The sequence below is a fragment of the Pongo abelii genome, chromosome 2 (genome assembly GCF_028885655.2).
Source record: "Pongo abelii isolate AG06213 chromosome 2, NHGRI_mPonAbe1-v2.0_pri, whole genome shotgun sequence".
NCBI lineage: Eukaryota > Metazoa > Chordata > Mammalia > Primates > Hominidae > Pongo > Pongo abelii.
Window position 1 is genome coordinate 159,787,729 of NC_085928.1, and position 121,896 is coordinate 159,909,624.

General features: G+C 40.0%; 1 protein-coding gene, 1 long non-coding RNA gene and 1 pseudogene across 3 annotated transcripts; 2 read left to right on the forward strand and 1 right to left on the reverse strand.

The window, feature by feature from the left end:
- The first annotated feature begins 68,632 nt into the window (after positions 1-68,632).
- On the forward strand, positions 68,633-70,323 carry LOC103890273 (uncharacterized). 2 transcript variants are annotated; one of them, XR_654616.3, is made up of 3 exons: positions 68,633-68,716; positions 69,048-69,111; positions 69,997-70,323. XR_654616.3 is itself a non-coding variant. In XM_054550964.1 (3 exons), exons 1-3 carry the CDS (start codon positions 68,823-68,825, stop codon positions 70,205-70,207), a joined length of 396 nt encoding a protein of 131 aa, XP_054406939.1. In that variant the 5' UTR covers positions 68,814-68,822; the 3' UTR covers positions 70,208-70,323. The 2 variants fall into 2 exon arrangements, 1 of the variants encoding a protein (XP_054406939.1); XM_054550964.1 differs by lacking the exon at positions 68,633-68,716 and adding an exon at positions 68,814-68,943.
- A 1,543-nt stretch (positions 70,324-71,866) lies between these two features.
- Positions 71,867-72,006, forward strand: LOC112132963 (U2 spliceosomal RNA; annotated as a pseudogene).
- A 105-nt stretch (positions 72,007-72,111) lies between these two features.
- On the reverse strand, positions 72,112-118,128 carry LOC100939902 (uncharacterized). The gene is made up of 4 exons (XR_010139358.1): positions 117,570-118,128; positions 80,608-80,693; positions 73,341-73,606; positions 72,112-72,566 (listed from the first exon to the last, which is right to left on the reverse strand). It is a non-coding gene; the product is annotated as an uncharacterized LOC100939902 (long non-coding RNA).
- Between the last annotated feature and the right edge of the window lie 3,768 nt (positions 118,129-121,896).

Genomic DNA, 121,896 nt, shown 5'->3' on the forward strand with positions numbered 1-121,896 from the left:
TAGTATTCCATGTATACCTATGTAACAAACCTGCACATTGTGCACATGTACCCCAGAACTTAAAGTATGATAATAAAAAAAATCATTTTGGGGAGAAGATAGTTTATACCTATGCAATGTGACAGCACCATGACATCACATCTTTCAAATGCTCGATTTTAGTATGTGCAGAAACTAAAATGTGATTTTAAGTCACATTTTAGCTTGAATGTTTAATTAGGAAAAAGATTATCAAAATGGATGATTAAAGAATCTTGGATTTGGAGTTTATTTCAAAAATGTGTTCATTACAAATTGTCATCTTAAGGAGCCACCCATATATCCTCAGAACACAGGTATGACATTGTGCCTTGCCTTTTGGAATGACTGACTTTGGATCAAGAGAGAAGGGGCAGCCAGAAAGGTGGTAGCAATGTTGATTCTAGCTTTCTTTCTGGTCCTCCAAGGATTCTGTTTGTTTTTTTTTTTGTTTTTTTTTTTTAAAAAAAAAAAGAAAGAAAAAATTTCCTGATGACAGGAGGACATCAGTGAGCACCTTGGGGTCTAAGCATGTGATTACTGTCCTAGTACAAATTATTAGGCCCGGTATCATATTCTGGTTCTAAATACTTTCAGCAATGAAGGAAGACCTCCCCCTCCTCTGCCAACTGCCCCCGCACCACCAGCATTGGTTGGGTGAATAATTCAATGGCTGCCAAAATTTGCAGAAAACAAAACTGAAACCTAATGAGGCTTGCTTGTGTTAAACCAATGTTTAAATGATAGTAATTAAGAGAGTTTTCATATAGAAAAGGCTTTGTTTAGATTGAAACGTTAAAAGCCACCACCAGAAACACGAGGGTCTCATGCATAAAGGATTCTCTTTTTGCTGTCTCAAGATCACACCAGCTAGTGTTGATCGGTGAATGCTAGCACAGTGCCCTGCCCTGGCGTTTGCTCTATGCCACCACTGCCCTGTGGAGTTCACCGCAAAGAGTGCCTTGCACCAGGGCTATAGCCTCTCAGGCTGTCTGCAGACAGACACCAGGCCATCTGCCCTCTCGCCTTCCACCCAAACACAGCTGCTGGGCTCCATCCCAGCTTCAGCCATCTGGAGGAGGAACAAAGGCTCCCCTCTCCTCACCCTCCTCCTGGCTGCCGGAGGGGGACTGGGGAATCTTGGCATATTCAGCCTCAGTGAAGAAAGGAAAATGGAAGAAGCAGCAAGATCTAGCTACTAGTGGCAGGCAGTTCTTCCTCTCTGGTTGTCAGAGTCACTGACACCCTTCATTCATTCCCCAAACATGGGTTGAGTGTCAAGTCCTGGACCAGCCTCAGGAGACTTGAGAATGAGACACAGCCCTTGGCCTCCAGAGGTTCACACTCTGGTCAGGGCAATGAATATGTACACAGCCAAGTCTACTGGAAAGGGATGCTCAACCCAGATGGAGGGAGTCAGAGCAGTTGTCCCACAGGAGGTGACATCAGGCCTAACATCTGAAAACAAGTCTGTACTATGTGCCAGAAAATCAAACGGGGAAAGGCTGGCCCATGTGGTGAGTAGGAACAGGAGGTGATGAAAAGAACCAGATTCTAGAGGACATTGATGCCCAGCAGAAAACAAGTGGTAGGTAGTGCACGGCTATGAGCGCAGGAGGCAGATCAGTGATTCCAGAACATTCTTCAGGTGATACAGAAGAGAAGGGCTTTGAGGCAATAAGATCAATTAAGAGTGTCACAGTAATCCAAAGGAGAAACACTGGTAGCTGAAAAAAGCTATGGTAGAGACAAAGAGATGAATTTTAAGGAGAAATCTTTACTAAAACTCTTAGCTGTAAACTCTCCAGGCCAATTTGCAAATAATTTTGATGCTCTCAGTAAGCCCTGCAAAGGACAAACTCAAAACTACTCTTCAGTATGTCTGGACCCTCTTCTCAAACAGGAAAAAGTTTGACTGTAGGAATAGCTGTTGTCTGAATGGCCCCAAGAGCCACTGGGCAGCTACAGATGGGGTAACATGGCACTTAAGGCTACTCTCAAAAAGGATATGTGCAAGAGGTATCTGATTCTCTGAAATGGCCCAAATCCCAACTTACAGCATTTGCCTATGATACTCATTCCACTTGGGTCCTCAAAGCCATCAGGAGAGACTTCCTTCCAAAGACAGCTTGTTCAGCTGGTTGCGGTCAGCTCTTTGCTTTTGGCCTGACTAGGAGAAATGCCAGTGCAGTGAAGAACAGCCTCAAGGGTCAAGAAGAATGTCAGCCAAGACATCTTCCCTCCTCTCCTCTCCACAGGGGCAGATGCTACCCACAGGCTCTGCATGCCAGAGGCCACTGGACTGCTAGTTTCTTTCTTCAATCAAAGGGAAAGAAGGCTGCTGTTGTTTGAATGTTTCTGTCTCCTCCAAAATTCATATAGAAACTTAATCCCCCAAAGCCATAGTATTAAGAGGTGGAGCATTTAGGAAAAGATTAGGTCATGAGGACTCCTCAGTTGTTAATGGAATTAAGGTCTTTATGAAAGGAGGCTTCACACAGTGTTCAGCCCTTTTTGCCTTTCCATCCCTTCTGCCCTGTGAGGACACAGTGTTCATTCCCTCCAGAGGATGTGGCATCAAGATGCCATCTTAGAAGCACAGACCAGACTCTCTGCAGACGTGGAACCTGCTGGCACTTGATTCTGGACTTCCAGCCTTCAAAACCATGGGAAATAAATATCTGCTGTTTATGAATTATCCAGTCTTGGGTATTTTGTTACAGCAGCAGGAACAAACTAAGGCAAACACAAAGGCCCCTTTTATGTTCCAAAGCCCTTCATTCCTGGCCTTCTTACAGTGCCTGGAGCATGTAATTTCAAGAGCCCTCATGAAGAATCAGGAGCCAAAAAGCAGGGATGGAAACTGGCTCCTCTTGCAAAGGCAGGGACCAAATGTTAGTGACAGTCTGATTTAAGATAGAAGAGGAAATGAAAGATGCCCCAGATCCATCCCTTAGACCCATGTCATGGACTCAACACCGGCTGTTGGAGACAGGCTCTGGGGCCTCACTTGAAATCTGAGTTTCTAATTATAAAAAAATGCTTTCAAAGCATTTTTCTATTTTCCTCTTTGCAGATTTGGCCATTTTTGAAACATGAGACTTGAAGAACTATAGTAGGTTGTAGATCTGGCAGCTAGATTAAAACATTCTTTAAGTCACTGAAAACACAAACCATTTTATTCTTTATTTTTTGGTGATTAATCAATTTCCATTCTGATGGATTACTTTTTACTTTAGCCACATAAAATTTTAAAACTACAACTGCTAAAAATAACCATGGGTAGATTTTCTTTTCCTTTTCTTTAGCTTCTCAGGCCCTTACATCATTGCTGCTTCTTCTAAGGAGGGTTTTTGTGTTTGGTAGATTTTTAAAATAAATGCTTTTCTGTTGCTTTAATTCCTGTGTTTTAAAATGGCTTTTGTTTTTAGTGTTACCCTAAATTAGGCACTATAAAAACAATACAGATAAGCTTGTTGATTAAGCTGATTCATAATTCCTTACATAATGAAAACACATTGGCAGTTTAGAAGACATGATAAATTAATACTATAACCTTCAAAATGATTGCTGAAGGGTCCAACGATTACCACTTAGTGCATTCTTTAAGAAAAATGTATTTCTATATTTAAGGGAGCAAAAGAGAGTATTTTTTGAATGTTAAATCTGTTCCTAAAATTCATGCTGCTTTTCATCCTCAATACATTGGTTTCAAGGACACTGAGCTTTGTAAAGTCCCTTCACTTTACTGGGCCTCAGTGTTCTCATCTGTGAGAGGAAGCAGGAGAAGAAAATGACATATAAGATCTTAGGAGTTTTACTGTTCTATAGTTTACTCGTCTAAAATGCTGTTTCATTCTGTATAATATAATCCACGCTCTTTTTTCCTATTTCGGTTCCTATGTGCCAAATGCCTGCACTCTTCAGCATCCGTCCAAGCCCCTTGCTGTGGGGCTCTCTGTTACTGTGGTCCTTAAATCACACCCTTTCAGTCAGAGAGCTCTCAGCATAGTTCGCTGTCTAAGAACTCACATACTTTGGTTGGATGGACCAGCAGGACAAGTCACATGACTTCCCTTCACTTGTCTAGAAATTGCTCAGTCTAAAGATTTCTCAGCATTTCTTTCACTTCATTTATTCCAGATCCTTCAAATCCCACTTTGTTCTCATGTTCAGAATTTCAGCAGATGGTCTTCTCAAAGGAAAAATATGTTGTGATGTTCAACTCCCCTCCCTTATCCCTCACTTACCTATCCTTGAAATATTTTCCACATCCTACCCTCTTCTAAGCTTTTACATATATTTTCTCTTTTGAAGTACATTGACCCAATTTCTTATTCTTTCCTGCTTGAAATATAAATTCATCATTTCCTGGATTAAGGACTTAAACCTAAGACCTGAAGCTATAAAAATTCTAGAAGATAACATTGGAAAAACCCTTCTAGACACTGGCTTAAGCAAGGATTTCATGACCAAGAACCCAAAAGCAAATGCAATAAGAACAAAGATAAATAGCTGGGACCTAATTAAAGTAAAGAGCCTTTGCACGGCAAAAGGAACAGTCAGCAGAGTAAACAGACAACCCACAGTGGGAGAAAATCTTCACAATCTATACATCTGACAAAGGACTAATATCCAGAATCTACAACAAATTCAAACAAATCAGTAAGGAAAAAAAACAAACAATCCCTTAGCAGGCTAAGGACATGAATAGACAATTCTCAAAAGAAGATATACAAATGGCCAACAAACAAATGAAAAAATGCTCAACATCACTAATGATCAGGGAAATGCAAATCAAAACCATAATGCAATATCGCCTTACTCCTGCAAGAATGGCGATAATCAAAAAATCAAAAAACAGTAGATGTTGGCATGGATGCGGTGAACAGGGAACACTTCTACACTGCTGGTGGGAATTTAAACTAGTATAGCCACTATGGGAAACAGTGGAGATTCCTTAAAGAACTAAAAGCAGAACTACCATTTGATCCCACAATCCTGCTATTGGCTATCTACCCAGAGGAAAATAAGTCATTATTCGAAAAAGATACTTGGACACGCATGTTTATAGCAGCATAATTCACAACTGCAAAATCGTGGAACCAACCCAAATGCCCATCAATCAATGAGTGGATAAAAACTGTTATATATATATATAGATATATAGATATATATAATGGAATACTATGTAGCCATAAAGAGGAATGAATTAACAGCATTTGCATTGACTTGGATGTAAGTGATGTAACTCAGGAATGGAAAACCAAACATCTTATATTCTCACTGATACGTGGGAGCTAAGCTATTAGGATGCAAGGGCATAAGAATTATACAGTGGATCTTGGGGACTTGAGGGGAAGAGTGGGAGGGGGGCGAGGGATAAAAGACTACAAATATGGTGCAGCGTATACATGGGTTATGGATGCACCAAAATCTCACAAATCACCACTAAAGAACTTACTCATGTAACCAAACACCACCTGTACCCCAGTAACTTATGGAAAAAAACATACAGTTAGTGTCCCAGAAGTTATAAGTTCTAATGTTGGATAGCAGAATAGGGCAAAATCAATAACAAATTAATTCATCATTCCCAAGACAAACTCTGCAGGCAACACCATTCTGTACCTTGACAAATGCTGAGGTTTTAGTCACAATAGTCTTCATTTTCCATTAAAAAAAATAACAAAAAATGTTTTAGGAATTCCAAAATGTAGTTTCCTAGGGCCAAAACATAGAAGCCCCAAATCAGGGTATTTTCAAGGAAGAGGAGTCCTTTGAGATGATTCAATGAAGTATCTCCATCTTACAGATGAGAAACTGACAGTCCAGAACTGTGAGGCTCAAATTCATGTCCCAAGTCATGGCAGAGTCAAAACCAGAAGCAGAGATAGCTGCCTGCCAGATCACAGTCATCTCTACCTCAGTTTCCTCTACTGTCAAGTGAAGAACTATAATGTGCAAAATGTAAGGCAACTGTAAAGTGAAGTACCCAGCTCACAAGAGTTTTGTGAAAAAAAATGAGCTAATATGTGTAAGTTCTTAGAACAGTGCTCAGCACAGTTAATGTTCCATAAATGTTCATTCTGCTTAGCAAATGTATTGAAACTCTATAGTATAGGAAAAGGATGTCCTATATTCTCATCGTGTGGATTTTGTCAAAACCATTGTATTTCTTTATTCTCTGACGTTCCTGTTAGAAACTTGGAGGATAGGATTTGATCCAAAATAACTGTGATATTGGTAAATAAATTCTTCAACATAAAATATAATGATAATAACTTAGAAATAAAAATAAAAGTGTCCCGGCATTAAAATATGTTTGATAAGGCAGATGGCATTACCAAGGCCATAGGAAAATCTTTCATAATATGCTTTTTCTTCTTTGCCATATTTATCAATTTTCTGTTTTATTATTTTACTCCAAAAATACATACCAAGTTTTAAAATATTTCCCTCTAGTTTCATTCCTCAGTATTTTTCTCTTTCTTCTTTTCCATCATTATCCTCAGTTGAAAAACAGATTCAGGGCCTTCTAGAGTTAGAATATGGCCACATATTTGAAAGTACTAGTTTGTCTTTTCTATAACCCAACAATGCTATTTGTTCATCAAATACGTAACTCTCTTTTTAGTTATATGATTTGTTCCCTTATCCCTCTGATATTTTCATTCTTAAGAGGAGTAGACAGGGGATAGTGGTGAGAAATCTTCAAGGAAGAATGGCTTAAAATGAGAAGACTTTAAAACGTCTGCGTGTCAATACGCTTACAATATAATGTTCATGGGAAATAAACAGCAAGGGCAGAGAGAGGTGAAAATACCTAAGTAATCAGCAAAGTGGTTAAAAATGTGGTATACATTTAGAATTCCCTTTCAAATTTGTGAGACTATTTTTAAAATGTGCAGCTATTTTACATGTGCATAATTGATACAGATACCCTTAAGAACAACAGAATTTTGGATAAGTTTGGGTCTTATTGAAGTAATGCGCTGTACACGTATGTTTATTTTCCAGTTGATCATATAACCTGGGCATTTCTTCTGAACTTAGGAAAATGGAGAAAGCATTATGAATGTTATTCCTCCTTTGCTAAGAGGAGGTGTATAGAAGAGGGTAGGACAGTGTTTGAGAAAGGAAGTTTAACAGCATAGACAGACTGGATCAGGAGACTCCCTGCCAGTAAGGAAGAGCTGCGGGAGTTGGATGTCCACTGTGGCCAAAGCTTTGGGCCCTGACCTTTCACACCATGATCTTGTTCAGCCCTCACAGCAACCCTGCAAGGTAGTACCATGATTCACATTTCCAGATGAGGACACTGAGGGTCAGAGAACTTAAGCAAGCTATCCGAGATCGTTCAGCTAGTCAAAGATACTCAGTGAAATGGGAAAGGCATAAAGAAAAAGGAAGAAGTATTGCCCAGGGTTAGCTGGTGGGGTGTGGGGGCAACTGTCCTTGACTCATAGTCAAGCTTGTTTGGGGTGAGGCAGGGGGCAGCTAAGGAACCAGGAGAGAGGCTGGTAGCTGAGATGGCACAAAGGAGTGATGGCTTTCCTACTGCTGCCTTAGCTCATAGAGGACAGGCAATTTCAAAACCATGAAGGAGGTAGAGGTGGGGAAAACATAAAGATATATAGCATTTTTTATGATGTCTGATAGAGTACTCTGGCTATAATGAGGGTGACCACCCACTGGTTTTCTGGGGTCACTATCAGTAGATGAGCTAGAAGACTACAGGGATCCTTACAGTTCTCTTCTTGTGATTTTTGCTTTCTCAATGAGTCACTCATTCACTGCTAGGATGTGAGGTTGCTATTAATCTTGTACAAGCTGCGCTAAGCAACATGAATCATTCGTTTAGACCAGATGACCACCATCTTGCTAGAGAGGTAAAAGCCTGGCAGTGCATGATGGAGAAAAATAAGAGCTATAGTCCCACCCCCAAAATGGGAAGTTTCTTAGGAAGTAGGGAGACAGGGAATGCGTGCAGACACATAGTCATCCAAGCACATGAACATGTATACACCCACAGACACACACACACACACACGTACTTCTAGCACGAACATTTTAGCAGGAGCTAGGAGACACAATTTTTATTTTGGTTCTTATTCCAGGTTGGGTTCCTTGGGAAGCACTCTCTAAGATAAAGGTTAGTGTGCAAGAAGTTTATTGAGTAGTGCTCTTGCAATCAACACTGGGTGGGGGTTAGGGAGGAAAGCACAGGGAGAAGTCGAGCCACAAAGCAGGCCCACTGACTGCCTGATAGCCTCAGCCAACCCCACAGGGAGCTTGGGAGACAAAAAGGCCAATAAAGGTGTCCCTCATTAGGTCAAAATGTTGGGCATTTATACTCTCACCTCAATCAGTTGTTGTATATGGGCTGCCCCAGGAAGTGCCTGATCCTGGGTGAGGCTACTCTCTGCAGCTGAGGCAAACCCTAACAAGGCTGACAGTTGAAAGTTGTCTGCCAACTGCCCTCCCAGTGGCAGAGCAATGATCTTTCTGCTTTAAGAGAGATCTGAGGGGCCCATCACTGAGGCCACCATGGATCGAATCTTACCTAACAAGTATGTACTTGTCTCTCTGAGTTTCAACTTTATCCCCTACAAAAGGCCTGGTTGGATTGGATAATCTCTAGGATTTCATTTACCTCTAAAACTCTAAATTTTAGAAATCAAACTAAGTTTTTATAGCCTGACTTCTACTTTGTCTTTAGCAAATGTAGAAAATAATCCCATATTTCATATATATATAATTAAAATGGTATATACATGCATACATATAGCTGGAAAATCTTGTTCCTTTAGTCACACCAGGAGTTTGGCCAGAAAGCAAAACCAAGAGGAAAAAAAAATGGGAATGATTAGATAAGAATTCCATTCTTGGGGATCTCTAAAGAGCTACGAAGGTGGCCAATGTGTGTCTCTAGACTATAGAATATAAAAATAAGGTTGTTGTCTTAAGCTTTTAGATGTTCCACACTCTTCACCTAATAGTGATAATTCTCTCTCTCTCTCAAATTATGGTGATTTGGTCCAACTGTAGGAACATTAAGGGAAAAAAAAGTCCCCTTCTCATTTCTTCCTTTACCAGCCAGCCCACAGGATCTTCCACCTCCTCCCCAGCTAGATTTTTCGAGGCTCATGTGGGCATCTGCAGCGTGGAAACCAGATGGCAGTTTTCTTGAATCTGCTTGTTCTACTTTAAAAGCTTCTTTACAAAAAGCTCCCCAGAAGAGTATGTTGCAGGTAGGATCAGCATGAGAAAACAGCAGAATCAGGCCATCTGAGAATGCGGGATTCCCAAATACTAAGTAGATATGAAGGATAGCTAAGAGGCAAAACTCAGTGTGGGGACTTGAAAGAGTCTCTCACTGGGCAAAACAAGCAATATGGTGAAAAGTATCCTGGAAATAGATCTCAGGTTTTTATTTGAGTTGTAGAAATGGTCACCTGTTTGCAGGTAAGAACTGATTGGTAGGGGAACATTTTGATGTCTAGTAGAGCTATTTGCTAAAGACTTTGGGAACATATCTTTGTTTCATGGTGAGAATCTCAGGATAAACCAATTCAGTTACTGGTTTTTGGTTGCTAAGAGAAGAAGGCTAGGGCAGGATGGATACTGGAGGGAAAAAGAGATATTATAGGATTCTGGGGTGAGGAAAGATAAAGTGGTCCATTGGTTTTCAAATGCCAGTCTGCAGGCTGGAAACAAGCTGGCTACTTCAGAATCTCTTGGGGTGGTAGTTAAAAATAAAGATTTCTAAAACCCAACCTCAGAAATCTTGATATAGCCACAAATTCTCCTACTTGATTCTGATACCCAGTTAGGTTTAGTAACTACAGGAGTAGTTAGAATGTAAAACTTAGAAAACTGGAATTCATCCATTATTCAAATATATGGTTATTAAGCATATTCTATGGAAAAGTAGCTCAGTTAAGTTCTGTGGGATTTATAAATATGTATAAGAAGACTGCCTCAAATCCCTTCGAACATGAACAGAGAACTAGATAGGTAGGCAGATAGGCGGCAGACAGACAGAGATGTTCTCAAACACCAGTTTAGTTCAGTGGAATGGAGAGAAAAGAATGCAACTATGATGGAACTATATGAGGAAAATAAGCAGATGTTTTAAACCAAGTAAGGAAAGGAAAGAGAGACAGCTTGGCAGATTTCCCAGCAATAGTCCTCAGTTCAGATGTCCAAAGGTTAGAGAAGACAAACATTAAATCAAGCTTCTAAGTTTGTAGAAAAAAATTCAATTAAAGCATGTAGTAGTACTTAGCATAATGTGTGGTAATGTCAATAAATGATAGACATTGATCATTGTAGGAGATTTAAGAGGCTATGGCTAGTACCTTTTTCAAAAATATTTTTATCTCCCTCCCTATCACAGTGCCTATAATTCCATATCATGAATGAGTTTTGAAGTCTTTTCCAATTTCAACTATTTTATGAAAGAAACAATTTTGAAAGGCTTTTAGTGGTTAATCTAGAAGCTTAAGCTTTTAGTGGTTAATCTAGAAAAACAGGGGACAGTGGCCAGATGAGAGAGCAGAAGTCAGAAAGGAGATGAGGTGGTGTCAGAGACTAACTTTCTTATATCCGATACCATTCTGTGAAGCCGCCCTCGTAAAAGTGGGGCAGCAGGCCACGACTGATTGTATGGCCCATGTGACCATTCAGACCCCTGTCCCTTCCACCTAGCGGTTTCTTCCTCACAGTGGCTGGAAGATGGGGAAAGTGACTAAGGAGAAGGTACATCTGCTTCTGTCTTTTTTTTTTTTTTTTTTTTTTTTTGAGACCGAGTCTCTCTCTGTCGCCCAGGCTGGAGGGCAGTGGCGCGATCTCAGCTCACTACAACCTCCGCCCACCCCCCCCCCGGGTTCAAGTGATTCTCCCGCCTCCTGTGTTCAAGTGATTCTCCCGCCTCCTGTGTTCAAGTGATTCTTCCGCCTCCTGGGTTCAAGCGATTCTTCCGCCTCCTGGGTTCAAGCGATTCTTCTGCCTCAGCCTCCCGAGTAGCTGGGACTACAGGCATGCGTCACCACGCCCGGCTAATTTTTGTATTTTTTGTAGAGACGGGGTTTTGCCATGTTGGCCAGGCTGGTCTCAAACTCCTGGCCTCAGATGATCCGCCCGCCTCGGCCTCCCAAAGTGCTGGGATTACAGGCGCAAGCCACCGTGTCCATCCACATCTGCTTCATAACCCTGTGGGTTTTTACAGAACTCTTCTGCTCACATTCCGTTGGTAAGAATCAGTCACATCGCCCAACTAGCCATAAGCGGGTGTATGGATAGGGGAGGCTGGGAAATGTAGCCCCTGGCTGAGCAGGGAGAATCAGGATTCTTTGAGTCCTAAGGACTCCTGAGACTGCGACAGTGCATTCATGAAGAGGTGCCAGAAACAGAGAGACAGAGTCTTGGCCAAAGAAAGACTAGAGTCAAGACACAGGTCAATGTATAGAAGCGCCCCCCCTACAAATAAATGAACTTTTTCAGGGGTAAGAAAGGTGTTAAGCAGGATTCAAGTCTGAGAGAAAGGAAAACATTTGGGGGGCTTATACGGTATGGAGAGAGGCCTCATGCTTAAAACAATAAAAAATGAGCTAGAAAAAGGTAAGAAGTCCGATGATGTGAGACTAATCTCCAGATGAAAATTTGCCTTCAGGGGTGTGACAAACATAGCTATTTGACTGCAAAAACCCATGTTCTTCCTAGCCAGTCAGGGGCTACATTTCCCATCCTCATCAACCTTTACGCATATATGGGCCAATTAATTAGTTCGCCCAATAAAATGTGAGCAGAAGAGCTTTGTAAATGGGTAAGAAGCAGATGTATTTCCCACAGTCTCTTTCCCTACCTGCCCGCTACTGAGAGGATGAAGAGGAAGAGGAACCACAAGGGGGAAGGGGCCTGGGCCTCTGAATGTTCACATGGAAGGCCGTACAATGTGTCTTGGACTCTGATGTGAATAGAAAATAAACCTTATTAAATCTCTGAGATTATAGGTGTATCTGTTTCAGCAGCTAGTTTTACTTAACACATGTGAAAGGCCAGAGGAGGCTTATGGAGAGCAAAGGAAATTCAAGAATCTAAATGATGACTCTTTTCAACTCCTCCCACCTATGAATAAAGATCTTAGGCTGATAAATACAGACACCCCGCCTACGTCTTAGGCAATCATCAAGGCAAGGTAAAAGAAAGTTTCCCTGTCTCTCGCCACTTCTACACTTAGCCTTAGGCTCCATACTTTTAGTGGTTTATTTATCTACCTCAAGGTCTCCATCTGTCATCTTTTAAATCACTTTTATTCTAGCTAAAAATGTTGCAGGATAGGAAGGACACTGGGTATTTATTCTAACTATTTTGGGGGACAGAAAGGTAAAGTAACAGAATCAGATAAACTGGTGAACATCTTTAGTTGTGAAGAAAACGGGGCGCTATTATAAGAAAACACTGATCTATCTCTGAACTTTAGGTTTTCTAAGGGAGACTGCTCTTTAGTTTGGCTAGTACATTGATGGGTTTTAGATGGGCAAACCTGGGCTCAGAGAAGGATCTAGGAAGAGTTGAATTGAGTTATTCAGCATGAAAGTATGAAAAGAGTTGAAAAAAGGAAAAGAGATGAAAGAGAGAGGTGACAGCAAGACCCTGAGATGCCAGAGGGGTCCATGGGATGGGGCATTATGGATGGTCCCAGTGATGGGGATGGAGACGAGACTGTTAAATCCAGGAAACATGAATGTTGAGCGTTAGACTGTCTGGTCACCTCTATGTAGCTCCCGCTGTCTACCCAAATTTTCAGTGGAGGTTTTCACATCAAAGACACCTTCTATGGGAGGTTTTTCAGGGGCACCTAAGGAAGGGGTACAGTTCCACAGACAAGTTGACAAACTGTGGAACGCAGACAGCATATACAGGCGGGAGAAGACCCATAAATGAAATGGATCCAGATGGAGCTTGGAATCACAGGACCATTCACTCCACAAACACTGAGCACCCAATATGTGCCTAGGACCATTCCAGGGCACAAGGACCATGCCTGGAACTAGATAGACAAAGTCCATGGGAACTCACAATCTAATGGAGTGACAGACAATGAATAACTGAACAGATAAATAGATGAGAAACATAAAGCAGAGGATATGGTGATGAATGGAGGCTCTACTTCAGAATGAACGGTTGCCTTGCAGAGGCAACACTGAAGCCGAGACTATTCCCATTAGGAATTTACTATCAGCTTTGTGGGGGTGGGGGCGTAGGTTGGTCAGGAGCAGAGTGACCCTAGTACATGTGGATTACAGACCAATCATTTACTCATTCCTCCTGCTAATTCTCTTCCTTTTCCCTACGATGATGTAATGTTATTTTTTCAGTGAACAATAAAAAATGTATTGAGTCCTTCTTTATATGCTAGGGGGAGATATTTGCGACTCAGAAGGTTATAATCAAGGTTGTCGCTGAAGTGGGAGTTCATGGATTCCGCTTCCCTCCGGTCTCTAAGGAAAAGGCAGTGAACTGTAGGTTCGAAATCATTTGATCTCACGCTTGCCTAGAAGCAGAAGAATGAAGCTGACTACAACACCTCTTAAGCCTCTTAGCTGCCCTGAGGGAAAGGAGCACTGCACCCTCCCCCAGAGTAAAGACATCGCGAATTAATTCCTGGGTGGTGGACGGCGACGTCCTTGTCCTGCGGGAAGTGCAAGGGCACCCGCTCAGGGTTGTGAGAAACTGCGGGGCCCACGCTGTTGGCGAGAGTCAAGAAGGAACGAAAAGAAGGAGCTCCATCTAGCGTTGTTACGAAACAAGACCGGCGGCATCCTCAACAGTTAGCTCCTTTCTGAAGGGCGAGTACCAAATGAAAAACGCACCTTATCTTCCGCCTAAAAATTTTACCGAAAAAGCCAGAGCCGCTGGGCTATGGGAATTTAGCGCACAGTACAAGCCAGACATCGCCTTTGTCTGGGAATGAACCCAGGAACGGAAAGGAGACTAAATTATCTTAAGATCTTGCTTATCAGTAACTACACATGAAATGTTTCCTCCTAGGACAGGAGCGCGGGCTTCTTTGTTGTTATAAAATCAAGATCTGGGGACTTGACAATGTCCAGAGCAATCTGGGGAGGCCCCTAAATGGGATCCTGCACATTATGACTTTGGGGACATTTGTGCAAGTATTTGTAATTGATGGGTCATAGGGTTCACATACCTTCAACTTCAGTAAACAATGACTAACTGCTTTCCAAAGGGAAATATAACAGTTTACACTCATCAAGACTATGAGGTTTCCCTTTTCTCCTTATCATCTGCAAAAGTTGGTATTGTCAGCCAGTTTCATTTTTGTCATTCTGATGGGTGGGGTCAGGATACTTCATGGTGTTTTAGTTGGCATTTTCTTAGTTACTAGTGAAGTCAAGCACTTCCCATATATTTCTTGGCTATGTAGATATCCTCTTTTGAGAATTACTTATTCAAGTCTGTTGGCCAATTTCCCAAGGTCTGCCTTTTTCTTAGTTATTTGTACTCATTCTTTATATATTCTGGTTAAGAGGCCTTTATTAGTTCCATAGGTTGAGATATATTCCTTCAGTCAAGGCTTGTTTTTCATTTGCTTAATTGGTGTCTCTTTAGGAACAGAGGTTCTTAATTTTTATGAAACTCAATTTATAACTCTTATGATTTTTGTTTTGTATCTTATTTAAAAAATATTTCCCTGCCCTGAGGGAAGACATTGTCCTATATTACCTCTCAAACCTTTATTGTTTTGCCTTTTGCATTTAGGCCTAGTCTCCTGGAATTGACATTTTATTAGACAGAAGGTAGTGGTCAAGTTTTATTTTTTCTATTTGGGTTTCCAATTCTCCCAGGTTTATTTGTTGGAAAGACACTCCTCTTCCCACTGTTCTACAGTATCACCCTTGTCATAAATCGTGTTCATTTATGTGTGAGTTTGAGAATGACCTACTCTGTTCCATTGTTCTACCTTGCCTGAATATAAAACTGTCCAAGTAACCTATAGATTCAATGCAATCCGTATCAAGATTCCAATGTCATTTTTCATAGAAATAGAAAAACATACTAAACTTCATATGGAACCACAAAAACCTGAATAGCGGAGGCAATTATGAGCAAAAAGAACAAAGCTGGAGGCACTACACTATCTGATTTCAAACCATACTAAAAAGCTATAGTAACTTAAACAGCATGGTACTGGCAAAAATCTAGACACATAGACTAATGGAGCAGAATAGAGAGCCCAGAAATTATCTCACACATCTACGGTCAATTGATTTTTGGCAAAGGTGCCAAGAATTCACAATGGAGAAAGGCTAGTCTCTTCAATAAATGGTGTTTAGAAAATTGAATATCCACATGCAGAAGAATGAAATCAGACCCTTATCTCACACCATATACAAAAAGTCACCTCAAATGGATTAAAGACTTAAAAGTAAGACCAGAAACTGTAAAACTCCTAGAAGAAAACACAGGGGAAAACCTACATGACATTAATCTGGTCAATGAGTCAATGAGATTTAACCCCAAAAGCATAGGCAACAATAGCAAAAATAGACAAATGGGATTGCATCAAACTAAAAAGCTCTGCACAGCAAAGGAAATAACCTACAGATTGAGAGGAAATATTTGCAAGCCATACATCTGATAAAAGGTTAATATCCAAAATATTTAAGAAACTTGAACAACTCCACAGCAAGAAAAAAACAGTTAAAAAATTGGAAACAACTTATATACATAACTCTCAAAAGAAAACATACAAATGGCTAACAGATACATGAAAAAATGTTCAACATTACTAAATCATTAGAGAAACACAAATTAAAACCTCAGATCTCACACCTGTCAGCATGGCTATTATAAAAAAGACAAAGGGTAAGTTGGCAAGGATGTGGAGAAAAGGGAACATTTGTACACTGCTAGTGGGAATGTAAATTAGTACAGCCATTATTGAAAACTGTATGGAGGTTTCTCAAAAAACTAAAAATGGAATTACTGTGTGACCCAGCAATCTCACCTATAGGTATTTACCCAAAAGATTTGTCAAAGAGATGTCTAGACTCCCATTTATTGTAGCACTATTATTCACAATAGCCAAGTTATGGAGGCAACCTAAGGGTCCATCAACAGGTGAATGAATATAGAAAATGTGGTATATATAAATAATAGACTACTACTCAGCCTTTAAGAAGAAGAAAATTGTGGAATCTAAACAATCAAATTCATAGAAGCAGAGAGTAGAATGGTGGCTGGGGGGTGGGGCAAATGGGGAGATGATGGTCAAAGGAAACCAAATCTCAGTTAGATGAGAGGCATAAGGTTTTTTAAATATCTATTGCACAGCATGGTGAATAGAATTAATAATAGTATATAGTACATTTTTAAATTGCTAAAAGTAAATTTCAAAAGTTCTCACCACAAAAAGTTTAAAGTATTTGAGGTGATGGATATGTTAATTAGCTTTCTTTTTATTTTTTTCCACATTATTTATAAATCAAAACATCACTTGGTACCCCATAAATATATACAATTAGAAACTATCAAATTACAATAAAATAAAAACATACCAAACTGTCCTAATTACTAGAACCAATACATCTTCATATCCCGGAGAGCAAGTCCTCTCATTTGTTTTTCAAGAGTATCTTGGCCATCCTTAAAGCCTTTGCATTTTCATATAAAATTTAGAATCACAGGTTTGCATTAAATCTGTAGACTACAGGAGAAAAATTATCATCTTTATCATATTAAGTATACAATATATGAATATGGCATGTCTTTCTATTTATATGTCTTTAATTTCTCTCAATAATACTTCATGATTTTCACATAGAGGTCTTGGACATCTTTTGTCGGATTTATTTCTAGGTATTTTATATTTTATGCTTCTGTAAATATTTTTAATAGAATACTTTTAGAGCAATTTTACATTCATAGCAAAATTGAGTAGAAGGTGCAGAGATGTCCTACATACCCCTACTCCCTGCCCCCAACCTTCCCAACTATCAACATCCCCCCCACCAGAATGCTATTTTTTATAATTGATGAGTCTACATTGATATATCATTACAACCCAAAATCCATACATTAGGGTTCACTCTTGGTATTGTATATTCTAAGGGTTTTGACAATTGTACAATGACATGTATCCACTGTTATAGTATCATACAGAGTATTTTCACTTACCTAAAAACCTCTATGCTCCACCTATTCACCACTGCTTCCCCTGTAATCCCTGGCAACCATTAATCCTTTTACTGTTGACATAATTTTGCCTTTTCCAGAATGTTCTACAGTTGGAATCAACAGATCAGCTTCTTTAACTTAACAATATGCATTTAAGATTCCTTGATGTCCTTTTATGGTTTAAATCATTTCTGTTTAGCGCTGAATAATATTCCATCATCTGGATGTACCACAGTTTATCCATTAACTTACTGAAAGACATCTTGGTTGCTTCCAAGTTTTAGCAATTATGAAAAAAGCTGCTATAAACATTTGTGTGCAGGTTTTTGCGTAGACATAAGGTTTCAACTCCTTTGGGTAAATACCAAGGAATGCAATTGCTGGATCATATGGTAAGAGTATGTTTAGTTTTGTAAGAAGCTGCCAAATTGTCTTCCAATGTGGCTGTACCATTCTGAATTACCACCAGCAATAAATGAAAATTCCTGTTGCTCCACATTCTCACCAGCATTTGGTGTTGTCAGTGTTTTGGATTTAGGCCATTCTAACTGCATGTGGTGGTATCTCATTGTTTTAATTTGTATTCTCTGTGACTTATGATGTTGAGCGTCTTCTCATATGCTAGTTTGGCATCTGTATACCTTTGGTGAAATGTCTGTTCAAGTCTTTTGCCCATTTTTATTCAGGCTGTTTGTTTTCTTATTGTTGAATTTAAGAGTTATTCATGTATTTTGGATAACAACTTTTTCTCAGATTAGTCTTTAGCAAATGTTCTCTTCCAATCTGTGGCTTGTCTTCTCATCTCTTGACAGTGTCTTTCTTTTGCAGAGCAGACATTTTTAATTTCAACGAGATCAACCTTATCAATTATCTCTTTATGGATTGTGCCTTTGGTGTTATATGTAAAAAATCATTACTATGCCCAAGGTTATCTAGATATTTCCCTATGTTATCTTCTAGGAGGCTGATAGTTTTGCAGTTTACATTTAGGTCTGTGATCCATTTGGAGTTAATTTTTATGAAGGATGAAAGGTCTGTGTCTAGATTTTTTTTTTTGCCTGTGGATGTGCAAATTGTTCCAGCTCCGTTTGTTAAAAAGACTGTATTTTATCCATTTAATTTTTTGCTTCATTATTAAAGATTAGTTGACTATTTTTAAGTGAGTCTCTTTCTGGGCTCTCTATTCTATTACACAGATATATTATTTCATTCTTTTACTGTTACTATACTGTCTTGATTACTGTAGCTTTATAGTAACTCAAATTGGGTGGTGTCAGTCTTCTGATTTTGTTTTTCTCCTTTAACATTGTGTTGGCTATTCTGGGTCTTTTAATATCCTTAAAATAATTTGCTAATATCCCTAAAATAATTGCTGGGATTGTGATTAATTTGCATTGAATCAATAATTCAAGTTGGGAAGAACTGACATCTTGACAATATTGAGTCTTCCTATCCATGAACATAGAATATCTTCCTTTTATATAGTTTTCAATTTCTTTCATCAGAGTTTTATAGTTTTCCTCATATAGATCTTGTAAATATTTTGTTAGATTTATACCTAAGTATTTCCTTTTATTAGGTGCTAATGTAAATAATATTGTGTTCTGGTTTTCAAATTCCACTTGTTCATTGTTGGTATATAGGAAAGTGATTAACTTTTGTGTGTTACCCTTGTATTCTGAAACTTTGCTATAATCACTTGATAGTTTCAGGAGTTTTTTATGGATTCTTTCAGATTTTCTACAGACACAATCATGTGATCTGTAAATAGAATTTTATTTCTTCCTTTCCAATCTGTATACCTTTTATTTATTTTCTTGTCTTATTGTCTTAGCTAAGATTTCTAGTATAATGTTGAGAAGCAATGGTGAGAGGAGACATCCTTGCTTGTTCTTGATTATAGCAGCAAAGCTTCTATTTTTTCTTAAGTATAATGTTAGTTGTAGGTTTTTTGCAGATGTTCTTTATCAAATTGAGAAAGTGCCCCTCTATTTCTAGTTTGTTGAGAGTATCTATTATAAATGGGCATTTAATTTTTGTCAAATGCTTTCTTTGCATCTATTGATATGACAATGTGATTCTCCTTCTTTAGCCTGTTCATGTGATATAGTATGTTAGTTGATTTTTGAGTGTTGAACTAGCCTTGTATACCTGGAACATCATGGAATTTGTATTGATAATATTTTGATGAGGATTTTTGTGTCTGTGTTCATGAGAGATATTGATCTGTAGTTTTCATTTTTTGTAACGTCTTCACCTGGTTTTCGTATTAGGGTAATGCTGGCCCCATAGAATGAGTTAGGAGTATTTTCTCTGTTCTGTCTTCTAGAAGAGATTGTAGAGAATTGTTATAATTTCTTTCTTAAATGTTTGGTAGAATTCACCAGTCAGCCCATGTGAACTTGGTCCTTTCTATTCTAAAAGGTTTTAATTATCTATTCAAGTTCTTTAATAGATATATGCTTATTCAGATTGTCTATTTCTTTTTGTGTGAGTTTTGGCAGATTGTGTTTTTCAAGGAATTGGTGTATTTTATGTAAGTTATCAAATTTGCGGACATAGAATTCTTCATAGTATTCATTATCCTTTTAGTGTACAAGGGATCTGTAGTGCTGTTCCCTCTTTCATTTCTGATATTAGCAATTTTTTATCTTTTTTTCTTAGCCTGAATAGAGGCTCATTGATTTTATTGTCCTTTCATATAACAAGCCTTTGGTTTCATTGATTTCATCTATTGACTTCCTGGTTTTAATCTAAATGATTTCTGATATAATTTTTATTATTTATTTTCTTCTGCTTACTTTGGATTAATTAGCTCTTCTTGTCCTAGTTTTCTAAGGTGGAAGCTTAGATTACTGATTTTAGAAATTTTTCTTTTCTAATGCAATATACACATTAAATGCTATAAATTTCCCCCTAAGCACTTGTATTGGGCTGTGATCACATTGCTATAAAGAAATACCTGAGACTGAGTAATTTATAAAGAAAAGAGGTTTAACTGGCTCACACTTCTGCAGGCTATACAGGAAGCAGGATGCCGGCATCTGCTTGGCCTCTGGAGAGGCCTTGGAAAACTTACAATCATGGTGGAAGATAAAGGGGAAGCAGCCATGTCACATGGCCAGAGCAGGAGGAAGAGAGAGAGCAGTGGGGGAGATGCTAAACACTTTGACCAGATCTAATGAGAACTCACCCACTATCTATTGCAAGGACAACACCAAGAGGGATGATGCTAAACCATTTATGAGAAATCTGCCCCCATAATCCAATCACCTCCCACCAGGCCCCACCTCCAATATTGGGAAAAACAATTGAACATGAGATTTGAGTGGGGACACAGATCCAAACCATGTCAGCACTGCTTTTGTTGCATCTCGCACATTTTAAAGTTGTGTTTTCATTTTCATTTAGCCCAAAATATTTTAAAATTTCTTTTGAGATTTAATCTTTGATCCATGTGTTATTTGGAAGTGTGTGGTTTAATCTCTAAATACTTTGGAGTCTAACATTCTGTTATTGATTCTTCATTTAATTCCCTTGTGGTATGAGAGCAGACATCACATGATTTCTATTCTTTTGACTATATTAAGGAGTGTTTTATGGCCCACAAATGTGGTCTATCTTGGTAAATATTCCATATGAGATTAAGAAGCAAGTATAATCTGCTGTTGTTTGATTAAGCAGTATATAGATGTCCATTTTATCCAGTTGATTGACAATGTTGTTGAGTTCAACTATGTCCTCACTGATTTTCTACCTGTTGGATCTGTTCATTTCTGATGGAGGAGTGTTAGGGTCTCTAACTATAATAGTGGATTCATCTACTTCCCCTTGCAGTTCTATTAGTTTTTTTGCCTTCAGTATGTGACATTTTATTGTTAGGCATATACACATTAAGGATTTTTATGTATTCTTATGGGAGAATTGACCCTTTCATCATTATGTAATACACCTTTTTATCCCTAATAACTTTCCTTGCTCTGAAATCTGCTCTATCTGAAATTAATATAGCCACTTCCACTTTAATTAGTGTTAGCGTGATATATCTTTCTTCATCCATGTATTTCTAATGTATTTGTGTTTCTATACTTAAAGTAGATTTATTATAGACAACATATAGTTGGGTCTTGTTTGTGGATCCACTCTGAAAATTTCTTTTAATTGGTGCACTTAGACCATTGATATTCAAAGCAGTTGCTAATATCATTGGGTTAATATCTATCATATTTGTTACTGCTTTCTATTTGTGGCCCTTATTATTTGTTCTTGTTTTTGTCTTCTGCTCTTTGCATTCACTTTATGGTTTCAATTAATACATGTATACAATATTTACATTTAGTATTTATATAAGTATTATGTTATAAAAATATCAATGTTTTATATAATATAAATGTATTTATATATAGTCTTTTCTTTCTTAGAAAATCAAATGTACCTCTTTTTTAAAACTTTTTTTAGTGACTGCAATATACATTTACAATATACATTTACAACTAATCAAAGTCTACTTTCTAATAACACTGTACTACTTCACAGTTAATGAAGTAGATTATAATAAAGATATATTCATAATTCCTTCTTCCTGTTCCTTGTATCATTTCTGTCATACATTCCACTTGTATATAAGCATATACACACACAGAATACATTGTTGCTGTTATTATTTTGAACAAGAATATTATTTTGATCAATTTAACATTTTACAAATAAAGGTTTACATTTTACTTTCATTCGTTCTTTCTCTGATGCTCTTCCTTCCTTTATGTAGATCCACATTCCTGACCTGTATCATTTGTTTTCTCTCTGAAGAACTTTCTTTAACATTCATAGGTCTACTAACAACAAATTCCCTCAATTTTAGTTTGTCTGAGAAAGTTTTTATTTTTCCTTCACTTTTGAAGAATAATTTCACAAGGTACAGAATTATAGGTTGACGTGTTTTTCCCCTCAACACTTTAAATATTTCACTTCACTCTCTTCTTGCTTGCATGGTTTCTGAGTAGAAGTCAAATGTAATTCTTATTGTTGCTCCTCTATAAGTAAGGTGTTTTCTTCTTCTTGCTTCTTTCAAGATTTCTTCTTAATCTTGGATTTTCTGCAGTTTGAATATGATATGCCCAGGTGTAGGGTCTTTTGTTTGTTTGTTGTTTTGAAGGGAAGAGGGGGATTTGTATTTATCTTGCTTGGTGGTTTCTGAGCTTCCTAGATCTGTGATTTGATGTCTGACACTAATTTGAAAAAATCCTGAGTCAATATTATTTCAAATATTGGTTTTTTTTCTTTCTCTATTTCCTCTCCTTCTAGTATTCTTGTTATTCATAAGATACACCTTTTGTTGTTTTTCCACAGTTCTTGTATATTCTGGGGTTTTTTTTTTTGGACCTTTTCTTTCTCTTTGCTTTTCGTTTGGAAGTTTCTGAGATATTCCTAAGCTCAGAAATTCTTTCCTCAGCTGTGTTCAGTCTACTAATGAGCCCATCAAAGATATTCTTTGGTGTGTGTGAGACACGGTCTCTCTCTGTCACCCAGGCTAGAGTGCAGTGGTGTGATAATAGCTCACTGCAGCCTCAACTTCCCCAAGCTCAGGTGATCCTGCCACCTCAGCCTCCCGCGTAGCCTGGACCACAGGCGTGTACCACCACACCCAGCTAATTTTTGTATATTTTTGTAGAGATTGAGGTTTCATCATGTTGCCCAGGCTGGTCGCAAATTCCTGGACTCAAGCAATCTACCCACCTCAGCCTCCAAAAGTGCTAGGATTATACGCACGAGCCACCACACCCAGCTCCATGAAAGATATTCTTTGTTTCTGTTAGTGTTTGGTTCTCCAGCATTTTTTTATACTTTCTTAGAAATTTCATCTCTCTGTTTACATTATTCATCTGTTTGTGTGTGTTGTCTACTTTCCTATTAGAGCCCCTAGAATATTAATCACAGTTGTTTTAAATTCCTGGTCTGATAATTCCAACACCCTCTGAGTCTGTTTTTTATCCTTGCTCTGTCTCTTCCAATTGTGGGGGTTTTTTCCCCTCTCTAGTATGCCTTGTAATTTTTTTCTTGATAGATAGACATGATATCGTAGGTAAAAGGAACCTGGGGTTGGTTTCCATGGGAGTTTCTGCTTGTGGGTTTTTGCTCTGGTAAATTTTAATTTTCTGTGTTTACCTAATTGTCTCTACAACTTTGAGGGCGGTGGCTTGCCCTGTGGCCTCACTTCTCTGACAGATATAAAAAGAGTTACTGACTTTTCAGTTTGTTCAATTTTTTAGCTGTTGTTAGGACAAGTGACTATTTCCAAGCTACTAGATGCCAATCTGGAAATTGGAAGTACAATTATTTTTAAAGGTAATTTAATAATGTTTTTTTCACTCAAAAATGTATTCATGTATAGTTATTGTAATTGACAGACATACATGATTTTATTGCTGTTACTGTTTGTACCATTTTTCCCTCATATAATCCTTTTTTTTTACTTCATTCAGATTGATTCTGTATTCTCAGTAATTTACCTAAGTTTTTTGCCATGCTTTTTTTTGTTTTGTTTTTTGGCTAGATGCCTGTGTATGTATTCCTGAGTATTTACTCTGCTTGGAATTCATTTGGATCCTTGATTCTGTGAATTAATATCTTTCATTAGTCTTGGATAATGCTCATTCATTATCTTTCCAAAGATTACTTTACCAATTTTCTCTTTTTCTCTTTCTAACTCTTATTTATGTAAATGTGTGAAGCCATTCTTGCATTGCTATAAAGAAATACCTGAGGCTGGGTAATTTATAAAGAAAAGAGGTTTAATTGGCTCACAGTTCTGCAAGCTATACCAGCATGGCTCCAACATCTGCCTCTGGTGAAGGCCTCAGAAATCTTACAATTATGGCAGAAAGTGAAGGGGAGTAAGCATGTCACATGACAGAGCAGGAGTGAGGGAGGAGGAAGGTGCCACACACTTTGAAACAATCGATCTCCTGTGATCTCAGAGTGAGAACTCACTTATCACCAAGGGGATGGTGCTAAATCATTCATGAAGGAACCCCCCCTCCCATAATCCAATCACCTCCCACCAGGTTCCATCTCCAACACTGGGGATTACATTTGAACATGAAATTTGGAGAAAACAAACAGCCAACAATATCAGTAAATTAGATCTTCTCTCTGTCTTATGTTTCTTATATTCATTTCTTTGCTCCATCCTTTTGTATCTCTGTACTTCATTTTGCATATTTTCTTCTTACCTGTTTCCAGTACACTAATTTTTCTTCAGTTGTGAATAATTGGCTTGATTTTATTTATTATATTTTATTTTTTTGCAGCCTCTTATTATTATTATATATAATATATATTATTTTAACTTTATTTGTTATTTATTTTTTATTATTATATTTTATTTTTATTTTTTTGCAGGGTCTCCCTATGTTTCCTAGGCTGGTCTCGAACTCCTGGCCTTAAGGGATCTTCCCACCTTGGCCTCCCAAAGTGCTGGGATTAAAGGCATGAGCCACTGCACCCAGCCCATTTTTGTATTTTTTTCATTCTAAAATTTCTATTTGTTTTTTTAGCTGGCTACACATTTTTTAACTTTTCAATTCTCTAACCATATTTTCATTTTGTTTTTCATCTTCTTGAACATAGGAACCATATTTATTTTATTTCTTTTTTTTTTAATTTTTTGAAACTGGGTCTCACTCTGTTGCCCAGGCTAGAGTGCAGTGGTGTGATCACAGCTCACTGCAGCCTTGACCTCCCAGGCTCAAGCAATCCTCTCACCTCAGCCTCCCTAGTAGCTGAGACTACAGGTGCATACTAACACAATGGGCTAATTTTTTTTTTTTTAAATTAGTGACAGGATCTCATTATGTCACCCAAGTTGATCTCACACTCCTGGGTCAAGTGATCCTCCCATCTAGACCTCCCAAAGTGCTGGGATTACAGATGTGATCCACCACGCCCAATCAGTATATTTATTTTAATGTTTGTATCTGATAACTCCAATATCTGGAGCTTCCGTAAGTCTCTTTCTATTGCCATTATTTTTACTGATTATGGTTTATGTTGTTCTACCTTCTTGTATGCCCAGTTTTCTTTGTTTGTGTGCCAGACATTGCATTTGAAAATTTGTTTATTAAAATTATTTGAGGCCAAAGTGATATTATATTTTTTTCAGAGAGCATTTTGGCTTGCTCTGCCAAGCATCTGAGTTCCTAGCAACACTGAACTATTTGTGTGAAGCCTGCAAGAGGTCTATGAGTGATAGTTTCTTTCAGGCTCACTCTTAGTTCCAAGGTATAGTCTTTTCAGTCCCAAATCAAAATGTGAATATTCACCCAGGCCCTGTCTTGACAGACCATTTACTCCAACTTTTAGCCCCTTGCTCCTCAAAGCTAACAGAAGTACTGCTCCACCTCTAGGCCTTTTGCCTACATCTTTTAAATCAACAAAAATCCCAAGGCAAACACTTCTCCTTTCTGAATTTTCATTTTCTTTCCATTATTGAACTAATAGGCTCTCTGATGTAGTAAGGATAAATGCCCTAAAACAAATAATATACCTTAGGTATAAATGCCGTAAAACAAATAATATACCTTGGGTATAGCATATTAAATAAAAACATGGTTGATTTTTCCTCACCACTAATACAAAGGTTGATGCACTTAGAAATTACCACACTCCAGTATAGTAGGATTCCAAGAAGACCACTCCTGGTTTAATGAGACTGACTCTTATCTGGATGAGTTTTAAGGTCTCAGGGTCTACCAGTAGATCTGAATATACTCCCCTCCATGATCTACCCAGTATCACCCAATTTATATACTAGAACAAAAGTATTCAGGGTATTTTTTTCCTCTTATACAGAAAGCATTTAGTTGGAGGTATGCCTAAAGAAAATCTAGTTATAAGATATGGTCTGGTCTTCCTTGAATGGTCTTATCTTTCCTGCCTACTGACACTCACAGCTGACGTAATGTTTATTTGAATGAGCAAAACACAGCTTACTATCAACAATTTTATTTGATACAGGAACCATTAATCTTTTATTAGATACAGAAGTAGATTTTCATGTGTTCTTTTGGTATTTATAACTAATGCACATGAGAGAACAAAAACAACAAATCAGGCAAGGGAGAGTTGGCTTTAAGTATATATATTTTGGGTGTTATGCATATAAAATCAAAATCTCAAGACCCCAAACTCATTACGCTAAAGAGAAAGTTAAGCCTGGAGACTGAGTCTTGCAACATTGCCATCTTTTTCCAAATGCATAGCTGTTATTTTACAACCTTGTGTCAAAGCATTATACAGACCCCTGCAGAAAGGCAAAATGCCATAGGCCTAGACTGCCCTTACAAATTGTTATTTGCTGGCTTCAAAACCTTTCAAGATGTAATCCTCCCATAAAACAAGGACATGTCAACTGTATAGATCTGCAATCTAAGTCTAGCTCCTAAAATTAAAGCCTATTAGATTTCACACTGATAATGCTTATCTTCTCAGGTACAAAACAAAGACAAGATGAATCATTCTTCTACCTACCCCCCTCTTCCTACATGCCTTTTCCCATTTAAGAAAATGTATAAACACTAAGCCTGCTGAAAACCTCTTCAGAGAAACAAAAGCCATAGACGTCGTCTGTGTCTTGTGTTTTCCCAGGCACACCCTTAAGCTCTGGCTCAATAAATCTCAATTGACTAGGATTCATTTCAGTCACTCATTTTGGTTAATACACATAAGGTTTAGAAAATGCAAATGCTCCTCAATTTATAATTGGGTTACATCTAGATAAATCCATCATAAATCAAGGAGCATACTGAATGTAAATCACTTTTGGACTATCATAAAGTCAAAAAGTGTAAGTTGAACCATCATTCACTATAAAAGAGTAAATTTGTATTATGTGCACTGATGAAAATGTAGGATTCTGTATCTGCTTGCTAATAACACTTTTTAAGGGAAAGTTGCATGCCTGGTAGCCCCATGGATTATGTTCCTATTTAGTGTGCTCTCTGGATTTAAATTCATATTGATAAGAATTAATATGAAAGAGAAAGCATATACAATTTAAATTTTTAAAACTCTGTGTTTTGAAATATACAGAACAACTCCTGGAACTAGCAAGTGAGTTGGGCAAGTCACAGGATACAAGATCAAAATGCAAGAGTCGCTTGTATTTCTGTATATTTCAATGAATACCTAGAAATCAAAATTTAAAATACAATACCATTTATAATCACCGAAAACATACTTAGATATAAATCTAATAAAATATGTACTAGACTTGTATGCTAAAAATGCAAAATGCTGGTGAAAGCAATTAAAAATTTAAGAATGGAAGGATGTACTATGTTCATGGATTGAAAGATCCACAAAGTAAAAATGTCAATTCTTTCTAAATTGAACAATAGTTTTTAAAAAACTACATTTTGGACTACGTATTCTTCACAACTTGATGTCAGAGACCCTGAATTGAAATGAAGTATCTACACAGGTGTCTGGCAAAGGAGAGAGGAAAATCAAGAATTTGGCCTAGGACAAGAAGTATTGTGTGCAACCACTCCTGAAAGTGGTATTTTCTTCAAGGTATTTGGCGGGAGTGGTCAGCCAGACAAGCTTAAAGAGGAGTTGTTTGCAAGTAAAGAGTAGGAGGGGAGCCCCTGGGGCAATAAGAAAGTTTGAGGATAACAAAGAAGAGATTTGGAAGTGAATAATATACTCAAAAGGCAAAGTGGGGGGGAAGTGGGGAGTGGGGTACTATACATCGAAAAATTAAAGGATCCAAAGAGGCAGTACTCAATAAAATTACAGGGCATTTTAACTTCTTACCCACAAGACAGACATAGCTAGTCTCTGCTGTGGTTTTCATAAATCTCTGAATAGCATTTGTTGAGGTGAAAAATAGCTCCACTGAATCCAGAAATATTTGATAATGGGTACTTATTTACCACATAAATCTTAATGGAAAAAATATCCTGTTTCAACCATGTAATTGCTACCTAATTGTCTTGTCTTTTGTTACCAAGAAAACAGAATACAAATTGATTGTTTTTAAATTTCTATGGTGTTCTAACAATATTTGCATTACCCCCAAATAAATATTTGGATAAAGACAAAAGTGGAAAAATCTTGGGTTTTGTCAACACACAGGACCGTATTAGAATTATAGCCTCATCACTCACCAAAGTAAAGATTACCTCCCTGAACCTCAGTCTTTTCCGAGGGACACAATAAGAACTTCCAGTACTACTGTGAGGATTAAAAACTACATATGGAGAAGCTTTTAGCACAATGTTGGATACATTGTTTGCATGTAGTCATTGATAAATATTATTACATCATTATTATTTGGTGAATCTTCAGTATAATATAACACTATTTATTATAAAATGTCATTTTGTGTATTTTGGATCTTTCTGGGGACAATCAATCCAGAGGATACTAGTCATTGCTATATCAAAAAGACCCTGTATGAAGCAGGCTTACTTTTATAAGGCTGTCTCCTGGAATGCATCCCAAGGATAGAGTTATAAGGAGGTCTTATTTATTTTGCAAAACAAATTACAAACCCCACGTAGTAATAAACGGTATTAAGATAAAATAGAAGAAGTATACTACAGATACTTTTTTCTTTTAGATGTCCAAATATTGTTTATCCATAATATAATTATAAAATAATTAATAGATTTGCCCAGAATATTGCAGGAAGTCACAGCAAAAGTCATACATAGTTTCACTCCTCAGAAACTCAGATTTTTTTTTCCCCTCTCAAATCCCCAAAACTCACCAAAGTGCTCTGAATCACTGAGGTGTTTAATGAATTCACATTCCCAAATTTTTGTGGGATTAAATTGCATTGTTTTACTACAAATCTTTGAGGTGAAAAGAAATGAATAAATTCCTCAAAAGAAGTAATCATGGAGGTCCTTCTACCAACAAGTTCAATATTATACTTCCAGGCATTCATCTGTTGATTATGTAGGGTCCCCCTTTTTAACTGAACCCCAAGTTACTCTATCTGAAACTCTCCCTCACTCACTTTGTTATTAATACCCCTCAGATTCCCACGTGGTTCAGGAACCCAATGAACCCTGGAACGTTTGGCCATACTGAGTCTGCTTGTCATGTTCTAATGTGAATGGAAACATTTTATATTATAATCTTAAAAAGAGAACAGCAGGGAAAGTTTAGAAAGAACAAGTTCTCAGAGAAAGTCAGGGAAATCAAATTAGCTGGGAAGATTTAATTTTCACAAAAATATTGCCTTTACCCAGAGTTCTTCCTGAGGTCTGCTCTATAAGTGAACTATGTCTGTGGAAGAAAATCACGGTGGAATTTGACTACAGAAAAAGCCTGTTATTTTTAAGAGTTAAGAAAAGAGATCATAACTCCAGCTCTTTTTATAATCATAAATAGTGACTGCCCAGACCTATAAAACTTTACAACTCTTGGAAGAGACCTCAGAGATGATAAGATCCAGTCCCTGCATTTTACTGATAATGAAACTGAAGCCCAAAGGTATTACTGGAGTTTCTCATGGTCATGCAGATCCAAGCTGAAGATGAAAACCCAGGACTCCTCATGGGAGGCTCCTGTGGGCCAGGTTCTTTATACCATCCTAGCCACCACCTTAGGTCACCATATATTTTCAAATATTTCTTTTCATAGTAATCTCCTCTTGTGTGTCCGGTAACAATTTTATCAGGGCTCTGGACATATTACCCCAAAATATGACCAGAGGAGACCAGAATATGCTACCCCAAAATATACTTTTAAGATCTATTTTGAGCTAGTTATCCTGAGAGACACCAGACATGGGAGTAGCTCTGAAAAGCTGCCCTTTTGTAATAGAAATATTTATCAGTAAAGGAAACTTACATTAATAAAAGTATCTGCATCAGGAAGAAGGCTGCTTTTAAAGACAACTTTTTTACCTGAGAAACTTCTTGTCTCTGTAACAAGACAATCTTTATTTACCATACATTTCCTCTACTCACCAGCCCCCCGATAACTTGTCTCCATCACCCCCAGATGCCCCCAGTCTTTATTCCTTTCCATAGCTCAGGATGCTATGCAAGCTTCAATCACCTGGCCCTTCTTTGAGTCTCATATTGTGTGGGACTCTTGTGCTTAGGCACATAATTAAATATGTTTTTTTTTCTCCGGTTAATATGTCTTATGTTAATGCATAGCCTGGCAAAAAACCTGAAAAGTGAAGGGAGGCCATTTTTCCCTCCACTACAACCTCAAACTTAACACAAGAGGACCTCCATGGTTATGTTTGTCATTCCATTCCCAGTGCCTAGACTAGTGCCTGGCACTATGTAGACCATCTGTCTACCTGCAAGAATCATAGAGACTTGAATACAAGGTCTACTCTCAGAGGGAGAGCTGTCTATTATAGGCCTGTAGATCAAACTTTGTCAAAGTAACTTTGTAACCCATTGCCCCTGTGGTGGATTAACGATGGCCACAAATTCTTTGACAATACTCCCATCAGGAGTAGATCTAAGTTTCCTTGCCCCAGAACCTAGATAGGCCCTGTAACTGCTTTGGCCAATACAATACAGCAGAAGCAATGCAGTACCTATTTCCAGGCCCAGGTGTGAGAAACTGGAAACTTCTACCCCTTTGGAACTCTTTCTCTCTGGGTACACTGAGCTACCAGGTAACGTCTGACCAGCCTAAGGCAATCGTGCCAGAGAAGCCACGTGTAAGCGCTCCAGTTGACAGACTCCACTGAGCCCTGTTTTGCAGGCTTCCATGCCAAGGCACCAGACATGTGAGTAAAGCTATCTCGGACCTTCCAAACCAGCCCATCCACCAGCTGAGTACCACCCAGTGATCTCAGTCCATGACAGAGGGAGCAGAAAAATTGCCCACTGACATGGCCTGAATTCCTGACCCACCAAGCCAAGAGATATGGTGAAATGGTTGCTGGCTTAAGCTGTAAGTTTTGGAGTAATTTGTTATGTAGTTAACAGATAACCAGAATAGGCCCCAACACAACAAAACAAAAACAAACAAACAAAAGTCTATGCCCTTATGGAAGGTCTCAATTAATAATGTGTTTGGCTGCAAATAACAGAAAACCCTGTTTAGTGGCTTAACCAGATAACAGACCTCCAGAGCTGGGCAGCCTAGAATTGGTACAGCCTCCCCACATTGCCCCCAGAGACTCAATCTCCTTCTGTCTTCCCGCCTGCATCCTCAGGGGATGACTACTCTGCCTGTAGCCAGGCAGCGATGTTGAAGACAGTGAAAAGAGGCAAAGACAAGACAGTACTTCTTTTGAAAAGTTTTTCTAGAGGTTTTAGTCAATTACTTTCCCTTACATTTCATTGGCAAGATTTGGGTAACAAGGGCCACCTCTAGCTGCAAAGGAGTCTGAGAAGACAGGTACTTTTAGCACAGCACATTGTCACCCACATGGTAACTGGGATTCTGTTAGAAAGGAAGAATGGCTATTACCTAAGCAATTCGTGTCTGCTGCAGGAATTCTTCCTGTCCTGGGACCTCAAACTGAGCAGTGGCTGCTTGCTGCTTAGCTCCTGCTTGCTGAGTTCCTACAGAGAAATGGTTCAGAGCATAAATCTCTCTGGAAGGGTAGGAAAGGGGGCTTATCTTGAAGTTGAATTTTCATGGAAAATGCACTGTTTTTGCTTACTTGTATGTTCAGTGGGGATGGCTTAGGGAAGCCTATAGTTCTTTTGGAGGGGAGCACCTCCTCTTCCCCCACCAAAGCTGACATTGTCTTCTTGGGTGGGGAAGCACCAACAGTCATAGTTACTCTAAGGAATAATTTGAAATTTGCTCTTCACAAATATAAAAGGCCTTAATAACTAGGTCAAAGCATAACAATCATTGCTGTATGTCTTTGCATGACAAATGAACAAAGATGCAAAAATTTCAATAGCACCCATATACACAAAAACTCATTACAAAAATGGAGGCTTGTCATGTTTGGAACAAGAATAAAAAAAAAAAAAAACTCATCTGAAATCCAAATACCTCACAAGCACTTGAATGTGTAACATGGCCTAAATGTTAATGAAGCAATTCGGCTCACTCAGCAGGATGAGCACAAAAGAAACCCTTTTCAAGACACAGCTGTCAACAATTACACTTGGTGGGGTGAAGCTGGCTGATATTCAGCATCTTAAAACTCATGGAAATGTGGAGTCTATTTGACCAAAAACCATTCCAGACTCCAGGAAGACAGTAAACCCCTGTTTATTTGGCAGTCCAGAGAAAGGAGAATGGGATATTCTAGTTAGCTGGGCATCCCCACCCAGCTCAGAAATAAATAACAAGGTTTTTTTTGTTTGTTTTATTTGTTTTTGTTTTTAAGATTCAAAGTGATACAGAAAGCACGTAAGGATGATATGGGAGCTAACCTACCCTTTCACTGATGCGGAGGTTTGGATGGCATGCGGAGGGTCTGGCAGGGCCTCAAGGATTTCCTAATTGTCAGGGAGAACTTTTTTTAAAATTTTAACTGTCTGGTTATCTATGTTTCTGTAAAGAGAAGTTCATTTTACTCTATTATGACTATTAAGAGAAGAGAGCCTCCATTCTGGCTGAGGAGTGCTCTTCAGAGAATTACTCCTCTTACCCCAGCACACGCCCACACGAAACTAGCAGACAGATTTGTACATAGCGGCTCTTTGACCACAGAGTCAGACCAGCATTAAGTCCTCACCAAAGTGAGGTAATCAGATCCTCCTTATTGGAAGGTTGAGGGGTCTGAATTCAGAGAAGCCCTACTATATATACCAGTTTCCTTGAGCAGAGAATATGTGAATTTGGGATGCAAAGTGACCATTTTTTACCTTGCGCAACGAGAAGGAAAGAGTCAGATGGAGAAAAAGAAAAGTAGGAGGTGAGTGTGCTGAGAGAAACAACACAGCCTGAGAAGGAGACTTCCCAGAGTGGCCACTTGGGTTTCCAATAGCCTCTAGTTTCTAGTTCTTGCTTCCCATGAGGCATGACTGTACTTCTTGTCCTGTTTCTCTGGGGCTCCCATGTATCCTTCCTGTTTGACATAAACTGGTTTGAATAATTTGGCAACTGCTATCAGTTGTTTCTCCAATCTTTATTCTCCCCTTCTTCCTGACTAGTTGAAACCCAGTTTTATTCACAGCAGGTAAAAAGACCACAAAATTGGGGGTCACTGGAATTTCCAAGAAGTTTCTTAAAGAGGGTAGACTAAGTTAGAAGGCATGCCGTTTTGCCCTTTCTCTTTCCTTCTCATTGCGTGGAAAGCAGGCATGATTGCTGGAGTTCCAGCAGCCACTTGTGATCATATGGCAACCATAAGGAGTGAAGCCAGTGCTAAGGATGATGGAGCAGAGGAACAAAAGGACCTAGGCCCCTGGCAACAAGGTAAAGCTTTCTTGTGAACCCAAGACTGTCACCTTCCACATGTTAAGTGCAGAAAAACAGACTTCTAATTTGCTGGGGTCATTAGGGTTTTGATTAGTGGCAGCCAGATGCAATTCTAAATGACACCAATGGCTATTAGTTCCTTGCTGCCAATCCTGAACACAGTTTCACATATCTTATTACAAATTCTACCAAATATTCCCATGGATGTTGTGAGCAGTGGCTGCATCATGTGCTATCCATATGAAACACTCTTCAAAGAACCATAGAAGATAACGCAGTTTCTGTACCATCTGCAGCTTCTTAGTTCAGTGCTGGTAGATGTGACCCAGGAGGCTTGTGATGGGTTAGTCCTCCTCCTTGTCCTCCTCATCCTTCTCGTCCTCCTCCTCCTCCCATTTTCTTTCTCTTTACAAGGAGGGAGGGCAGATCCACATGACCAGTGGTATGCCAGGCCTAGATTAACTTCTTGAGTTATTGCCAACATCTAGAGAAACAACACTTTTCATCCTAAGGCTACTGAGCATGGTGTATTTATACAGGAAGTACAGATTACAAACTAATTTTGCTCTAATCCCCCACTTCATATTGAAAGACCTACCTTAAATTCAACTTCAAAATCTCAATAAATGTCCCAACTGCCCTTCTTACTCTGAGACAACATCAGGCTCTGTCAAGGTAGCATTCTTTTTTGTTTTTGTTTGTTTGTTTGTTTGTTTTGAGACAGAGTCTCGCTCTGTTGCCCAGGCTGAAGTGCAGTGGCTCAATCTTGGCTCACTGCAAACTCCACCTCCTGGGATCAAGTGATTCTCATGCCTCAACCTCCCAAGCACCTGGAATTACAGGTGCATGCCACCACACCTGGCTGATTTTTACATTTTTAGTAGAGACAGGGTTACATCATATTGGCCAGGCTGGTTTCAATCTCATGGCCTCAAGTGATCCACCCACCTCAGCCTCCCAAAGTGCTAGAATTACAAGTGTGAGCCACCGTGCCTGGCCAAGGTAGCATTCTCTTTTACCATAGTAAGCAACAAACTCAAGCGTTATCAACAAGTTGTTTTGGGGATATTGTGGGAAGCAGCATTCAAAAAGATAAAGACTAAAAGGAAGTAGGCAAAAATTAAATCCATTATTGAGTGACAACAATGCGACTTTTTCTATAAAAGGCATTGACTTGGGTACAACTGGGAAAAATAATGTTAGATAACTGTATGAAATTGTTAATTTTCTTAAGTGCAATTATGGCATTTGAATGAATGCCCTCATTCCTCTTAGAAGAAGTGTGCTTAAGCATTTGGGGTGAAGTGTCACATCTGCAACTTCCTTTCAAATCAACAAGAAAAATATATATAAATATTTTCAAGAATATAGAAAGAAAGAACTCGAATATGGCACATTTGCATACATAGGGAGAGAAGGAGAGGAGAGAGTGAACAAATATGACATATACGGGGGAAGGAGAGAGACAATGCAAATATAGCAATATGTGAACAATTGTTGAAAACTAGGTGGAGGATATATGTTTTACAATTTCACCTTTTCCTTATGTGTGAAAATATTGACGTAATAAAACAGTTGAGGGAAAAAGAGGTTGAGGGGGAGAAAATAGCCTCATTCTCCACATGGAGATCAAGTAATTTTGTTGTTTATTTTAGAGACAAAAAAGATTAACCTTTTCTCCAAATAGAGACTAAATAACTTTGTTACTTATTTCTCTAGCCTTTTCTCATGAGCGGAGGCATTTCGAGTTAATCACCAAGGATACAAACTGTAATAATTTCAACTTTAACCAGAAGGATTATTTTTTTAATGACCCTTTTCAGGACTGGTATGTAGTTACACAAACTGTGTCCCATTGACATAGGCACCTTTGGAAGATCACCCCAGGAGCTGTCAAGAAGGATGACCAATGCATCCCAGTTTTCCCAGTGCTGGTCCCAGGTCCAGCACTGACAATCCCACCTCTACGGTTGGTCTCCCCATGTGCACTGCAGAGGGCCCTGGCTGTGTTTTACAATGTTGAACAATGGTGCAAAATTTAGCCCCAAAAGTGACATCAATAGCAGGGACATTCCTCAGGAACCACGACTTAGCCTTTATTGGACAAAAACTGAGGAAGGCCTCTCAAAGCCTCCAATATATGGAGAACAAAAGGCCAACACCAGGAGCCCCACTGGTGAAACTTATTGTTGATACTGCTGCCTTTCTGTGGTTCAAAGAGGAGTATGTTCTCCTCTTAGTACTTATAAACAATTCCATCTTCCCTCATCCTTACCTGCCTCCAACCCTGGGAATAATGTAAGATACCTGGAGAAGTTAAGCCATTTGCCCAAGGTCCCAGAGCTTTTAAGAGCAGGGGCAGGATTTGAGACCAGGTTTGTCTGAGTTCCTACTTCTAATCACTTCATTCACTTTCAGCTCATCACATTCATAAGCAATGAGTTCACCTTGCTGGTTTTACCCTCCCAAGGAGAGTCTGCATTTTTATAGGAATTCATAAAGACAGAAACCCCTATGGGACCCCAAGAAAGGAATGTGGCATTTCCAGCAGTACAGAGCCATGGGAACCTCCATGCCACTGTCAGATGGGCATTCCACACATGGCACAGTTCCTGTGACAGAGTGGTTGAGAGCCACACTTTACTGTGAGATGAACTTGGGTTTAGAAGCTGGCTTTGCCTCCAGAAGCAGTGACCTTGGACAAGACATTGAAACCTCCCTAAACCATAGTTTCCCCATGTGTAAAAGGGGGATAATAATAGTACCTATATCATAAGATTGTTGTGAATTTAAACCAAATAGATAGTCCACTTAGAGTGGAGCCTGGACCACTGTAAGGGGATCTGTAGAAGAACACTCCTTCTAAGATGTCTGCAATACTGAGTGCAAACTGTGGGTTCCATTTTCTTCATAAGATAAATGAACCCGTTTAATTTTCTTTATAAGTTAAACTAACACATTTAATGTACATGCACTTTATTGAAGCCAAGTCTCACAGGGTTTAAACTGAGAGTGGGGTAATATTTTTAACATTCCAATATTTTTAAATTAGAGTTTTAAAATTCAGTCTTTGAGTCTTTTGAAAGAACTTAAGGGTGATCAAATATAATTCTGAATATTCTTTCTAGTATCCTGTTGTCTCTCCTCTCTGTTTTAATGAACCAGCCTTTCAGTAGCTCACCCCAAACCCTGCCCTCATCCCCAACCCAGCATCTCTGAGTCATTCTCTCCCAGCGCAGATGTTGACCACCCCTTCTCTCCTCCCCTTCCCAGCCTCCTCCCCATTCCCTTCCCGCTCCTCCTCCTCCAGGTTCTTTAGCTCCATCCTCCATCGTCCATCCTCTGATTTTACAGGGTAAGAGTGTAAGAGTTATATATATTTCTGAGAAACATACTGATGTATGTGGATGTGAAATAACATGACATTTGGGATCTGTTTTCAAATACTTTGGAGAATAAAAAGGATAAATGAAATATATGTCGCAAAATCTTGACAATTGTTGAATCTGTAGTGAGAAGTGTGATTTTTGTTTTTAACTATTCTCCATGCTTTTGTGGAAGTCAGAAAATTTTCACAATAAAAGAAAATTAAGTCTTGGAATCAGTGTGGCAGAAAGACTCTCCACAAAGTGGGAGGTGAGAAAGGGGAGACGCAGGAGAGAAGCAAGCAGCTCGCTGGTTCAGTAGACGCTTAAGAAGCAGGGGGAGGAAGGACACTTGCTGCCATTTCAACATTAATCTATTTTGCCTGAAAGGGTCTGGAAAACCTCCCAAACAATAACCTGTGGTTGCCCCTGGTGAGTGAGTTTGTGGAAAAGACAGAAGGTCTGACTTTTTACTTAGTACACTAACGTAATAGTATTTATTTTTTAAAAAAAGCAATTAAAAGAAAAGCTTTTGCACTGTATCATGAAGTCTATCTCCTGTAACTTCTACACACTTGGTCTAGTCCATCATCAATCAAGAGCTCTTCAAATAATTGAAGATTATTATGGAACCCCGTTTTGAATGAGGAACATTTAATGGACACATGAGGTCCGAGGACCTTGCTTTTAAATTCTACTTAATAACATATGCTTTGAATGTTACACATGTTCAGTAAATACTTTAATGTAATCATTACTCTTTTCAGGGAATATTTTTCTAGCTTGGTTGTTACCTTCTTAAAATGTGATTCTAAAAATTGAATAGAACACTTTATATCAATGGTTCTTAACTTAGGGTGGTGGGGGCGGCAGCGGGGGCGGTGATTTTGCCTCCCAGAGAACATTAGGTGATGTCTGGAGACATCCTTGATGGTCATGACTTGAATGGTGGGGATGGTAAAGTCTACTAGTGGACAGAGGCCAGGGATCCTAGAAGGTGCAGGACAGCCCCCACAATGAAGAATTACCTGTGAAGTGTCATTAGTACCAAGGGTTAGGAACTCTGCCTTATGTTCATCTCCGTCCACAGTCCAGTAAAACCATTGTATTTTAAGATCAGGACACTTTCTAAAATGCAATCCATTTTGCTGCCCATTTTCATGATTCTATCACATTCTTGCTTCACATCACACTTGATGCTGAACACAACCTTCCCCCACAAGGAATGACCCTGGGCCTCCTCCACCACCCTACACATATAACATGGATTCTTTGAGCCAAAATGAAAGCTTCCTTTCTTTCCTTAAATACCACCTTGATTTCATTCAGTGGGAATTATTTTCCACATGGGATATAAGTTTTTCCTTCATGCTTTGAAGCCATAAATAATTAGATAAGCAGTCTTATGGTACCGTGTTAAAACTGACAGAAAAGTATTGACTAGAAAAGGGCCAAAGTTATGTGTTTTGTGACATATCAAAAATGACCCTCAGCAGATGGACACAGACATGAGTCACTCCGTTGCATGCACTGTGTCCAACCAGAATTGACAGGAAAACTGCCATTCAAGTGAGGGACCGTCTCACTGGTAATGGTATATGCTGTAGACGGAATTGTGTTCCTCCAAAATGTCATATGTTGAAGCCCTAACCCCCAGTGTCATGGTATTTGGAGATGGGGTATTTGGGAGCTAATTAGGTTTAGAAGAGGGCATGAGAGTGGGGCCCCCATGATGAGATTAGTGCCCTTATAAGAGACGAATGGGCAGCAAAATGAATTGCATTTTAGAGAGTGTCCTGATCTTAGTGCCCACTAAGAGACCAAAGAACTTGCTTCCTCTCTCTTGCTGCCGTGTGAGGATACAGGAAGAAGGTGGTCATCTGTAAGTCAGGAAGGGAGCCCTCACCAAGAACTAAATCTGCCGGTACCTTGATCTTGGACTTCCCTGTCTCCAGAACTGTGAGAAATAAATGTCTGTTGTTTAAGCCACCCTTTCTATGGTACTTTTTTTTAATAGTAGCTAAGCTGATTAAGACAGTAGTCTTTGGCACTCTGGAAACATTTTCCTGTTTCTGCCATTTGTAGATCTAATAACCCTATGAAAATGTGCAACCTAAGATTTCTTCACAGGGCACTTCTCACTCGTTTAAATTTCAGGAAAGGTCCTCTCCATGGTTACCTTGTCTGTTTGTAGTATCTCATTGAATCCATGCTACTGTTGATACAAGACACACCATTATTTTGTAGCTATGAAAGAAAAAGAGATGCTTCCCAATGTCGTGATATTAAGAGACGTACAAAAAAATCTCAATTTTAAAGTTGTTGAAATTTTTTATGTGTATTTTGGAATTGAGGAACATAATGGCCCTGAGTACAAGTTGTGGCTCTAGGAGGCAGATAGAAACAAATATTTTTAGATCATTATATTTGTCCTAAAGCTGAATCTCCTAATCCTACTCTAGTTCACATTTAGAGTTGCCCTTTCCTTGGTGGTGTGAATGGGGCAGAGAGATCACTGTGATATCCCCAACTGTTGGGGGAAAGGACTGTTGCTGGGCCATGAAAGTACTGCCTAGTGAAGTTTCAACGCGCTACTCATCTTGCTTTCTGGACAGACCGATGCTATGAGAGTTGTCTCTGTCTGACTAGTGCATTTAATGAAATAGGGACCTTCTCATTCCTGGCTTAAAGCAGAAGTGTGCTGTTGTAAGTAGCTACAAAAGGAAGAGTCTGGAAATAAGGGAGCAGAGGTGATTCATGATGAATGGGAACCAGCACAGAGCTGTTATATATTGTAAACCTCCCAGAACAATCCACACCAGAAACTGAGCTCAGAAGCTGCATTATCCCCCAGATTCTGTCAGGTAGGAACTCACACTCAGATCCAGAATCTAAATTAACAGAAGCTCAGAGGTTCTCTGTCCTGGAGGGAAGCACATCTTGAGAATGAATTCATTCTGCTGCTACTGGGAAAGCAGTGAGGCTTCCTGCTCAGTTTTCTTCTGACACAGTTAAAAACCAATTCATGATTCTGAGGCCCTATGTGCTGAGGAAGCCTCTGCATTTGCTGGTGAGCTGTTCTATTCTCAGCTTCCCTGCAGGGGCCTGTAGGAAGCAGGGATTCCCTGGAGGAAAACCCTCCCGAGGCTTTGCTGCAATTGGAGCCTCAGGAAGCAGGTTAATTTTTGAGAATTCTCCTTCTAGAGTCTCTCACAAAAGAATCTAGTTGGTGCTATTTTGAGAGGCCCAGGCTGGACCCAAGGATCTTTCTTCCCTGCTGTTCAGGCCCCCTCAGGTCGAGTGGGCAAGGTCCCCCCACCTGCAGCAAGAGGGAGCAGTCTCACTTCTGAGCCCTCATTTTGGGTGGCAGCGGCCTCTCGCTTTCTGAGAAGCACACTGCACCACACCATTTCACCCTCGGGGCAGCAAAAGAAATCAACATCATTAAAGCCTCACATCTTCTAAACCCCCAGCTTCACCTTGACACTAACAACACCGGCAGCTACAAAAATCCGTGATCGGGGCTTCCTTCTGCTTCCAGAGCTCTGTTGTGCACACGCAATCTCACAGCTTTGCCTCCACACACGTCTCTGCTGGGAAGCTGCCCATGGCACGAGGCAAGGGGACCCTCTGCAGTGGATTGTTCCTTTGCCATCACCACTTAGGGGTTTTTGTATCTTTAATTTCATTATAATATTGTCATCTTACCAAACAAGCCAAAAACCTGCAATAGAAGCATTTTAACAACGTCTCTCTTCTCAGTGTAACAATCCCCAAAGATAAATCTAGGAGAGCATTTAAGGTGGGCAGGCAGGGAAGAAGGCACCACAGTCATAATAGCACTTGAACGTCACACTGCAGCTGGCCAGCAGCATCGATCGCTGGGGGTCATTTTGGAAATTTGGGGGAGAACTTTGAATTTTATCATGACAGGAAAGGGGGCTCCTGGCCTTTAGTGGATGGGCTCCTGTTCCAAACAAGAATTTTCCTGCATTGTGGATGACGTATGAATGTAACAATAGATGTTCATGTGAATGACAGGCCTTTATATGTACACAAAACCCAGATTGAGCACAAAATATTTTTTGCAAGTTTTTAACTGACATTTTTGGAAATACAGCTAGCATGTAAATGCACAGAAGGTTATACTTTGTTTTGTACAGAATTTTACCGGGGGTGTTCACTATTTTGGAAAAATCACACAGTGAGTTTGAGATCTTGAGTCAGTCGGTTTGTGTACCTGTGACCTTCCCTGTTGTTCAATGTGCAACTACAAACATCTGACTCCTTCATGTCTTCTAGTGTGATTGTGCCTGGGCACTTACGTGTTGAAATATATATTTATATATATATATATATAAAATATATATTAATATATATAATATATATTTATATATTAAAAAATATATATTTTTATATATATATAATATATATATATTTCAGAAACTACTTCCCTTTTACTTCTTATAATATAATTAAGACACTACTTTGGTATTTTAAAAGTATGTGTAGAAGTAGATTGAAGCAGAAATGCTCCCTCATAAGTAGCTACAAAAGAACAAGTCTGGAAATAAGGGAGCAGAGGTGATTCATGATGAATGGGAACCAGCACAGAGCTCAAATATATTGCAAACCTTCCAGAACAATCCACACCAGGAACTGAATTACTGATTAAGCAAACTTAATCTTGAATTTTACCTTGAGATAGAAAAGAAGTTATCCATTTTCTATTGTATAGAACAAATCACTGCAAATTTGGTGGTTTAAAAACCACACAAATTCATTATCTCCAGTTCCTGGGGTCCAGCATCCAACACAGCTTTAGCTGGGTCCTCTGCTCAGGACTCACAAGGCTAAATTAGTTAAGGTGTTCACCGGCTGTGTCCTCATCTGGAGATTAACTAAGAAAAGATCTTCTTCCAAGCTCACTCAGGTTATTGGCAATGTTTAGCTCCCTATGGTTGTAGGACTGAGGGTCCTGATTCCTTACTGGCTGTCACCAGGGGCTGCTCTCAGCATCTGGGAGCTGCCTGTCTGCATGTCCTTCCAGGGGGCCACTTCTGTAGACACTCCCACAACATGGTAGTTTGTTTTGTCCCAGCCAGATGAAAGCATCTAATACTTCACTTTCTTACAAAGGTCAGGCCCACTCGAGATCATGTCCTTTTTCACTAACTCACAGTCAATTGATTAGTAACCTAATCATGGGAGTGGTACCATGGCTGTCATATTCATGTTCCTGCCTACACTCAAGGGGAGGGGATTAGGGGATTATACGGGGCGAGTACATAGGGTGGGGTCAGAATCTTAAGGGCCATCTTAGGATCCTGCCCACCATAAGCTGCAAACAAACATCTATTATCAACGGGGGCATTGAATCTCACAGAACTGAGGAACATTGCACGCTACCAAAGGAGTTTTTCACATACATTTATCTTACTTAAGCTACAAAGCCACCTCTTAAGGTAGGTAATTAATTTTTTATCTACCTTCCCCGAAGCCAGTGTGGATTACCGCTTAGGCAAACTTAAAAAATGCTTAGGGCACCAGCACAGCGGGAGCACCAAAAAAGAAAAAGAGAAAATCTGTTTCAATAAACTCATCTGGAATTTGCAAAATCTAAAGATTTAAGGGAATAAAGCTATTATAATGCTAGAGTGTGTGGAAATTTTTGGTTTTAATATTTTAGCATTTTTAATTAAAAAAATCTCCTCATTGCTTATCGCCTCTAAATTAATTCACCCCACTCTTCCATTTTACAGCTAATATTCATTTAGCAATTACTATGTGCCTAGCATTATTTTAAGAATTTTACACAAAATAATCCAATCCTAACAAAAACCCAATGGGGTAAGTTGTATTGTTCCCACTTTGCAGGTGAGGAAGACAAAGTGACTGGGCTCAGTAACTCGCCCGAGTCACAGAGTCAAAGCAGGAGCTGGACCCAGACAGTCCAGAGCTCATGCTCGTACACACTTCACTTCGCTATCCTGAATGAAAAAACCAAGACTCCAGGAGGGCTGCAGCTTTGTCCAAGGTGTCATGACTTGCCCACAGCCACCCTCTTGGCAAATGACCCACTAAACTCCACCTCCGGCTCTTCTACCTCCAGAGCCTGTGTCTGTATGTCTTCCTTTTGGAGCTTTCTTTCTTGTTATTCTTTATGTTTCAATTTTTAAAATTATAGTCAAATATACACAACGTGAATTTTGGCCATTTTAACCATTTTAAGTGTCTATTCAGTGGTGTTAATTACATTCACAGTGTTGTGCAATCATTACCATTATCCATTTCCAAAAAATGTTTCATCAACACAAGCAGAAATGCTGTACCCATTAAGCAGTAATTATCTATTCCTACTTTCTTCAACCCCTGGTAACCACTAATCTACTTTCTGTCTCTATGAATTTGCCTGTTCTAGGTATTTCATATAAGTGGAATCATATATTTGTCCTTTTGTGGCTGACTTATTTCACCTAGTATAATGTCTTCAAAGTGTACTCATATTGTAGCATCTATCAGAACTTTATTTGTTTTACGGCTGAATAATATTCCATTGTATGGTATATCACATTTTGTTTATCCATTTATCTGTTGATGGACACAGGTTGTTTCCTTCCACTTTTTGGCTATTGCAAATAATGCTGCAATGAACATTGGCACACAAGTATCTGTTTGAGTCTGCCTTTCTTTTCTTTTCTTTTCTTTTCTTCTTCTTGCTTGATTGCTTGCTTGCTTGCTTTGTTGCAAGACAGGGTCTTGCTCTGTCACCGGGGCTGGAGTGTAGTGGCCCTATCATATCTCACTGCAGCCTCAACCTCCTGGACTCTTAAGCAATTCTGCTACCTCGGGCTTCCAAGTAGCTAGGTCTTCAGGTGCACAACACCATGCTGTGCTAACTTTTTGTCTTTTAGTTTTTTTGTAGAGATGAGGTCTTGTTATGCTGCCCAGGCTGGTCTCAAACTCCTGGGCTCAAGAAATGCTCCTGCCTCGGCCTTCCAAAGTGTTGGAATTACAGGCACGAGCCACTGTGCCCTGCCTGTTTGGGTTTCTATTTTCAATTTTTGGGGGTATATACCTAGACATGGAATTGCTGGGTTATATAAAAATTATTCTTTCTTTCTTTCTTCTTTTTTTTTGTGAGTCTCCCTCTGTCACCCAGGCTGGAGTACAGTGGCACGATCCCAACTCACTGCAACCTCTGCTTCCCAGGTTCAAGCCATTCTTGTGCCTTAGCTTCCCAAGTAGCTGGGATTACAGGCATGCACCGCCATGCCTGGCTAATTTTTTTTGTATATTTAGTAGAGATTGGGTTTTGCCATGTTGGCCAGGCTGGTCTTGAACTCCTGGCTTCCCACAGTGGCTCTACCGCTTTACATTCCCACCAGCAATTACAAGAGTTCTGTTTTCTCCACATACTTGACAACATGTTATTTTTTGACTTATTGATAACAGCCATCTTAATGGATATGAAACACCATCTCATTGCAGTTTCCATTTACATTTTCTTCCCTTTTTTTTTGAGATGGAGTCTCCCTCTGTCGCTCAGGCTGGAGTCAAGTGGCTGGATCTTGGCTCACTGCAACCTCCACCTCCCAGGTCCAAGCAATTCTTCTGTCTCAGCCTCCCAAATAGGTGGGATTACAGGTGCGTGCCACCACATCCCACTAATTTTTTTGTATTTTTAGTAGAGATGGGGTTTCGCCACGTTGGCCAGGCTGGTCTCGAACTCCTGACATCAAGTGATCCACCCGCCTTGGCCTCCCAAAATGCTGGGATTACAAGCATGAGCCACTGCACCCGGCCTACAATTTCTTAATGACTAATGATGTTGAGCATCTTTTCGTGTGCTTAATCACCATTCGTATATCTTCTTTGGAGAAATGTCTATTCAAGTCCTTTTCTCATTTTTTGATTGGGTTGTTTATCTTTTTGTTGTTGAATTGCAGGAGTTCCATATCCTGGGGGTTTCTTGACGGATAATTTCCAATCCCCAACCACACACCTGTCAGGAAGTCTTAAAGATCCAGGTGGAGACCAACAGTCCTTTTGTAGGAGCCAGGATGCTGGATGCAGAAGATGGTGGTAGATGAGGAGGGAAGGGAAAGGCATCTAACACTCACCTACCCCTGCCCTAAATCCAGGTACCCTCTTCCACTGAAGAAAAACCCACATTCTGCTTGTGGATGCTCATTACTTTTATCCACAGAAGCTCTGTTAACCTACCCACCACAGGCATGGAGGCCACTGACCTTCATCCCCAGTCACAGCTGCAGCAGAGTGGCAGGAATTCAAGGAAGGAGGAGCATGTGGTGTGGGAGAAGGAAGGGAAGAGGACCTGCACTAGGAGAGGATGTTTCCTCTCAGACAAGCTCCACGGGTGAGGAGGCAAAGCCTGCAAGGAAGAGACAGCTTATAGGAGAAATGACAGTGATGCGGGGAGTGGGAGATGGGAGGGGGAAGGAGGGAGGATGGGAGGGTTGGGTGAGAAAAAAATCAGGAAAGGATGAGGGGGTGAATATCAGAAAGGGGCAGGCAGCTGTAGCCAGATCAGGGGAGAAAGGCTTCCTGGTGCCCCCACACTAAGGAGAGAGCTGCAGACCTCTGTTTTAATGAGTCGCAATCTCACTTTGCCCCAGGCCATCTCTCACACTCCCCCTCCTCTCTGGCTTGTGGTCAGCAATAAGCATTCTTCCTTCATTGTCTATTCATCAGGCTACAGACGGGAGGCTAAGAGGAGAACACAAACACTTATTTGTACCACAAGAAAAGGGGGAGCCAGGAGGCCTGACCCTAATTCTCAGCAGTTAGGGACACACCGGAATAGCAGTGACAGAGAGAGGGCAGGTTTAGTGAGATCCATGCAACACCTGCCTTGTGGAGGGGAAGCAGGGCTGACAGTGGCGTGGCGTTGAGCTAAGTTTAGCTGCCTGTGTGATCTCTGCCAACACTCAGGGATGTGGGAGGGTCTTGGGGCAGGCCTCGACAAGCCTTTCCAGGGACCTCTTACTTCCTTAAATCCCACCAAAACTCAAGGACGGACTCCAACATCAACATAGTCACTGGCTTTTGAGCAGTCTTTTCCAAACAGCTGTTGTGCAATTTACCATGTGGCATTATAGACAGGCTACCCCGCTGAGACTGAAAATGAAATCTTGGCCCAGATCCTCCAGCCTGCAGCACCCTGTGGTGAAAGGGGTGTCTCTGCCATCACAGAGAATGAAAATGGGCTACAGCCAGGCAGTGTGAGGGAGCTGGGGACAGCAGACTGGCTCCCGACCATCCTGGTCACCTAACAGCCTTTTCTCTGATGGCAGCAAAACAGGAGCTTTTAAAGAAAAGAACCAGTGTTGATGAGAAAAAGCTTAGGTTTCTATAATGAAATCAGATGTCCTTTTAGTAAAAGAGCTTCGACGTGAAGATTAAGTTAAAGGAAACAAGCATAACCCTTATATCGATGTTCCCATTTATGCAGCCCCATGGGGATGATGCTGTGGTAATGTGACCAATTTTGTAGCTGCCTGGACAGGTGTGTAGAATAATAATAATGAGAATGATTCCTGTACTGTCTCAGGTTCACTACATAAGTCATTACCACGTGAGGAAAGGGTCCGTCACTCAGAAGATGGTGGGATGTGCTAAGCTGGAGACTCTCAGGACGGAGAAACAGGGTTTGGCTGCTGAAGAGAGGGTGGTGGTCAGGCTGGTGGGGAAGCACATGCCCATGAGGGAGGCAGTATTGGGAGGAGGCCCAGCAAGAGGCCACAGGAGGGAGGCCACAGACAGAGGCACAGTGTTTCTGCCCTGGCAATCCTGTGGGTTACCCAGGCACTAGCTGTCCTCTAGGAGGATTACAGCAGCCACAGGGTTCCAGGAAAGAGGCCAGAAGGAAAGAACCTCCTTTCTTTCCTTCAGATGGTGCCGGTTTTCTGCTGATTTCCCAGTGCCCAGCATGGAATCTGGCATAGTAGGCCTCAATGTAGACGTGTTTAATGGAGGAGTCACTGAGCGAATATGAAGGAGATGCTAGCAAGAATCAAGCAATGATCCTCTCCTAGAGGGATGGGGAAACCAGCTTAGGATCCAGATACAGCCTCAGAGAAAGGGAACAAGTGCAGGTGTTTGGGGAGGTAGGGAGGTGGCTTCTGTGATGGCTAGCAGTGACTGTTGCCTTCTTACATTCATGCCCTTGGGAAATCTCCTCCCCTTGAATATGGTCTGAACTTACTGGCCCGTTTGTAAGAAACAGAGTATAAGAGAAGTAATGAGATATCACACAAAAGATTAGGTCACACATGTAGCAGCTTTCACCTTGGGGACTTTTTCTTCTCTCTTACTTGCTCACTCTGAGGGAAGCCAGCTGTCATGTGATAAGCTGCCCTATGGAAAGACTCCTGTGGGAAGAGACTAAAGGAAGGCTCCAGCCAAAGCCAGCCAGGACCTGAGGTCCCCAGTCCAACAGCCCACAAGGAACTAAATCCTGCCAACAGCCACATGAGTGAGCCTAGAAGATAGTCCTCCCCCAATCAAGTCTTCAGATAAGACAGCAGCCCCACTGACCACAGCTTGACTGCAATCTCTTGAGAGGTCTTAAGCTAGAGACACTCAGCTGGGTCACACTTGATTCCTGACCCATAGAAACTATGAGATGGTAAATATCTGTTAATTTTGAGATGCTAAATTCTGGGGTAATATTTACACAGTAGGGGTTTATAAACAAATGAGAGGTATGAAGCTACAGCTAATTGAACATGGAAGCAGCCCACTCACAAAACGAATTTCATGCTGACTCACCAAGGCACTAAGCCAGTGCTTCTGAAATTCTGCAGAATTCTCCACCTGCAAATATAGACGAACACATAAGGATGGAAAGATGCAGGTTATTTCAACATGAGAACTTTAAAATCCACATGAGTGTCATTCCTTTCAAAGTGGTCACCTTGGCTGAGAGTACATTTATTCTAGTACCACTATTGTTTCAACCACAACTGGAACGATTCTTAGATATTCCAGTGTAAGTAGCAAAGAGGTCGTTGGCAACAATTCAATAGTAACAGATACTGTAAAACAGGAACACTACGACATCTTTCTTTCTTTCTTTTTCTTTCTTTTCTTTCTTTCTTTCTTTTTCTTCCTTCCTTCCTTTCTTTCTCTTTCTCTCTCTCTTTTTTCTTTTTTTTTTTTTTTGATGGAGTCTCGCTTGTTGCCCAGGCTGGAGTGCAGTGGCATGATCTTGGCTCACTGCAGCCTCCACCCACCGGGTTCAAGCGATTCTCCTGCCTCAGCCTCCCGAGTAGCTGGGATTACAGGCACACACCACTAAATCCAGCTGATTTTTGTATTTGAAGAAGAGACAGGGTTTCACCATGTTGGCCAGGCTGCTCTCAAACTCCTGACCTCAAGTGATCCCCCTGCCTTAGCCTGCCAAAGAGCTGGGGTTACAGGCATGAGCCACCGCACCTGGCCTAAGACATCCACTTTCTGTAGCTGCGGCTAACCCCAGTGAGCTCCAAGGGAGTGTGGCCCCAGGTACAAAGTCAGCAGAGGGCATCTGATACCTATGGAGCTGTGGCTTGAGATCACCTTCTGCTCTACTCCCTGAGGAGCTAGTTGAGTGTGTGTGAGTGGAGAAGACTCCTTGGGCCCAAACTAGAAGAGAGTTTCCCAGCTATAGACTGTATGCAGCAGTACACATGGAGTGTTCCAATAGGTTACTAGTGTACCCCCAATACCCTGATTTCCAAATTCGAAAGCCTGGGGCATTACATGCTGGAGTTGATTGTTGCATACTGGTGAGTTAGAGGCAATGAAGGAAGTGTCCCCCAACCCTCAACCTGAGCAGCTTCATAGCTTTAGAGTACAGTACTGCCTGTCTAGATCAGGGATCTAGGCAGTTGCCAGAGGAGTCTGGCTCCAGGGACCCAAGGTGTGACCAACAGAGAATGAGGGGACAGAAAACCTCCAGGCTTCCTAATCTCTGTCTTGTATTCCTGGGATACTTCTGGCTATTTGCTGCAAGGCAAGCACTCTGACGGTACATGCTCCTTCTGCAAATTAGAGTCCCTTATTTTGAAATGCTTAACCTGAAAATATTCCATTGGATTCAAAATCCATTCCCTTTTCACAGGAAATGTCAACATTCCCTTTGTCAATGAAACAAGAAGAAAAGTTTAATTCTCTTTTGTTACAATTTCAAATGTAACTTTTTGAATGGTTGTAAAACTGGTCTTAAAATTGGTATCCCCTTCCGATACAAAGTCAGTGATGGTGACTATCAAAACCTTGAAGAACTTATCATTTAAGGGTCTTGAGGAATTGTTACAAATCGTTACAGTTTTACAGTTGTAAAACTTGTCTTAAAATTCATATCCCCTTCTGATACAAAGTCAGTGATGGTGACATACAAATTATGTCCATGGAAGCAAACTCAAGCTTCTCATTAAAAGTGTTAAAGATTTTCTTTGGAAGTTTCATACAAATTCAATAGTCACCATTATATAGGAAAATATAATGAAATTTTTCTCCAACTCTCCTACAGATGCCTCCAAATATCTTTCAGTTCTAGCTTTTACACGAATAGTGGCCTTTTCTATGTAATTATGATATGCAAAATGTTGGGAAGGAATGGGAAGGTATAAAAGTTTCACTTCCCCAGGCTGCCGCAGGCATCTCTAACCACATCAGCTGCCTGGGCCCAGGGTAGCTAAGAGGGCATCCAACAGGCAGCTGGGGCGTTCAACCTCTTCTCCCACCAAACAGACAGCTCCAGCCCCTAACGCCAAGGCCATTTGCTGTTTGTCCCTCACTGCTTCTCCTGGCACCACAGCCTCCAATGGAGGTGGGGAGTCTTCATCCTCTGAGGGTGGATTAATTTCCAGAAGAGCTTTGCATCACCCACAGCTAAATTCAAATAAATAAAACACATTTTAATATACAGCTAATAACATCTGGAATCCCAAAGAGGCATGACATAAATTGATTTTTTATTATTATTATTTTTCCTAAATGGACTCTGGGGGCAAATTTCCTCAGCCAAATGCTTTGGGTTTGCTTATAATAGTCCTGTTGGTCCCCGTGGTTTGTAGGAAAAGTGTCAATTAGATTTATGAGAACTAAGATGCTTAATTAAAAACATTCTCATTGTTTTATAGCTGTGCCTCCTCAGATACACAAAACAAGTTCTCTCAATAGAGGCTTCCAAGAGGCAACTAAATCAGTTTTACTATTGTTTCTCATGAAGTTCTAACAATGAAGCTTATGGTTCATTAATGGCATCAGTCATTTAAGGGATTATCTTCATAAGGGAGTAAAAATGGTATCTTAATGGTGTCAGCCAAGAGTCACCACAAAACATCGACACTCCCTGCTATTAATTCACTTCTATTCCATTTCAAGCTAAAGGTAGTGTGCTCAACCCTCAGCAGGCCTGCAGAATTCTTAGGAGAAACAGTAAAGAAGGAACAATGGGGGCAGGGCCCCACTGCAAAGGCAAGGCTGGGAACACGCTGCCTCTTCCCAGAACTCCAGGGAAATGTCAAGATTTTCCTACTGCTTTGTTCGCTCCTTGTTTGGTTTTTCCAGTTTGTTTAAAATATATGTTTATTCATTCTTAATTATGAAAAAAACATATGCTTGTTCCCCCACAAAACGGAGCAGTCTAAACGAGGAAAGTCCTCCACCCATTTATTTTTTAATATTAAATTTAATTAAAATTTGATCTCCCCTCTGTTTTACTCCATATTTCTGGTTTTCCTCATGCTCTCTGTCTGTCCTGCTCCCCGAGGCCTCCTGGTTGTGCACTCGGGCTCTCAGCCCAGATTTCTTTTGTGGGTTCAATTGAGCCTCGGGGTCTCGGCGGCCGGCGGCTCCCCGCGGCACTGGCTCCCTCTTGTGGCTCTCTGCGGTCACTGCACACCCGCTGAACGGCGGTCTCTTCCAGCGAGCCCTGGCCTGGGGAGAGCAAATCCGGGGACAGCGAGAGGGACAATCCTAACGCTGCCAGGAGTCAGTAAAGATTCTCCCTCTAACCCAGAAGCCGGCCCCAGGGAGCATTTCGGGTCTCCTCATACATGTTAGGGCTCCTCTGACCCCTGTCGTTCCTTAGATTTCTCAGGTGTTCCCTTCTGTGAGGATTTTCAAGAAGCATCAAGAGTGCAGCCTTCAGGGTCCAAGGAGCGCGGGCGAGAGGGACGGAGAAAGTGTGTGTGTGTGTGTGTGTGTGTGTGTGTGTGTGTGTGAGAGAGAGAGAGAGAGATGGGAGAGTGTGTGTGTGTATGTGTGTCGGAGAGAGAGATGGGGAGACTGTGTGTGTACGCGAGAGAGATGGGAGAGTGTGTGAGTGTGTGTGTGAGAGAGATGGGGAGAGTGTGTGTGTGTACGAGAGAGAGATATGGGAGAGTGTGTGTATGTGTGTGAGAGAGAGATGGGAGAGTGTGTGTGAGACAGAGACAGAGAGATGGGGAGAGTGTGTGTATGAGAGAGGGGAGACTGTGTGTGAGAGAGATGGGAGAGTGTGTGTGTGTGTGAGAGAGAGATGGGGAGAGTGCGTGTGTGAGTGTGTGTGAGAGAGAGATTGGGAGAGTGTGTGTGTGTGAGAAAGAGATGGGGAGAGTGTGTGTGTATGTGTGTGAGACAGATGGGGAGAGTATGTGAGTGTGTGTGTGTGAGAGAAAGATGGGGAGAGTGTGTGTGTTGGGGACAGTGTGTGTGTGTCAGTATGTGTGTGAGAAAGAGATGGGGAGAGTGTGTGTGAGAAAGAGATGGGGAGAGTGTGTGTGAGAGAGATGGGGAGGGTGCATGTGTGTGTGTGAGAGATGGGGAGAGAGTGTGTGTGTGAGAGATGGGGAAAGTGTGTGTGTGTGTGTGAGAGAGAGAGAGATGGAGAGAGTGCCTGTGTGTACAAGAGAGATGGGAGATTGTGTGTGAGAGAGATGGGAGTGTGTGTGTGACAGAGATGGGGAGAGTGCGTGTGTGTACGAGAGAGATGGAAGAGTGTGTGTGAGAGAGAGATGGGACAGTGTGTGTGAGAGAGAGAGATGGGGAGAGTGCGTGTGTGAGTGTGTATGTGTGTGTGAGAAAGAGATGGGGACAGTGTGTGTAAGAGAGACACAGAGAGATGGGGAGAGTGTGTGTGTGAGAGAGAGAAAGAGGTGGGGAATGTGTGTATGAGAGAGAGATGGGCAGAGTATGTGTGTGAATGTGTGTGAGAGAGACAGAGAATGTGTGAGACAGTGTGTGTGTGAGAGAGAGACTGTGTGTGTGTAGTGTGTGTGTGCATCTGTGTTGGTGTGTGTTGTGTGCAAGTGTACTTGGGAAGAGAGACAAGAAAGAAGAGTTGATAGCGGCTGCCTCACGGCTTCCCAAGTCCTTTGGGGGGATTTAAAAATTCATTTGCTTAACAAACAGATATGAAGCATCCAGAATATGCTAGCACTGGCGATGCCAGAATAAACCAGATATGCTCCTGCTACTAAGGTGCTCCTTTTATAATTAATGGAAGGAGAGCGTTTAGAAATGCTGGCCTAGGAAGCAGCGCTGAATGACAGAGTATCAGAAGCTCTGAGAGTGAATTCCTCCAACGCCACCCAGTATGGTGACCTTTGAGCAGGACACTTAACCTTCCTAAGTCCAATTTTCTCATCTGTAAGATGAAGACAAAAATACTCACCCTCGTCTGTCTTCACTGCGCTGTTAGGAGGGTCAGCTAGTCTGATACATGTGAAAGTGCTCTGAAAATCACATGCAAATGCAAACTGATGCTGTATTTTCAATATAATTTGAGGGATCCTACCAAAAAAAAAATACCTCAAAATGACTCACAGCGTGTCACTGCAGTTCTCACCCAAAGAGTCACACGGTGAGGAATCTTCTTAACTGGGATAAGGCGTTGTTACCGGGAGAGCACAGTGTTAATCCACAGAAGGTAGTTTGCGGATTAAGCCCTCCATAGGCCACTCCTCCTGGGCAGGGGAGTCTCCTAGCTCTCCAGCTGAAACCCTGCTTCCTGAACATTGCGCTCGCCCAACAGCTCCAGCACCCAAGATCGCACGGCCTCTACCCTCTCTTTCCCTAAGAGATTTTCCAAGTGCTGTCCCCATTTGGGCTGGCTGTGCTCTGGACTGTTTTTTTTTTTTTTTTTTTTTCCACAGCTATTACCACTGGGGGGGTTCAGGGAAGATGATCCTTAGCTCAGTCTAAGGATGATAGAAGATTATCCTTGTATCTTGTATGGTACAAGATCGTAGTGGAGGCTGACAATGCCGGGTCCATATCTCCTTGGCACTCACCTCTGAATACCAATAGTTCCTTATGTGAACACATAATTTTTCTCTGCTGAGGGCTGTTTTGGGCTTCCAACAAATTAATGCCCCCATAAGCAGCCCTTAAGCAATGACAGATGAGGTGCAGCTGGATAAATACACCAACTTCCCCCTCCCTCAGGGCAGTGATTAACTCTGAGGAAGGCTGCCCAGTTCCCCAGTGGGTCTAAGCCCAGGTGCCCCACTTGCCTGAAAACATGCTCTTTATTGGCTTCCTACCTTCTCTGTCTCTACTAATGCTTCCTGGGTCCCCTTGCAAATAAACTACTTGCATTCAAATCCTTGCATTGTGATCTAATTGGAGAGAACCCAGCCTCAGACAGCTGGGGCTAGAAGTGGTCCTGGGAAGCAGAAGCTGGGGATGGGATTGTGGAATCGGATCACTCACCAGCCCAATGGTCACAAGACCCCATAGTTGGTGTTGAGTGGAGTTTTGAAAGATTCTGTAAGATTCTCATCATACTCATTTTGCAGTTGAGTTCTGTAAGATCCTCATATGCAGTGAACTGAGATGGAGTCCTCTGGAAGGAGACACATCAGCTTATGCAATAGCTCTGGCACTTGAGCAATATGGTAGCAAAAGTCTGTAGAGATGGTTAGTTGTCTTTAGCTGTAATTGGAACCGCGAAAGAAGAAAATGACAGGTTCAGATCAGCCAACCATCCACTTAGAACATAGTGTGGATGCCAGAAGGCTTCCAGGGAAGCATTTTAAAAACCTTCATCTCCTGCAGCTGGAAGGCAGATCAGGAAAAAAAAACAGGTCCAGGCCCTCTTTTTCAGAGTGTTCTAGTAACAAAGGAAGTTGAATTCACAGCCCATGTGTATCTCCTATGGGAAGTGAGGTCCCTGATAAGAAAGGAATAGGGCCCTGATACCCAAGATGGGGAGCCTGGGGTGATGTTCCTGAGAACTTGAACCCCCAGATTCCCAGGAACCACTGGACTGGCAGAAGTTAGCCCCTCTTAATTGCTAGAGGAGATGATTAGACAAAGACCTCCCCTGAGTCAGGTACCTTCCCAGACAATGTTTGCTGTCCTGAAGATCTGCTCCTGCCTCTCCCCTTTGCTGTAGATCAATTATGGTCAAGTCTCAGTAAGGTTCAGGCAGGGAAGCAGCATCCCTGCAAGGGAGGAAAACCACAGGACCTGGGTAATAAATACTGGCAGGGACTGGGAGAACATGAATGGGAATGGATCTTGACAGTGTTGAGTCAGCGTTGGCAGGGACAGAAAATAAGGCTGGAAAAGGAAGAGCTTAGTGACTGAGGATTAATATCCTGGTAAAAGCAAAGAGAATTCTCCCTTTACTACAGTAATGAGGCGTCCACTAGTTAGGGAGGCATCAGTGTCCCTGAGAAGCTCTGCAGTGGTACTTTTGCAGGAGATGCTGCCTTAGAATTGGGCTTCATACTCATTTATGAGCCTCTATTTTTTTAGGTCTGAAGATTCTACAGCAGAGAGCATTTCTACTTTAAAAGAATGGGAATGCGACCATGCTGGAATACCAAAGTCCAGGTGGAGGCACTGAACCATCAGAGGCAAGGTGGAAGGAATTGTCATAATGGGAAGCACAGCAGAAAGACAACCCTGAGCCTTGACCTGCGGGGACCCATCGGGGTGGCTGATAGACCATGGTGTATCTGCGGGTGAGATCACAGGCAGCCAGTGAGGGCCTGGTCTGACTTATGTCACTGAAAAGATCAAGAGCAAGTGGGCAGAAGGCTGGTGTCAGCTGCTACAATAAAAATCACAATCCCTCACCCAGTTTCTGCATGTGAGTCAGCTCTAAGATCCAGGACTCATTGATTGAAGGGGAGGCCAGGTCCCTTTGATGAAGGATGCTGCAACAAACCACACCAAATATCTGTGGTAGCTCTTCTCCCAATCCTCCCCAGAGACTCCCTTAGCCATTTACCTGAGTAATTCTACACCGGAGAAAGGAGAACCCCTAGATCTTTCAAAGACTATTAGACGTAGAATCTGAGTGGATATGAATGACAGTTGACCCAAGCACCACCATGGCCCCCTGTTAGAGTGCAACATACAGAACCTTGTGATAAATGGCCCATGTCAGTCTCAAAATGGGCCTCATGGGTCCATGAACCACACAGTGGTCATTCCCCCACTCCAAAGGTATGCTGGTAAACCAGCTCTCCAAAAAGAAAGAGGAAAAAAAAAAAAAAGGAGGGGGAGAAAAAAGCCCTGATTTTCACACATAGCACTGGCCAATTTCCAGTCCCCAACATGAAGTCATTGAACCTGAAGTAGGAAAAAGCGGCCTTAGTCCCGAGTGTAGAAAGAGGATGGATCTATTAAACGACCAGCAGAACTCACTTGGGAGTTGGTCAGAAATGCAGAATCTCGGGCTCATCCTAGGGTATGAACCAGAACCTGCATTTTAACAAGATCCCAGGAAATTCATATGCACTTAAAAGATGAGAAGCCCCTGCTCCAGAACTATCCACAGATCCCCAAAGAGCCTCTATTTTTTTAGGTCTGAAGATTCTACAGCAGAGAGCATTTCTATTTTAAATGAATGAAGCTGTGACTTTCTCCAATATAGTTATCACTATCCCCATCATTGTCGTCATTACTGACTGTCATCATTACCATCCCCGAGCAGGATCCATTAGACACCTATTTGTTTCATTGACCGTTTTTTATATTTAAAAAAAAGCCCATACTAAGCTGACAATGTCTTTCTTCCCCTAGCTGAGAGCATTTTGACAGATATTTTTTCAAAGTAATCAGAGTTCTTTTTTTTTTTTTTTCCCTTGGCTGGTTTCATCCTTTGGCAGGGTTCTACAACTTATTTGCTTTCACTTAGTTTATATCACCGTCCCTGGCAATCTCCACTTTCCCCGACTCCGCAGTTCACTCCTCATCTACCCCAATGCAGCCAGCTCTTCCCTCCCGGCCCCTCCACCTTACACGAAGGTTTCTGCTATTGTCAGAACAGCCAAAGACAACAATGCTTCAACTGGCAGGAAACAGTCTTCACCCTCTCAGGATTTCCTATTATGTGATGTGCAGTCTTTTCCAGAAACACAATTGCATCTAAAAAAAGAAACTGCCTGGATTTACCTTCATCTCAACACAATGAGTCCATGGCCACCGTAGCCTTGAACAAGGGCCAAACACTCCGAAGCGCAGAGACTCAGAATCAATGGAGGTGAAGGAAGCTGCTTCCCAGGGACTTCCAAGCAAGGGTAGGCAGCTGTTTGCTTATTCCCCATTCTTTTGTTATGTCGTTTGATTTTGCCAGTGAAGCTTGGGTAAGAGGAAGGAAAGAGGAAGAGAGGGCCCATGGACCAAGAGGAAGGAATGGAGGGGAAGGGGCTCAGGACGATCAGGAGGTGGGAGCCATAACTGTGGGGTGGAGGGGATGACTCGAAAGAAAAGGAAAAGTGGCAGGTGAGTTGTTGAATGAGGAAGGATGAACTGGAGAAGGAAGAAAGGAGAGCGGAGGTTTCACCATGATTTTTAGCTGTCTCTACATAGCTGGAATGATAGGGACCTCATAGCTGGGTCATGGTTTTCTGAAGTGGAGAATGAAGAGAGTTTCAATGTCAGTGCCAGGTCTGGCAGTTGTTTATTTCCTTCTTTACACCCCATCCCCCACCCCCACCCCCACCCCTAGTAGCATACCTACCTCTGGGAAGAGAAGTTCTCACCTCTATTCTCATTCCCTTCTCTGTGTAGGGAGAGTGCAGGAGAGTGGATGATGGAGGAGGTAAAAACAGTATCTTCAGAACTAGCGAGGATTTAGGTGTCTGTCCCAGTAATCTGAGACAAGAGAAAATAAAATGCAATTAAGTTGTGGGGAAGTAAATGCAGTTAAATAGCATGAGGCAACTGTTTCAGAAGAAATCCAGGCCTGAAAATAAAGACCTGGATTGGATACTGGGAGGAAGTGATCCTGTAAGAGAGATGGGGAGTTTTCAATGGTGAAGCTAGCAGGAGACAATGTGAAAAACATTTCTAATGACCTGGAAATTTGGGGAAAAACAGAGAACTGGTGAGAATCCAGGAGGCATGTGAGTTTGATGTTACCTGAAGTGGAATCTGCAGAAGGCAGCATGTCCTCCTGGGCCTCCAACTCTCACAATTCAGAGGTGAGCAGCCTCAGGCTCTATCCCCAGCTCTTCTTTCCTTGCTTCACCTCTCTAAGCCTTAGTTGGGTTCCCCATCTGTAAAACCCAGACAATAACACCCATCTCATAAGGTGTTTGCGAGGATTACATGAGATGTAAATGAGAAGTTCCACTTCCCATACATTCTCTTCAGGGAATTTATGGGCAGAGTCAAGATTCAGGAGGTGGTAAGAAAATAGTTTTGACCTGAAGTTAGGCATTGGACCAGAGCGAAAAGGAAATGCCAAGAGGCCAGAAGTAGAGTTCAGATCAGACCTGGAATTAAAGATAGGTGAATTTAAAAATTACTAAGACCCTAAGGATCTACACTAGGTAAGAAGAGGGAAAGTGGTGGCAGTGGGGTGGGAGCCAGGTTTTTGTGCACATTTTGCCTTGGGGCCTCACCAAACAGGGGATGTGGGAAGTTTCTCCCACTAGAAGCCTTCCAACCTAATGTAGGAAGATGGATAGAATTAGATTATCACCATTTTGCAACCCCTAATGAATAATGAACCTAGCCACTGATCATTATGCCAGTTATTAATTTATTGCCTCTCAGCACCACATCCACCCTTCAGTAACTGCTCTGTGATAATGGACTGGACTCTTCAAGCATTTCTCCTCTACAGTGAGATCGATGTGAAGCTTTGTCGGTAGAGGGCGCTGGAGGGACACTGCAGGGAGAAGGGGGCTTTTCTTCCTGATTCCAGGGTACTGACCTTTGTTTTTTCTTGCTCCAGCTGCATGGTCTGTCAACAGTGTGTGTGTGAGTCACCCAGTGGTGCTCTGCCCCAGCCACATACCCAGAATGTACAGTCCCTCAGTGACCTCAGAGCCCCAGACTCGGCCCAGTGAACCTCACCTCAGTCCTTGGGATGTGGATTAACATCCGCAGTGAAGTCTCAACTCTTCCTGGGCACTGCTTTCCAGCGTCAGCTGGCCTGCACCCCAGGATGTTGTTTCCGTGGGCCCATCCAACATGAGCATTGCACACCAGACCCTCCACCCATTGTACACATGAGGTCTCACCTTCCAGACTTAACGCACCTGCACCCACTGGTTTCTTTCCTGCTGGCCTGGAAGCTGTGAACCGGCTCTGGCTGGACAGCCCAGTGAACTTAACTGCTATCTAGTGGGCCGCAAGCTTGCCTACTCCAATAATGTTGGAACCGCAGCCTTGGGGAAGAGCCCACCCCTTCCAGGTTTGCTTTTCCTTGGGTACTCTCCCTTAGACATAGGGTACTCTTCAGAAGTCTCTTTATGTCTTCATAGGTACTCTCTTATCTTATTGTATTCGTTCATTCTCACACTGCTAATAAAGACATATCTGAGACTGGGTAGTTTATAAATGAAAGAGGTTTAATTGACTCACAGTTCCGCATTGCTGGGGAGGCCTCAGGATGCTTACAGTCACAGTGGAAGGCAAAAGAGAAGCAGGCACCTTCTTCACACGGTGGCAGGACAGAGTGAGTGCAAGCAGGGGAGATGGCAGATGCTTATAAAACCATCAGATCTCGAGATAACTCACTTACTATCACAAGAACAGCATGGGGGAAACCACCCCCATGATCCAATTACCTCCACTTGGTCACTCTCTTGACACGTGGGGATTATGGGGATTATAATTCAAGATGAGATTTTGGGTGGGGACACAGCTAAATCGTATCACTTATCTTAATTGTTCTTTTTATGAAACTTCCAGTATTTGAATTAACGAATGGCTTCTGTTTCTTGAATGGATCCACAACAACACAATCACGAATGGCTGCTAACTTCACAAAGAGACAGCCAGAACTATGTGGCCTTGTTGGAAATGTACAACACAATCTTTCAAGTATTCTTGTCAAGACATCAGCCCTGAGTCTGATCAAGCCTTAGATCTAACTAAAAGTATGCAAGAAATACATGGAGCATGGAAACATGTTAAATGACACCATGAGTATAATCAGAAAGTCCACCCTGTGGGAAACTCCATAGGGAAAATAACCAGAATTCTTCAACAAATGAGGGAAATAATTTATAAATTCAGAGACTTAATAGGCACTAATTAAAATCTATGGACTTTGCTAAAGGCATCACACTACCTGAATTTAAAACATACTACAAAACCGAAACAGCATAGTATCAGCATGAAGACAGACACGTAGACCGCTGGAACAGAATAGAGAACCCAGGAATAAATTCACATATTTACAGCTAACTGACTTTCAACAAGGCACCAAACATTTACTGGGGAAAAAACAACCGCTTCAATAAATGGTGCTGGGAAAACCGGATATCCATATGCCAAAAAATGAAAGTAGACCTGGATCTCTCACCAGACAAAATTCAAATCAAAATGGATTAAAGACTTAAATGTAAGATTTGAAACTATGAAACTGCTAGAAGAAAACATTGGGGAAACTCTACAGGACATTGTTCTAGCCAAAGATTTTCTTGGGTAAGATCTCAAAAGCAGAAGCAACCAAAGCAAAAATAGACAAATGGGACTACATCAAGCTAAAAAGCTTTTGCAGAGCAAGGAAACAACCAATGGAGTGAAGACACAACCTACAGAATGAGAGAAAATATTTGCAAACTATTCATTTGACAAGGGGTTAATAACCAGAATATATAAGGAGCTCAAACAACTTAACAGCAAAGATGTATATATATTATTTTAAAAATGAGTGAATCATTCGAATAGATACTTCTCAAAAAAAAAATACAAATGGCAAACAAGTATATAAAAAAATGCTCAACATCACTAATCATCAGGAAAATGCAAATCAAAACCACAACGGGATATCGTTTCACTTCAGTTAAAATAGCTGTTATCAAAAAGCTGTTATCTTTTTGATAACAGGAATACTGTTATGGAATACTATTCGGCCATAAAAAGAATAAAATCCTGGCTGAGTGCAATGGCTCACACCTGTAATCCCAGCTACTCAGGAGGCCGAGGCAGGAGAATTGCTTGACCCTGGAGGCAAAGGTTGCAGTGAGACAAGACTGTGCCACTGCACTCCAGTCTGGATGACAGAGCAAGACTGCATCTCAAAAAAAAAAAAAAAGAATAAAATCCTGTCACTTGAAACAACATAGTTGGAGCTGAAAGTCATTATGTTAAGTGAAATAAGCCAGTCAAGGAGCTAATCAGGTGGTTCTTATGGAGGTAGAGATTAGAAAGATCAGACTGCGGGTGCAGGGGATGAAGAGAGGTTGGTTAATGGGTGAAAAAAATACAGTTAGAAGGAATAAGTACTAGTTTTTGATATCACAGCAGGGTGACTATAGTTAACAATCATTTATTGTATATTTCAAAATAACTAGAAGAGAAGATTTGCAATGTTCCCAACACAAAGAAGTGATAAATATTTGAGGTGATGGATATTCTAAATAACCTGATTTGATCATTACACGTTATATGCATGTATCGAAATGTCACATGTAGCCTATGAATATGTACTGTTGTTACATATCAATAACAAATGAATAAAATTTATGGTCCTTAGATCTTGATTCAAACAAATTTTAAAAAAAAGATTTATGAGGCAATGGAAAAAATGTAAACACTGGCTAAATATTTGGTGCTATCAAGGCAATTATTTTTAAAAATGTAAGAGCTAATGGAGAAAATATGAACACTGAATATTTATATCAAGAGAGTTATCTTTCTAAGTGATGATAAGATTGTAGATATTTTTAAGAGTTTTAGTCTTTTACATTTACTTAGTAAAATATTAACAAATGAAATAATGTAATAGGGATTTGCTTCAAAATAATCCTTGCCTGGGATAGAAGTAGGTGGGAGAATATATTGGCCATGAGTAGATATATTGAAGCCAGATGGTGAGTACATGGATTTTTTTTTAAATTTTGATGCTCTTACAAATTGACTAAAAAAAAAAAAAAAAAAAAAAAAAAGCAACCTAACTGAAAAATGAGCAAAGGGTATAAATAGGCAATTCAAAAAGCATGTGTAAAAGTGCTCACCCTAGATAGCAATGAAAAAACAATGAAAGATCAGTAAGAATGTGGAGAAACAGGTATTCCCTCTGGTATTACCATATTGATGGACAATTTTTTTTTTTTTTTTTTTTGAGACGGAGTCTCACTCTGTCGCCCAGGCTGGAGTGCAGTGGTGCAATCTCAGCTCACTACAAGCTCTGCCTCCCGAGTTCATGCCATTCTCTTGCCTCAGCCTCCCGAGTAGCTGGGACTACAGGCGCCCGCCACCACGACCGGCTAATTTTTTGTATTTTTCAGTAGAGACGGGGTTTCACCATGTTAGCCAGGATGGTCTCGATCTCCTGACCTTGTGATCCACCTGCCTCGGCCTCCCAAAGTGCTGGGATTACAGGCGTGAGCCACTGCGCCTGGCCATTGATGGACAATTTGACAAAAATTTTTTAAAAGATAAAATTTTCATTTTCCTAAACCCAACAGTTTAGCTTCTAGATATCTATATTAGAGAAACAGTCAAATATGTAGACAAAAATATGAGCTTATTGCAGCATTTTTTAGAGTAGTGAAACTTTACAGGCAAACTAAATATCCATCAATGAAGGAGTGGTTCACAAAAAGAAGTAAACAAAACATGGTGTATTCACACAATGGATCCTTTGCAGCAGTTAAAAAGAAACCCTATGCGGGCCAACGTGGTAAAGAATCCAAGATATTGTTCCATGGAAAAAGCATGTTGCAGAGTAATATGTTCCGTTTGATCCCTTTTCTGTAAAAATAAAACTAAACTAAAACATGTAAATAAACCCCTCTAAAAATGAGATACTTGTAATATGTATACATAATTTTGTGTCTATACATGTACCATACACTGTGTAATTCTGCTTTATTTTTCATAAGAATATCTTCATACTGCTTGTATAATTTTCTTTTACTTTGTGTTTACTGAATTTTGTAACAAATAAATCATTAGTAATCTGTCCAAGAACAGTTTCCAAAGCATGGCAGAAGGCCAGCTGTGATGAACTGAGGTCCCTACCTGACCTGACCAGCCTGGCCTTGTTAGTATATTGGTAACAAGATTTAAGATCTAAAAGCCTCAAATATTTAAAAGGATTTTCTCAGAAAAAGGAGGGAGGGTTTCCTCAAATGCTTCTTGCCATCAGATTTTAGGGCCAGAAGGATTTTAGAGGCCAATTGGTCCAATTGCTGACTTTTAAGGAAGCTAAAGTTGAGGTCCAGAGAAGCTAGTTTTCCAAGGCCCCCAGACTATTTGGCATTTTTTTTTAAAGGTCTCTTGGCCAGGCGTGGTGGCTCACGCCTGTAATCCCAGCACTTTGGGAAGCCGAGGTGGGTGGATCATGAGGTTAGGAGATTGAGACCATCCTGGCCAACACGGTGAAACCCTGTCTGTACTAAAAATACAAAAAAAAAAAAAAAAAAATTAGCCGGGTGTGGTGGTGGGCGCCTGTAGTTCCAGCTACTCGGGAGGCTGAGACAGGAGAATGGCGTGAACCCGGGAGGTGGAGCTTGCAGTGAGCCAAGATCGTGCCACTGCACTCCAGCCCGGGTGACAGAGTGACACTCCGTCTCAAAAAAAAAAAAAACAAAAAATAAAAAATATAAAAGGTATCTTGCTAAATACCAAAAGGGACAGCCAGAAGAGTATGTCCAGGGGACCTCTGAAAGTGTGAGAACTATGAAGAAGTAACTAGGGATTTATATGTTCAAGACAAGCATCTACATGAGAATTCCTGCAAAGTTGCTGACAGTCATGTATGAGTGACAAGCATCAGCAATCATCCACCACCGGAATCAGGAAAATGAATCATCCCAGGCTTTGTTCTTTGTAGAACAGTGCATTTTCCTCTGGCCTCCCCTCTTCTATATCAGGGGATTGTTTCAACTGCAGTCACTGGGCTGAAGGACCCACTAAATTTGGCCTGATTCCTGTCTTGGCAGGCTGCCGTGGCAAGGGTGATGGAGAAGTGTTTACAAGTGTCAGATCCCAGGAACATTTTCTTTGTTCTGTCTGACAAAGCCCAGAGTCAGATAGGCAGAGTGGTGAAAAGAGCTCTGGGCAAGCAGTCAGCCAGCCTGGGGTCTGGTCTTGGTTCCATCACGAACCCAGCTGTGTGAGCTTGAGCCAGTCATTTGAGGTTTTCTGAACATGCAAAGTAAATGGGCTAGCTGTGATTCCCTCAGCCCTTGTGTCTAGGGAAATTGTTTTGGAATGAAAGTAGCTTTTGGCCTGAGTACCCATTTTCAGAATATATTCTCTGAAGCAGAGTGAGAAAGAAGTGCAAGTTCATAGCTATGATTGGCATAGAACTGAGGCCAGATACTAACAAAGAAAAAGGTCGACACTGACATTCCATCTCTAGGGAGAACAAATAGATTCATCCTTGAAGCCAACTATTGTGGTGGCGGCCTGGAGTACTGTGTTGAAAAGGATTTGAGCTAAACCTAAGCTCAAAGGAGTTCTGTGATCCATTAATAATGTCTGCTACAGGTAAGGGAGCTAGAACAAGGTAAGAGTACACCAGATTTTTGCTACTCCTGCACCCAATTACCACATTTAGGTTCCTATAGCCATGAACCCATGAACCTAATGCAAAGTAGGAAATTGCATGTGATGAAATCTCTATAAAGAAAATTTCAGGAAGCAGGCTTATTTAGGATATAATTAACAAGTAAGAGAGCAGCAAATCGGGATGCCTGAATTCTGTTCTTTGGACCATCATTGGATAATAATCTTGGACAAACCAACAACATGTTGGAATCCCTACATTCTGGCTCTGTTATGGCCTGAGGCATGGTAAGGAAGGCACTGAAGGGTCTTTGCAAGTGGGGGTGGTATACGGACAAGCCCTGGTGATCCTGTAGCCACAGAAAGTGCTTCTCGGGGGCAGTTTGGTGCAGTTTGGTCTTATTTTAATTAATGCTGTAATTTTATGGGATTTTAAAAACATATAGTGAATTATATACTTTCCACTGTGACATGTTGAAAAGGGCAGCAAAAAGTAATCAAAAGAAAATTACCTATATTCTTATCATTCAGATCCAACATTTGACACCTTGCATTTCCTGGAAACAAAGATAATTTGATGTAAATGTTTTCCTTCATAAGTAGTAAATGTACTTTTTTTCTCTCACGTTAGGAAAGTAAATCACAAACCAGAACTGGGATACATAAAAAATTCACAAAAATAATTATACTTTAATAAAATTAATTTATAACTACAAGTCATTATTACTGAGTGGTGAGCCAGGGCCAGGTTAAGGTAATGCTCTTCATGCCATCGTCACTTCTAAGTTTGCATATACAGTTGAGGCAAACCAGGGTCCTTTTTGAAATGACGTGCAAAAATGAGTAAGGACCAGAAAGTAACAGTAAAGATACATAAACTGTTTTTAAAAAATTGGGATTAACATTGCTACATCATCTATTCAATAAAATAAAATAAAAATCACTTGCAAATGCAAAGGCAAGTCATAGGATTCCTTTCAAAGGGTGAGGGGTGGAGCAGTGTTGTATACTGTACTGGTTAAGCCCAGTGGCTCTGAAGTCAGACTGGCTGGAATTAGTTGGCTTCCCCAACTAATGAGGATAATAGTGCTACCAACCTCATAGGATGGTTGTGAGGAGTAATTGGATTAGCACATTTTTGGACTGTGCCTAGCACATAGTAAGGACTCAATAAATCTTGCTATTAAGATGCACCCTTTTGGGCCAAACATGATGAAGACCATTACTGTCTCATGGTCTTACCCTTTTCATCCCAGTGTGCCATTTTGACTTAAGTTAGATGAGTCTAACACAAATTCATTTATTTATGGTTCAGATGTTACAGGTGATCACTCATGAAAACCCTTTGTGGGAGGTCTTTGGGAGTGGAGAAATCTGAGGCTCCAGGACTTGAAAATCATTTGCCCAATATTATGGAGCTCACGAGTGGAGAGATCTGAATCTATCATGTTCCTCCTTGCTCCCTCCGTTTTGTCCCTTTCTTCTCCTTTCTCAGCATCACTGAGGTGCACCAAATCTGCCTTTGCCCATGCTGTTCCTCGGGTGTCCTCTGCTCCCCACTGCTCATCTAAACCCCTGTGTGGTATGAGTGCAATAGGAAAGGAGAGAAAGGAGCAACTAGCACAGGCTGAAATCATGAAGAAACGAAAGGAGGTGTAAGCTGGACCTTGGAGGATGTGTGGGATGTAGGATTTGGCTAAGTGTAAAGTGGAGAAATTGGGCTTGGACTTGAAGAGGGATGGGAAGAGTTGATGGATGCCGGCAGTGACCAAAATAGGCCATTGACCTGTAGAAGGTGGGATGTTAACTTGGCTACACAAGTCTAGGTCTTATTATGGAAAAACAAATGACGTGCCTGCCCTCAAGCAATTATCTAACTGGGGACTTAGAAACAAAAAAAAATAATAATTTCTCTTTAATAATTCCTCATGCCCAGGCACAATACTGGGCACAGCATAGTTTCCAAAATTCAATACCAGACTGATTGGCTGCCATTCTTCTTAACTCAGTTGAGAGACTCCAAACCTTTCCATCTGCTGGCTCCTTCTTTGTATACTAAGGCCACATTTTCCATTTGCCTTCAAACAGTTTAACATTTTTGCTGCATTACTGAGGCCATTTTAATTTATCACTTTGTTTTAAAGCACTGCACCATCCAAAAATAGCACAAAATTACTCATTCTATTCAAGGGTAGATGGTACTGCAGCCTTATATGAGACATGTAATCTTTCACTGATTGGGCCAGTGTGAACACAGGCCTGGTTTTCAGAGTTCTAACAGTCCCGGATGGGAGCTGCTTGTTTTTTTGAAGCAAGTTTTAAGCTTTTTGCCACCAGAGCCACTGAAGAATGCCTGACCAGCCACAGAGAGAAGCTATGCAGCTGGGTTCTGAATTCCTTCCTTGTCTAGAGATCCAGGCAGGCTGAAATATTTTAGAAAGAGTTGATTTACCAAACTTTCTTTCTCCTGGTTTTCCACAATGTCATTTCATGTACCTATTTTTAAAATGTTTAGTTTTACATTGGATTTTGTGTTTTAAGCCTATAAAAAACTTGATTTAGGATTTCACTGGAGCCTGGCAGAATAATCTAAAGGGAGAATTTCTTGAGAAATGGAAATCAGTACTGGTTTTTCCAAAAGTTTTGTTGGGATTATTTGTGATTGCTCTTATTTTTATAGTGAGTACAGCCCCTCCTTCCCCTTGCCTTCTGCCTCTGTTTTGTATGCATAAGACAGCCTCATTCTGGTGGCCTGTCTTAAAAATCACCATAATGGAATATATATGAGGATTAGGCACAGAAATGTCAGGCCTTATTAAATTTCAGTAGTCAAACTCGCTTTTGTGTTTCCCATTACCTCTCTAGTCTTTGAGACTTTCCAGAGAGGAAGAATTCTCCATGTCGCATAGGAAATGTACCCCCTCCCCCAGTTTTAGCAGAACCTTGCCTGTTGTCAGTCATTATTGGAAGACTATGATGTTTTCCACCTTCACTGACTTTTAAAAAATTCTCTTGCAAAGAAGACCTTTGGGTGATTCATGCAATCAAATTCTGTTAGGGAGGAGAAAGTCTAGCTGTCAGTGGTATTATTAAATGCCCGGTGTAAAACCACAGAATCTGGGCATTCATACCCCCACTCCCCAAGGAGCTCAGTGAGCTTTGGATGCGTTACTTTCCTTTATTCATCCTCACAAGGGAACTCGAAGAGGAAGAGGGGGGCCAGGCTTCTTTGAACAATCTTCCTAGCATTTGTAGCTGCTGTAGTATACGTGGTACAGTAGTTCCCCCATCGTAATCCACAGTTTTGCTTTCTGTGGTTTCAGTTACCTGCAGGACACTATTATAAGATATTTTAAGAAAGAGAGAGAGACCACATACACATAAATTTTATTGGAGTATATTGTTATAAACGTTCTATTTTATTTTTAGTTATTGCTGCCAATCTCTTACTGTGCCTAGTGTATAAATTAAACTTTATCATAGGTATGTATAGGAAAATATATAGTCTGTATAAAGTTCTGTACTACCTGAAGTTTCAGGCATAATCCTGCAGATAATGGGGGCTGCTGTATATACATTGTTTTTCACTCCAGGTGCCTCCAACTAAGTAGAAGTGTGGAGACTCGACAAGGTTTAGAAGGAACCTAAAATAGCTATTAAAGGTAGAGCCACCAGATCAGCGCAGCTGTCAGGGTTTGAAGGCACCCCTGCTTTCGGAGCTGGCAAAGACCTAAGGAATCCACCGCAAGGAGAGAAGGAGGGGGCATGGACACACACAGGTGATTTAGGAGCCTGAGGATACACCTCACTCCCAGGCAAGCTCTCCCACCCTCTGCCGCCAAGGAGAGTGCTGGCACATCTCTCTGGCAGTCTTCCACCTGAAAGAGCTAATCTGCCAGTCATTGCACACTCATCTTCCTGTGGGCTGCCAGGAAGAATCTGGGTCAGTGGGAGTTTACAGCTGTAGGAGCAGCCAGACCAGGTCATGAACTATGGTTCATCTACTTTGCAGAAAAGATTTAATGAATCCTTTAAGGCTATGTTGCCTCTCCCAGGGGTATTTGCATTTATAAAAGAACCAATGAATAAAACCATTGTTTTATATGGGAAATTGGCAAATCAAGTGGAGGAGGCATTTAAGGCCTAGTACATCCCTCACCTAGCCATAGATTATACCAGAAGTGTGGTCGATAACTACTGTACCTATTCAACTTGCAGGGCATAGGAACAGCATGGAGACCGGCACGGAGGAGGGCTGAATTCTCAGAGGGCTGCCGCCAACTCAACAGTGAGGGGCTCAGACCCTTCACCTCTGTGGGTGTCAGTGTGCTTCTCTGTAGAATGAAGGATAGGAAGAAGAACCAGTCCACACCACTCCTTCCACCACCTCCTCTCCTCATCCCTCTTCCTTCTCTTTCACTGTTGGGGCAGCTGTGTGGATATCAGAGTTCAGCTGTACAAGCCAGAGTGGGAAGTTTTGGCTGATTGTCAGTTTTCTTCCGAATTTCTCTACAGGTTGAGTTAGGGAGCAGCAAGCTGGTGGCAGGGAGGAACCAGTGTTTGTTGTGCTTTCCATAAAATGAGATTCATCTCTTCCAAGCCACCCTTTTCTCCGGTACTGACTAGCTGATCTCCAAGATACCTGATGGTCTAGTTTCAGGATTAGCCCTGTGGTCTGACCCACTGGCTACTCCAGATGGACCTGTCTCCAGGCTCTTCTGTGCGCTTGGCCTTCCCTCTGGGCAGAAATGCACCAGGGAAAGGACATAACTAAACCGGTTGTATCAGAGCAGCCTGCCTGAGACAGATCAAGCAGGGCACAGGTAAAAATGTTAATGAAAATTAAAAATAGAACCTGCAGAACAGGTATTGCTATTTTTCAGTTGGCAGAAGCCTGCTGCCAATATCAGAGTGATCCCTACCAATGTGATGAGTGTGGGGAAAGCCATAGAAAGGACCGGTGAATGCTGGCGTGATGTGTGTTATTTTAACGTTTCTGAAATCCTGTTCTTAGTCTGCACACCTTGTCCGAGGCTCCGATGTTATCCAGGTGACTCATCATTTAATGCTGTTGGCTTCAACATGGATTTAATGGTAATTAAACCAAGTGCACACTATGTGAAGATCTATTCACTTGGAGGTCCTTCATTTCAGGTCACCAGGTATGCCCCTGGGCTCCTGCCGCAGCTGATCATGTGCTAGGTGTTGAGGATACACGGTGAGTTCCTTCTCTCCCCTAAGGGGCAGGTGTCTGGATGGGTAACTTTAATATGATGTCGGATACAGAGAGGGCCAAAAGAGCATGAAGGAAGGCCCTTGACCTCCCAGGTGGTGAGCTGGAGATCTCGGGGAGATAGAGTGAGGTGCAACTTGCAGGAAGAAAGGAGTTACCCAGGTGAGCGGGAGGAAGGGAATGGCATTCCCAGTAGAGGGAGCTCTCTTTTTGTATATTGTGGACAGGAAGGAAGTGGGAAGTGGAAGGTGGGAAGAAGGTGGTCAGAAGGAAGAAAAGGAATTGCATTCTCTCCCTTTCCCACCCATCTGCTCTCTTATTGCTGCAGAAATAGAGAGAGAAAATCCACATCTAGGGATGGTTTTTATCAGCTTAAAGGAGGTAGAATAAATTTGGAGTACTGTTTCTAATAGCAACAAAACAGACAAATCAGAAAACCCAACCTGCACACAACCTGAATGTCTATCCATAGACATTGCTTAAACAAATCCAGTGAAAACATTCATATATATTATGGAATAATATGTAGTTTTTTAAAAAAAAACATAGCTTTATATGTACAGAGAGATATCCAAGAAATATTAGTAAATAAAAAAGCAAGTCATAGGAAAATATATATAGTGTATATGTTTCCATTTATGTAAATAAATATATGCATCTTACTTGCGGTCATGTATTTTTGTGCATCTATATACATGCACTTATATAAACACATAGAAAAAAGGTCTGGAAAGATTCTTAACTTCTGGGGAGGGAAGTGGGATTGGAGGATGGCAAAGAAGGACTTTCACTTTCTGCTCAATTCGCTTCTATATGGTTTATATTTTTACCCGAGAATGTATTACTGAGGTAATTTTTTTTTTCTTTTAGTCAGGGAGAAAGCAATTGGAAGAAATGCAAAGCTCTTCAAAGGAGACCTATAAAGTCATCTTTGTTTTGTTCACTCTTCTCATGTTTCTGCATTCTGGGCATTCTCCTAAATTGGGGAGAAACCAAAATGCCCAGAAGTCAAATTCTGCAACTGTCATCATGCAAAATGTCAAATGAGAGAACCAAAGTATGCTGGATTCTATATTGTTAGGAAGGGATGGTTAATTTGATTGACTCTCGGGAGCTATTTTTCTAGCATTAAGTAATTCTAGGGAACCCTTTTGTGATCATCTCTGAGTAAATAAAGAAGTGAAATTGCAATTCAAATAATGAATCAACTTTAATGCTCTCATAGAGAATATAAGCCAAATTACAATGTGAATTCAAATTGTAATATGTCAGAGGCACATTATCCCAATGGCAATATTTTCTAAAATGTCTCTTCTTTTTTTTTTGAGACGGAGTTTTGCTCTTGTCCCCCAGGCTGGAGTGCAATGGCTCGATCTTGGCTCACTGCAACTTCTACCTAGGTTCAAGTGATTCTCCTGCCTCAGCCTCCCAAGTAGCTGGGATTACAGGCATCCACTGCCATGCCCAGCTAATTTTTGTATTTTTAGTAGAGATGAGGTTTCACCATATTGGCCAGGCTGGTCTCAAACTCCTGACCTCAGGTGATTCGCCTGCCTCGGCCTCCCAAAGTGCTGGGATTACAGCCGTGAGCCACCGCGCCCAGCCTAAAATGTCTCTTCTTACCCAGCTTCCACCTCCAAGCACACATGCCTCTCACACATCTGTGATTTTGTTATCTAGTACTAAGCCAACAACAAAGCAGAACATCAGCACCAACAAATGTTTAGATGATACACTGTTAGAGCAGCTCCCACCAACATCAGATAGGCTTAGGGGTCATTTTGCTCTTTAGCCTCTCCCCTACCGAAGCCTGCAGAAAATTTCTAAGCTTATCTGGTGCTGGTGGGAGCTGAGTTCAACCCCACTAGACCACAGAGTCCCAGATTGTATGTCCCAGATTCAACCTCTGGTTCATGTCAGATCTAGCAAGAGTTTGGGGCCACCTTAAGTTTTCAACTAGCCAGGGTTAGAAATTGTGGATGGCCTTTCCCAGTGTTTATTTATGTGGGTCAGGTCACTTAACCTGGATAGGCTCCCATTTCCTCACATCCACAGGGGCGCGCAGTTTCTAGACCAGAGAATGTGTTTAAACCCCATGTGACCCTTGAGGAAAAAGCTCTAATAGTAAAGAAGATCCTCTTTTTGAAGAGAAGGGCAAGGCAGTCTCACACCAAAACAAAGCAATCCATATAAGACCCTTTTCTTCTGCCTCAGGAATTCTTTCTTTTCTTTTCCTTTTTTTTGGGAGGGTGGGGGTGGGGGACAGAGTCTCGCTCTGTCTCCCAGGCTGGAGTGCAGTGGCACGATCTCAGCCCACTGCAACCTCTGCCTCCCAGGTTCAAGGGATTCTCCTGCTTCAGCCTCCCAAGTAGCTGGGATTACAGGCACCACCATGCCCAGCTAATTTTTTTTTTTTTTTTTTTTTTTAGTGGAGACGGGGTTTCGCCATGTTGCCCAGGCCAGTCTCGAACTCCTGAGCTCAAGCAATCCACCCGCCTCGGCCACCCAAACTGTTGGGATTACACTGTGCCTCAGGAATTCTCTAAGTGGAGAATTAGTGGTGGGAATGTTACACCTGATAGCTCAGAGGTCTCCACATTCAAATTTGTCCAAGGTTTATTACTGGGGTCCCTGGACATAATCCAAAGGGTTCACAGACTAGTTGGATTGGGGGAGGAATCGCTATTTCCACTAACCTCTCTCTGAAATTTAGCAAGTTTTCTATTTTAAATATGGTAACATCGCTTCTCGGCCTTTTAGCTAAGATCAAGTGTAGTATCTGTTCTTACCAGTTTAAATATGGTAACAAACTACAGTAGTCTTATTGGTACCTGTGGCTTAGTCACCAATAGAAATCAAGATAATTTCATATAACATTATAGTTACCCCAGATATCTCAAAATATTTGCCCTGATCACTATTGCAAAATTATGGAAGTTACTTAACTTGCCATTAGATCTTTTTGCATAATGTTTAATAAATAAGAACATATAAAAATCTTTATCATAGACTTTAAAAAATATTTTAATAACTGTATTTCAGTATGCCCAGATGCATTTTTAGCTCAATGTATTTTCTTTTTATAACCCAATTTATTTTCTTTTACTGTTTTATATAAAGATAGTATTCTGAGCGGGATGCATAAACCTCACCAGTCTGCCAAAGGAATCCATGTCCAATAAAGATTAAGAACCTCAGCTCTAAGTGAGTTTAGAATGGGGTTTGCAAATGTTGCTCAGGGTCTGTGTCAATGTCACTTTATTTAAACATTCCTGAGATTCAGCCTCCAGCTCACTGAGCTCCTCCTAACCAAATATGTGAAGGAAGAAGCTGCATCTGTATAAACATCATCCAGCTAAAGTGTCGGGTTTCCTTCTCTTCTTCACAGTTGTTTGAAGCCAACAGTTAAAGGCATTAGAAGGATCAAATATCCTGTGTGGCTGGAAGAAGAGAAAAGAACTTTGGAATTACAACCCAAGCATTTGGTTTAACTCTGCTACCTTGTTTTCTTTGTTTGAATTAAGTGCAACCAATAAGAGCTCAAAAATTGAAAGAGTAAGTCATAAACCTGTAAGTTACTGGTTTAATTTTCTCAGTAGGGCATCAGGGCATCACCTAATAGCTGCTTAACAGCTTGCTAATGAAGAGTCATGGCTTCTGATCAGTGCCCAGACATGGCATGACGAATGCATTTCACTGTGATCTGATCCAGTTACCACTGTGTTGGGAAGGGCTCTGAGGCCATCTCCAGGTCTAAGAAGGGGAAAGGTGCTGTGGTAGATCACTGATGTCTGCTATGGTAAAGGGATGAAGCTGTGTGCATGCCCCATAATTACCCAGAGTCCAGCCCTAACTGGTGCCAGTGGCCACCTTTACTTGAAACCCAGGTAGAAATATATTCCTGAACGTTCCTTCCATATCTCCACTCTATGCTGAATAGAAAGGGTAACCTCAGTTCCTGTAACTATTTTGCCAACTAACTGCATTATATTGATGAACAAGGAGCATGAAACACATGATATTGTATAAAACTGTCTGGGATGCAAAAACATTATAGCACAATTGATGAGAGAGAATTTACTAAAAAATTAATAAATTGATCAAAGAAATGGGATTCCTGTGCTTCTTCCTATTAGTATTACAAAATTTGACCTCATGACTTCTGCTTGGAAATACTCAAACTCCCAAATCCAGTGCTTACTGACTCAGTTTACCTGGCTGTGTTTCTTTTGTAGGCTCTTATTGGCAGGAGGCAGTGGGAGGTGGTGTTAATGCTACCCCGAACATACAGAGGACTTTCTAAAACACTTCTCCTGTGGTGCCACCCAGCAGGCAGGAGAGTCTCCGTTGTAATCATTATTTCTATTTTGCAGATGAAGAGACTGGGGCTCCAGGAACTGACTTTCCCAGAATCCCATTGTCACTTCAGGGCTCTCAAGATGTTGCCTTCCAGAATTCTGCTTGCTTGTATCAGGTTCTCCTAAAGAAAGGAAGCCATTAAACAAGAAAACAAACCAACATTCCATAATGGATTAAAAATATGCTGTCATTCACCTATTAGCTCTTCTACATTGGCCAGGATGGAGGTGACATTTCTGGTTTTCTTATCTTTCCTCTTGTTTTAGCAGAATTTGAGGAATCTGCTTAACCATTTGTACTTTGTTCTACTGCCAGTCCAAACAATTTCAATCAATGGATTCCCAAGCCAAGCTTCTAACTACAGCTCACCAGGCATCCTAGTTGGACTGATTTTGTTTTTGTTTTGAGAAATTATGAAATAGGCAAGTTGTCTTACATGTAAGTATTGACCATTTGGGAAAAGCTGTTATTTGCCTTCAGTTAAAACATGCAAGAAAAGGAGATGGATGGGTTTGGGGACTTGCCTTGGAACTAAACTAATCAAGATGGTAATTCCTAAGTAATTCATGGTTCCTAGCGGTCTTGTTAAATCAGTGAGTGGGATTCCTGGCCTCATATTTTGCCCCAGCTACTAGTCCAATTCTCTGATCTCTGTTCACCCACACCACAGCCCTGGACTCTGGCTGCAAGAGTAGAAACATTCTGTTGTTTCCTCTAATCTTGTATGTTCATTTGTGCATCAACTATGTGCCAGTCATCCTAAAGAAACTTACAGCCAAGTTAAAGACAGACAAGTTAAAGAGCAATTTTATATTAAAAAAGAGAACTCTACGGAGTGCATGTTTGTGAACCCTGGTCTTTGGAATTCAGGGGAAATTTTCTGGAGGAAGGGACATTTAAACTAAGACCTTAAAGAAGAGTAGGAGAAAGCAAGGGGAAGGAGTGAAAGAAGGCATTTGAGGCAGAAGAAAACTTGTGCAAAAGGTAAGTAGGCAAAAGAATGAGTTCAAGTCTAGAGCAGAGAATGTAAGGGATGGTATAGAGGTGGGGAGAGGTGGGAAGAATATGGCTGGGAAGGTAAACAGGAGCCAAATCATAAACAACCTCACATGTGAACTAAGAATTTGGGGCCACATCCTGAGAGCAATAGGTAGTCACTTTACTATTAATTTGATCATGATTGCTTTGACTGCTCTTTGGATAATGGAATTAAGGGAGCAATATTGCAAGCAGGGAGGCCCACTTCAATCCAGGGAAAGCTTTCTGGAAGCCTGAAATATGATGGAGAGAGTAAAGATGGAGAAAAAAGAATTCCAGAATCACCAGGTCAGCATTCCAGTGTGGCAGGTAATTATTGCTAGGTCCTCTTCATTGGATTACCGTTTGATGTTTCTGGCTTTAAGCTGTTTCACTTACCCCTGAGTTGCAGGGACTGAGCATAAATGAGCTCCACTGTTAGAAAGAACAATGGTTGACTAAGCATGGAGAAGGGTTCATTTTAGGTCTCAAGTCCAGTTAACAAGTTCCAAGATTTGTACATATGTTTCATTATAGACACCAATTATGATGACCGGGGCTGAGACAGATGTAGGAAGTTTATTTTAGGATGTGCAGGGAAGTAAGGAAGCAGAAGAAGCCATCTTAACAGTGGCCAAGCCAAGCTTCATAGAGCACTGAAATGTCCCTTAAGGCATCACAGTAACCCCAGGGACTCAAGAGAAGTCTGGCAGCCAGCATTTCTCTGCCTCTGCTTTTGTGCCAGCATCTCAACTACCAACTCCCTGGACATCTCATAGCTTCTACTGCCTCGTGGCTTCTGCTTACTACTGTGTGTGCGTGCTGTTCCGTTTTAGTCTCTACTGTCTCTATTGCTGTAGGAGGGTTTCCCCATACCTTGACACCCTGAGCCCCAACCCAAAGACCTGAAATTATCTTCCCTGATAGCTCAAGGCAGAAAACTCCTTGGGAGAATTGTTATTGGTTTTGTTTGGGTTATTCATCTATCCCTGCTCTAATCACTGAGGCCAGGAGGCCGAGGATACATGTGTAGCCAGCAATTTGGGGATCCCATCTCAACCACATGTCATGGGGAAGAGTTCTTCAAGAAAGTGGTGATCCACTAGCAACCTCTGGCAACTTTTCTGAGAAGAAAAAATTGTCATTGGCAGGAATTTTGGGTTTCATGGCTTGTCCCGAAGGTAACATTTTTCTAAATATAGGTAACTACGTTAACAACTTCAAGTTTTAACTTTTTCTGCTGGAAAATACGTTTGTCAGGATGTTAGTTTTAAAAGAAATCTTACATCTATGGAACATTCATAAGACTTTGTGCAGAAAGGAATAAAACAAATTATTACACACTATCTTTTTCTCTATCAAGAGTCTTTTAGAAAAACAATGATACCAGATATATTCCTTTGGTTGCAAGCAACAGAAATCAACACTGGCAAACCTAAGCAAAGTAGAAATGTACTGAGAGAATATTGAAGGAGTCAGTCACTGGAACATCTGCAGTCTATGAAGCAGGAATCATAGAACTGACTGACTTGAAAGCAGGAATAGTATGTCGGAGCATACCTTGAGGATGAAAGAGCTCCAGATGCATACAGGTAGTAGAATTATAAAGAAAAGCAAGAAAATCATCCTCACAACAGTCAGGATAATGGTCACCTTAAGAGTGAAGGCAGAACTAGCTATATTAATTTGTGGGACTCAGAGCAAACTTAAAATGCAGGGCCACTTGCTCAAAAATTACAAAAAATTTCAAGAAGGCAACTGCAGACATTAAACCAAGCATGGGACTCTTCTGAGCATGGAGCCCTGTATGATTCCACAGGTCCCAAACCCATGAAGCTATCCGTGAGGGAAGAAGACGGTTTTGACTGGCGAAGAGCGTACAGAAGGCTTTGGTGGGTTAATAAACTGGATAATCCTGCTACATAGGCATTTGCTTTCGGTTATTTGCAAATCTTTCATGCCACTTTTGCATTTTTCTTTAATTGTGTGATATTTCACAATTTTAAAAAAGCTAACTGTGTCTTCTGTCCTTTTGTCAACCATACAATATTTAATATTCCAAGGAATCTGAGTGGCAAAGTTTAGGTCAAGTACCCTTGTCCTGGCTCTGCAGAGGATAATACTACTACTAATAACAACAAAAATGAGAAGGCAAACAAGAAGAGGATGAAGAAGAAGAACAAGTAGAAGAGCTAATATTAGCAGTTGCCACATGTTTTATATGTTATTTCTAAATTAACTCATCAAATATACTCATAACAACCCTATGAAACAGAAACTTTTCCCTTCAGCTTTTGAAGTGGGAAATGGGTAGTGTACTTGGACTTTTTGACTACTAAGCTCACGCCATGAGAGGAGATCATGCTGTAACAGGAAGCAGGGTTTACTGGGATATCGAATGGATTGTGAGTAGCCACGAAATAACAAATGTCTACTACACAGAGGGTCAGAGGACTTTACTGCAATCTAGTGCAATCTAGTCCTTCTTTTTTTTCGGAGACAGAGTCTTGCTTTGTTGCCCAGGCTGGAGTACAATGGCATGATCTCAGCTCACTGCAACCTCTGCCTCCTGGGTTCAAGTGATTCTCCTGCCTCAGCCTCCTGAGTAGCTGGGACTACAGGCGTGCACCACCACACCTACCTAATTTCTGTATTTTTTAATAGAGAAGGGGTTTCACCATGTTGGTCAGGCTGGTCTTGAACTCCTGACCTCAAGTGATCTACCCACCTCAGCTTCTGAAAGTGCTGAGATTACAGGCGTGAGCCACCATGCGCGGCCTTCTTAGTAACTGAAAGTTACTAAGTAACTGCTTAGTAACAGAAGCAGATGAGTCTAGGACATGTCCAGGGCCATCATGATCACATCACACATCACATTGTCAAGGTAGCTTCAGTCCCTGCAAAGATGGACTCAGAAAACTAAACTCACGGTAAGTCTGCCCTCAGATTTAACCTGGCCACAGCCATCATCACTTATTTGCCAAATTGGAACAGCTGAGGAGCACGACTACACACAGACATTAGATTCACAGATACGCAGGGCTGCCAAATGGGACTCATGAAGAGGCAGAAATCTGGAAATCCCATTAGCGACAGATGCAGCGCAGCATGCGTGTCTGGGGAGGCACTGGCCCCAGCCCTTGGGGAAAGGCAGATCCATCTTGGATCATGACAGCCACTCCAAACCAACCTGAGGCCAGCGTGAGGGTGAGACGTGAGTAGATGGCAGTTAGCAGCCATCTACTTGCCCCAGAGTAGGGCAAAGACTCCTTGGTTTCCGAGAGAAATGAGTTCAAGTCCTTGGAGGGCCTCTAATTTGATGTTTGAATGGGAACCAGAGTGCTCAAGTTTGAATCCTACCTCTACCACTTCACCTTTGGCAGGTTCCCTCACCTTTCTTTTTCTTCTCCGCAAAATGGATGTGACACATTCTAGGATTGTTGTAATAATTAAATGGGAAAATACATATATACTGGCAATAGTAATTATGGTTAATTGTGTCCTATATAAAATGAAGAAGTTGAATGAAAGATTCTCTTTGTTTCTTTCTAATGCTAACATTCTGTGATTATCTTAAAAGTACCTGAGATGAGATATCCCTGGTTCATTCCTTTTGCTCTTAACAGCATCTAAACATTTATAATTTTGGATTTCTATACAGAACTAGCTGTTTGATTGAAAGTATGACCTGTGTGTCTATTTTCACTTCCATTTTTATGCCTATGAAAATCTCTGATGATATTCGTGCACTAGCTCAGGTAAAAGACAACTACTTTTATCTAACCACTTCAACATTTGTAATCAGTGTTAACTAGGGAGGGAAACTTGGAGATTTCACTTGCCTATTTTCACTCAGTCCTACCTTTCACAGAGAGCTCATTCAGGAAGGGATGAATTGAGGCTGAAAGGGGCACACATAAATGTGAATATAGTCACATGACAGGAGAATTCTAGATTTAGAAGTTCAACGTGGGGATTACACTTGCTGAAAATAATCTTAATGTATATTTTAGTGGTAAATTGTTAACATTCTTTCCATATTTCCTGACCTCAGCTATTCGCTTTCCTCCGCTGTGGTTAAGGGTAAAATTCAGGAATGGATAACTTTCAGAGAACCAAGGAGACAGGATTTTGCCTGTGGTCAGGAAAAAAAAAAAAAGAAAGAAAGACATTTCAGTTGCTTCGAAGCTGGTTTGTGAGAGGTCAGGGGTGGGGAAGGCAGAGGGAGGAGGCCTCTCCAGGGGCCCAGCCGAGGCTCCAGCTCCCTTTTTGTTTTAATCTGGTTTGTGGTCCTGCTGGCCCAGGGAAAACATGGACTTGCACTAATGTAGCCCAGGAAAAATATTGGAAGGAAAAAAGCTTAGACACTTTGTATAAACTACAGAAAATAAAGGCAATAAACTGCACAAGCAGATGAGACTTTACTGATGGAAGTACTGTGATTTCTCAAAGCCAATAAAAGAGTCCTCAAATACATCCTCAAAGAAACTTGATTGTTTATTGTGGTGTCACATTTATGACCCACATAAGTAGCAGTCAATGAATATCTTTATAAAACTCTGATTTATAGGTACTTTGATTGGGCTTTTCTGCTTACTGGGACCCCAAAGGTGACAGGACCACCTCCCTATTTGCGTGAGGAATTCTTGTTGTTATTGAGGACTGTGGATGTCCAGTAACCAGGATGGTTGCTGTTGATGACAGTTTTACGTATTCCATTTTTCCGAGGGGCAAAAGTCACATGCATATGACTGAATTCTTGGTAGAAACTCTTTCAATTTTCTTCATGGTGATGACCAGAGACAAAGAATTTCCTTAGGAAAAGATGTCTAATAAAACTATGGATAAATCACTTGGACTGATCCCAAATGGAGAAATCAATTTGATTTGTAGAAGCTAAGCCCTTTAGATTCTTCCGCAACATTTTGGTAAACTCATTTTTTAAAAACAGCAGCAAACCACAAATTGGTCCTGTAAATCATGTAGATCACTAGATTTGGGAGACTAGAGGACTAGGAAAAAATGACAACAGTAATCCAGCAAATGTTTAATTTCTACCCCCACCCCCAAAAGGAACAACTACCCTTTCAGAGCCAAGTCCTGACTTCCGGGCTGCCCACAGTCTTGCTCTCTAAAAGCCCTGTAGAAAATTAGAGGGGCGGAAGACAATCATTTAAAATAGATCACATTCAGTTTTATTAAAAAACCAAAACAGCTGGGGTATTGATTTGCAAGCTCTGTAATGCCATTGGTATGCCCAACCTGGCCAAGATATTAAAAAGATATTTAAGGAAATGTTAGTAAGTGTCTCAGGCACAAGTTTTGGCATATTCAACCAGCATTGTGGTGCTGTGGGTAATTCGTCTTCCTTTATGTTTTGCTATGCAGCACAGAGGGGAGGGGACATTTACAAAATGATTTACTGTGACACATCCATTATAATGAAAGCATGTGCCGCTTGCCAGCACTCCTGGCCCATCTTCTCCCTCCCAGATGCTCGCCCATATGTCCCATGCTTGGCGTGAGCGACAGTTGTGTTGGTAGAGAAGGAGTCCTGAGATCTCGGTGTTTTTAACAGAAATCCCAGAAAACTCTGAGGTTGCTGGCTTAGGTAAGAAAAGCAGCAGGGAAGGGCCCATTGTCTGGGACTAAGTGTTTTTAAAGATGCTTCAGTGGTATAACCACAGGATGGAGTGAGATTTACTGTCTCCTCAAGGCCAGGAGGATTGCTGAGAGAGGAGCTCAAGCTTCACTTGGGGAGTTTTCCACCGTTGCTGGCCTCTCAGCTCAAGTTCTTTTTCCTTCCTCACCCCTCCACAAGATAACTGGCTGCTCTATCTTCTGGCAGCAGCCCATTCCTCAGTTACCAGGACCTTGCATCCAAATTCGAGCGGCACGCATTACTGCCGCTTCGTGAAAGCAGCTGCTACTTTGACCATGTGGATCTCCTGGCTCCCCAACTATTGCAAACCTAGCTTAATTGCCTCTGCTCCTGGAATAAAATCAGCACTTATTGAACACCTACGTATGGAAGACATCACGCTAGGCCCTGTGAAAGAAAGAAAGAAATTTGGTATACAGTTGGTTTTGCCTTGAAAAGTTTACCATCTAGTTGTGAATTAGTACTCCCATCTACGTCCTGGCAAACCTTGGGCAAGTTTCTTAACCTCTTTGCACCTTGATTTCTCCATCTGTAAAAGAGAGGATAATAGTATATAGGATTGATGTAAATCAATTAATATGTATAAAATGCTTAAACCAGTACATGACACATAATAATCACTCAGTAAATGTTAGCTAAATTTGGCCCCTAGTTGGAGGAAAGAAAGAAGGAAAAAAGAGGAATAAAATTATATTTATGTGCTGTATCTTGTAATAAAATTTTATATATGTTCACTGAATTCTCACAATACCATGTAAGGTAGATATTACTGTTACTCTTTAATTTTTAGTAAATTGAGGCTCTGCTAGGTTAATACTTTGTCCAGGTGTTCAGTGTTGACAAAGCTTACAGTCAAGGCCAAAACTACTTAGTGCCAAAGCCCATGATTTTGAAAAGACAAATAATTTAAAATTTAAATAACGTTTACAAGACACTAGAGGTTGTCTAGCAAAGGTCAATCTCCGATTGATTTCCCGATAAATTGCATGAGAAGACACTGCCTAAGAGTTCACTTCGATATGGAGCTGGCAACCACAGGGAGCTCTTCCCACCACTAGACCTGAATGAAGCATCGAGGAGCCATTCTTGGAAGCCAGGGAGGGGAGTGGAAAGGAAAGGGCTGCCTGGCAGGAGCTGTATCTCTGGGTGGAGGGACACAGCCAACCTGCGAGAACCAGCAGAGAAGGGGCCAGGAACATACTCTGATCTTACCTCCTCCTTCCTCTCTCCTGCCAGTACTCTTGGGTAAGCAAACCCTTTGCTGCTGTCTAAATAGGTCATCCTCCCTGGGCAGAGAACAGGATGGAAAAGAGTAGAGAGAGGACCCGGGGGTGCAAATGTAAGATATCCAACACAGGAAGTTTGTTATAAGATTAGATAACTTACATGGCACTGTATCTGCTACACAGAAGATACTGACCACCTGATGGTTACTATTCTTTCTTATTGTTTGTCCTGCTTTGGTTGGCTTGGTATTTATGTGTCCAGCTCAGATCCTCTGGCCTCACCACAAACAAAAGAGTTTTCTAATCCCTGTAGTAGCATGAGAAGTGACTCACTAAAAAGTCAATTAAGTTTCTTGTCTATAATCTTTTGCCTCTATTTTTTTTAAAGGAAGCTTTCAAATGGGGTTGGGGGTGGGGAACTTGGAAATCATTTTTTTAAACACAAGCTTTGTGATTTGTCTTATTGGAAGTTCTTAACAGAGGAAAGGGGCCTGTTTGTTTAGATTGCTATGCAACAGGAGGCATTGAGTAAATGGTTTCCCAGTTTTTATTATTTTAAACTTCACCCAGGAGAAAATTGATCCAAGTTTAAGAAAGAGAGGAGGAATGGAATATAGACTCTAATGTTTCCAAAATTCTAAATGGCACTGCAAATAATAGAACCCTAAAGCAAACATTCACAAGCAGAAAATTACCTTTGTATTTCTCACTTTCAAGGTAAAATCCCTAGAAAATATGTCTTCATCTATTCAAACAGAATTTTTTCCAGCTAATTTATACACTACATGCTAAATAAAGACTGAAAGTTGAAAGTTTATCACTTTCTACCAAATATCAGCAAAAGGTTAAGTTGCTGTAGAATAATTACTTTTTATCTCCATTCTTCACCCACAACATGCAGAAAGCACAACCAGGCAGAAGCCATCACTGACCAAGAGGAAAGAGGGGCAGATGCCTCCTAAAATTCTTTCCCTATCTCAAACTCAGTCATCAGTTTTTACAAAAGCTTCAAATTCCCCCATCGAGCTATTTTTTATTAGGCCAAGAGGTTTTGGGTTGATATTCATGTTGGTGCTGGCTCTATCAGGCTGGCAGGCTTAAGGCAGTTTCTGAATTTCCTGTTCAAGTTAGAGGGGAAAATGCACATGCGTCAAGTGCCCTGAACTTGGTGAAATCAGACATCTGGAAGCCAATGGTGGGGAAAGAGAGCAAAGGTTACAAGAAAAATAACACTCAGTAGCAACCAGCAAAACAAACTTTTGTCTGGAGCAACAAGAAGGCACAGCAAACACATCAGTCCATGTGGTACCAGCTCATCTTCTTAAAAACAGTGTCTTACTGCTTCTCCTAACGTCAGGAGTTCCAAAAACATAAAGAAGTAAATAAAAATAATTAAAATGCCTCTACACAATAATTAAATGCCACTACTCTAACACTGTGATATATTTCCTTCTAGTTTTTTACACACACATATTCTATAGGTATATGTACATAAGTAAGATTGCAAAGAAATACGAAGAATATTTTAAAACTAAAAAACAGAATTATTTTATATTTGCTGTTTTATGTGCTGTATTTTAAGTCTACATTATTTTTATACATTTCCTCATATCATTACATATTGTCAGAATGGCTATTTTTTAAATTAGCTACATAATAGTTCATCCTACAGATGTAGCATAATTTGACCGAGCTCTTGTTGTTGGCATTCATGCTCTTTCCAATTTTTTTACTGTCATGAATAATATTTTGAAGAATATCTTTGTAATTCTGCCTGCAGAATAAATTCCTGGAAGTGAAATTACTGGGTGAAAAGCACTCACTTAAAACATAAAGCCCAATCTGCCATCTAGAAAGTTGTGGCAAGCCTTGGTCTGGTGAGTAGTTTAGGAAAATATCTATTTTACTACACCCTATCGACCCTGAGAATTACCATCTTTAAAATTCTTGGCCTATTTGAGAGGTGGAAATGGTGCCTTAATATTTAAAATTTTTATTTTTCTTACTTAATAATAGTCTGAACATGTATTGACCATGCCAAATCAGTTTTTGTCATCTTTGAAAACATTGACTTCCTTTTGACTGGACTTTAAAGTGCCAGTTCCCACAGAAAAGTCAACTTCCATGGATGTGTGAACACAGCCCTCTTAATATAAATATTACCAACTCCATATCAGCCTTAATTTTAATAATAACGCCAAACAATGGATTCTTTTCTGTCACGTTTTGCAATATAATCATGTCAGTTTTCAAAGGCTGGCACACCCTGGAATTACAAACATAGTCTGTGGCAAGAGATATTGGCAGCTCTCCAGCCCAGAATGACAAGCAAGCATCCCTTCATTCTGAGCCCACAGGATGATGGTGCAGGGACAGGGGACCTAGTGACATGGGTATCCATTGGCAACCTGACACTCGTTGACCCCTCACATGTCAGAGTTCCTAACTTTCATGCCAAGGACCCCTCTGACAGGTGAGGTCTACAGATCCCTTCTCAGAATAATGTCTTTAACTGCTTAAAATAAATACACACATAGAATTATAAAAGAATCCAATTATATTGAAATATGATTATCAAAACATTTATAAAAATCTGTTGTATAGTAATATAGGTGCATATTAAGCACTATTTAACAAAATCTAGCAGCAGATCTAAAAACTACCATCATAGCAAAGTGATAAAAAAGGTAAAGATATTTCAAGATACCTGCAACAGCTAATATAATGTGAAAATGTCTATTTCTATTAGTGACAAAGTCCAAAGACTGCAAACACTGTTGTGGTTTGTTGCCTACATTCATAATAAAGGTAATGATGCTTTCAGTGAGAGTTCAGTAAAAGATGTAATTTTTTTTTCTTGCCCTGGAATGCCTGAGTTCTCTCCATGGACCCTAGGTTAATAACCCGTAGTCACATGAAGTGTTCTGAAAGTAGAAAGTTATGTAAATGCGTTTATTTCCACCTCCTCCCACTACTAAGAAATGTTACATTTTCTCTGGGTCCTATTTTTTTTCTTTGCTCTAATTACTACCATTCTGGGAAGCTGTTGGAACAGTGCAGTAGGGTTGGCTACAGTGGAAGAGCTTAGTCAAAGGGTTGAAGTCACCGTGTTAAAAATACCTTACTTGATGAAGTTGCAGACCTGTGCTCTCTGATCACGTGCCACACGTAGCACCATTACACCACGCTGTGATTTAACAACCCATGCCTGAGAATCAGAAGCTCAGGGTTCTAGCTACAGCTTTGTCACTAAGCAGCTGTGTGACTGCGAAAAGGCCCCTTGACATTCCTGAGCCTTAGATTTTCATAACTAAAAAAAAAAAAAAATTGGAAAAGACCATCTCCCGTTTCAAGTTCTCACAATATTTGACTTTAAAACTTTGTAACTTCCATTGTATTTTGATGATGAGTGTATCCTTCCAGAAGAGTTATTTAGCATCCAGAACAGACAGATAGGCTTACCTGTTGTCTAAAATAAAGTTTCAATCCCCTTCTTTGTCCCCGCCAGTCTCTCTTTTCCATTTTTCCCTCACCCTCTTTGTAAAACAAACGTGTTCTTTTCCTTAAAGCAACAGAACCTGAATTCTTCTGTTGGTTCTAAAGCAGAACTTAAAGTTTCTCTGGATCTTCTGTTTGTCACACGACTTCTCCAGTCAAGTCTGAATGCCCAGGCCAGCCAGTGTCAATTTCAGTGTTGGTTCCAATGTTCCCAAATCTCCGCTCATAGAGCATTCTTCCTTCCTCATTAGGTAAGCTTTCCTAGGTCTTAGGCAGGGATTTCTTAACTTTCTATGTGTTGCTTCACTGAACAAGGTAAAGTATTCTGTTCTCCTACTCATATAGAGTTCACAGAGTAAATATTTTTCAGAGATTTTCCTTCCTAATCACGCAGCATTTTTAAACACTTGGCATTGTGCTCCGTTCAAGTTGTCGAGTCCAGATTCAGGGAGAGCCCTGAGCTTTTGGTGTCAGAGTGAACAGGAGTGCTGGGTGAATGAGGCGGCCTGGCAGGGACACCATAGGCCTGTTGGACCCTAAGAATACTGACAAGGCTTAAGAGAAAGACACAGAGGCAGCCTGCTCTTGGCAAGCCCAGGCAGGGTTCCCTTTGATGTGAAGTCTTGTTTGATATTGCTTTGTGTGTCTGCATTTGTCCTTGGCAGGCGGAAGACAGTTCCTTTCCAACAATGAGGTGCCCTTGTGTATTGCTGCCATCCACCAAAACAGTGATGCATGCAAGCAGCTCCCAGGGTGATGAGGTAGGCAGAGTGAGGTTGAGGCTGGTGAAGGGGGTGGGGAGGACACTCAAGGAGAACCCAAGTGCCAAGGTGAAGATGTTAGCAAAGAAGCTGTGACAGGCCTGAAACTCTGCACCAGGGCTCTCAAAACATTTCACTGATTTCACCTTGAAGTAGGAACAATTTGAGACGGATACAGAGTAATTAGGAGCAAAATGTTGAAAGTGATTTATTTTGATTGAAATACAAAGAGGTTTAGAAATGCTGCCTGCAATTGCCTCAAGTTAGTCTGGGTCAAATACTAGCCTCTGAATGTTAATCATTACAGTTGGGTCTGTGGACATCATTAGTGCTGTTCTCTAAACATTTCCAGTTCCCCTTCCTCTCAAACACAAGGTAGATTGTAATTCCTGGTCTCTTTGGTCAGAACCATGTGACTAGTTCTAGCCAATGAGCAGAAGTGATGTGGGTCTCTTCCCGGCTGGAATATTGAATTATTGATGCAAGACGCTCCAGAACTCTTCCTCTCTGGAATGAGGGTCACTGGTATGGGGACTCTATTATGTCAAAGTCCTCCTGCCAACCCACATGGGAGAAGTAACATAAGCAAGAAATCAACATTTTTGGTTTAAAGCCACTAAGATTTGACTGTTGTTCATTATAGCAGCATAACCTAGATTATTGTTAACTGCTACAGGCCCCAAAGACTCCCTTCCTTGTCCAATTGCACTCACAGAGATTAGATAGTGAAATGATCCTTGACTTCTTTGAGAAAGCACTCCTGCCTTATTTAAGCAAGGAACTCTCACAGCCAGGGAATTTCTCCTGGGGAGTAGCACTGGAAGTCAACTGTCTACGGTTGATTCTCAAAACCTCAAGCTTTGGGAAGCCCAAGATGTTGTAGATAAGAGCCATAATAGGTCCCAAGAAAGAAGCCAGAAGATGCTCGTTGAGTCTCGCTTAGCCTAAAAGAAGCCATGAGAGAAATTCACCAACAGACTGCGTTAAGTGTCTATTTGCATATATTTCTGTGGTCAGAGGTTGTAGTCCCTAAGCAGCTTTTAATGTAAGAGTGGAAAAAGTGAAAAAAGAAGAATATGGTTAGAGAAAACTCAGACTCTAAAGGACCTAGAAAGAATACTGGCTAAAAATCAAAAGAAACACAGTTTATACTGAACAGAAAATAATTTGCAGCCCTGGTAAGGCACAGAAGAACGGACATTGATTGGTGCTTCCTGTGAGGAGCGTGAGAGCTGCAATTAATCCGGAAATGCTTCAGGGAGGTGTTGTTTTAAAGAACGACTTGACATTTAGAGGGAAAGATAGAATGGTGGGTCAGAAGAAGGACAGGCAATACAGCCTGCAGCCCTTCCTGGAAAAGGACTCAGATACAGGTCAAGGTGGCTTTACAAATGGTTTTTGTTTTTGTTTTTGTTTTTGAGGCACAATCTCACTTTGTCACCCAGGCTGGAATGCAGTGGCATGATCTCGGCTCACTGCAGCCTCTGCCTCCCAGGTTTAAGCAATTCTCATGCCTCAGCCTCCCCAGTAGCTGGGATTACAGGTGGGCGTCACCACACCTAGCTAATTTTTGTATTTTTAGTAGAGATGGGGTTTCACCATGTTGGCCAGGCTGGTCTCGAACTCCTGGCCTCAAGTGATCTGCCTGCCTCAGCCTCCCAAAGTGCTGGGATTACAGGTGTGAGCCACTGCACCTGGCCAGATCAAACTTCTATAATGACCATTTGTAGGCCAGGCATGGTGACTGACACCTGTAATCTCAGTTCTTTGGGAGGCCGAGGTGGGTGGATCACTTGAGGCCAGGAGTTCAAGACCAGCCTAGCCAACATGGTGAAACCCCATCTCTACTGAAAATACAAACAATTAACCAGGCGTGGTGGCAGGCACCTGTAATCCCAGCTATTCGGGAGCCTGAGGCAGGAGAATCACTTGAATCCGGGAGGCAGGGGTTGCAGTGAGCCAAGATCGCGCCATCATACTTCAGCCTAGGCAACAAGAGTGAAACTCTGTCTCAAAAAAAAAAAAAAAAAAAAAGTTTGATCTGAGGGACTCAGTGGGGTGTTACATTTTCAGGTAAGTTGAGAAGAGAAAAGTCAGGTGGCCTGAGGTGGACTGATAAGAGAAAGAATTTTTAAAATAACTAATGCTGGCCGGGTATGGTGGCTCACACCTGTAATCCCAGCACTTTGGGAGGCTAAAGCAGGAGGATCGTTTGAGACCAGGAGTTGTAGATCAGCCTGGGCAACATAGCAAGAGTCCATCTCTAAAACAGTAATAATCGTAAATGAGCCAGGTATGGTGTAGCACATCTGCAGTCCTAGCTACTTGGGAGGCTGAAGCAAGTGAATTGCTTGAGCCTGGGATTTCAAGGCTGCCGTGAGCTATGATCACACCACTGCACTCCAGCCTGGACAACAGAGCAAGACCTCATCTCTAAAAATAAATATAAAAAATAAAAGTAACTAATGTGAATAGAAGTAGTCCAGGCAAAATGCTTCAGGAAAGGATAACAGGCCAAAGTGACAAAATCTGATATCAGCAGAAGCATTAATACCTGGAATGAGGGTGGCTTTGGGACCTGAGATGCCAAGAAAGAGAAAACTGCACACTTCTGTATGAAGGAGGACTGGCTAGTTACAGTTATGTGACTGACAGTGCTAACTGTCCTCCAATACTCATTCGCACCTTCTTCTTCAGGAGGGAACCCCCAGTTTTCCCCTAAGTACACAGCTGCTCAGAATAAAGATTGCATTTCTCAGTTTTCTCTTCAAATATGTATGACCACAGGGAACAAAGGGACATAACAAAATTTCACATGTGACTTCCTTAAAGAGAGGGGGATATGTTCTTACTTTTCTTTTTCCCTTTCTCCTGGCCGGAATGTAACATGAGAGAGTGAGCTAGAGCAGTCATCTTGGGCAATGAAGTGTAAGCGTGTGTCAAGAATAACAGAACTGTAAGAGAGAAGGGGCCCGGATTCCTGATGGTCTTAGAGCCACTATCCCTGGACTACTTACTCCTGAACTTTTTTATGTGAGAAACAAAGAATGAAATGTTTACTTTAAAAAAAAAATTTTTTTTTTGAGACTGGATCTTGCTTTGTTGCCCAGGCTAGAGTGCAGTGGCATGATCATGGCTCACTGCAGCCTCAGGCTCCCAGGCTCAGATAATCCTCCCACCTCAGCTTTCCCAGTAGCTGGGACTACAGGCACATGCTACCATGTCTGGCTAATTTTTGTAGGGTTTGCTTGTTTGTTGTAGAGACAGGGTTTTGCAATGTTGTTCATTCTGGGAAATGTCTACTTAATTTAAGTTGCTTGTATGTTGAGTTTTCTGTCCCTTACAGCTTAACCTCATCTTTACTGATTCAAGAAGTTATCTCCCACTAGTAAAATTACAGATGCTTTTTATTTCCTTCTTTATAATTTTCTGTATTTCCTAAGTTTTCTACAATGAATATATATATATATTTGTAAATTGGCAAAAAAAAAAAAAATGGTTTCTTTTTTTAGGTAAGTAATGGAGAGGCTGGAGGACAAGGCCTGCATTGACACAGACTGAAAGGCACTTTGGTGCCCTTTGTAGTATAAAAGAGCCTTGGACCTGAAGTATTTTTCTTCAGTCCCACATTGACTTGCCTTTGAATGGCTTTCACCTTCTGCCATGCAAGTTTCCTCATCTTTTGTTCCTGTAAAGATTTGGTGCAGGAAATAGAAAAGGGTTTAGGTATCTCGAGTAGAAAGGAATTTAATACAGGGAATGGGGTGGCACAAAATCGTTGGAAGAGCTGTAGAAATGCATGTGAAGAGGTCCTGTTAGACTTACAGATCATGCTGATGCTAGGTTATAAGGTTATAACCCTGAAGCTATGAACCAGAGGTCAGGAAATCATTGTCAACACGCAGAGGTCAAGAAACTGCTGCCAGTTTCACAGTTGCTTCACATTCATGAAGCTAGTCACTATAGGGTGATTGTGAAGTCTGTCCACTACAAAATGCATTTCTGCCAGGGCTTACCACTGCCGTAGAAATAAAAACGGGCTCCACCAGCATTTCACTTTCCAAATCTCATGGGAAGGATCTTATTTCCTGGACTTCACCTCAAACCCTGGCAGCAAGGGAGCCTGAGAAATGTAGTTGTTAGCCTTCCAGCCCCTGTGACACAAGAGTGTGAAGAAGGGGGTAGATGTGAACAGTGAGTGCCAAAAGAGCATGTCTGGCTTATCTCTAAGCTGTCAGACATTCTCAATACCTTTTTTGATGGCTCTCCTGCTTATGTATTTTTCTATAGCCAATTAAAAACTATCGTTGTACAGTTATTATGTGCTAACACTGTGTTAGGCACTTCAGAATGTACAGAATGATAGCATGGTTTGGATCACCTGACACCTCATCCACTCAAAAAACTTATGTTTAATGTCTATCAGGTACTCAAAAAACCATCAATAGCTCCTCGTTATCTATCAAACAAAGTCCAAGGGCCTTAATTTAAACCTAACAGACTCTCCATGTTTTCATGACCTCAACTCGTGTTTTAAACCTTATCTGTCATTTCTTTGCTTACTGAGCTCTTGTGGACCAGGAAAACTGGATGATTTTCTATTCTTTATACATGAGCCTCTTTTCTGCCATCAGCACTTTAGTTACAATGTTTTTCCTCCCCAGAATGTCCTTCTTTCCATCTCCCTGTGGTAAAGTACTGCTGGCCCCTTAATGTCCAGCTCAGATGTCACCTCTGCTGTGAAGCCTTTCCTGACGCAGGACAGCTGGAGATACTCTTTTCTTTCCAGAATCTTGGGAACTTGTTTTAATCTCCTGTGTGAGATTTAGAACAGTATATCCTCTATTACGGTTTTTTTGTTTTTTGTTTTTGTATAAACATTATTTCTTCCAAAGTAGACCCTGGTCCACAGAGGAAAGGAAATTATTTCTTATTTATTTTTGATCCCCCACATAGTGCTATAGTGCTTATTGAATGAATAAATGTAAAACCAGAGGACAGGCTTTGCTCTCAAATAATTTATAACCTAATAGCAAAAATAGAAAAAAAGCACCAATCACTCTCTGAATAGTATCTAAAATTCTTTGTCCAGAATTTCACACTTCCCAGATAACTGACATCCCAGTTCTTAATTCTTTAATTTTCTGTGCGAATAAATAAGCTTTTTCGTTATTGCCACATGTCAATCATCTTTCATTTCCTGTTATTCTTTCAATTAAGTGTAATTTGTGTCATGTAATTTTCCATTTGTTACTAAACCACCAATAAGATGAAAATGTCTCCTTATGTCTATAGCAATAAAAACAATTCTCAAATTGTGTTTCTGTGTTTCTAATGTAAACCAACAATTAGTGCAAAAGATGTAGCTTGAGTATAAATGATGAACATATTCACAGATGCATTTAAAAATTTCACATAGGGAAACTCCATTCACCAACTCTCTTCATTTATTAACACCTCCAACTATAAAGCAAGTCATAAACCTTAGCTCTTTGTAATCAAGCAAATACCTTAAACATAGAATTGGACATCAAAGCATTATAATTAAATTGTACCTTTTTCTTCCAAATGTAGAATTACCCGTTATTAAAACAACAGTGTTTATAAATGTTCTGGTTTCCTTTCTCAGATATGTTTTTTATGCTCCTCCAGTTCATCTAGTTCATACGTTCTTCAAGGGAAGGCACATATGTTTCTTCCTTTGAGCTTTTAACCTCTAGTGTCTAGTCCATTACACCAAGTATTCTGGTCTTCAAGCAGTGAAAGTTTAAGTAATGCTTGATATTAGGTTGGTGCAAAAGTAATTGCGTTTTTTTTGCCAATATTTTGATGTCAAATAATTAGTACTGAAAATAGAATGAAATAAGTTGTCATTGATTTCTTCGTTCAAAGTTGTCCCTCCAAATATTACCTAAGCAACTACTATTCACTGTTCAATAAAAGGATATTTTTTCTAAATATTTCTAAATTTAGACCCAAGTCTGTTATATAAAAGATAACATGATCAGGGGCTACAAAATGAGTAGGCTGATAGCCAGCAAACTACATAAATATGGGCTGTACATACCATCATAGAGTTAAAGACAAACTCTAAGGGAAGATAGTGGAAAGAATAATTACCTCTTCTTGGGGCTCACCTCCACCAGTCTAACCACCAGTGATCGTTTGTCTAACAGGCACACGTCTTGGTTATGCTTCTGAATTTTTATAAGGAGCGTTTAACCCTAGTCTCTCCCTGGTTGGTTGTCAAAGCATATGTATCTGTCCTTATCAACAATGCAGGCTTTTGTGCTCCAGGTAAGATTGTGTTAGAGATTACAGCCTTTAACTCCCTGTGGTCCCATTCTTATTCAATGTCCAGCTGTGAGAAATAATATTTATGGAAAGGTGGTTCAAGGGCATTGCTGTTCATACATGACTCTAGATAAGCTAAATGTTACCGTTGGATTAAACTAGATCATAACAAGGCTTTGTACTTGAATACATTGTTTTGATTTCCTGTAGACCTGCCTTCTCCCAGTTTGTGCCTTGGTCTAAGCCATCAGCCTACAGAGAGAACCATGAAACTCCATGATACATGATAGAACTCACTGCTGTATTTACTGTATAGATTGACATTAGAGCACGGTCTGATGTATCACACAGTATCTTCATTTGATGACACCCAGGAATGAGGTTGCTCAATATCAGGAAAAACTGTTCATATCTTTTGTAAAAGATACTAACCTAATGCCATCCCCAAGACCCTCCTTTGCCCTCCTTGCTCTAAAAAGGTCAAAATGGCAGACACTAATTTAGCAGTCTCTCTTGTAGCCAGGGTGTTCATATGATCCAGTTCTGGCCACGAAACATAAAAGGAAGTCTACGAGGGGGCTTTTAAGGTGGCGATTGCTTCCTGATGAAAGCTACAGATGGAGAAGAGCTCTCTAGTCTTCTCCCTGCCTTGGTCATGGATATGATGCCACAAGTTAGCAGTTCACTTGAGACAATGAAGCTACAAGTATGACGGAAACCAACATTCTAAGGATAGCAGAGACGACAGATAGAAAAAACCTGCATCATTGATAATATGACTGAATTACCTCTGGGCTTCTTGCTATGTTAGAAAAAAATCCTAACAACGCCTGTAAGCCACTCCTAGTTAGGTGTTCCGTTACTTGCAACCTAATGTATCCTAACCAATAATCTAACAACCAGATTAGTTTTTATTTTATGGATTGTTATTAGTCTTGCAATTGAGGCTACTTCATCTTAACTTTAGCCACCAGGAAGTTACAAAATTGTAACCTATGTCTACCATGACACTATAAGTTCTGCTAGTTCAACTTCCTCAATCCTAAACATGGGTTGATGTTTATTTTCCTAAAATATTTATTTTGGTTTTTTGTATTATATGTACTTTTATAAGTCAAAATTTTTCTAGAGGATGGCAAGGTGTAAATAAACTTATAAACAAACCCCCCAAAATTTAACTCCACTGGAGGATTGAGAAAGTAGTTGGTTTATTAAAGTTTCACAGGAGGATGACATCTGGGTCCCACTCTTTTGTTCAATTCATGAATTCAAACCATTCCTAAGGTTTTAACTGAAGTGAATTTGTACGTAGTTTAAACAGTGGCCTATTAAAAATTATGCATCTATTAAATTCAGCACTTACTATAGGATCTTAAACTAGGGGTCCCACAACTGAACTTGAGGAAATCTATAAACTCCATGACGTAAGCAAAATTTTTATTTTACACACAAATGTGTATTTTCCTGGGTGAAGCTCTGAGGCTTTCAGCAGATTCACAAAGAAGTCTATTATCCCAAAAAAGTTATGACCTACTGGGCTAAGTTACATTTGCCTTTTTTGAGTCCCTGTCTCCCAAATCACCATTTTATTCATCTGGGTTTTTGCTTTCTGTCAAGACCCTAAGGTCTATCAGAAGGCTGATGCCTGCATCATTCTGAGAGTACACATTCAATAAATGTTAGTTGACTTGTATTGATATTTAATTATTTACACTGCTTTTGGTGTCTTTTGGAATAGCAGTGTCTGGTTGATCATTCTAAAGGCTCTGAATCCTCAGTTGCATCCCAGTGGGCTTAGCGTGTTGTAAACACACAAATCAAAGTAGTGTGAGGGAGGAGAAAAATCATTCCTTTCTAGGATAATGCATTTTTCATGAGAAACAGGTCATTACAGAACCAACCATTGCACCCATGCATGCTCTCATTCTACCTCTTCATCTCCTCTCTCTTTTCAAATTATCTCACCTCCTCCCCCTTCCCTCACTGTGTTCCCCTTCCACTTTATTATCCTGTATTTGATTGTTTTACCATCTCCTTCTTTAGTATATTTTAATGACTTCTACATAATATACATCTTTGAACTACTTTCCTGTGTCTTTGAACTACCTGACTCTCTGTTCCCCTTTTCCTCATGTGGCACCTGTCTCTTCTTCAGCTGCTGTACATGATACTGTCATGCTCCAAGTTGATCCATTGCATATTTTCACAAATTTCAAATTCCTGACACATAAAAAGGCAATATTCATACCCTGTTTTACCATGATATTTTGGTTCTCCCCGAAGATTTAATTTTATTGCAATTTTAATCTTTTTCCTATTCCTTTTCACATCTGTGAATATAGACCCAATAATTTACTTGTACCAATTTTCTAGTTATGCAAATTCTGTGGAAATTTCCACCCAGTTGATACATGTGAAGTGATCAATTCATCACATTTCATAGTTCAACTTTCTCTTCCCTGGTTAAAATTAAAAGTGGGTTTAAGTAAGCCAGAGATTTTTGAAGAAGATTTCTGTCATGAAAGGGATGACTCTATGGGGAGAAAGTCTCGGTGAAAATTTCACATGTCTGCTGAGAGTTGAGGTTTTTTTTTTTTTTAAGAGCAGCTAAGTCACAATTTTTACCAACATTTTATTACATGCAGAGAGTAAACATCTGGAAATCATCCTGGGTAATCAGTGTGAATTTTTGTGGTGAAATAGAGGCTTATATTATATGCTAGAGTTTAGCGATTATAGTCTTAATGATTTGTACATTATTCATAAAATGCTTTGTTTTAAATCTGTCTTTAAAAAATAATATAGAATTCAAGTTATTTGTGAAACAGGAATCCTGCCACTTTATTTTTTACTTTACATACATCTCCCTGGGACAGTCTGGTTGTTGGAGAAGGGAGTTTAGTATTGGTTTGTTTTTGGTGTGTTTGCTTTTCTTCTTTAACTCATTATTTGTGAAATTTAAGAAGCAGTACAGATCCTAAGTCAGGCAAGTAAGCTAGAAAACAATCAAATTCAAAAATTACCCAGGCATGAAATCCCCTTGAACTAAGGAATGCTTCCAACATTAAGTTCTCCGTAAGCTTGAACTATAAATGATAACATTTCAAAAATACTTTTTAAAGGAAGATTCATATTAGGAAACTTGATCACCTAAAATTAGACAAACCTATCTTCTCTCACTATCCTAAAATAATAGCCTACACCCTTACCCAATATGATCTAAAAATAACAGATTGTATATCACCCCTAAAGTAACTTGGCTTGGGCCCAAGAACTAATACATACATGACACTCAGAATTGCATCCAAAAAAAGAAATGGCATTTTCTTTCTTGTGAGTTCTCACAGCACAGTAAGCCTCCATGGCACTATAATCCTAATTAATGTTCATCTTCTTCACTGTGTTCAAGTGTGAAAAATGCAAAGCAGCAACACTCTTCACTGGAAATCAGGCTCCCAAGAGCCTGCAGTTTTAGAAGGTGTGTCTCAAACTCGATTTTAAGTCTTCCAGTCTAATAGGGATTATGTGTCTTCACTCTGAAAGCTGATAACCTGAGGAATTAAAGAGCTGACACAGGAAAGGAAAACCAATGCAAGGAAAATGCTAGTTTTTATGTTATTTTATTTTTTCACCTAATATGAAGGAGTCATATGGATATAGGCCAAATAATGCTAGAAGTAGAAGAATACTAGGAATTACAACAGTAAAGAGTGGGGTGAAGGCAAGGAGGAGATGAAGATGGAGAAAATAACAAAAAGGGAAAAACAGCAGCTCAAAGGGGAAAGGCAACAGGGCTGCATCCTGACTTTTGTGGGCTTCTTCCTCCACAAAAAAAAATTAAAATTTCTATTTTACTACTGCATTGGAATGAAGATGAATACACTTATATTATGTATAAAAATATTTTCTTCAACCTGAAAGTTCATCTTTTTCTTCTGATTTTGAAAGAAATAAAAACGGGAGGGGGGAGGGATAACATTGGGAGATATACCTAATGCTAGATGACGAGTTGGTGGGTGCAGTGTACCAGCATGGCACATGTATACATATGTAACTTACCTGCACATTGGGCACATGTACCATAAAACCTAAAGTATAATAATAATAATAATAATAATTACAATAAAAGAAAAAAAAAAAAAACATTTTTGTGTGCTCCTAAAAGTTCTGCGGGCCTAAGCACTGGGCCCACTGTGTCTAATGGTTAAGTCATCCCTGGCAGATAGAAAGAGAGGGAGGGAGGAGGAACTTTCTGCTTGGAAATGACAGGTGAATTAAAGCAAGCAAAAGAAAAATTAAATAAGCACATACGTGGAAGTGTATTTTCATCATTAGATATAAATTATATATTAAATTATTTATAATCATGCCAGGTAACCTTTATTGAATACTATGTGCTAAGCACATTACATTATCTCACTTATTCCACACAATAACCTTGAAATTAAGCAGAAGAAGATGTACCTTGATGCTTTAGGGCCTCTTGGGTCATAGGCTAGAATTCAGAATTGAATGCAATCACAAACGTAAGGTGCATAGAACTCCATTCTCAACCTACTTTTCCCAGGCAGTCTCTGTAACATCCCTGGCCTTAGCAGTCACCCATTGGCTGGTGACTACTAAATATATAGCTCCAGCTGTTTCTGTTAGGATATTTTCAATTGTCAATAACAAGACCCTTATCCTAATGATACAGGTGGCCAGTAAGCCATCAAGGCTAACCCCAGTATCCTTGGAATCACCCTATTTCACCCGCTTATCTCTCCTTACTTGAATTATTGCAATACCATCCTACAAGGCCTCCTTACCTCAAGTCCCCTTTGACCCATGTCCCCATTGCTACCAGAAGTATGCTTCCAGGTCGCCTAATGAGGGAAGAGAAAAGCATGTCACTATTTTATGTAACTTCCTGTAGTAGCTCCCCTTTAGCTTCTGGATATGGTCCATGTATTTTTTTATTTGGCAAATACTCATTGGGATCTCCATGTCAGATTTGGGTTTGGTGATATGGATGAAAGATGAACTAAATAGATGGGGTCCCTGCCTTCATGGGCATGTACATTCTAGGGGACCCTAGAGGGAATGGATGAGAGTACCTAGAGTGAAGTCCTGATCCAGAGAACAGAGCCACTAACCTGTTTTTAAGGAAAATCAGTTTCATGAGCTTGGAGGGGAAGGAGCTGCTAAAGAATCAAATAGTGATGTTCCCAGTGCTCTTCAGTGTTCTCAGAATTCCTTGAACCTTATTAAATTGCTCACCATAGTGTCTTCATAACTGTTAATGTCCCAGCCTTTCCCCTGGGAAAGCTAAACTTTTTTTCCTAATGCCTAAAACTTCTGTGCACATTATTTCATTTTATTTTTCTGCTTATTTATACCCTGCCTTGGTCCTCCTCCTGCCCCCACAAGAAAATATCTGGAATTTGGGATTGCTTGACCCATAGTAGAAACTCAAAAATGACTGAACACCTTGACAAGTGAAAAAACTGAGACCCAGAAAAGTTAAACCTGTTGCCCAAGGCCAACCAAATAAATTTCCTCTGAAAGCCACATAAGGTTGGAAGGCTTATCATGAAAGGTAAGTTCCGCATCATAGGCAGTGTCTGACAACAGAGTGGATGCTATGGGTCATAGATCATCCTGAGGTCCTCGTGGCCCTGTTCAAGCTGTGGTTCTGCAAAGCACAGAGCAGGTTGGCAACTTGCAATCCCTTGCAGAACTTCCTAACTTTAAATAAATTTTACAGCAATTTTATCTAAGTTCAAGATTTTAAATATTTTAGAGAATTTTTGGATAATGCCTACAAATCTTTTAAAGAAGTTTAATACGTTCTAGACAAATATACATTCTAATGAGAACCCAAAATTATATTTATCTATATAATATAATTTAGCCTTTCAGAAAATCAGTGTGCTATAATAAAAGCATAACACATTTTGTTCTTTTATTTATTGATTGATTTTTCTCTCACCTTAGACCTAGAAACACATTTTGTCCAGGAAAGGAATTTCAAGTGAGTGAGTTACGTTGAATGCCCTGAAAGAATAATGCAACTTCTGGAAATCCCATGGTATCAGCCAAAGTTGTCAATGAATCAAAAATCAACTTTGAGGAATGTTTTGGTATGTAGATGCTTCTAATGAATATGCTGAAATCATGTGAAATAGCCCTCATCAGCATCAACAAATATTTGTTAGGCTTATCATGTGGATGGATTAATGAGGATATGAAAGCCTTAAATGTCCAAAACTGACATTGCCTCAGGGTGCCCTCTTGGGTTCTTAAGCCTAGTTTTTATTTAACTAGGGTCCTCAGCTTTTTATTGGGCATCGTACCTTCAAATTATAATAAAATTAATTATAAAAATATTATTATTCTTATTTTAACTGTGCAACCCAAATTTCTGGAATATACCTGGCATAGAGCAGGGTGAAATCATACTTAGAAAAAAACAAACCAAAACTTTGAAGACATTTTGGTAGGATTCATCCCTCCTGAAAATCTGCTGGTCTATTCCGTGACATTGCTGACCAGTGTTGCATATGTTCAATTCAACGGTTTAATCAGTTATTTTTTAACTTAACACTGAGCATTTTCCTACCTCTCTAGAAAAGCCAGAGAGGAATCCAATCTTCTGTAAGCTCAAGAAATGCGTTAATATTTTTCTTATACCACCTAGTCAAATATCTTTTTTCCCAGACAGGTTCCGCTTTGTGGAAATGAGCTGCAAAGACCTGCCAATTCAACTTTCAATGATAAACAAAGCCTACTTGTCTTAAAATTTTGTCAAGGCAGAATTTTAACTGTAAATTTCATTTCAAATTGTACAGATTGCCCTATGTTTGCAGAAAAAAACCCAGCTTGTTAACAGTAGGACCCAAATACTAAACTTACAAAGGTAGTCCAAGAGGAAGCACCCAAGACAAACAGAAACTTCCAAAACCTAACACAATGTGGACATGCACATCACACTCAGATCTTTGCCTTCACTAAAAAAAGTAAACAGTGTGATGACATCATTCACAGCCAATTAAAGCACAGCCCCATGGCAAAGGAAGTGCTGGGAGATCCTTCTGCAACTGAGCATGAGAGTGAACATGCAATATGTTTAATAAGCTGTCCTAGTACATGTCCAGGTGTTCTAAGCTGTATTTACAAAATAGCATTTGTTGCTGCTTCAAAAACAGCTGAGGGTGGCCAGCAATATATCACATTCCACAAGAGGAGCAATTGCAGTGATGGACACAGGATGACCAGGAACAACCTTTGTTCGTCGTTCCATCACATGGCTCAATAATAAATATTACTCATCCAGTGTACACATAGGATGTGGTGAGGCAAAACCCTCTCCCAGAGGTCAGAGTTCACTCCCTTTTCCAGGCAGATCCCTTAATCAAATTTATTGTCTTTACTTTGGGGAACCACAATTTTCCCATCAAGTAGAAGGCAACCTTGGAACAGCAGATTGGGGCCTATTTATTATAGTCACTTTCAAGTTCTCCTTTTTTTCTTCTGAGTCCCAAACAGTTCATGGTCCCCTGGTCTTGATTAAACCAGTCTTGTATTTTGAAGTTTTGCTTTCTCTCTTATCTAGCCTCCCCTAAGTTCCAAATGATCTCACTTTGTAGTTTCATTGGCTAGAGATACCACAAAAGTCAGAAGTCACTGATAATGTACTTGGAGGCACAGGCCCATTTTATGAGATTCTATCGTTTTGGTTCTTCATGAGAACACAGTCTTTTTTTTGACACAGGGTTGTAGATGCATTACTAGGCATTAACAGAATTATAAAATAGTATTGTGCAATACACAATATAATCAATTTAACACAAAATATTGTATTATTTTAAAAACACAATATACTGCAGTTTTGACTTTTTTCTATAAAAAAAAAATAGCCCTTTTTTTTTATAGAAATTCAAAGTATATAGAAAACATCACACTCTATGCCTTCGTATGCAGAAAAGCCATAAAGAAAGAAAACTGGCCTGGCATGGTGGCTCATGCCTGTAATCCCTACACTTTGGGAGGCCAAGTCAGGTAGATCACCTGAGGTTGGGAGTTCAAGACCAGCCTGACCAACATGGAGAAACCCCGTCTCTATTAAAAACACAAAATCAGCCAGGTGTGGTGATGCATGCCTGTAATCCCAGCTACTTGAGAGACTAAGGCAGGATAATCACTTGAACAGAGGTTGCAGCGAGCTGAGATTGTGCCATTGCACTCCAGCCTGGGCAACAGAAGCAAAACTCCACCTTAAAAAAAAAAAAAAAAAAAAAAAGAAGAGAACTGATAGAAAGAACTGGCACCCAAATGCCTATCTTGGACTTACCAAAAAAAAAACCAAACAGACAACATTTGACACAGAGTACATCCTCTGAACATCTTTATTAACTAACAATAAACTCATTTTATAAATACTGCCTCACTGAGGACCAAGTCTGAGCCAAGTTAGATACCTTCACTATGAATGATGCCTTTCCAAGAAGGACTACAAAGATCAGAGAAAGGCCAGTCCTCGTCTGGGTAGTCTGGTGTCTGAAGCAAGACTTTTTCTTAGTGCCTAACCCATGACTCTAGTCAAGTACCTCACACTTGTTCTGATCCTCCTAGTTGGAGGAAAATATTTATTATTAGAACTCACTGGACATCTGTATTCTTTTGATGATATGGTTTGGCTGTGTCCCCATCCAAATCTCATGTTGAATTCCCACGTGTTGTGGGAGGGACCCGAAAAGAAGTAATTGAATCATGGGGGCAGGTCTTTCCCGTGCTGTTCTTGTGATAGTGAATAAGTCTCACGAGATCTGATGGTTTTAAAAAGAGGAGTTACCCTGCACACGCTCTCTCTTGTCTGCTGCCTCCCATGTAAGATGTGACTTGCTTCTCCTTGCCTTCTGCCATGATTGTGAGGCCTCCCCAGCCATGTGGAACTGTAAGTTCATTAATCCTTTTTTCCTATATTAATTACCCAGTCTTAGGTATGTCTTTATCATCAGCGTGAAAATGGACTAATACACTTGATATATTTAAAATTCCTCCTATTTCAATAAAAAGCTGTCTCAGGGACAATGGCATGTAATAAAGTCTACACCTACCTCACTCCGAAAATCCAGGCTTCTTCTTGACCAGAAGTCACTCAAAAGGCTGAGCAGTTTCAAAGATCAGTGAGGGTTGGGCATGGACAATTCCATTTTACCTCTACCTTAGTCCTCAAGCTAACTATCACTGTTTACTTACCTTTACTTGCCTACATCTCTCCAGTCTCTGGGACATCTTCCTACTTACTGATATTCCTCTTTTCTCTGGAATGTAGAGATTGTATCTCAGACTCCCAACCATACATGCTGTTACAGTCAGGACCAACAAGAAGATGCTAAGATTCCCAAGTCCAACTCCCTCCCCTTGTGTTTTCCCCCACTAGGATAGCCGCTCTGAGGCCCTTGTAAATTTGCCCAGTGGATTTTTATTTCGGTCCTAAAGTTCAGAGTTTAATGGCGGGAAGTTAAGGAAGTGTGGGGCTTTTCTCAACCTTCAAACCCTATGGCCCCCAATAAAAAGGATTCCAGATAGCTTTCAATCTTTTCCATTTGTACTCTCAGTCCAAGAAGAGATTTTATCTGAGCATCATAAAAATCATGCCAAACAACAAGCCCTTCTCTGTTTTGGTCAGTTCAAATCAGTTAGTGATTTTTGCACTTTCTAATATTTTAAAGGACTGTTGAAAGAGTGTCCTAACATTTCTTTTGACATTGTTAAGAGAGTTTTTTTGGAACAATTCCAGAAATGATTCCAAGTTGGGGCTGGAGGAAAAGAGCCAAAGGCATAATATGGTTTGTATTTAAAGTTTCTCCATATCAGATGAGATTATTGTGTAGAAAGTTCCTTTTTCCTATGTATATTTTTAACCTACATTTTGCCTGCTGAAATGTAGCCAGTGGAATTATTGAAGCCCCAAACTTCTTTCTGAAAAGTAGCAGGAAATGCACTTCTTAGACAGAAATGACATTTCTGAAGTGGAAGAATTGGTGGAAATTAAGTTCCTCAGAGGGAAATTTTTTCTCACAAAGTTGGTGGCCCAGGCTCTGGTGAGCCCCAGGCCTAGCCTTTGGTAAATTTGAGAAATTGTCAAGCTGAGCTTGGGTGCAACCTCCTGCACATCCACACTGGCACACACAGCACTAAACACTTTAGGTCTTTGTCTGACCAATGCCAAGAAACCCCCAGAGAGTGCCCTACTGGACTTCTCTCTTCTCTGTGAAAATGTCCTCTTAGGAGGTTATCCTATTGTGAATAGAGGAAATAGGGTCAAATTACAGAATGTTGAATGCCACTGGAGGCAACGATTTTTAAAAAGATCTTGAAAATCATCCAGTAGGGTTATTTCCAGAACTGTTAATTTTTAATATTTTAGCTGAAAATTCCTGTCTTCAAAAAAAAAGTTTCAAAAAGGCCTAAGTATAAATAAGTGAACCAAGAGCTACTGGTTACAGCTCCTTTTCTTTCCAGAGTTAGAGCCTGGAAATCCCCAGATATTTAAAAAGCCATTACTGTAATCCAGTCCCTTCAATTCACAGATGACAAACTTGAGCCCAAAAGTGAATCAACTTATCCAACATTACCAAATGAAACAAGGACAAAAGTCAAAAGCTCCTCAAGGGTATGTCTTTACTGTCACTGGACCTGACACAGGCCCTCAAAAGCCCTGCAATAAATGCTAATTACCTGAATTCAACAATTTGTGTTATGGTGTTAATGACTGATCCAATCTTTAAACATTACCCCTCTTAGGGGTGTTTGCTTTCATTTAAACAGGATTCAGTTCCTTAGATCAAACAAGGAATATCTAAGAGCAAATATGTAGATGTTGTCAATAGGCTTGTTGGTACAGGAGAAAATTGAGGGTAGTATAACAGAACCTCCAGAAATAGACTCTCTGTCATTTGACAATAATACACAATTACATAATTTAATTGTGTGCATGTTGGGTGAGGGACAGGAGAGGAAGGGGATAAAAGCAATATCTGTCATTTTCATAAAAGTACCTAAAATAAGAAAACCTAAACCAAATCATATTGACTGGTGAAGTATGCTGAAGTTTGAATGAGAACACATTGAGAGTTGGTCCTACATTAATTCCGGTTGGAGCACGTCTGTTAGCTACTTCTGATGTCATCATGCATGTGTGTAATTTACACTGCTCTGTGTCTTACCATGAGAAGAATGTTTTCTGTTTTAAGATGAGTATAAGTTTTATTTTAATTTAAAGTTTGCCTTGATAAAACAAAAATACGGCTTTCAGGCCCTATCAAGTTATGCCTTGATAGCGTGATAATAGGAGCTTTTAGGCTTTCAAAATGTATTTGTTTCTTCCTCCATTTCTTCTAGCCCATAAGATGAATACATCATGATTACAGAAATAAGTGGATTATTAAAGTAAATTTGTTTAGATTGGGTAATGGGTTCCATTAAACGGCACCAGGTATTATGCTGTGAGTCAATGTGTAAATGAAAAATAAAGAGTAATTCCATTTGTCAGAGATCTAAAAAGCTTGACTCCCTGGAAAAAACAGCTACACCACCCATCACCACTATCAGCTTCATTCATTGCTCAACCAGCCAGACCAGACACTTTCCCACAGTACGCCTCATGATTACATTATTATTATTATTTTGGAGGTTAGTTGATGATGACAGGAGAAAAAAAAAAGGAACTCACATGAATTATGGTTTCACATTTACTGCAAAGGAAGAGGTTCGATTTTCCAACATGCTGCAAATCCCAACAGTCCAATGTGACACTGTAACTGTCATTTTGACAGACACATGAGTCAAAATCACAAATATCTAATTTAAAACACTATGGAGTTGCTTATTTTTCTGCAAGGCATAAATGTTGGCAACACATGAAACTGAATAATACAGAATTCATTAGGAATTCACAAGGGTGGTGAAAGTTTTCTATCTTGAAGTTAGGAGTAAAAAAACACCAAACTACTTTACATTCTGCATCCTGTCAAAACTATACTTGATGAGAAAATCGAGAGGAGATTCCAAAATATTTCCTCATCCAATTCTACCATCAAATGGCAAACATCTGATTTTGCCATCAATCAAATCATTGCCCTTTTCAGCCATTTTGGTGACTCCATCAAAGGATATTCAGCTCAACTGTTTGCGCATGTGCAATTGTGACTCAAGATGGTACGGAGGAAGAAATCCTGCTTTCTTACCTCTCAGAGACTATCATTAAGGATTACAATGTCTTTAAATTTGCCCAAAAGAGCAGAAATGATTAGAATACCCACGGAAGGTTCTCTAACAGTCAGAATTTTTGTGGAAAATAAAATAACAAAAGTTACCTGTTGTTGCCAAGTGTCAACTTCCACATATGGCCTGGGCATCTACAGAAAGACCTCAGTCTTGCTCTCAGAACACCAGATTGTCTGCCTTGCATTGTGAAGATCTGCATGCTTATCACATAGTTCTAGCCTTTGTTAAGCTCTAGGTTTGTTGAGAAATCTAGTGGGCTACATTCAAGAATTGAGAGATACAGCTGCTCGATTTTGGAATACAGAGAAAGGACTAGGAATCATTCTTCAAAATATTTAATAACTAATATGGCATAGGCACAGACAAGTCAAGACTGACACTGGCACAAATAATAGGTATCACTGCATTGGAGCATACTTACTGTACAATTATTTCACCCTTCAGAAATAACAATGAGATCACAACATAGGTATCAACATAGAAAGATGTCCAAGTTATAGCCAAGTGAGGAAACAAATTTGTGTAACACGAGGTATAACATGGTCCAATTGATAAATGTTTAGAGGAAACTGGTGAGACTTACAGATTACCCCCACAGGATTCTGGCAAATAGGTGTAGAACCTCAGGCAAAGAGATCTCCTGAGAGTCTTATTCCTGAGTTCTAGTCCTAAATCTACCATGTTGCTTAACCCTTACATGCCTCAGGTTCTATGAAATCAAGGAGTTAAACTAGAAAATCTTTATGCTATTCCAGTTCTCATTTGCTACGAGTGTAAGAGCAATTCTTTCTTAGGTCACTTTTGTGAAAGAAAGGTTTAAAAAACCTACTTCAAAGATTATTGCAAGGCTTAAAAAGAGCAGGTTTGTGAATACGCATTGTAAACTGTGAATATAGTATAATAACAATAATAATCCATAGCTTGAAAAAGCTATGTACTACATAAATTGTAGCCTGTACTACAATTTATTAGTTGTTCGTACTAGTTCTTCTTAACTTCAGCTCACTTGGGGATATTATGTACACAAATTCTTCATCAAAAAGTCCAGAGCCTTATGTTTAAGGTTACTTTAGGGGCTAAACCATATCAAATATCAGCCTCAGGGGTAAAAAATAAAAATCTGTTGCAGCAAAGTTGACTTAATTAAACTTCTGAAAAGTGAATCCTATTTTCCCACTGATGTCCTTGATAAAATCAGAATCACGTCTCCTAGAAAATATTTCAGTGGATTAGGTTGCAAACTCATTTTCCTATTTAAAGAATTATAGAAGTTAGCTAAATATCTTTGAGGGGTCTCTGTCAACTAAAATAGTCTATGGTTCTGATTCTGTTTTAGGATTCAGTCCAGGAGTTACCATTTCTCAAACTGGGATGCCAGTGGGTGTGTTCCGCTCAGATTTTCATGGGGTCTTAGGAATGTGTCTCCCCTCTTGATGTCAATCTGGTAAAGCGGGGTTTACTCTGAATTTGTTTCTTTTTTAACTGTATGGCCACCAAGGACAGAAATAGAATTTGGACTGATGTCACGGAAGGAACAATTCAACGTAAAAAACTTTCTAACAACCAGAGCTCTCTAATAAAGAAGTAGCCAGTAATCAAAGGAACTGAGTTACTGTGGCAGGAGAAAAGAAATAGGGGGAGCTCACTGCTTATTGGGGATAAGCATCCATTTTAGGATATTTTTGCTCATCTTTTATCTCTTCTAATTGTAGGCACCCTGAGGACAGCTTTTTAAATTTTGTTGCTTTCTGCATCTCTGGACATATTGTGGATATTTAATAAGTATATTTTTAATGATTGAAGGAATAACACAGAAGGGAATCCTGCATTTATTGAGCAGGGCATTGGAACGCAAACCTTTAAGATACTTTAACTGTGAAATTCTTGGAAGCATTCATCATCCTGTGGAAAGCTAAATTCAATGGTAAGTGGGCAATGTGTTAGTAAGTATTTTGCAATTTTTAAGAACCCTTTTCTATCTCCAGATTGTTGTCAGTTCCTTCTTGCAATTCTCTATTTAGAAGATTTTCTTTCTTATCTAAGGCTCCAACTTTATACTAGAGCCCCCAGAACTGAGAAATCACTATTCTTCTCATTGCAAAATGTCTAATATTTAAAAGAGCTATGCTGCCAAATTGTCTTTTACCAGCATAAGCCACATGCTAATTGGAAAAATATCTGATTCTGAAAAATTTGAAGTTTTACATTATGACAAATAAAACACAAATTTGATAACTTCTGGATTCTACCAGACTTGTTTGTTTCAAATAAAATATACTTGAATTTCATATTATTCTCGAGTACAGTCAGCACCCTGATTTGTTTATGTTTGTGATTTTGACTCATACTCTGAGTCTCAATTCTTTTGTAGGTGGTAAAATCAATTTAATGGATTAGAACACAGAATTAAAAAAAAAAATACAGTGAAATGGAAAAATATCAGAATGCATCATGCCTACTAAGGAGAAGTATTTTTTTTTTTTTTTTTTTTTTTTTTGAGATGGAGTTTTGTTCTTGTTGCCCAGGCTGGAGTGCAATGGCATGATCTCAGCTCACTGCAACCTCCGCCTCCCGGGTTCAAGGGATTCTCCTGCCTCAGCCTCCCAAGTAGCTGGGATTACAGGCATGTGCCACCTCGCCCGGCTAATTTTTGTATTTTTAGTAGAGATTGGGTTTCTCCATGTTGGTCAGGCTGGTTTTGAACTCCCGACAGGTGATCTGTCCACCTTGGCCTCCCAAAGTGCTGGGATTGCAGGCATCAGCCACTGCACCCAGCCGGAAAAGTATTTTTTAAATGAAACTTCCATTTCAGTAATTTAGATTTACATGTTTGCATATGTGTGTTGTGATATCAAATGTATTTCTTACAGTAGATCATGAGCAAAGAAAAGTTCTGAGACCCTTTAAAATAATATCTGCAGTATGTCAATAGTATTATGTATAAATAATATCCACAGTATATCACTATCCAATTTTTTCAGGAAATCATTTTGATAGATAATCCAGCTCATACATGTGAAATTACTCAGTTCAAACTTTCTCATTAGCACTAAGGGGAACAGATGACCCAGTTCTCAAGTTTCATGCACTTCAGTTAACTGGAATTAAAATAAGTGGGGGATGCTCTTTATTTTACATCATCCACAGAGGAACTGAAGGTCAAGTGCTTCGCAACTCAAGGGTCCAGACGTATATGCCCCTGCTTCCTTCCCCAGGGTCAGTGCACAGGCATTGTTCCTTTCCTGGAGTTATCTTTGTTGTCTTCCTTCCACCTTTATAGCCCACTATTATTACTGTCTCCTTTACTTTTTTTTTTTTTTTTTTTTTTTTTTTTTTTTTTTTTTTTTAGCACTTGGCAAATACGTGAGGCAAAGTTTATAGGAGTTAAATATTTCTAAGAATATTGCTCTTAAAAGGTTTGTTAGAAAGGAGTCCTTTCTTCTACCCTCCTTACTTTCCTCCCCTTTCCCCCTCTTTTCTCCACTCTCCCAAGACCACAAGATAAGTGTTTAAAGCCACTTTTGTTCTCCAAAGTGGTCTCTGTCTCCTTTAGAATGGGGAAAGTTTCTATGTATGGTGGCAGTGGTTGGAATAAGTCAAAATGAAAAAGGTTAAGAGAATGTAAACACTTTTAAATTGTCTTTTTCAATTTTCTTTTAGTAGCTTTAAATAGCTATAAATAATATACACTTCATACACAGAGGAAAGTTAATTCTTATAAATATTCTTTCAGGAGAAATGAAATGTTAGATGCTTTTCACTTGGTAATATATTTTCCATTTACTGATTCTTTTCTAAAAGACTCCCCCTGCCCCCAATTTCTGTCTTATCAGTATAGTCCATAGAGAATATTTGACTTGAAGCTGAATCTGTTTTCTCAATTTTTTGAGTGACTATTCTCTAAAGAAAGTATTATTAAAAGCAGACTTCCCCCAAATTGACTTTAACAGCAATTATTTTCTTTGAATATGAGAAGGATATTTTGATTTCCCAAATGCACATTAACTGAATTTTTGAACTGGATATTTTATGGCTGAGTTTTCTCTATTTTTTTCTGTAATAGAAACATTACATTACATTGTCTCCCTGAGAACCCTAAAGCTGGAGGTCCCATGGTATGTGTCTTGCATAAAATAAAACAGCAGATGACAGCAAATTCATTTTTCTACTCTGCCATAGCTCCTATAGCTCACTAACTTTTGAACTATGGCTGTGCTGAGTGAATTTTCTTGTCAGGCCCTGTAAAACTACTTTTCAGAGAGAGCAAAAGCAACTTGAGTTTTCTCAAAGGGACCTGTGATAGTGGACAAGTCACACTGCTTTTCTGGGCATCAGTAACTTCTACTGTATAAATAAGAACTTTCAGATAGAATAATCTCCACGGTTTGTTTTTTTGTCTTTCTAGCAATAAAAAAGTATTGACTCTGTTAACCAATATTTAATCATTTTAAGTCAAACAAAACTAATTTTTACATCATTGTAGTGTTACAAATGTATTTGGTTTCTTTTATACTGTTTAGAGATAACTTCTTAAATATATATTGGATTTCAGTATTCTATATATAAATTTGAGCATTTCTTAATGGGGGAAAAAAGGTTAAAACTCATATTGTCTCAATTATACTGGAGCAGGGTGAGAGCATCTCACAAGGCAAGAGCAAAGACAGCCCCGAATGTCTCCTCCCCTTTGTTGAAATATTACCAGCAAAACCCGAGTGATCAAAAAAGACTCACAAATTATATGGCAGTCCACGCCCACAAAACATGATACAATTCGGTCAAGGTACACTAGGTCAGTTGCTAAGAACCTCATGTTTCTTCTAGTAGTTACATAAACAGTTAGATGTGTTTGCTTTTTTTTTTCAAAGACTAAGGAAAAGGGAAAATTGCTGACACAATTACCAAAATAATTAATTAAAAGCCAGCCCAGTCCGTAACAGCTGCTTTCAGTTGTCTGGAGTTTGCCCTGAGGCAACAGCACCTTACAGCTCCTTTCTCAGGCAAGGAATGCTGCCATTATCTCGTTCTCAATGGAAAACCACCTCCCCTGCCACATCCCTGTAAATTGTTGAACCTAAAGGGCTTTTTTCTCCACCCAGAAAAGAAGGTAATGGAAACTAAAGTAGGCTGTTCAACCATAAGCCTTGGGAAGCTTCCCAAAGCCTTTATTCTTGTCCAGAAGCTTCTAAAGAGGAGGCCTACGATTAGGGAGATAAGCAATACTATCAAATTTTTGGAGCCTGGAAATGCTTTCCCCAACCCCATTTGTCTTTTAAGTAAGGGACCCAGAATGAGAAATAAATGTTTGGGAAAAACACAGGAACTACATTTCAACCTTATAAATCCTTTTTTTAACTTTACGTGTTGAAAAGTTTTAGACACATATAAAAGTAGAGAGGATAATATAATGCACCCCCATGTATGAACCATTCAACTTCAACAGTGATGAACTTGTAGCCCATCTTGTTCATTATTTTGAAGCTAATCCCAGCCATCACATTATTTTAGAGGTTTTAGAGATTTTTTTTATTTGTTTGTTTTTTGTGACAGGGTCTTGTTCTGTCACTCATGCTGCAGTGCAGTGGAAAGATCACAGCTCACTGCAGCCTTGACCTCCAGGCTCAGGTGATCCTCCTACCTTAGCCTACCTTAGCCTCCTGCATAGCTGGGACTACAAGAATGTGCCACCATACCCAGCTAATTTAAAAAAAAAAATTTGTAGAGAGACGGTCTTGCTATATTGCCCAGGCTGGTCTCAAACTCCTGGGCTCAAGTGATCCTCCTGGCTTGGCATCGAAGTGCTGGGATTACAGGCATGAACCATCACGCCTGGCCTAGAGACACTTTTGTTAACCTAAAATTGTCTTCCACTTTTCAGAGGTCAGGAAATCCAAATGAAGGAAGAAAAATGAAAACTTCAGCTAAAATCATTACAGTGGTTAAGGTAAGTTATATAAACTTCTTATACTCTAAGTGGACTTTTCATTTTAGCCTCAAAGTTCACACTTGTCAATCATGAGTCAACAAATATTTATTGAATGTCCCTTAAGTGCCAGGCTCTATCACCACAAAACCTAAAAATAGATCAATGGGGGATCTATTTTTTAAGTCTCTCTAGCAACAAAAAACTTTTGATTCTGTTAACTAATATTTAATCATTTTAAATCAAAACCAATTTTCACATTGATAGGGACAGGAGACAGGAAAATTCTGTGCAGAAGAGGGCAGGTCCCCAGCGAGGGCCTCACCTTCAAGCCTGGAACTGTGGCCCAAAGTGAGAACATACATCCCTGTTTTCCCGCTTGAATATTGCCTTTTCCAAAACCACCCATGGCCTCCCCTGCCCCCATCCTGTGCCCATACAAACCCCAGGCTCAGCCAGCAGAGAGAGGAGAAGAGGAGATGCAGCTGGATGTCAGAAACTACCGTTGGAGAGAAGCAGCTTGACTTCAGAGGCACAGCTTGATGGCACAGCTTTGGAGAGGGGTTTGGCCATCCCCAGCCAGACTCCAGAGAAAGATTACCTTCCCCCAATCCATCCCCTTTGCAGCTCCCCTTCCTGCTGAGAGCCACCTTCATTGGCAATAAAATCCCCCACATTGACCATCCTTCAAATTCATTTATACAACATTCTTCCTGGATGCCAGAAAAGAACTCAGGTGTGGGTGCAAAAGGCTGTCATACTGACCCTCTACTGAGCTGTTAACACTTAAGCTGTCCATGGATGGCAAAGCTAAAAGAGCACTAACTACAACACTCCTTCTGGGGCTTCAGCGGTCACGGGCACCCTCAAGACACTGCCACAGGACCGGTACAAAGTTTGTCTCTGCTTGCACCCCAAAACGCCCACCCCAGCTCGTGCACCTCTTCACCTGCATACTCCCTTCAGCAAGGGGTTAAGCACTGTGGGTTCGAGTGAGTAGAGCTTGCCCCTGCCGGTGCTGAAGCAGCTGACTAGTTCCAGTGCCTGCACTCCAGTTCCTGCCCACAGAGGGGTCAGGGAAATTTCCTGCTTCAACATCATTGAGGTGCTACAGATGTACTAGGTTTATTAATAGTGCCCCACAAATTAAAAGTAAAGTTATGCCTGTTTTTCTATTTTCTTAAAAAAAAGTTCAATGGCCCCGATATATGAATACACAATTATTTTTCTAGGAACAGACATAAAAAGTGGGAATGCATATGCATTCCTAGAGAAACAAATTTTTGTTGTCACAAAGTAAACAAGCTTATATTATTTGTTAGAGCTCAGAAACAACATGATAACTTTATCAGACATTTAAAAAAGAACTAACACCAATTCTACTGAAACTACTCTGAATAATAGAAGAGGGAATACTTCCAAATTCATTCTATGAAGCCAGTATTACCCTGATACCAAACCAGACAAAGACACATCAAAAAAAGAAAAGAAAAATACAGGCAAAATCCCTAATGAACATTGATGCAAATATCCTCAACAAAATACTAGCAAACTGAATTCAACAAAAAAGATCATTCATCATGACTAAATTGAATTTATCCCAGGGATGCAAGGATGGTTCAACATACACAAAGTAATGAATATGATACATCATATCAACAGAATGAAAGACAAAAATTACATGATCATTTCAATTGATACTGAAAAAGCATTTGATAAAATTGAATATCTCTTCATGATTAATAAAACCTTCAAAAAATTGGTATAAAGGAACATACTTCAACCCAATAAAAGCCAAATATGACAGACCCACAGCTAGTATCATATTGAATGAAGGAAAACTGAAAACTTTTCCTCTAGGATCTGTAATATGACAAGGATGCCTACTTTCACCACTGTTATTCAGCATAGTACTGGAAGTCCTAACTGGAGCAATCAAACAAGAGAAAGATATAAAGGGCATCTAAATTGGAAAGGAAGAAGTCAAATTATTCTTGTTTGCAGATGATATAATCTTATATTTTGAAAAACCTAAAGACTCCACACACACACACAAAAACTATTCAAACTGATAAATTTGGTAAAGTTTCAGGATAAAAAAACAACATACAAAAATTAGTAGCATTTCTATATGCCAACAGCAAACAATCTGAAAAAAAAAATTAAGAAAGTAACCACACTTACAATAACTACAAAAAATAACTGAGAATTAGCTTCACCAAAGAAGTGAAAGATCTCTACAATGAAAACTATAAAACACTGATAAAAGAAGTTGAAGAGAATACACAAAAAATGAAAAGATATTTCATGTTCATAGATTGCAAGAATCAATATTATTAAAATGTCCATATATCCAAAGCATTCTTCAGATTCAATGCAACCCCTATCAAAATACTGATGACATTCTTCACAGAAATAGAAAAAAATAATCTTAACATTTATATGCAACCACAAAAGACCCAGAATAGCCAAAGCTATCCTGAGCAAAGCAAACAGAACTGGAGCAATCACGGTACCTGACTTCAAATAATACTACAGAGCTGTGGAAACCAAAACAGCATGGTACTGACTGGCACAAAAACAGACACATAGACCAATGGATCAGAATAGAGTATCCAGAAACAAATTTATACACCTACAGTGAACTCATTTTTGACAAAGGTGCCAAGAACATACACTGGGGAAAGGACAGTCTCTCCAAAAAACAGTGCTGGGAAAACTGAATATCCACATGCAGAAACTAGACCCCTATCTCTCACAATATACATAAATCAAATTAAAATGGATTACAGACTTACATATAAGACCTAAAACTATGAAACTACTAAAAAAAAAAAAAAAAGAACATTGGAGAAACTCTCCTGGACATCGGACTGGACAAAGATTTCTTGAGTAATGCCCCATGAGCACAGGCAACCAAAGCAAAAATGGGCAAATGGAATCGCATCAAGCTAAAAAGCTTCTGCACAGCAAAGGAAACAATCAACAAAGTGAAGAGACAACTCAAAGCATGGGAGAAAATATTTGCAAGCTACCCATCTGACAAAGGATTAACACCCAGAATATATAGGGAGCTCAAATAACTCTATAGGGAAAAAATCCAATGATCCTATTCTAAAATGGGCAAAAGATCTGAATAGACATTTCTCAAAAGAAGACATATAAATGACAAACAGATATATGAAATGGTGCTCAACATCATTGATCAACAGAGAAATGCAAATCAAAACTACAATGAGATATCATCTCACCTAAGTTAAAATGGCTTATATCCAAAGACAGACAATAACAAATGCTGGCAAGGATGTGGAGAAAAGGCAACCCTTGTACACTGTTGGTGTGAATGTAAATTAGTACGATCACCGCAGAGAACAGTTTGGAGTTTCCTCAAAAAACTAAAAATAGAGCTACCATATGATCCAGCAATCCCACCGCTAGGTATATACCCAAAAGAAAGGAAATCAGTATATTGAAAAGATGTCTACACTTCTATGTTTGTTGCAGCACTGTTTACAATACCTAAAATTTGAAAGCAACCTAAGCATCCATCAACAGATGAATGGATAAAGAAAATGTACATATACACAATGGAGTACTATTCAGCCATAAAAAAGAATAATATCCTTTATTAATAATAATCACATAATAATAATTAATAATATGTGATTATTATTCACATAATAATATGTGATTATTATTATTCACATAATAATATTATGTGAATAATATTATTATTCACATAATAATATGTGATTATTATGCATTGTATGCGTATATCAAAATATTTCATGTACCTTATAACTATATAGATATACGATGTACTCACAAAAATTTGCAACAACATGGATGGAACTGGAGGTCATTATGTTAAGTGAAATAAGCCAGGCACAGAAAGACAAACTTTTTCATGTTCTCACTTATCTGTGGGATTGAAAAATAAAAACAATTGAACTTATGGAGATAGTAGAATGATGGTTACCAGAGACTGAAAAGGATAGTTTGGCAGGGGGGTGAGGGGTAAGTGGGGATGGTTAATAGGTACAAAAACATAATTAGATAGAAGGAATAAAATTTAGTATTTGATAGCATGACAGAGTGACTACTATCAACAATAATTTATTGTACATTTAAAAATAACTAAAAGACTATAATTGGATTGTTTGAAACACAAAGGATAAATGCTTGAGATGATGGATATCCTATTTACCCTGATGTGATTATTATGCATTGTATGCGTATATCAAAATATTTCATGTACCCTATAACTATATAGATATACGATGTACTCACAAAAATTTAAAACAAAACAAACAAATAAACAAAAAGATGAATTCAGTTTATTAGAATTCCCAAACATGAATAGAAGATCTAAGATAACTCCTTTTGCCATCCTGAGAAATTTGGTAAGGTTTTCTGGTAGATTTTCTACACAGAAAAAAAAATACTCTTTGAAGGAAAAGAAGAGCCTTTATGACTTTAATAGGACAACCCTTTTCCAGAGTCTCTCAGAGGCTAACATAATCCTGTATATACAGATTAACCTGTGCCTATATTCCTGAAAAGACTGCAGTAAAGGAAAATTCAGGCCTCATTATAGGGTCATTTTACATTTCAAACTGCAGTTTTCTTTTTCTTTTTTTTTCTTTTTTTTTTTGAGATAGAGTTTTGTTCTTGTTGCCCAGACTGGAGTGCAAAGGTGCGATCTCGGCTCACATCAACCTCTACCTCCCAGGTTCAAGCAATTCTCCTGCCTCAACCTACCAAGTAGCTGGGATTACAGCACATGCCACCACGCCTGGCTAATATTGTATTTTTTAGTAGAGACGGGATTTCTCCATGTTGGTCAGGCTTGTCTCGAACTCTTGACCTCAGGTGATCCGCCCGCCTCAGCCTCCCAAAGCGCTAGGATTACAGGCATAAGCCACAATGCCTGACCTGCAGTTTTGTTTATAATCGAAAAGTCCATCTTTACAAACTAGCAGTAAGGCTCAAACAACACCACTACCACCACCACCACACACATACACACCCCAAAATTATTGCCTAACAACAAACATCCTGATATCTACATTTATTTTTCTTCCCTTTACTTAAAATTCTATTTTCCGACCAGTTGAAGAGTCCTCCTGTCCTAACTTAGTTCATTAAAAATATCAGTTTCTTTCCATGGCCTCCAAAATTTTTTTTTAATTTGAAAAATTTTTACCTCAGTTCTGAAAGGACTGTCTCCTGAAAACATTCCCACTTCTGAGTGCTTCCTACTTTAGGAGAACAAAAGTTCCAGCTTTCAGTATCCTTAGAGTACACAACTCTCTGCCTCAGATGGACCCAAATTCTCACAAAAACAAAAGAGAGACATGGGATGAGACAATGAATTCTCAGCTGGCCTCACTGCCAGACTTGTATACAATCCTCTCTGATGTCTTCTAGATCTTGGGCAGCTTGAACACTTGCTTTATTGTATATATTTAAGATGTACAGCACAATGTTTTGATATACACATACACAATAAAGTGATTACTATAGTCAAGTAAACTAATATATCTATCCTCTCACATACTTTTGTGTGTGTGGTGAAAGCACCTAAAATCTCTCTTAGCAAATTTCCAGTGTGTAATATTTTTAGCTGTCTTCCTCATGTTATTCATTAGATCTCTACACTAATCCATCCTATATAACTGCAACTTTGTCCCCTTTAACCTACATCTGCCCATTTCCCCCGTCCTCCCACCCCAATCGCCATTATACTCTCCATTTCTATTTATTCAGTGTTTTAAAAGATTTCATATATAAGTGAGATCATGCAGTATTTTTCTTCCTGTGGTCTGGTTTCCTCAAATGTCTTCAACACAAACTGTATATTTGCTAAATAATGCTTTGTGGTCCTGAGTCAAATATTATTAAAACTTGATATGTTGGGAACTCCAAGCCAAGAGGAGAAATACTTCTAGACCTCTCCACAAGCTGGTATGTCTTCAAATGGAGTAAAAAATGTAAATAAAAACTTATTTGAGGTCCATATGGAATGTGTGATTTTCTTTGGAAAATAATCATTCAGACAATTACTTATGAAGAAATCTCTTCAATGCCATCTTTGCTAGTAACTGCCAGGCTATTTTCCATTCCCACCTCTAATATTAACATACCATGACATACAATTCTATAGAGCCAAAAAGATATTCAAAAGCCCCCAAATAAAAGAACTTGAAAGTCAAAAGGGGACCAATTCTTACAGAATATTTTGATAATAAATGTAATTCCAGACACCCAGACTCTTTAGGGACTTAAAGTCCTAAATCTCTAAGATTGTAAATGAGAAAATTGCAACCTGAGATATTATGCCAATGGTCTAAAGTTTTTAGTGGCAAGAACCACTTATTTATTTCAACAAACATTTACTGAACATCTACTCTATAGCTGGCAAAAGAAGACATTTTGGAATAAAGAAATGCAAGACACAGTTCCTGCCCCCACCTCCGGTTGTTCACAGTCCACTGGGGATACCTACCTAGTGAGCAGAGACACAGAGTGATAGGCTCTTTGATAAAGGCAGTCACAAGGTGAGGCCCCAACTCACAGAGCAAGAAACCAGAACAAACTTTCTGGAAGGGATTTGTCCTGAGCTGAGTCTTGATGAAGGTGAAGGAGCTGCTTAGGAAAGAAAGAGATCAAGAGAAAAGGGCCTGGCTCTCTAGGTCTTTCCGCATTCACATTAGACTAGTGCACTCTTAAAATGTTTTGGTTTTGAGTTTGGTTTTGTCCGTGAATTATTTTATCTCTAGGTCAGAACATAGTGCTAAAGGAGTGAAAGCCACACCAGACACCTTAAAATGTCTCACACTAACCACAAGGGGGAGTAGGTTAAAGATGGCTGAATTCAGGTGAATCACTCATCACCATCACTAAAACCCACCAGCAAGTAGCCTAGTGTTGCGGGGCATGGGCCGAACCTCCCTATAAAGGCAGCTTTGCTTACTGAGTTATTCATTTTATCAATCTGTGTACTTTTCAACAATCACTTTAACATGTAGGCAGAAAATGAGAAATATTCAGTAAAAATATGTAAAACAAATTTATTAATTCAAGTATTTATTGAGTTCCTATTATTTGCCATGTAGATATTACAATAATATTCTAATCATACATTTAAGCCTTTGTAAAGAGGTTTAGGGCTTTAATTTTTTCCTCATTTACTCATTTGTTGCTCTAAGCCTGAATTTGGAGGTGTTCAAAGACTAGAAAGACAGGCATAGACAAGGGTATATTGATGTATAGAGGAAGGGAGAAGGATGGAGAAGGAATGGTTTGAAAGTATCTTCAGAACAGGCTGCATAAGTGACTAAAGTTTTCAAAAGTGGGGTTTGTGGATATCTTAAATTTGTGTGTAGTGCCACAGTTTGTAGAGTTGGAGGATGATGGTCAGAACTCACCATTTATTCATTCATGGTAGCTGTGGGTTCTTCCCTTTCCTCTAGGCTCTAAACAATTGGTTATCTTTGGGACCACTGAAAGAAAGATCATATTTCTGATCAAAATTTAGGATCCATGGTCTGCCACATATAAGTGTTTTTATAAGGAAAATGGGATAAACATTTAAAAGCAGGATTGTCACTTTTTTGTCCCTTTTCAGTGTTAAAGATGTCAAAATAAGAACATCTTGGTGGGTCCTCTGGTGAGATCTCTCTCTCTCTCTCTCTCTCTCTCTCTCTCTCTCTCTCTCTCTTCCCCTCTTGGTTCCCAGGACTAAGAAAAGGATAGATCAAAGGGACAGTAAATACAGCCCATGCCTGGAAGACTTAACATTGTAGCTGTTTTGTTGGGGATGGAATCTGGAGGTTGCAATAGAGTGAAAGGAAAAATGATCTAGGAGTCAAGACACAGGTAAAATTCTGGCTTTGCTGCTAAATATCTGGATGTGTTGGGCAAGTCATTTAGTCAACCTAGGCCTCAATTTCTCTATCTGTAGGAAATAATGATGGCTGAAATTTGTTAAACATGTTTTACGAATCTATCAACAGTTCTGAGAGGCTTATTTGGAGGGGGATGAAGAGATCAGTGGTCTTCAAACTTAACTTTTGTGCAAGGGAATCCTTTCGTAAAATGAAGTCTTGTATGGCTCCCCAATACATAGCACAGATAAAAGTAGTATACCTATTTCATAAGTTACTGTGTATAGCATTTCCTCATGAGACATTTGAAGATTATCATGATCTATGATTTCCACCACATCAAGCTTTGATCTGTAACACATTTGAGTAGTAAGAATTTTTTAATTTAGTTTTTCAAATAATAAAATAAATGCAATGAAATGTGTGTGGATCCCTAGAACACAGTTTAAAAGCCACTGAATGAGTTTATCTCTGAGGTCTCTTCTGAATCTGATGTTCTCCCCATCTGAGCCTGGCTCAGATGGCAAAAACTCCTGCCAAGAACACCAGTCACTTTTCTCCCCCATGAAGGAAGATGCCTCTTATATTTCCCAGCAGAATCAATGCCTAATATTAAAAACATGTCAGTGTGACTAGTTCTAATTCAGTCTCTCCTTCAACAGGTTTTGGGGCCAAAGGTACTGTTACATCTGTGACAGTTGTAACTGCTTTGGGATTCTACTTGGACGCACAATGTGTACATCTGAATATTCCCAGAAGTATCTGGTCAAGCTCAATAAAATTTTGAATGTCAGCAGACCTGAAATGGAGTATATAAGAAACCTGAACTACTATCACATAGTGAATTTCAACAATGCTGCTTGGATGGTAAGAGAGGTTCTCATCACTCTTTACCTGTGTGACCCTGGCCACTTTTCATTTGGGACCTAGTTTCTTGAACTAGAGATCAACGTTATTTCCTTTCCAGCTAAAGTATTCTTTATTCTCTAGTTAGTTAACATCCTTCTGTGATCAGCTATACTGCCTGTATCTCCACCACTTCTCATTTACCAGCTGGGCTGTTTTCATGGACATACATTCTGTACAGATTTTCCACTGTGTAATTCTGGTGATTCTACATATGAATTAAATGTTTTATGTTTGCACTTAAAACTGGAATTGCATGATATGAGATGAATGGTAAAATTTACATTTTAATTTTTAAACTCAGAACAACATTAAATAGAAAATAAAAGACATAAAATATTTATGTATACATTTAACAAAATATCTATAAGATCTCATGGGTACATGAAGAAAACTACAAAACTCTAATGAAAGAAATCAAAGTAGATCACTAATAAATGAAGAGATATTCCATGTTCATGGATAAGAAGACTCAATGTTGTTAAAATATCAGTTCTTCCCAAGTTGATCTACAGATTCAATGCAATTTCAATAAAGTCGTCCAGAAAGTTACTTTGTGGTGACCAACAAACTGATTCTGAAGTTTACATAGGGAGGCAAAAGACCCAGAATAACCAACAAAATATTGAAGAAGAACAAAGTCAGAGGACTGACACTATACTTCCTCAAGAGTTACTACAAACTGCAGTAATCAAGACAATGTGGTATTGGTGAAAGAATAGACAAATAGAGCACAGGAACAGAATAGAGAATCTGGAAAAAGACCCACACAGTCTTGTCAACTGATCTTTGACAAAGCTAAGTTAATTCACCGGGGAAAGGATAGTATTTTCAATAAATGAAACTGGAACAATTAATCATCCACATGCAAAAAATGAATATAGAATCTAACCTTATACTACACAAAAATTAACTTAGAATGGATGACAAACCTAAATGTAAAACTATAAAACTTCTAGAAGACAACATTGGTGTTAGATTTCATTACAATAAAACATTTCTGCTCTGTGAAAAACTTCATTAAGATGATGAAAAGATAAGGCACAGACTGAGAAAAAATATTTGCAAAGGACGTATCTGAGAAAGGACTGTTACCCAGGATGTACAAAGAACTCTTAAAACTCAACAATAAAAAACAAACAATCTAATTAGAAAGAGAGCAAAAGATCTGAACAGACACCTCTGCAAAGAAGATATACAGCTGGCAAGTAAGCATATAAAAAATGTTCCACATCATATGCTGTTACAAATTTGCAGATTAAAACAAAAATGAGATACCACCACATACCTATTATAATGGCTAAAATCAAAACGAGTTAAAAACTTATGCCCACACACAAAAGAACTGCACATGAATGTTTACAGCAAATTTATTCACAGTTGTCAAAAATTGGAAGTAACCAAGATGTCTTTTGGTAGATGAATGAATAAACTGTGGCATATCCATACAATGAAATTCAGCAATAAAAATAAGCTATCAAGCCATAAAAAATCATGGAAGAGAAAGCTTAAATTCATATTGCTAAGTAAAAGAAGCTAGTCTGAAAAAGCTACAAATTATGTAATTCCAACTATATGACATCTGAAAAGGCAAAACTATAGAGACAATGAAAACATCAGTGGTTTCCAGGGATTGGGGAAAATAGTGGGGAAATGATACAGAAGCGAAGCAGAAGGAATCTACTTTTTTTTTCAACTTTTTTTTTTTTTTTTTTTTTTTTGAGTCAGGGTCTCCCTCTGTCATCCAGGCTGCAGCGCAGTGGTGCAGTCTTGACTTACTGCAACCTCCACCTCCTGGGCTCAAGTGATCCTCCCAACTCAGCCTCAGTAGTAGCTGGGACTACAGGTGTGCCCACCATGCCCAGCTAAGGTTTTTGTATTTTTTTGTTGAGACGGGGTTTTGCCAGTGTTACCCAGGCTAGTCTCAAACTCATGGACTCAAGTGATCCACCCTCTCAGCCTCCCAAAGTGCCAGGATTATAAGCGTGAGCCAACATGCCCGGCTCCAACTTTTATTTTAGACTCAGAAGGTACATGTGCAAGTTTGTTACCTGGTTATATTGCATGATGCTGAAGTTGGGGGTAAAAATGATCCTGTCACCCAGATACAGAATAGTACCCAACCGTTAGTTTTTCAACCCCTCCTCAACTCTCTAATAGTCCCCAGTGTCTATTGTTGCCACCTTTATGTACATGAGTTCTTGATGTTTAGCTCCCACTTATAAGTGAGAACACGTGGTATTCGGTTTTCTTTTCCTGCATTAATTTGCTTAGGATAATGGCCTCCAGCTCCATCCATGTTGCTGCAAAGACCACAATTTTGTTCCTTTCTTTCTTTTCTTTTTTCTTTGAGACAGAGTCTCACTCTTGTCACCCAGGCTGGAGTGCAATGGCACGATCTCAGCTCACTGCAACCTCTGCCTCCCAGGTTCAAGTGATTTTCCTGCCTCAGCCTCCTGAGTAGCTGGGATTACAGGCACCTGCCACCATGCCCAGCTAATTTTTTTTTTTTTTTGTATTTTTAGTTGAGATGGGGTTTCACCATGTTGGCCAGGCAATTTTGTTCTATTTTATGACTGTGTAGTATTCCATGGTATATATGTACCACTTTTCCTTTATCCAACCCTTCGTTGATGGGCACGTAGGTTGGTTCTATGTCTTTGCTATTGTGAATAGTGCTGCAGTGAACATGAAAGTATTAAGTGTCCCTTTGGTAGAATGATTTGTGTTCGTTTGGATATATACCCAGTAATGGGATTACTAGATCAAATGGTAGTTCTGTTTTAAGTTCTTTGAGAAATCTCCAAACTGCTTTCCATAGTGTCTGAACTAATTTACATTCCCACCAACAGTTTATAAGCTTTTCCTTTCTCCACAATCTCACCAACATCTGTTGTTTTTTGACATTTTAATAATAGTTATTCCCACTGGTATGAGATGGTATCTCATTGTGGTTTTGATT

Bases quoted from the DNA above. Each gene is read 5' to 3' on its own strand.
- LOC103890273 (XM_054550964.1), top strand. From the start codon at position 68,823: ATGAGTGTGGGGAAAGCCATAGAAAGGACCGGTGAATGCTGGCGTGAT. The intron at 68,944-69,047 runs GTGACTCATCAT...CCTTCATTTCAG, and splicing joins GAGGCTCCGATGTTATCCAG to GTCACCAGGTATGCCCCTGG. The intron at 69,112-69,996 runs GTGAGTTCCTTC...TTTTTCTTTTAG, and splicing joins CTAGGTGTTGAGGATACACG to TCAGGGAGAAAGCAATTGGA.